Source organism: Amblyomma maculatum, chromosome 11, assembly GCF_055883805.1.
Source record: "Amblyomma maculatum isolate TAMU_Amacu chromosome 11, ASM5588380v1, whole genome shotgun sequence".
In the NCBI taxonomy this organism is placed as follows: Eukaryota; Metazoa; Arthropoda; class Arachnida; order Ixodida; family Ixodidae; genus Amblyomma; species Amblyomma maculatum.
This window is the reverse complement of record NC_139354.1, coordinates 17,924,999-18,069,177: the sequence shown is the minus strand read 5'-3', so window position 1 is coordinate 18,069,177 and position 144,179 is coordinate 17,924,999. Positions and strand designations below refer to the sequence as shown.

Below are 144,179 nucleotides of genomic sequence, written 5' to 3'. Positions count from 1 at the left end.
TTCTAAGCTACCATGCCTGGCCACTCGTCTGACTGTGAACCGCTCATTACAGCTATGATTTTATAAGTAAACCTGAGCAGTTGACGCATACACCAGTACTCAGCTACAAGCATTATTTATTTTAGGCTGTAAAATTCTGCAGTTAATTGCTCCATTCCTAGTTCGTCATAGTAGCCTTCTTTTACCACGTTCATACCGCCATCCGCAGCAACGATACTAGACGAGAGAGTCTGGTAACGATCGTCCACGCTCAACCCATGGCCATGATGTTTGAACTTTTTCTGATCGCGATGCTATTAGTTAAGTGACATGTTATGCGCTTGTTCTCGTTCAAGCGTATAACTCGACGACCCTCCCTATATTAGGGCGAAAGCCTTTAAGGCTCATGCTGTCATGAACAAAATGTGTTCCGCTTTTGCGGCGGCTCTGATTGGCCCAGGCGAAATGACGTCATAGAGGTATCGACCAATGAAAGAACACCACCACAGTATGCCCGAATGCGTGCCTTATATGGCCATATGCTAATCAATCACCAATTACAAATTATTGACTAAATAAGTAATTCGTTATTTGACTAATTAATGAGTAAATAACTACCTACCTAGTACTTATTAACTGAATAAATACTAAAATATTACTAATTAGTGTCGTTGCGTAGTAGAATGCGGCACTCATGCTTTCACCTTTCACTACTGTAGTCTCTTAAGTCCCTCGTAAATTTTTGCGGTGCTGTTAAGATACACGGAGGGGAGGCTGATCCTGGCCCTACGGGGCTGGGACTGCTAGGTCACCGCCGCTTAATTGCGGCGGGGGTTAGCCTGCCACCGAATTTGTATCTGTGTTACGCCGTTATAGCACTCGCCACCGCTTCGGTGGTGGACGACGGCTGTTGCGACGCGCGTCTTTCTTTCCCTCTTCTCATTCTTTCTTCTCTATTTTCCTTTCTGTCCACACGAGGCAGCGGAAGGTGGCTCAGCTACAGAGCCAGTAACATGCCCTAACATTTTCTTTTCCTTCTTGCTACAGTCACAACTATTTTTTGGGCTGTTGAGTAAGAAAAGGCTTCGAAAGGCAGAAAAGCTTGCCTCGCACTCTGTTCTCTCTGAATAATCAATTTGCATGTCCTTTGAGAGTTTCGTGAGCTCTGTAGGTCGTGTTGTCTGGGGCGCTATCATCCTCACTGCAGCGCGACCATTATGATGTCGTATTCTTTCATTTGTTAGTAATATCGGCGCAGTGGTCGCTACGGGAGTGTTTAGTAGCTTTCGATCGAAATGTAACAAAGTGCAGCAAGACACGAACAGGTATGCATGACGAGCACTTCCAGCTGCATTCTCTTTCTCGGGAGCCGGTTTATGCAACTGATTGCTAAATAAATTCTATTTAAAATATATTCTTTCAATTAACGTTTTCATTGAGTCCGCTTACTTCATGACAGTTTTTTTTTCCCTTGTTACTGTACGCTTGCTTCCCTTCAGAATGGGTAGTTATACGTGTGTCAGTCAGGCTATTTAGTGTCACCTTTCGTTGATCGTCACCTTTAAGCGAATTAATTTGGTGCCACGCTATAAAACATTCAGAGGGCACTTTGGCTAACTAAACTGCTCCAAAGTGGAATGGTGGTGAAAAACTTTGTTTGGTGGAGCCGCGAAACACTTGCTACAAGGGCTGGGCCGGCTCCTGATCACGGGTGGTGACAGGCAGGCCGTGCCTGAAGATGACCGCTTCAGCCCAGTCGACCAGCCTCTTTTGTGAAGCCGGTTCTGAGCTAGAGACCGTGATCTCCAAGCCTCGCTGTCCGTAAGGCCCCATTCTGCCGGTGGTTGAAACTCTGGGCATCTGAACGTATGTTCGAATGTAGCTCTCGGGGCCCCACAAAAGGAACATTCGGATTGATGAGCAGATGGAGAGAAGAGTGCCATAAGTGCTGGGGAGGAAAAGGTGCGGGCTTGAAGGTGTCTCCATGTTATTTGTTGTTGTTTAGTTAAGGAGGGGTAAGGGGAAGACTAGTGAAGTCTTTTAGAGCGGTAGTGTATAGTGTAATGTCGTTGTAGATGATCAGCCGATCTCTGGCGCTGCCTAGGTCCTCGGTATCTGTTACTCAGTCGACGCATGCTCGAGCAGTAGAATGGGCCGCTTCGTTATCGGGGTTGCCCGAATGGGCTGGTACCCAGACAAATTCTATGGGTAGGGTCGTTTGAACGTTGGTAGTGAAGCATTCCCCGCCACGCTGCTCAGCATTGCAACAGATACTGCGCCTTTTGTTTTCTGTCAACCAATTTTAAACACCGCTGATGCCTGCTGTAGTGCGTCTATTTCTGTATGCTCTGTGGTGCGGCGTTCGAGGAAGCGCCAAATACCAAGGAACGCGACGCGACAGGAGCGCTGGTGTACCTTCCAAACACACTTGCCGGAAAAAGTGTGATAGATACAGCGCCTTTCCTCTCCTGTAAACCAATTAAAATTATATTAAGCACTGTAACGAACTCTGATAAGAGGCAAACGATGAGCGGCAAATGATAGGAGAGGAGGGATAAGCTTTCACCATTCTCATCTTAAGAGACATCTAATAGACCCTCTAAATTTTATTTTTAAATTTTTAGGACTAAATAAATCGCTAATTATCCTATGAAACATTTCTGCAGCATCCTCACATCCTGTTCTATCGATCACAAGCATACGTTTTATTTTAACTCTTCTGGGAACGACACAACCGCTCCAGACATGTTCTGTACGCAGAACACTGCCCACCGCGAAAGAAACACAGACACCAAGCAGGTGCGACGTAAGCGCCTAGGTAGATTACGATAGTGCGCATGTGCGCTCACGGCGAACCTCGAGGGGAGACCGCGCTGCTTAAAGTCCTATAGGCTGCAAGAAACATTTTTCACGTAGGTCTCAAGTGCACGTATTCACTTGCGACTTAAGTGAAAAGTGGACGCGAGGTGTGGGCAGATCAATACAAAATTGTAAACTGAGTCTGTCGCAACATTTCTGAAGTTCCAGCCTCCATCGTTAGGCTTGAGCCTCAACTATTTAATTGTAAACTGCAACACTGCTTGAACAACCACATAGCCGTCAGTACATCTTTATTTACGAAATTGGACGCAGCTATTTGGTGTTTCTTGTAGAAAATGAAGCAATGCATATTTTCTTAGCTGTAAGCAATTGAGTGCTCCAAGAGTTTCTGTTAATTGGTTTAAACCGGCCTAATTAAGAATGTCAGGACCTGGTCCACTGCCGAGAATATTATTTTGTCATTTCACGGCGGCTTGAATAAAAACAAATCGCGAACTAGGTCTTGCCTCACAATACAAAGTCACTATAAATGCCTGCATTATTAGGCTACTGTTGTAGCGGTGGACTTCGGCAGCGTCGCCGTGGTTGAGTCTGGGTTTCCAGCGCCCGCTCCAACTGAAAAACAAACAATACAATATTCCGCTGCTGAGTGTCATGAGCAGAACCCAAGATTTATTTTCATCCGCCCGAAATTCAAATCATTCCCATTGTATGCATGATGTTAGAGTTGGCTAACACACACACACACATATTTCAACAAGCTTCATGTGAACATTTACCGAGATCACTACAGAATCTGCACTGGAGAAATGCGTAAGCCTCAGCGTTGCTGTATTGTCGGCGAGATGTGTCAACGGACTTTCGCGAGTGACATATACAGGGTCTCTCCTTTCCTGTAAATTACATAATCGGTTCTAATAAATTACCTCATTAACCCATATGAGCCATTTTGTCCATTGCACGCTTATCTTTGACGCTCTATCCAATGGTACCCTTCTTTTCCCGATATACCAATTAGTTCCTCTTCTGCAGCTTAGACGAGGTCATGTCAATGCGAAACTCGCATACATACCCATACCATGCCTACACAATAATTAGAAGCCTCTGCCACGGCTATTCTCATAGCATATATGGACGCTCGGTTCGTTAAATATCAAATGCAATAACAAATAAGCAATGATTCACCGTAGTGCAACATTGTGTGTGTGTGTGTGTGTGTGTGTGTGTGTGTGTGTGTGTGTGTGTGTGTGTGTGTGTGTGTGTGTGTGTGTGTGTGTGTGTGTGTGTGTGTGTGTGTGTGTGTGTGTGTGTGTGTGTGTGTGTGTGTGTGTGTGTGTGTGTGTGTGTGTGTGTGTGTGTGTGTGTGTGTGTGTGTGTGTGTGTGTGTGTGTGTGTGTGTGTTTGTGTGTGTGTGTGCGTGCGTGCGTGCGTGCGTGCGTGAGAGAGAGAGAGAGTTTCGGAACAGCCTTCTAAAACACACCTGTCATGAATGTATAGGGAAATGTCCTTGTTTAAATGTGATTAAGAATCGGCATTCCATGTAAACATTGGCTGGAAACACCCTAAATAAGCAAGTTCGCATATGAATCTCCTTATACCACATTGCATGTGTTTATTGTTTTGTGAGGGAAGTTAAGCAAAAAGAACTTCTTTCCATGAAAACTTCTTTTCTTTACCCGTCCGGTTAGTCACAAGTTAGTAAAACACCAGCTGGAAGCTGCCGTCCCCCACGCCACCTCCCCCATACCCCCCACCCTAGCGCGCAGATGTTGTGTAGTCACCGCGAGCCTACGCGAGAGCAGGGAGCGCGAGCGTACCTACAAGACACAAAATATACAGGCCCTCGTTGCATTCAAAAAGTTTTCAAAGCCACACCCTTTCTCATTATTGCCCGTAGCGAGTATTGTAGCTAACACAATGGGTTAGCTTGTGTGATTGCTAGCAAACATAAAGGAATCTATATTTAATTTTTCATTTTCGCTGTATGTTCTCTATACACTGTTAACAATCAGGGAGATTTAACAGACGGTGTACATTGACATATTTGCCCAAAACACAGCAGCGCCTGCGTAAACCTACCTGGAAGAGAGCGGTCTTGAATCGCTCGAGCTCGTGTGGCCGAACCTTCTGCTTGAAGTCGTTCCTGTTGTCTATTTCTCGCCTCACAGTGGCCAGCATATCATGGGCCTCCGAAAGGGCCTCCCTCGCCATGACCTGCTCTCGGCGACTTGGTCTAATTGCTGCCGACATGCCAGGGCCATGAGCAGAAACCACGCTACGCCGAGGGACAGGCGAGGGACTTCGCCCATCCACACGCGTCATACCACCATAGTCGGATACTGGCGATGGGCTTCGACCCGGAGGAGGTGAAGGGCTTCGACGAGTGATTGTAGCTTGCATTAGACGGTCAGTGCCATTAGGCACCATGATGCTGCGGCGGGATAAACCTCCCATGACGGGTCCTTGAGGCACGGGCGAAGGCACTCGGGAAATGCTGCGTCGAGACCTCGCGCCTCCTCTTGGCCACGGAACCACGCCGGCGTCAGGGGGGTAAGTGCGCCCACCGTACTGGCTATGGAAAGGTGCGTCTTTTCCGGTGATCCCAGCTGTCATGCCGGTACCGTAATTGGAGTACGTGCGGTAATCAGCCCGCCCAACTTCAGGAACACGCCCTGTCCCGGGGAAAGTGTAACGGCCGGCATTCGGCGGAACCGTGTCGTATGCTCCGCGAAAGGACATAGGAGACATTTCACGTCGGAGAGGGGCAGCTCCGCCCGAGTTGAAATAATTTGAATTGGCGTAATTGTTATTCATATTCGTTGCAAAGTTTTGATGTTGGGCCATGGCCCCTCCGTTCGCGAATTGTGTACCAGTCTGGACGCCAAATGGGGATGCGCCTCCACGTTCTTGGTGAGGCATCATTCCTCCCCCGTACAAACCGCTCATGTTCCCGTAACCGGTATTTGTGCCGTTGTTATAACGTGCAGGTATTGATGTCATACCAGGATTGACAGTCAGTGGAACAATGTTTTCACCGGGTGGCCGTGTCATGTCCAGCACCGTAACAGGGACTGGCTGGTTACTATTAGGTTTCACGAACCCACAGTCCCGAAGCAGTGTCTCGACGTCTATGCCATGCAGAGTCACCGGCTCTGTCCCGTTCAGGGAGGCTGGCGGGTTGTTGTAGCCACTTCCTGGCGTAGCGAGAGAGGCATTGGGCGCGTCCATAATTGTCGCGCCGATGACAGGTCCCGGTGAAGGGCCGTACGCGGGACCCATTCGGGGCCGCAGAGAAGCGTGCGCTACAATTTTTCCACTCCCCGATGCGTAAGGATCCATTGTTTGGCTCTGGTACATGCCGACCACCACGGCTAAGAGATACAGCCGACGGAGCTTCGGCGTGCAACGCAGAGTACAATTTGTGGCTGGTCACATTTTGCGAGACTAGATATTGGATTGGATTGGATAATGCAGATGGCTGTGATGCTGATGCTGATGTGGCCCTTCCCTTTTGTACCGAAGGATGACTGCGTACTGGATCAGGCCGTAAGAAATATGTAGAGAGAAAGGGAAATAAGGAAGCTAAAAAGGAAGAAAATATTTTCGGGGCATAGATCACGACTGCTGTCTTTTCAAGCCTGCAACCAGGCTTCCAGGCATCATTTTGTCGGTTCTACAACACTCGTGTTAACTGTATGCCTCAGTCCGTTTTTGGATTTGAATTCGGATATGTGGCTTCCCCTTCATGATGGGTGGCCATTACAGTAATCTTCCGCAGCTGTTCTAATTGAAATTCATAAGTGTCCTATCAGCCTATTAGTATTCACGAAGATGTCTCCTTAACGTAATCGTCGCTTTGTTGTTTTCACGTTTGCTTCCCATCTCTAAACACGCCAGCTGTCCTGTCGTAACCACGTTCCCGGCATCCAAATCGCCATCAAACAATCGTCTAGGCGGTAATCCAAAAGCTTGTTAGAAAGTCCTTCCTACCGGATGCTGTGGTTTTAGCACCGGACAGTGAAATATGGATTGCAATTTCGATATGTTTCTTCTCCCTTTTGGTCCTCACGAAAAAACTTCCGTGAATGGCGTAGCAAAATTACGCAGGTGTCCCTATAGTTTATTAGTCTCCCGTGATTGTGATAATGATGATTTAAGGCCCCCGTTGGTCGCCGTTTAGCCGATTAGGTAGGATTATTAGACAGAAATAACTAGAAGGGAAGACAAAGTTCGCAAAAGAAAACAAAATCATTGAACTTCTCTTGAATATTGGACACTCTCACCTTAGCTCATTGCTGGTATTGCACTGTACTTGGATTTGTCGCTGTCAATGCGTTTATTATTATTTTGCATCTACTTATGAGCTTATACCCTATTTATCAAGGTCAAGACAAAACCGAAACGAAAGAAAAAATTATTTGCAGTGTAAACAATACGTAATCATTATGGCAGCTGTATCTTTTATGTTAGTTCAGCGCCAGTGATGATAACGTCTGGGTAGTCTAACAGCTTACATCGGGTGAACACGAGCACCGACATTATCGCCATGGTAAAGAAATAAAAAAAAAAGTTAAGGAACACTACATTTTAGTAGCGGAAAGAAATTATTACCATCAGTAGATGCACAGCCACATTTTGACCACCAGACCTTTGTTCGCCTGCTGCTACGTGTGCGTTCTCCGTAGTACAGAGGTGCTTGGCATTAAATAACCACCTATTTCTGACATCTTACTACAGTTTTAAATTGTGGTTAAGCCAAAGAGAGCTTTGTAGTAATTCGAGCACAGGTAGCAAGCAAAATAAAGAATGAGATTCAAAGCCATATCGGCATATGTATTGTTTCACACAAAAAAGCAAAAGAACTTTTAAATTTGGCTGTTTGCTCATTATATGACTCTGACCTGTAAATGCGACTTCCACGCTCTTCGAGTTCTTCACCAGTGAGTGATGTAAAACAACTGACAAAACGTAGACAGTTCTACGATATTATTACTCTGGAAACTAGGTTTATAGATATCTCACATCGAGGGCACAAAAAAACGCCTTTGAACAAGCTCAGTGGTCTGGTGTGACGAAGACGGTATATGTAAATAAATGGAAATATTTATTTATAAATAAAAGCGACTTAATTACATGTATTAGTTACACTATGTAATTATGTAATTATGTACAAATAGTGCGACTTTTCATTACGCTACATCGAGAGACAACGAAGCCAGGGAAGAAAAGATTGCTCCAGAAATGAGTGAACGGAAAATTAACAACACAAATATAGTAGGACGCTTAAGCTACGCCGTAAACGTTGGCGCGATAGCGTCTTAAGCATCACCCTTTCATTTGGCGTGTACCTTTACGTTTTTATTAGATTAAATTAGTTTACGGACACAATTTACGGAGAACAAAAGGCGCAGTATTTACTAGTTATTGATTATTGATTTATAGGAAGGGAAAGGCACTGTCGCACTTGTTTTCTGTGGACACCTCAACCGCGCCGCAATGGAAGGGAGGAAGGTGGGAGTGAAAATGGAAAGAGAGAAAAAGGAGCCGTAGTGGAGGGCTACGGAGTAATTTCGACCACCTGGGGATCTTTAACGTGCGCTGACATCGCACAGCACACGGACGCCTCTTCGTTTCGCCTCCATCGAAACGCAGCCGCTGAGCAGTATTTAGTATTTACTAAACTTTCTGCTCACTGCTCACTAGATAGATATCAACTGTCTATTTTCCCGTGACCATATTCTCTAAGTTCCACTTTGCCGGATTCATCTGATCTAACGTTGGCTGGCAAACAAGCCGCGGTTTTCAGGTATTCGTTGAAACCGACCGCACTCTTGGCTCATTAGCCACCACACCCTAGCACTGGCTATATTACTCAGCCTGTGGTTAGCCCATGAGCGCGGAAAGTGGCGATGGCTGTTCTCTTAAACAACGTGCTTGTCGCTGCAGAATGCTGTTCTATATTTTAATCGCATGCGCGCCTAAATAGAATTGCTGATAATAAAAAAAAGACTTCCAGATGTTTTCCAGATAGCTGTGATACGTTAACAGGGCACGTTGTCGGCATTGAACCAGTATACACTTCAGATGATGCATCACCCAGTCCCCTAAAAATCTAAATTCAGTATGGCCAGCCAAGAGCTTCCATCAAGCCATGATATATTGGAAGAAAAACAAATTTATTTACTTGGGCACAAAAGCGTCACTGGTGTCTAATAAAAACACGGATCCGTGACTATCCATTCTATAAATTCAGTGAAGCATGTGGATTACGGATTAGTACCGGACACATGCATTGGTAGAGAGTGCGAAAAGTCTTATAAAAATTATAAGCATCGCCCATGCCGTCTCAAAACATTATCAATTTCCCTTACCTGCTGTCAACAAACGTTTTACTAATCCCAGTTTTTACGGCGATTTGTGCAACCAAAGAACAATGATCATACAGTGGCAGGAAATTACCAGGCTAAAACATTCTATTCAGCCCAGTCCTTCTTTAGGCCTCTTGCATCGCGAAGCATGTCCCAGTTACCGAAACTTTCTGTTCCCTTCCCAACTCGCCATGTTGCTCCAGAATTATATCCTCAGTGCATCCGAGCAGCGAAGAGGACCATCTTCAGTTGAGGTACGTGACAGAGTCGAAGATTGAGAACATCCTCTTGCCGGCCAACTTATTGTTTCTGTTGTTCAGCCTGTTATTCAGGTCGGTGATGTCATTCTGTCCGGTGGGAAAAGGCGGTTCCGGTGTAAGTGGAACCGGAGACGTTATGGATGTCCCTCCGAGCTGCAGGATTCCGGGAGATGTGGGTACGGGTGAGATGGAGCTGGCGATGCTGTCCGTGCCCGTGAGCGTCCGCAGAGAAGGTCTCGGTCTCGACCTCGTCGTCGAGCCACGGCCTCTCTTCGCATATGGAGGACGCTTAGTACCTGAGTCAACAAAAAGTGCGAGCGTCCAAGCTAAAGGCAAGGTAAGATAACAGAAATTATGAAGTGTTGATAGGCATGTCTCTTCTGGCTACCAAGAGAATATCCTCCCACATCGAACAAACGGCAAGGCCTCTCCTCGGCGAAATCGACCACTACTGTTTTGATGTGGTACACCTGAGAATATATGTACACAGTCGTGCCTTTTTACCACAACCCCCCCCCCCCCCCCCCCCGCCTTTAATATGGACAACTCGGAATGTGGACAGCTCTCTAGGGACCCAACTTTTCATGTAATTAAGACTCGTTACTATAGAAACTTGCTTTCTGGACAATAGGTCAGTAGAGAACGATTAAAGCCCATCAAGCCCATGCATTTTTGCCACATTAGTATGGAAAGGGATGAGCCCAAAATATCTACTGCCTGTACGGAATGCTTCATATTATGCGTTTTGAATACAGAACATCAACGGAATGCAGTGAAAATTTTCAAATGACTGAGCGGTGGACCATTTATTAGTGAGTTCATTCCTTACAGAGTAAAGTTATCCAGCCGGTGCACCATGCCATTTCTAGTATCATGAGCGATAAAGAAAATTCTTTCTGCAGACTGTACCACGTAGAAAGCCGTAGTCGGCACCTTTCAGCTGACTGAGAGCGAAGTTGTCCATAAAGCGAGTAGTCCGTACTAACGAATCATGAAGTTTGGTATTCGGGAGCAAAATACTATGATTAAAGTCTACTTTTCTGCATTGTAGTAACGAGTGAAGTCAATGTAAAACACTATTTCGGGAGCTACAAGCACGTTATTTGAGTTTCCAACATACTCAAAATAGAGTAGTGTAGCTGAAGCCCTTATAGAGATGATTTAGCCGCGACTTGATGGTTCCTGATGGCTAAATGGCATAACTGGTACTAGTACTTCACAGTTCATATTCCCATTTTCACACGTAGGCAGTCCTTATGTCTTATGTTTTCCTTGCCTGTGACTTGACTGGCACTGCGACCGGCTCGTGAAATTCCTCGACCTCTTCTCCCGCTTCCGGATGGCCCAGGATTGAAGCCAATACCAGAGGCGACTCTGGACGTGGAGGCACTGCCTCCCGTGCCTTCGAAAGTCAGGTCTATTAGAAAAGAATCGTTGTCTTCAAAAGGCCGGTACCTGCGACGAAAAGAAAAACGAGACCGAGGTGGGTATTATCGTAAAGTATGGAATTGTATGGCATATTACGGCATGATATGGTGGGGTATGGTATTATATGGGTGTATTTGATTTGGAATAGAGGTGTTAACGTCACAAAGCAACTAAGGCTATGAGGACGCTCTCGTGAGAGGCACCCGAAATTTCGACCCCCTCTAGTTTTGCAGCGAGAGCTCCATTCGGATACTAGTCGAGCATTTCGCTGCAGAACCACTCTAGAATGTGTGGAATGCGCCACGAAGAGGAGGAGCAGGTGCGAGGGGCATTAACGAGGAGAGAAGATAAGATAAATTAACGAGGAGAGAAGATATGATACATTAACGAGGAGAGAAGATAAGAAAAAAGGCGAGGTCCAAATTGCTTGCTGTTCAATAAAAAGACGAAGAATAGAGCCGCTATATAAAAGCATTTCGAGTCTATACGCAACCAAATAGGGTCCTAAAGTGCCGAGAATAGTCCCCATCGTGATATTAGCTGCAGTAAAAAAATAAATACGTGACGACCGATGCTCGCTGTTTTCAACAAAAATTCCAGTGCGGCGAAAATTTCTGGCTTTACTCGAATGCCACGATGTTCACTTGCCAACCATGCGACAAATGCCTTTCGCCCTCAAGGTAGTCATTGCGGCAGATACTTGCGTTCTCTCCCGGAAGTAGAAGAATAATACCCCTTGAAACGGTTGAGGAGACTCGACAATGTTCTTTATTCCAGACATTTGTTGTTGTTCTTTCTTCACTCAAACAAAGTTCCTTCACTTTAAAGCGCCATAGAGATGGAGCACTTTTTGTGTGCCAGTCAGTTGTAAACTTCTCCGGAAAGTTCGATTAGCGTTTTCTTTTTATTTTACACTCAAGACGAATAACTAACTGACGTGCTAATGAACGCAACTGAGAAGTATTCACCGCGTCACGGGTCTCTTGAGGCCAAACACTAGAATTATTTATTTTTTTTCACAGAACAAAAAAAACCACAAACCTCGTTCAAAGAGCCACTCAGCAAACCCTCTATATTTCATGCAGGTGCCCTACAGCACAAAGCCTTTGTGCTGGACGACATCTGCATTCTACAGCATCTTTTTATAAACGTTCGGGTGCCCTAATTCTATTCCTGCAGGAATGGGCTCAAGGAACTATTCGGCACTTGGCTGAAGAAACTAACGCAGGTAAATATGGCAAACATTCGTTGTTTGACCAATCTCCTGAAGTGCGTGTCACTGCAGAAACGTGCGTGAATTGGTAAAAATATTTACATATTTATGGACCCCTAGAGTGTAGAGTATGTAGTGTTGACAGTGACAGGGGCACGCCAGTTCTGAATGTGTTGAGGACTACTCCCTTACGACATGAAGACAGCTCGGAAGTGGGCGCAGGTGTCTTGAATCTGCGTTCAAATCACGTGACTTAAACGCAGTGAGTCACGTGGATTGAAGGTCCGTGTTACTGATTAACAAAATATCCTTCCATGTTATTTCATTTGGATAGCAATTTTGATGGGACATATTAATTTTGGCTGTGTTGTTTGTTCGGCTAATCATTAGCTTAACTGAACTGTTCTGGAAATATTGTTTTCATATCCAAACGACGCATACAAGCGTGGTCGGTGCTGCTGCATTCCTGTGAATTTGGCTGCAGGAAGCGCTTCGAGACTGCGACGGATTAGTGTAGGCCCGAAAGGTCTGGCGGTGACTTATTTTAATTCGACCGCATTTTTTCAAGCCCCTCTTACTCCTAAACAAAGAAAAATGTACCTCGTTAGGATTCGTTGAGAAAACTACCCATGGTAACGCGGAATTCTAAAATGTCCGTAAGCTCGAAAATATCAGTGCACGTTAAAGAACGTCAGGATGCCGGAGCTGAACCAGCTATCACGGCAATGCCTCTTTCTGCATTTTTTACCTGCTGAGAAATTCTAGAAAAGCACATTATTTTCAATGGTGAGTTCTTTACGTACAGATTTTTCCCGTACCTCAGCAATGTGTCACATCACTCAATATTAATTACTACAGGTCCTCCCAAGTGAAGCTTGCAGTCTCTGCTCTTTGTCTTCAGAAACGCGGCCTCTATTGGTTTGTATGACTGTCTTGACTACTCAACGGGAGTGCAGTAGAAACATCAAAAGCAATAATTTGCTACGCTTCGAAAAATTAGGCCATTATTATCGGTATGTTCCTATGTAAATGACTTGGAGTGCAATGCGTCCAAAAAAACTGGGAGCAACCGCTACCTTTCTTACGAGAAAAAGAAAAGGCGGAGGTAAGTGTCTCCCTTCTCGGTGCACACCTGAAACGCTCCATCAGGAAGTGACAAGTGCAGCTTTCACTGACATCACTTTGAACTTTAAGGCAAGTCTAGAGTGTTGTTAAACATTGGTATGAACGTATATCAATGAGATTCGACTGGTCTTTCAATTCGCGGCGAAATTTTGCTTTCGTTGTTTGACCTCTAATGTGTGATGTTGTGTTGGGTTGGGTTTTTTGGCACACAGGCAACTAAGGCCATCATGCGCCAAACACTAGGTTGCTGAGCTTCTTTATGAGTGAAAGTGAAAAGTGTTTAGAAAACTTACAGCTGATTTAGAATCCCTAACTCTTTAAGAAAACTAAAAACAGATGAAATTTCAACAAGTGGTTTGTCTCCTAATAGTAAACAGGGGTGGAATGGGATGCGTTCATTATAGAAGGGAGTAATATATTTTTTTCTTAACTGTTCAAGTTCTGTGCACGAGATCAAAATGTTGTTCACGGTGAGCTCACCTCCACATTTTTCGCTTAATGGTTTTTGCTTATTTCTCAGTAAGAAATTTTGTGTCAAGTGTGTATGTCCAATTTGAAGACGGCACAAAATCACATCACTGGAGCGTTCCTTCTTTGACCTCTAATGAAGTACGCTTTTTTTTTCTTTTTTAGAATAGCTTCCAGGCACCTGCGGAATACTCTAATATACTGTTGATAAGTCTGCTACCTCCAAGTCACTTACCTCGGAAGACTAGGAGGAAAGATGAATGGTCGCGAAGGGTTGTAGATGAGGCTGCTGTCGCGTCGTGGAAGAAGCGGCGGCAGCTTTCGGCCTCCACGTTGCGCGGTGGCCGAGCCCCTGCGATCCCGAGCCTGGAATTTGCGCCTCTCGCGGACCAACGCACCGTGCAAGTGAACGTTCTCGTCCTGAAGAGTCCTCAGCTCGTTCCTCAAGCTGAGCCGCTTGTCGCTGAGCGCATCGGCCACCGACTCCATCTGCGAGATCATCTTGCTCACCTGCGCCATGATCGCCAGGTTCGAAGTTTTCAGTGAAGTCGGTCCCTTAGCAATGCTTCTAAATGTCCTCCATACTCACGGGAATTTTGTTTACAAAGGAATGTTATTGTAGCTGCTAAGAAGCTATCTGTACGCCAAGCATCCTCTTCGAACATATTTCTGAAGCGAGATCATCTTGCTCACCTGCGCCACGATCGCCAGGTTTGAAGTTTTCAGTGAAGTCGGTCCCTTAGCAATGCTTCTAAATGTCCTCCATACTCACGGGAATTTTGTTAACAAAGGAATGTTATTGTAGCTGCTAAGAAGCTATCTGTACGCCAAGCATCCTCTTCGAACATATTTCTGAAGCGAGATCATCTTGCTCACCGGCGCCACGATCGCCAGGTTTGAAGTTTTCAGTGAAGTCGGTCCCTTAGCAATGCTTCTAAATGTCCTCCATACTCACGGGAATTTTGTTTACAAAGGAATGTTATTGTAGCTGCTAAGACGCTATCTATACGGCAAGCATCTTCTTCGAACATATTTCTGAAACTAATATAAATTGGAAGTGTTTGGTCGAACTTCTGAATTAATATATTATTTGGTACAGAAATGCTGCATTTGATATACGGGCTTAGCAAAACCATTCTGTTCTACAGTTTGAGCAAGACAACCAGACGAACTGTCAAAGATCAAGTAAACCCCGCTCATAGAGTAAGGTCAAGACTCAGAACAAGGCAGATAACTGCAGCGGTCGCCAATCGAAAGTACGTACGGTACTGGATTCCCCACCACTAGCGTTCCAAAGGGATTAAAAAAGAATACTGCACGGAATTTTTGTATCGTCTGCGCGTTTTCAGGTGAACGTAGGAAGTTGAGGGTGTGCGTGAGTGGGCTCAACGAATAAGTTCCCCTATATTACTCGCAAGGAAATCTGACAGCGCTGTGCTCAACCCACACTGCACCCAGGCGGCATACACCACCGGTCCAATATTGGTACTACGTTGGCAGTACCATTGTGAGACATTGTTCCAGCGCACGAAAAACACACTGACGAAGGCAGCAGAGACAATACGAACACCGATTCGTGTTGTCTTCTCTACCTTCGTCCGTGTGTATTTCGTGCGCTAGAACAATGTCTTACAATTGTATCTAAAAACCAACTAATACAGTTTTCTACGCTTTGTTGGCAATTCACTGGTTTTGTGATGGATCGCACATTACCTGCCCAGTACCAATATTGGAAGATAAAGTTTTGAACTTGGCTTGGCCATTGTTGGACATAAACGTGGATTTTACGGCAGCAATGCAGCTATAGTTGAGAGAAACCTGACAGAAATGCTGCGAAAGTTTTAACATCTACCTTTTCCTTGTGCAGGTTTACGGAAAGGAAATAGTCACTATTAAAAGAACCTTGTGGGTTAAGCGCACTGTTGGAAACCTAAATAAGTGGTCGCCCCCACTTATCCCTCTCTGTCAGAAACTCTGTGGTTCTAAGCACGGGTGTTGATTCTCTTGGACACTGAAGTGCGGCACGATTTTAGCTAAGGAAGGCATGATTGCTTTATGACAGAATACCGTGCTTCATTTATCTATATTTACAGATGTAGTGTAAACTTTAGCTCCTCTCGTGTGCAGCTATTTGAGCTGCCACCTTCAAGGTAGACCAAGCTTTTCTTAAGACATACTTATCCGGCAAAAGAAAGAAAAATACTAAATACGACATACAGTTGTCTACGACCGACGGCCTCGACACAGCGTCTGTTAAGACGTCCTGCAATAAATATCGCAAAAAATTTTGCAAACGCTTAAGGTGAACGACAAGAGTATAAATCCTCCACCAATGCAAAAGAGGACCATTAACCTCGGGAACACATCCATACCTGGAAATAATTTTAATTCATTGAACCCATTCGTGGGGCCGTAACTAGCAGCTGATAGCTTCGCACTGTTGAAAACTATTGCGACTCTCAGTGGGCCCAACTTCCGAGAGAAAGCATATTTGCTGCCTCAGCAGCTGCTCCCAGCCCGGGTGGGGTGAACTGCAAGTCCTGGCGACTGCTGTACCCCGAATGAGTTGGCTCATCTACCCTTAACAAAACGCTTGCACTTTACTGCGCGCCCTTGACTTTTGTTCTAAACCTCTACTTACCTGCAGGAGGGCTTTCTTGAGCTGGGGGTAATCTTCTGGCTGCACTGTGTCCAGCGTGTCCTCGACAGCCACAATGTGGTCCCTGAGGATGGACGCGTGCTCCTGGAAGGCTGCCAACGAACTGCTCGTCCCAGCCACCAATGGCGGCTGGCGGCTGGTGCTGGGACCGGCCTTCGCGGCATTCGCTATCGAGCTCAGTGCCGGAGCGCGAATAAGGACCGGCGTCTTAGGTGGCTGCGGGGATTTTACAAGCGCTGGCAGCTCAGTCGCACTTGGCGACAGCGCACAGGCGCTCATGGTCCTCGGAGTGGGCGTTCAAGTCATCGCAGGCAGAATTTTCCTTCAAGGCTGCGGCTTTACGGCCCTTCTTCTCCCTCTAATCTTTCTGCAACTGGACATAATGACGATGTTGCTGCTCTTACGGGCACAAGTTACTCGATTGTGCCCAGCACAGCGGGTATGGGTCAAGAACAGTGAGGTCAAAGCAAATATACTCATTAAATGCAGGTAATATAGCGGGACAAAATTCTGATGGCGGTTACGATCCTCCATAGGGCAAAATTTGAGCACGACTAAACAATGAGCGCAAGTGTTTTTGCGGTATAAAAAAAGAATTTGAGTGATATGCTTGTATGTATGTATCAGTTCAGTTCAGGCGTTCAGTCGTGTCTGACTCTTCGTGACCCTATGGACCATGTCACGCCACGCTTTCCGGTCTCTCACTATCTTCTTAACATCACATAGCTTCATCTGCAATGCCTCGAGAATGCCATCTAACCATCGCGTTCGCTGCCTACCCCTTCTCCGGCGACCCTCAACCTTTCCCAACATCAAATCTTTCTCCAGCGACTCCTCTCTTCTCATCAGATGACCAAAGTAGCTGAGCTTTAACTTTAGAATTTGACCCTCCAACGAGCAGTCAGGGTTTATGGTTGACAATATCGACTGATTTGATCTTCTGGCAGTCCAAGGAACTCTTAAGAGTCTTCGCCAGCACCACAATTCAAACGCGTCAATTCTTCGGCGGTCAGCCTTTTTCACAGTCCAACTCTCGCATCCATACATCACAACTGGAAAGACCATAGCACGGGTTATACGGATCTTGGTTGGCAGACTAATGTCTCTGCTCTTTACTAGGCGGTCAAGGCTAACCATTGCTCTCTTTCCCAGAAGCAGGCGTCTCCTAATTTCATGGCTGCAGTCTCCTTTCGAGGTAATCTTGGCGCCCAAGAACAGAAAATCTGTCACAGCTTCCACTTCTTGTCCATTGATGCTCCAGGACTTGATAGGGCAAGACGCCATGATCTTCGTCTTTTTAATGTTCAGTTTAAGCCCAAACTTCTCACTCTCTTCTTGTACGCGCATCAGAAGTCTCTTGAGTTCCACTTCACTTTCTGCCATTAAAGTGGTATCATCCGCATATCTAAGGTTGTTGATACGTTTTCCAGCAATCTTCACTCCAGCTGAAGACTCGTCCAGACCGGCCTTCCTCATGATGCACTCTGCATATAGGTTAAATAGGCTGGGCGACAGTATGCAGCCTTGCCTCACCCCTTTCTCAATCGGAAACCAATCAGTAAGACCATGCCCAGTTCTGACTGTGGCCTCTTGCCCTTCATAAAGGTTCCTGAGGAGACAGATGAGGTGAATTGGAACTCCCATCTCTTGGAGAGCTTGCCACAATCTGCTGTGATCTACGCAGTCAAACGCTTTCGCATAATCAATAAAGCAGAAGTAAATGGGTTTCTGGAACTCTCTTGCTTTTTCCATGATCCAGCGAAGGTTGGCAATTTGGTCTCTAGTTCCTCTGCCCTTGCGAAACCCAGCTTGCACGTCCGGAAGCTCCCGATCCACATACTGCTGCAGCCTACCTTGCAGGATTTTTAACATCACCTTGCTAGCATGCGAAATAAGCGCGATCGTGCGGTAGTTGGAACAATCTTTGGCACTGCCTTTCTTTGGAATGGGGATGTAAACTGACCTCCTCCAGTCCTGTGGCCACTGCAGGGTTGTCCAAATCTTTTGACATAATGTATACAGTGTGTTAACAGCGTCGTGGTTGAGGTTTTGAAGCAACTCAGCTGGAATACCATCAATTCCGCTAGCTTTGTTCTTAGCAAGGCTGGCTAAGGCCCATTCAACTTCACTCTTCAGGATGCCCGGCTCGGGATCAGCAATCACAACCGTCCTATGTTGGGTTTGCACATCCGGGTCCTTCTTGTACAGTTCTTCTGTGTATTCCTGCCACCTCTTCTTTATCTCTGAGGCTTCAGTGAGGTCCTTGCCTCGTTTGTCCTTAATGACGCCCAGCTTAGCACAGAAGCTTCCTTTGATATCTTTGATTGTCTTATACAGAGCTCTTGTGTTCCTTAATTGGCTGTTGTCCTCAACTGCTTGGCACTGTATGTTCAGGAAGGCATTCTTATCTCTCCTTGCTACTTTCTGAAAATCCGCATTGAGAACCTTGTATCTTTCTCTTTCCCCCATACCTTTTGCCATCCTCCTTTCCTCAGCTATTTGCAAAGCCTCTTCAGATAACCAGTTTGCTTTTTTGCATTTCTTTTGCTTTGGAACTACCTTAGTAGCAACTTCTTGTATTATATCACGAACATCAGTCCACATCTCTTCGGGCTCTTTGTCTTCTAGATCTAATTCTTGAAATCGATTCCTCACTTCCACAGCATATTCTAATGGAATCTGATCCAGATCATACCTGAAAGGCCTTCCAGTTTTCTGCGTTTTCCTCAATCGAAGCTTAATTTTGGCAACAAGAAGCTGATGATCGGTGCCACAATCGGCCCCAGGCCTTGTTTTTACTGCTTGTATAGCGCTTCTCCATCTCTGTCGGCAAATAATATAATCGATCTGATTCCTGTACAGACCGTCCGGTGAAATCCATGTGTACAGGCGCCTCTTGTGCTGTTGAAAATGAGTATTCGCTATGGTCAGGTTGTTTTCTTGACAGAACTCTACTAGCCTCTGCCCAGCTTCATTTGGCTCACCAAGACCGAACTTGCCTGTAATTCCGGATATTTCTTCACTCCCGACCTTAGCAGTATGTATGTATACGCAGTTACAAAACACTCTAGTTTTCTCACAAGCGAGAGAATTTCTCAAAAAAGATAAGAAAAGCCCCGAGAGCAGCGCATAGCTCGTGGTTCTTATCTTTTTTGAGAAATTATCTTTGGTTCGCGACTCTCCTATGGCTTATGACTGTCTTTCGATCGGTCACAACGCCAACGACGCCAATGGCGACGCTGGTCAACCACCACCAAAACAGAACATACGAGCTCAACTCTAATATATTAAATTTGTCAGGAAGTTAAGCGAGTGATTAATGTCAGATTGTATTGTTGTTGTGGCCTTTTATCTGATGTTCGATTCATCTTCATCCCCAATCGCCTATTCAGTACAATGTAAAATGGCAAACGCTTATCATTTCAAATGTGTAGAAAACTTTTATAGTGCTTTTTTGCGCATATGTAAATGAAATTCCGAACATATACATGTCGGTGATATTTATTATATGTGCTCACCATAGAGCTATATTTATTACGGGTACCAGTGTCAAGAGACTTCTAATGAAGTGCAACGAAGTCCAGGAAAAGATTTTCCCATGACACCAAATAAATGTCATCTGAATAAATCCTAATATAATAAAAGCCATCATCTCCCATAACCCAAAGTAAACAAATAGTAATAAAGCACCCTATTAGTTTTAAATTCCACTATGCAGATACTGTTAACTACCAAAAAAATGATTGGCATACATTTTTTTCGTATGTCAACTAAGATGAACACATTAGCAAACCTAGAAGTAAACGTTCCGTTGCACCAGACATTTTATCGAGTTCTCGTAAGCTGCTTCCAGTAAAAGCTCAACTTCATGTGTATCATCAGTGGGTGAAAACTACAAAACCGTCTTCAAAATAAGACAAATTGTTTTATGGTTCTGTCGTATGTCAGATTCTTCTGCACTTGTGCAGTACTTTCTCCTAGTTCTACAGTTTCTTTTGCAGTAATTTTCTGTAGTCTGTAATACTTTTCTCTTGTCACAACAGGTTCATGCTCATAAATCCTTGTTAGAAAATTTTTTCTACTTTCTTCCGACAAGATCACGCCATGTTAAATTCCTACTGAGACTATTGTTCATTAGTTTGGTGCACTAAAACAAAGACTAATCTGAGCAGACTCCTTGTTTTGCAAAACACAGAATCCACTAGTTAAAAATATCGATTTAATGCCCACTACAAAGTATGCGCTCCATTCCTATAATATCGGCGATTAAAATCGGCCTAGTTTTCTTCTAACGAGGTCAGGATTTTTTTTTTTTTTTTTGTCATCGCTAGCTTTCATAGTAGTACTGGAATGCGAACAAGATGTCTAGATATGTGGGTATAATGCCACATTAAAACACAAATGACTAACTCTGATTATTAGCACATAACTTGTCATAACAGTTTAACATGTACAAACATACAGTCTAAACCAAAAGCAATCGAATCAGTGATCTGCGAAATTGTGAACCTACTTTCCTTTCGAAAAGATAGCAGTTATGCTTTTATTTCTTGTAGAATTGCATACAACGATGTCATAAGAAACATCGATGTGGCTGTGTTTCCTGAAAATGTGCACCTTCACAAGATTCCTAGTTTTTCGAAACCACGTTTTGAGGGCTTCACTGCAAGGGACCACTTTGAGTCGCTTGGTAAATTGTGGAACAAGTGGCCTTAGTACAATTTTCTTTGGAGACATTAGTTTTAATGAGTGACGCCGCAAAATGGGGTAAACAACTGTTTTTATTCAGGTGGACGCTTCCAGGTGGATGCTTCCAGAAGCTACTTTGCACTCGTCCTATATATTACTTGGAGCAACACGCCTACCGAGACGGATTCGCGGTCTACGTCCAATATTCTTAAGTTTCATATGTAAACCACATGGCGCTAGGTGACGAGTTCGGTGTTACGAAAACTCGTCGACAGTTTCCTCTGCACCACTTGCTGCCTTCACTGTATAGAGAGCAACAGGTAGTGAGGAGGAAACTCCAAACCGATACTTTCCCAAACCCATACCTCATCTTCAGAGTCCTCAACTCAGAAATTAACCCGTCTTGTCGCTTCTCTAGCGAAACAGCAAAACTAGATCACATTATACGGGCTTTTCGACGCCGTTTACCTCCTGCATAGCGCATGCATGATCCCTCCCTTGATGAGTAGAATAAAGTAAAGGTCAGTGACAGCCTGGACCTCCGAACTCGAGCCGTCTCTCCAGTCCTTGCCCTTAAAGGTGCAGTTAAAATGTCCTCCAGATTTTTGTTCTTCCAATACCGGACGTCAGAAGTGCTGCTTTGAGCCCGGAGGTTAGGCTTAGTCAAGCTTGTGTAGATATTTTTCATGTAATCATTCCAAAACTGCACATGACGAAATAGGGTTTATCAGCACGAGATCAATCAATCAACTTTATTTTTGAAAAGTATGACATATCCTCGCAGGCAGCATTCCTATAATCTAATCACCCATAGATGGGTTTTAAATGTGTCACCTGAAAGAAATCTTCCCTTCCAACTGTGAACGATTGTTTCCGTAAGGTCCGATTCATACCAATCCGATTTTGGGAGATGAGATTTTACGCCAGCGCTGAACGCATGCTTCATATAGCCACACAGCCATGCGATGGCGTTGATTTTGATGCATTCGGTAGTATTATAGAGGCACATGTTCAACGAATAAGCATTATTTTAGGTACGCGTCATGTCCTCTGCGCAGCCAGTGCTGTTACGCTAGCCGCTTACATGAACCCGACGATGTCGACCGTATAGGCCTGTCGCGCTGAAATTCAGTCAAGCTTGATCAGCCAGCGACTGCAAGGGCCAGGTGGACTCAGCTCAGCCAGTTTTATAAGGTGCGGGTAAATGGTTGTGAGTCAGGAAGACTCACGCCAGTAGAATGGGCTGTAGAAATACAAAACTGCAGTGCGCTGCCGCCTTTCCTTGTCCGAGGTAACTACGTACCACGGTGATTGTTCATGTCACCTTTGAGCGCGCACTCCAGTGCTCGCTCTAGAACTTTGCTGCAGTTGCACCGGCCATAACTCACCGAAATCGAGTTGATTTAAATAGGCATTCATCTATGTCAGTAGACTTGCCCATTCGCCCCCCCCCCCCCTTCTCTTGAACCGCTTTTGTTGTGTTCATGTAAAGGAGCTCCAGTCCAGTCCCTGAAGTCCCTTTCGCTTTTATTTTACTTTCCCATTTTCACTCGTTAAGACGGAGCTTACTGATACCTGAAAAGTTAAAAAACACTTTATTCCGCTATTTCCTACCTGAGTTTATTGCCGAAGTTGCCCAACACTGTTACTTCTATTTCATCAAGTTACGTGGTGTATACTAGATTTCAAGTTTGCACAGCGTATATATCAAATCACGAGAATTATTCCTATAGTGTTATAACCATCGATCTAAAGAACTCAAACAGAAACCGAGCAAAGGGTTAACGAAAGCCAAGAGTGTTCAAAACACAGCACAGAAAATATTATCTATGCATTTCAAACCTGGTCCAAGCGATATCAAATTTAGACATTTCTCTAATTTTTTAGAGGTTTCACTCTGTGCAGGCTTACCACGCTCTTCTCGAAACAGAAAGCTCTCCGTCCATCCTGATGACGCAATTTTAGTGTCGTGCAATCTAACTGAAATTACACAAGCCTCCGGCGGGGGCCAATTAACGTCCAGAACTCCTGGCAATGCAAAGTTCGCAAACAGCAATTATTAAGGCACCGCACTCCCTCAGAATCATGTGACGGTCGCTAGGCCGGTTTACCGGCTGGCTCTTCATGCGTTTGACCATCTTGCGGCTGTGAAGAGCTCGGTTCAGACGGTGAGGATATCTCAGGAGGCGCTTTGACCTGTGGGACCGAGAGTGCGGAACCCGAAGATACGTCGACTGCGGACCTCGAGCTGGAGTTGTTGCCGGCTTGCATTCTCGCAGAAGGTCTTGGCCGACATCTTCCAGCAGAACCGCGGCCTCTTCTCGTTCCCCGGAGCCGCCTGAGTCCTGCGAAGAGCACAATACAAAGGAGCATTTCAGTAGTGTGCGACAGAGATATTCGATTTTCAAGACAGCTTATGACCGCAGCTCGAGAGACAAGAAGGCGCTGAAAGGTTTGAAAAATATTATAGGGCCTGAACAGCTGTGTGGAATTTTGCTGCGATGACTACAGCATCGCCTAGGTAGTGTGCGACCCTGTGTCCATCGTTTGCCCTTTGATGCCCTCAAACACAGCGTCCTTTACCCGCTGAAAAGTTACAAGCGCTTCCTAAGTGAGATGGTCTTGAACTCGGACAGGCAGTACGGCATGATGAAAGCTGTCCTGCCTCCGTTGCTTTCGTAAACTTCAGGCTTCGCCATGCAAAGGCGCTTGCCCGGCCGTTGCGTGGTATCTGATGAATCACGGCGGCGAAGTTGTATAGGCGCTGAGCAAGCAGCTAACGGATGCATTTTCTGCAAGAGCGTAGCCGCGACTCTTGACACGCTGAGCGGACACTGTTGTTGCGACGGCCCGTCGCAGCCCGTTTATCCTGCGTCTGCAGAGGAAGGGCACCGCGGTGGTAAGCTTCGATACGGAGCCTGTTGCGGTACCCGGCTTGAGTGGCTGCTCCCCCGTAGCTCGTGTTTGTGCCGTACTATGTATTGTTAACGTGAGGCTCCTTTTTCGGCAATCGAACCTGCCTTGTGACACAGCTAAGTGGACTTTTTTGCGAGCTATTTCGCTACAATACATGCGTAGAACCTCCGACTGGGTTTTGTTGTCCCGGGATAATCCGGTGTTTTATCCCTAATTCCTCCAGTGCTTTACTGGTCTAATCATACCAGGGCTCAATAACTCAATTCTAGAAGGTGTTGCCTTCAAGTTCTAGGACCCTCAGATGAACGTGATTCTTGACGCTGGTATTCTAAACAAACACCTTCGTCCGCAGCAAGAGTGACAAGCTTAGATCTCAGGTAGACGATCACTCGACGTTGACTCGTGAAGACCAAGTTATAAATGCTGTCAAGGGTGCTGTCAAGCTGGATGATCCTGCAGACAACTTAGTTTGCAGGTTTGGTCTGGTTTGGTTTGGTTTGTTTTGGTTTGCGGTGTTTAAAGTCCCAAACCGACTTAGGCTATGAGAGACGCTGTAGTTGAAGACTCCAAAAATTTCGACCCCCTAGGTCTTTTTACGTGCACTGATATCTCACAGCACACGGGCGCCATGCTTTTCGCTTCCATAGAAAAAAACCGGCCGCGGCCGGGATTCCATCCTGAATCCTTGGGCACAGTCAGTCGAGCGCCCTAGCCCCTGCACCACAACGGCAGGCCCGTATATATAACGTGCAAGATAAAGGCTTTCTTCTTATGTTACTTTCGAGTTTCATTCCAAGCAGTCGTAGCTTTCTTGAGCAGAGCGGCAACCCCTCCGTTCATGAGCAAGTAGTTGTGCTTGTGTCCACTATGTATAAGCAATGTGACCATCAGTACAACCTTGGAGGTTGGGGGTTCATGTACTCGAGTCGCATACGTTGGCTTAGAGGTAGGCGGTCGGTTGTGTCGGCTGTTAGAGCTGTGCACAGCGCGTGTCGTCTCGGTAATCGACTTTGTTGCAACACAGCTAGGTCATGTCACCGTAGGCTTCGTCTCAGTAAGCAGCGTTGAGTCCTCTTGAAGGCCATTCGTCATGTAGTCTCGAACCAAGCGCTTACCTTCACAGGTTGCTGCTTTTTTTCTCAAGCATACGCTTAGAGACCGTCAGAGTACGGCGGCTGCGTATTTCCAGTCTGGCAAAGCGAAACATCAGGATGATGGCAATAATAAAGGGGACAAGCAGTTCGTTAATGTTCCTCTCAACGCAGATATTTTTAGATTTCCTTGGGTGCTGGCCCAATCGTGGTCGTGATGCGTCGAGGGGCAACTACGGAGACCAATACATATGTAAGGATAGCGACAAAAATACATAGCCGCCCTCGAAATGTGACACCAAATTGAACGCTCGAAATGGGTTCTCCGGGTGTAGCAACTTCTAGGAGTGGAGCTTTGATCGTATGCTGAGGAAATGGGGGCAGGATGTCGGCGTTCTGCAGCAACAAATTGGAGTCGAAGATGGCTTGGACGTCACAACGGATCCAGGGACGCTTAGTTCAGCGGAGTATATATTCGCTGGCGCTGCTTACGTATTGTTCGTTGTTGACGGGGTTCCTGGTGCTTTGCGCGCTTCCTCACACATGTCATCCTCAAGGATCGCTACTTAAAGCTGAGGTGGCCAGTGACTTACAGACTCTTTAACAGATCTGACAAAAATATCTACCTTCTTTTTGACCGCACAACAATTGAGTTGACTTTAGAACCATTTTGTTTCTTGCATCTTTGCACGCGCTGTCTCATTCGTATGTTAGATGAGTGATTTAAAAAAAAAAAAACTGCGCTCTGTCCTACTGGAGGACGCTATAGGGAATGTTATCAGCAATTACCGCTTAAGCAGATCTCGAGTAGCCAGGCAAACATATTTAGTTTTGTAACATTTCCTTCAATCCGGTTATCAGGTTCTCTTTAGCCAAGTCGGTTGTCAAGGTTGAGCTATAGAAATAACTGAGTGGCAATGCGAGAATAGCAAGAATAAAGTCAAAAGAGTAAAAAATTACATAGTTCTAGCCTCAGGTCAACGAAGCTTAGAAGCATGCACTGCTTCATAAATACGTAAGCACGACTCATGTCCAACCAGCGAGCGCTGCCGAAATTTATCTCATTGACAAATGATGTGGCGGCGGGCAAGTGCTTTTGGGCATCTTATCTTGGGTCGACTGATAAGGGTAAACCATAGATAGGAGTTGATATTCCCCGCAAGTCACGCACCTCCACTCATGAAGCAATAGGTGAGAACACTGACGCCGCGGGCTTACCCCGTCATGCTACTTTAGTAAGCTCATGTTTCCAAGAATGGAAAGGCCATCTAACTCTCCTTCACGGGCGTTGCATATAAGCGCATGGTTTGATTTACCTCGCGTACGACCGTTGCACATTATACCGGCCAAAGTGCTAATGCCACTCAGAATAGTATTGCCGTTGATGAAAACAATTATTTAGTGTTCTCCTTTAATACTTGCAGATTAGTATAGCATTAAGTACATAAATTCGATATAACGCCGGCAGGAATACGCATTGCTAGAATTCTCACATCCGCATTGGGTTCCGCCGTCCGGAACCTTATGTTTTCAATTTCTATAAGCAACTCTTGCTGAGCGATCACAATACCTCGGGGCTGACATTTTCATATCTAATGTACAGGTATTGTTAAGCAAGAACTAAGATGAAAACGTGAGGTCTACCTGTCGTAGTGGTAACCATGTTACTACCACGTCGGCCTCGTGAAGCCCCGCGACCCCTCCTCAGGCCAGTGGAGATACCGGAGCCACTACCCGTGGTGGCAACTGCTCGGGACGTAGACGTGCCGGTGGTGACGGCATCCGAAGCCAAGTCTACCAAAGAGGAGTCGGCCTCATTCAGTGGCTGATACCTGCGCAGTGCGTAAAAATGTTTTCAAAGCACTTTGGACCACTAAAGTGTGATGTGGCGAAAGTAAACGCCACTGATTCCTGCTTTGCTGTGTCTGTATTATATCCTGTGTGGTTGCGTCGTTCAAGGAAGCTCCAAATAAAAAGCGCAGCACGGACGCCTGGATCGAACGTCCGGCGGGATCAGCTTGATATATGCGTGAACCACCTGGTAATGTCATCGATCATGACCAGACGTGTTGCCATGATGATGTCACTTCCGGTTATTATACGCGACTGGGTGTGACGTCATCTTGACGTCACATTCTGTCTTGCCGCTGACGTCACCAGGTGATTACGCCACAATCTCGCGGTATCTCTCGAAGAAGTGCGACACTTTTCGCGAATGGACACTTGAGCCTATTAAGGCTTTCGCCTTAAAAGATAGCAAATGGAGACTGTTTCTTCAAAATACCTTAATAGTGACACACAACTTATATGGCTTACAGGAATTGCACCTGTAACTATACTCCGTTTCTAAAGTTGTTTACGGCACTAATAAGCCTAAAAGCGATCTAAGACAGAGTGGCACTCACTACACGATTGCGCTCGGATTGTATTGGGCCACCATCGCCTATAGGAGCGCGCAGGAGAACAATCATGTTGCGCACGCTACCTTGAGTTGGTCAGAGCACCCTTACCTTTGTAGTGATACAAACAGCATCCAAAACAAAGTATAAGATTGTAGCACGTGGTACAAAGCGACCCAAGAGGACCTGTACAGCAGCTGCGCTGATACTCCTACCCTGGTAGGCCGTAGCCGTGTGGTACACGTGGGCTGTGGCCTGGGGAGTCTGTTGACCTGGCACTTCGTTTTAGTAGTACGCCTGCCATGGTAGTAGAGATCAACTCCGAATGTCTCCAATATTTCTTCTAACCGAGGGAAAAGTCCCCATCATATTCAGCTAGATATACTCACTGCAGGGCAAAGGGCTCTCCCATATTCTTCCAGTTAACCCGGTTCGTGCTAGCGGCAAACCACTTGTCCCCTGCCAACTTCTTAACCTCATCCGAACCTAACTTTAACCAAATAGTGCGCATGTTTCGAAATCGGCAGCTAAGACTACTAGCCTGCATCGGGAGGATTTGCGGAGATATTGATTCTTATGGTGCAATTTAGAATATTTTAAAACAAATTACGTTCAAAAGGTATTTCCCTGCATTCGGACGAAATTTCCTGTCAAGAAAAATTTTGTTGTGGTTTAGCTCTGGTTAACCCTTGTTTAATTATTCCCCTATCATTATTATTCCCCTATCAGATTATTCCTTTATCATGCCCTATCAGTGTAAGGTGATACATTATTGGGGACAAGCTCATTCTTTAAAGGTATAACGCGATAGCGTAAGCCACCAGCCCACATATAAAGTCACGCTTCACCCAAGCCGTATGGACGTGCCTGCGTGTCGTAGGGATAACAAGCAGGCAAATGGTTCTGGCAGGCTGATTCTGATATCACCCTCCCATATGAAAGCAGCAACCCGAGTTGGCAGCTTCTGCCCGTAACGTGAATTCAAATGCCATGGCAGGCTGATTTTTTTTAGACCGTAGCTACGCCTCTTCACAACGTAGTTCTGTGTGTGTGTGTGTGTGTGTGTGTGTGTGTGTGTGTGTGTGTGTGTGTGTGTGTGTGTGTGTGTGTGTGTGTGTGTGTGTGTGTGTGTGTGTGTGTGTGTGTGTGTGTGTGTGTGTGTGTGTGTGTGTGTGTGTGTGTGTGTGTGTGTGTGTGTGTGTGTGTGTGTGTGTGTGTGTGTGTGTGTGTGTGTGTGTGTGTGTGTGTGTGTGTGTGTGTGTGTGTGTGTGTGTGTGTGTGTGTGTGTGTGTGTGTGTGTGTGTGTGTGTGTGTGTGTGTGTGTGTGTGTGTGTGTGTGTGTGTGTGTGTGTGTGTGTGTGTGTGTGTGTGTGTGTGTGTGTGTGTGTGTGTGTGTGTGTGTGTGTGTGTGTGTGTGTGTGTGTGTGTGTGCGCGTGCGTGCGTGCGTGCGTGCGCGCGTGTGTGTGTGTGTGTGCGTGTGCGTGTGCGTGTGCGTGTGCGTGTGTGTGTGTGTGTGTGTGTGTGTGTGTGTGTGTGTGTGTGTGTGCGTGCGTGCGTGCGTGCGTGCGCGCGTGTGCGTGCGTGCGCGCGTGTGTGTGTGTGTGTGTGTGTGTGTGTGTGTGTGTGTGTGTGTGTGTGTGTGTGTGTGTGTGTGTGTGTGTGTGTGTGTGTGTGTGTGTGTGTGTGTGTGTGTGTGTGTGTGTGTGTGTGTGTGTGTGTGTGTGTGTGTGTGTGTGTGTGTGTGTGTGTGTGTGTGTGTGTGTGTGTGTGTGTGTGTGTGTGTGTGTGTGTGTGTGTGTGTGTGTGTGTGTGTGTGTGTGTGTGTGTGTGTGTGTGTGTGTGTGTGTGTGTGTGTGTGTGTGTGTGTGTGTGTGTGTGTGTGTGTGTGTGTGTGTGTGTGTGTGTGTGTGTGTGTGTGTGTGTGTGTGTGTGTGTGTGTGTGTGTGTGTGTGTGTGTGTGTGTGTGTGTGTGTGTGTGTGTGTGTGTGTGTGTGTGTGTGTGTGTGTGTGTGTGTGTGTGTGTGTGTGTGTGTGTGTGTGTGTGTGTGTGTGTGTGTGTGTGTGTGTGTGTGTGTGTGTGTGTGTGTGTGTGTGTGTGTGTGTGTGTGTGTGTGTGTGTGTGTGTGTGTGTGTGTGTGTGTGTGTGTGTGTGTGTGTGTGTGTGTGTGTGTGTGTGTGTGTGTGTGTGTGTGTGTGTGTGTGTGTGTGTGTGTGTGTGTGTGTGTGTGTGTGTGTGTGTGTGTGTGTGTGTGTGTGTGTGTGTGTGTGTGTGTGTGTGTGTGTGTGTGTGTGTGTGTGTGTGTGTGTGTGTGTGTGTGTGTGTGTGTGTGTGTGTGTGTGTGTGTGTGTGTGTGTGTGTGTGTGTGTGTGTGTGTGTGTGTGTGTGTGTGTGTGTGTGTGTGTGTGTGTGTGTGTGTGTGTGTGTGTGTGTGTGTGTGTGTGTGTGTGTGTGTGTGTGTGTGTGTGTGTGTGTGTGTGTGTGTGTGTGTGTGTGTGTGTGTGTGTGTGTGTGTGTGTGTGTGTGTGTGTGTGTGTGTGAACACTATCCTTTGTTTCTTTATATCTGTTGCCTGCAACAGAAGGCGAGGAACGTCACTCAGTTTTCATTCGTAACGGCACCTTAATCGGCCCACTCAGCGTTGCAGTGAAGTGAGACGTCAGATCACGCTGACACCTATTAACGCCAGGAAGCGGAATTTGTGTTCTTGATTGCTGTGGCTGTAAAAACCTGCGCATGGTCATTGCCTCCTACCTAGTTAGAACCGGTGTCGTTACGAACGCGTGTGCGGCACCAAAGATGGCGCTGCTGTCACGCCTGAGAGGAAGAGGAGGAGGTGGCGGAGGCAATGCCAGCGGCGATGCCTGCATTGCCTTGGCTTCGAACGAGACGGAGCCGCTTTGGTGCTTTGCCTGAGCTTTGCGACGCTCCAGAACCAGCGCTCCCTGGAGATGGACGTTCTCGTCTTGAAGCGTGCGCAGTTCATTCTTTAGGTTCAGTCGCCTTTCGGTGAGGACGTCGGCCACCGACTCGATCTGGGATATCATGCTGCTGACCTGCGCAGTCAGCACATATAACGGTTTATTTGAAGCCGTTACAGCGCACACCTTGTCATTTGCACAGGTTGGTGAGACAGACAGCTACTTTAGAACGCCTGTTCTGCAGCGGCTGACGCGGGAAGGAAAAGTGTATAAGCTTCACGTGTAAATGTGTGCGCGCTCTCAATTCATTTACCCTTCCAACACTAAATTATACTATTTCTTGATAAAAATGATTGCACCCATGCATATTCCGAATGAGTCCAAGTAATATTTAACGTATAAGCAGTGACTTAACCGTGGTCTGTTCCTTCTTTTTTCCTTCACGTGTGCTAGAAAGATAATGCGCTTCGAGGGTGGTAACTAACTGACCCAGTTGTATTCGTTGATGTGAAAACAAAGCAAGACAGCGTTATATAAAATGTCGATCAAACAAATATAGCAATCATTAAAAATACAAATAGTCAACATGCAAGATAAAATTAAAACCTGGATGCCGCTTTTCTAAAGCCGCCATCACATATTAAAAACAATTATTAGTCTAGTATGGAAAAGCGAAAATCGGCAGAGAAAGACGGGGAATAAACACAAAGGCAGACAGGGTTGGCGCTGAAGCTGCCAACAGGTTATTCAAACCGAGCAGTAACATTTATAGCCAGTAGTGACCAGCGTGACAACGAGTAACCGAATGCAAGAAGGAAAAATAAAGCGAAAATTCCCCACAATCAAAGCGCCACGCTTCGATAAAAACGTGCAGCAGGATCTGGTATTTCGGCTCAACTTGTGGCCCGCTTTCTCTGACATCAACAACTGGTGCTATACCTACTGACCGATAGCAGCGTGCACCGCGTACTTCAACGGAGACATTTTAAATCTTTAACTTTGAGAGTCCAGAGATCGTATGTAAGCATGACTGCCAAGACCAACTCTTATCCTCTGCGAAATCTGTCTTATCAGATGTTCTTTTAAAGCAAAACAGCGCACTTCAAAACACAGAGACAGAAAGGGAACAACATAGCGCTGTGTTGTCGTTCCCTTTCTGTGTCTGTGTTTTGATATGCGCTGTTTTGCTTTACAAGAGGATTTACCAACTAGCCCGTTCCTTTATCCTTGCAAGTTATCAAAGGTTGCCTGCGCTCGCAGGAGCTACAGCCTATCCCAGATATCTTTAATTAGAAGGCGAACGCGAAATAGCTTAATATATAAAACATGCAAAGACATGAGCTTCTTTCCTCTTTGTTGGCTGTACTGCACTTGTGTTAAGGCAGGCAATAAGGAATAAAAAAGATGCGCTCCTCTGTAACACAGAACTGTTAGTACGGTGTACCTAAGCTATGGCAGCGCGTGCACGGCTCGCCTCGGACTTAGCGCCCCCCGCGTGGCGAACGTACAGGCACCGGCGCTCAGAGCGTCACCTCGCGCCTGGCGCTATCCCCGCGTGCCGCCTGTGGGCGCGAGCACGCACTCTAAATATTTGGTAAGTCAGATCAAAGCGAAGAAGCTCAAGCTACTCGCACCTGTCGTCTAGATTTGCGTGGCACATGTGCTGCTGAGGTTGGGTTCATATCAAAGCTGCCGACGAGTGTGCTTTAGGAAACGTCACCGCTCACCGTGAGAGGTGTAATTCTTTTACTGGCTCACCATAAGTGCCGAATTATTTCGGTTAAAGTAGGGTGCAGACAATTTCTCTGTCACCTTCACCAACGAAACAGACCACGCGATAACCGCCGCGAGGCTTCGGTCAGCTAGGCTGGCTTGACCTCACGACACCACTGCATTGAAAGGAGCCCATGTACGTAAAGCGTGTGTACCTGAGTGAACGGCGCTGGGCGCGTTTTCTGTGTGAAACGCGGACGTTCATAAACATTACCAATGGACTGCTATGAAAGTCTTATATCGTGCCCTGCGTGGAGCAGCACGTAAGCCTTCTAACGCACCGCTCTCTGAAGTTGTTCTTACAGTTTGGCGTTACCATCGAAATCATCAATACGCAAAGTGCACTGGCCTGGAGCAGCGCAGTTTTAAGCTGCGGATATTCCTCAGGCAGCACGGTGTCCAAGGAATCCTCCGTAGCCACGAGACCGTCCCTCAGCAAAGACAAGTGTTCGTTGAATTCTGCCAGTGAACTGCTGGACTTTGCCGGTGACTGGGGCCTCTGGATAGAGAATGGCGCTGGCGCAGCCGTAGCACCTACCGCGATGCTTGTGGTCACAGTCTCTGTAGGCGCCGATGGTTGTGGTGCTTCCGTTGACAGATCCACCACAGTCACGGAGGGCGTGCCTGGAGCTTCTTCCGCGCTGCTCATGCTCGTCGGAAGTAAGGTCGCTGAGAAAAATTTTGATGCCCTTCTTGCAGACCGCAAGGTCTTCCCGATTTCGCCCCAACGGATAATCTTCTTCTTCTTCTTTGTCTTCTCGATCATCAATTGCGCAAGTTCTTTGTACTGGTAATGGTACTTATTAGTAATTCATATCATTATCATCATAAAGCAAAATTTTGTATGCCTTTTTGCAGAACACGAGGTCTTTCCGATTTCGCCCCAGTGGATAATCTTCTTTGTTTTCTCGATCATCAATTGCGCAAGTTCTTTGTACTGGTATTGATACTTATTAGTAGTTCATATCATTATCATCATAAAGCCATGATCTGTGGTGGGACAGACTCCACCATACTCACGACTTGTCTGGGACTTTTACTGTCCAAAGCCTCACAACTAATACAAACTTAGTTCACTGCAAGACAATTAACCCTTTCCAATGAACCCTACTCCAACACTCAAACTACCTCTGCAATCGAATCGGTCAGGTGCCCGCTGCGGCCACATCAACCCTGCAAATTGACACATACTGTCGATCCACCTAACTTTTTATCGACTCCTACTACGCTTACATCTTCTCTATTCAAGTTAGTTACGTTTGGCGACTGGCGGTTACCTTACCTTCACATTACATGCCCGAAGTATGCCCATTTCTTCAATATTTTATATGCTGTCATTTACTCGCGTTTGTTTTCTGTCCCAATCTACCCTCCTGCGGTCTCTTAAATCACCACGCATTGTTTTCATTTTAATATGTCTTTACGTTGTCCTAGGCTTAAGCTTAAACATTTTTAGGAAGGAACGTGAAGTTCCTTCCTCATAGGAGAGTGCCACTGAGGTAAACAGTTTAATGTTTCCCTCTTCAGGAATGCTGATGAGTTGTCATTTCTAACCTTGCCGTAGATGTTAAATTTGTTTCCCCCATCCTTCTCCTTGTTGTTATTTCACTCTCGTGTTTCGGATATGCGGCACACCTCTTTTCAACTTGCAGCCCCTCTACCTATCGTATGCTCATGTTCTTTTCCGAGATTGCTGAGCAACTTGCTTTTCTGGATATTAATTTTAGTACTCATCGCTCTGTTTTGATTGTGTAGATCATTGATTATTCAGTGCAATTCATCCTTTCAGTTACATGTCAAAACAATGTCATCGTCCAATCGCAGATTATAAGGTATTCTTTATTAGCTGTTATCTTTATATGTTTCTATCTATATCCCAATAGTTCTTATATAATTAAGCAGTGCATATTACTGGGGAGATCGCGGTTCCTTGCAAGACACGTTTTCCTTTTGCTGCATCGCGCAAGGATAACGGTGAGAACGAAATGATGCGTTTGCGCATGGAAAGAGAAGAGCACGAAGTGCGTGCTTGTTTTGTAGTGCCGGTTGCCACTCGCCTCTAGTTAGCTAAACGAATGAAAACAGGCTATGTGAAAACTGGTGCTTGGCTTCGCCACTGCTTTAATTAAAGACGTTAAGGCACACATTTAAAATAGCCCTTCCTGCACGAGAAAAAGAAGGAAGAGAATTGAAAAAGCGCCAAGTAAAAATGCAATGAATAGCAGACTATTCCTCCTCGTATATCCTGTTTACGCTGTGTAATCGTGGCGCGTTTTCCGAATCTTAATGGGGACCGCAATGTGTTCCTCAGTGCACTAATTCCACTGCGAAGGAAGCTTCAAATTACCCACACTCCCACTGCCATCGTCACCACGGCCAACGAGGATTCGAAAGTACAGAGGCGAGACGAAGAAGTAGAAGAGGCGCCATCCCTTCGCTCGCGGCCATGAGTGGCTTAACGCTGCCGCCGAGTGTACCATGCTTGGTAACAGTAGAAGCTTCGCCATTGCCGCTGCGGTCGCTGGCAGGTCTTCAGACCTTAGCAACGACCGCCACAGCGAAGTCTTCACCAGCAGCGGACAAGCCCATCACGACCAGTCATCCGGAGATGAAGCCTGCATCGAGAGGTCCTTTGGCTGCCTTCCAGGAGCATATATCTGTGCTGAGACAGAACCTTGTGGGTGCCGAGCACACCCTGGACACAGTGAAACCTGAGGACTTTGGCGAGCTTAGGAAGGCGCTGCTCCAGGTATGTCGGCTTCACTACAGCACAAACGCCACAGGGGGAGTCATTTCATGGTCTTATATCAATATATATCAGCTTCGCCTCTATATATTTAATGCCTATCACTCTGCGAACGTTCCCATAATACCGCTTTCGACACTTGGTGTTTACCTACTTAGTGAGGTATGCCGCCACATACGAAAGGACTTTCTTCGTAACTTTCCCGCTATTTTGTCGGCATATAGCTTCAAATAAAATGCTTACGGTTCAGCATTCATCTCAGACCACTACGAAATGTCTACCAGCAGCGCATCAGCACCAGTTTAGGTCGTAACTACACAGAAATATTCGCGTCAAGAGCAGCAAACTGAGAAGGCCTTTACTACTGCTGACATAAAAGTAGCGAAGGCATTGGTCATCTATAATATGTGTATAAGCAGCATTATCGTTTCACAGGGTGCCTCATTGGACCAGCGCCACTTTCAATGTCGAGACACTGCTCCCGCCAGCTACATGTGGAGTCCCTCTCTGCCGTTCGGCTGCTCTGAGTAGAATGCGGTGACTTACCGTCCGGAACAGAAATTTGCTGTCTGTACACAGAATTCTAGTGCTGTCTACTTTCAGTAGACATGTATTACCAGAGACTGTTGAAACAGTTAGCGGGAGTTCTGAAAGAGCACTGAACAAGGAGGGGAAGCCTCAATTCGCAGGTCGAGCCAACGTTCCGACAAGAGGACTTGTCTTCGTCTGGGCTTCGTCTGTTCAGAGCTCTTTCATACCATGTAACCATCTTCTTCCTCTAGTTCTAGCGGGAGTTACGAAAAAGGAAGAGTTAACTTAACCGGCTGCTAGGCACGGGGCCATTGGACACAGAACAATCTGAAGCCACTAGCTTGCTCCCCCTTGTTTCTGCACTCAGCTTTTTGCCAGTGCTATCAAATAGACGCCATCCTGGTGCATTTCGAATGAGTTTGTTTTAGAACAGTCAACAACAGAAACTGGTTCGAATACACACGGTCATGGACTACGGTAAAGTAGAAAGCTGGGCAAGTTGGTAATGATTCATGTTAAAACAGCGCACATCAAGCACGAAGACACAGTGAAGAACAACACTGACAGGAGCGCGTCCGTGTTGTTGTTCTCTGTGTCTTCGTGTTTTATGTGAGCCGGTTTAACCATGGACTACAACATGGCAGACTGCGAAAAGGCGAGACCTTTCAAGGTCACGTTCTTTCCGCAAAGCAAACCCAACGCCAGCACCCCACTGGTTTAGAGAATGGTCTCGAGTAACTTATTGCTTTCAAGGGCTCAATGACGCACCGCTTGGCAGAGGTCTGGTGTCCCAGAAACGAGCTTCGAAGGGTATACGAACCTGGAAAACCGGCTAAGCCAGTGAGCGCTGCTTTGCGGACTGCATGCTCGCTTTCTTTTTGTTTTAACCGACGCTTTTGTGGGCTTTTTCTGTATCTGTTGACTACAATTGACATTGCGTAACGACTTCGTATAACGCACACTATGCCCACCAGTAAACAATCTCGCGGGCACCAGACGTGTGACTGACGCCTTCAGGAGAAATAGTAGTACATTGCCAGTTAAGCGCTTCCGTGTTCTTAATCAATTATTAGCTAAATTGCAAACCATGTTGCATCAAAGCGAGTTATTGATTTTGGTGACACTGATTGTGGTGACTGTTGTATAGGCCGTTTACATCAGGTCATGGGATGATTACATCAAGATTTTAAATTCAGTCAATGTCATAACTTTCGCCTCTTTTCCTGCTTACTTGTCACTTGTAAACAAAAAAAATTTTGAAACTTGTTCTCTAATACAATTAGCTGTATCGCATCTTCTCATCAGCATACTTTTCAGATAGTCATCAATTATCAGGCGAACACATGATTATAGGAGTCGTTTTCTTGTTGGAAAGCCACTAATAGTGGAAATCGAGGTAGCTAAATGCAGGAGAAATAACGAATGCTAAATGTTATTTTTATCGGCTTATATTTTGTGCTGATGATATTCCCGCGTAACGATGTCATGTGAGCAACCTTTTCGCCGTACCAGCACAATGCCACATGCATAGCGTGTATTGCGCGAACCCAGCATGCCGTCGCGAGGAGAGGGGCTTTCGTGCACAAGGTGTTCCTATCCTGAAAGCGGAAGCGCGAACACTACGGCTCGTTATCGCTTCCCGATATGTACGGCCACCTTTTGTGAGTCAACCTGACCTACAGCCTCCTCAGCTCGCACCGCCTACGTTGTACAGCTTGGATATTAGAACCAAAACGGCATTTTTACTTGTCCATCGGCAGCGCCGTTTACTGGACCGAGCAAGAGCTGTTTCAGTTGAGTTATCGGACCGAACACCGGTTATAGGGTTCATATAAACCTTATCGGGTCGGGTCGGGTCGGGTCGAGAAGAAAGGGTCTAAGTCGAGTCAACTCTGGTGCAGAGGTTAGGTCGACTCGACTCGACTCAACCCCGCTGCAGGAGCATGCAAACGAATGCAGTCGAGTTGAGTCGGGGCACAATTGGCGAGGAGAAAATGTACGGAAAGTTCCAGAGATGAGCGGGGAAAAATTAAATTACCTGTGGTTTAGCTCTGGTCAAACCTAAATGGAAACGGAAGCTTCTTTTACCTCCTACATTGTTTTCCTATCTGCCCCATCAGTGTAGGGCGCTACATTACTCGAAACACATAAGCTCAGCCTTTAAGGGTATGACGCGAGAGCGTAAGCTACAAGCCGACATATAAAGACCTGCTTCAACCAAGCCGTATAGACGTGCCTGAGTGTCCTAGAAGTAACGTGAATGCAAAGGGTTCTGGCAGGGTGATTCTGAAGTCATCTTCCCATATGAAAGGAGCGACACGAGATGGCGCCCACCTACACTGACGCTGAAGGCTCGAGTTGGCTGCCGTAATGAAGATTTCACTACACAACCGGAATCGGGTGCCGTCTGCTGAAGTTCTTTGCTTCGACGCGAGCAGCCGCCGTAATCGCCGCTCGTCGGGTCGGATTCTTGTAAACTCGGTCGGGTCGAGTCCACTCAACTCGACCCCCTCAGTCGTGTCCATGTAAACAGGGCTCAGGTGTGTTAGTTCCTGCATGACGCTTCCAGGCAACGCAACGACACGATCCGTAACGCTCTCGTGATTGCCTTAGCCGCGGTATCGGTTGCCCTAAGGACATTTCACAACGCCTTTCGGGATTTAGCATTTAGCGTCAGCGTTACGGCTCACGCGTTATGGGTTGGGGTTTAGGTGCAATAGTTTATGACCATAGAGTTTTCCTATATCGCGTTATGCGGCATCCTCGCAGGTGAGCAAGATGATCTCACAAATGGAATCCGTGGCTGAGGCTCTCAAGGACAAAAGGCGAGACCTGAGAAACGATCTTCGCACCTTGGAAGAAGAGAATGCGCTGCTCCACGAGGCGCTCTTCCGCGAGCGCTGCAAAGCGCTGACCAAACCCCGCAGCAGCGCCACTTTGCGTTTTGACCGCAAAATAGTGCCACCCACAGCGTCACCAGCTGCTCCAGTGCCGCCGCCTCCCGGCGGGGTTGTGTACACTTCTATGCGTCAACTCTTGTTTGCACCGACGATAACAAGGTTAGTTGAAGTGCTTAGTAGTCGAATGCAGAAGAGTCCCTACCTCGTCATGTAGCAAACAAAGCCGCCCTTGTTTTGGACGGTGACTGTGGTACCCTTTTCGCGTTCATTCCAAGTTCTAGTCGGCTAAAAATTGTACAGTCTCAATGACACTTAGCGGGAACACGACTCCGCGTGACCACGCAACTGCGAGACGCCATTGCATCTAATCCCGTAAAGAATCAATCCACAGTGGCGGAATACAAGGCGCCCCTGGATGGCGCTTCATACCGTTGGCCACTTTGCAAGCCGTGTTCACGCTAAGTGTGACTGACCCTGTACGTTCGCACCCGCGTTTGTAACCATCATGTTCACAGGCACGCTACCGACGTCAACGTCTCGCATGGTAATAGCTGACGCCGTGGTGTAAATGGAGAGTACGAGAAGCAGAACCGGTCACTGAGAGGGACACTGAATCACCAAGCTCACTGCAACCACTGCAGTTAAAAGGCCTTCCCGCATTCTTGCACTTGACCGTTGTCTGTGCCAACCAGCTGCCATCACCTTATAGTTCCCTAACTTCCTCATTTCATCTGCTCGCCAGCATTAATGGTGCTTCTCTGGCGCTTGTTTTCTCTCGGCATTCACTATTTCGCTATTTATCCGCGATATTGTTCCTGGCCCCATTCTGACAAAAATCTGGCGTTGTCGGTGTTGTGAGGGAAACATCATGGGCATAGCTTCGCAGACGATAGTCGGCGGTTGACACTGCCCTACACTGTTTGCTTTGCGGGTTTCGAGACTTCATGCGACCATATAACATTTCAGGCGCTACCATCTCGTGCTTCTGTTTTGATGTTGGAGGCTAAGATGGGAATGAAACCTTCCAAGCCTTTTTACCGAGGAGTAAAGCATGCTACCGTACATAGGCGATGCATGTAGGCTCATCTCTACAGTTTGGCTAAAGCGGAGATTTGAAGGTATTTATGTCGGATGGTGTTTCACATAATTCCGTGGCTTACGGCAGCTTGTCAACGAGCATGCGCAATATAAAAGAGGCACAAATCATGGAGTTAGTGATTAAGCCAGTATCAAACTGGAGGTACACTAACGATGATCCTCTAGTGGTATCCACAGACCAGACCCTTAACATTATCGCGTCTTAGAACTAAAGGCAGAGATTAAGTGTCCCTCACACATTTCCTCTCTGACTCCGACTGGGTTATCCTTATTCATATTTATTCCCCGTCCCATTCTGATCTCGTCCCATCTACTAACGTTAGGCCAATCATTTATTATTTTTATGGTTCCCCGCAACGCATTTCCTCTCAGTAGCTCCAAAACACACTAGCGTTCATGTGATGTCTGTGGAACAGAAAAACGCAACGTTTCTCTGTGGCATGCATTATGGCGCACTTAGAGACCATGACCGTAAAGAGTACAGTCATTACATTAGCGGAACAATGAATCGCTGCTGTTCTTCTTTCCGCCCGTTGATGGCGCAACTATAATCAACGGAGCTTGTTATCAAACACGTTGCAGGTATTGGGCAGGAGATGACAACGATTCTCCGATGGATTTCATGTTCGACGATGTTGCAAGGAGTGCCTCCGCATCCAGGATTGCCTCCAACCTTGCCACTTTGCCTTCTCTAAGCGCCAGGAAAGGTCGTGGAATAATCGCTTCTCCCCTCAGTCCGTACAACACCGCGGGTAAGCTTATTTGTGATGCCGCATACCAACCTACACCGAAAAGCGGTATTCTTTGACCGTTTTGCGGACCAAGAATTTTAGTTTTAATCATACATTTATTATCACAGTATCAACGACCTATCTTTCGAAAATTCGACTTCGACATTAACAATGGCGTCAGTATTGTGACCGAAAAGAACAGGGCATGCTTCTGCATATGTAGTTGGCAGGCGGAATGGTAGGAAACTGATTGATTGCTTTTTGTGTGGTGTCACAAGGCTACATGAAATGACCAAGATGTCAGGTGCTGCCATCTCGGGCCATCCTTGGGATGAGACAAGCTACACCTAAGCCATGCAGGCGCTTTTGTACGGCTTTATTAAGCGGTGCTTTATGCGTGTGTCGAATGGTCTACTGCGTAATGTGCCATATTGCGAATGTATGGTAATGAGTACATGGAACATAATGGAGGCATAAATTAAGAGACTAGGAATTAGGCGAGTACCAATTCTGCATGCGCTCGAACGAGGATTCGCGAAGGGAACGCATCCTTACGAGAGCCATTAACTCGGTCTCATCGCGTAATACTCAAAATTAGAAGCCCTAAGTGTCCCCCAATAAGCGCGCCATATCAACCAATGTATCCACAAACCCTCACTCGACAGGCTTGCAGGTTTTTGCTACCTATTTTCAAAAATGCGCCCCATGGGTTTTCTATGGGAGTCCTTATTACGTGTTAATTGCGAAACGAACTTCAGAAGCAAAATTTGATACACATCGACATAGACCATTTTTATCAGTATGATCATAAAGGTACCTTACAACATCCCTCAACTGCCTCGCGTACACTCTCAAAAATACAGCCCTTTGGCTTTTTATGGCAGGCTCAAGTACATAATGAGAGCGCAGGAATAGCATTAGAGCGAATTTCTTCTGCGTATCGCACACCTATCAACATTCACAAACCAGTATTTTACAATATCCCGTAGTTGCCGCCTGCTAAAGAGGTCTCCAAGAAAGCTGGGCTTGAGTTCTACGAGTGACCTCTGCTCGGGTGAACGGCGTGTCGATGTCGTTCTTTAATACACCGTAGATTCTATAGCAGGCAAAAAAAAAAACATTTTCCCTTTAGTCGACCTTCAGAGCCATATCTTATAGACCGAGTAAGGTGCACGGGTGAGGATGTGCAGTATCGCTTGTGATCCTCTCTGTAGGACACAAGGAAAGGTCGGACTCTCAGAGACACCAACACAGAACGCATCCGTGAGGTCACAGTGTGCCCCCGCGACTACATGAGCACCCTGGTAGTATTCGAGGCACGGACGACTCCCACTTCCCAGACACCAAGGTTGTTCGTTAACGTCGCGAACGATATATATACAAACATTTCTATAAACTATGGGATTATGCGCGCTTAGTAGCGTTTGGAACTCTACAGTAAATTTGAGTAGTGGTGAGGATAGCACAGATGAACTAAAGCTGACTGAAAGCAACCCTCTATTACAAGAAAGTGCGAAGAGGCACAAAATGCACTAGCTTTTTCTTTTTTTCCTTTTTAGGTTAAAGCAATTACAACAACTGCTATTCTGGCACTTAGGCTGCTTTTTAGTTGACTATTAACTATCTCGCTGGTTGCCTTCTCGCCTGTTTGTTTCTTACTGGCTGTCAAAAGATAGCCTGCCAAAACCTTGTGTTAGGTACACTGCTGTATGCTAACTAGTAAGTTTGTTAATATTGCTGAAACTTGCAATTCAATTAATTTTGCTACTCTCACGCGTTTTATCACTTGGATCTGAGAACTAGCTGACAGACACGACTGGGTCTCGCGACCGCATGAGCCTCCAAACATCCAGGCCTACCAACAATAAACAACTTCAGAAACCATATATGGTGCCCGCATCAATGCCCGCTTAGCTTGCCCCTGCTATAGATGCGACACGTTCCCCGTTGAAATATTTCCTTGTAGGGATATATGTGTAGCTCGCTTCTTGGCAAATAGGGAGAAAAAGCCAATTGACGCAAGCAGCTACGATTCCTGGTGACAACAGCGCATTCTCTACCAAAAAAATATAAATATCCCAAACATATTTTCATACAAACCTAATGCGCCTTTTTACTGGCACAACATCCGCTCTTCTCGCATACAAGCCTAATTCTCGTTGAGAATAACTTCACAAAATGAGAACATTGCATAGCTATGTTCGTGTGATCAGTGCTTCGTGAATATCTTTAAGGGTTATCGCTCCTCTGTTTGTGCCATAAATATTTCAAGGTTGCCAGTTGTAGTAATGATGTCATGTTCCGCCTAATGTTACCCATCCCGCCTCGACGATCCGCAATCGAAAAACGTGCTTACAGACATTTATTCATTGCGAATTATCTGACTGAAACCACCTCCTCGGACGAATGTCGCTTTAAAAGACATCTGCAAAATAGCGTAACCAATTTTAGTAGCCATTCCGAAACGATCATGCCACTACATTGTTTTATTGTTGTTGTTCTTTTTTTTTTCATTTTCTGCATTTCGCACATCGCACACCAACAACTTGCTCCAGCAATGCTTTTAAAATAACAAATACAGTTTAAGCTTTCAAATAGACTCCCGCCACCCGAAAAAAAAAATAATTGACCGTTCATTAACGTTTTCTCGTTATTGGAACAAGGGGCTACCCACAGACAAAATTATAAGCGGTAGAATCCCGAATCTTATTGCTTGTTTTTAGAGTTAAAAAACTGAAATATTAATTTCATTGATTCATGTGACTATTAGCAGAGCAATATGCACCACCCTATTGACCATGCGCTGCTGCTTCCTATGGTTTTTCTTTTTAAATGCTTTATATTTTGTATATAAAATATCGTATTCTATCCAGGCAATGCCGGTGCAGCTGCGAATCAGCCGGCGACCGCCAGGCGAGGGCGCGGCCTCGCTGGAAGACCTCGACCACGACCCATCGTGCGTCCTCTCACGGCCAACGACAGCATAGCCAGTCTCACCTTCGGCCCTCCGCCGTCGTTGTCCGGATACCACCTGTTGCTTAGGGGCACTGCGCCCACTATCTCAGCGGCGCCGTTCACTCCTGACTCACTGACCGGTACCGGTCAGAACGAGATAGAAGATCTCGCCAACAAGCTCAGCAACCGTAACAACAGACTGGCCGGACTGAAGACATTTTCCGTTGTGGAGTGGTGTCCGGGACTGGACTAACGGAGGGAGAAAGCTAGTGCGGGAGATTTGTACGGTAGTTTAATCAGCGATAGGCCAGTCCAATACCGGTAGCCGAAGGTTATCGAAATGAGAGCAGAGCTCGAGCTCTCAGTGCCTAGCACACAAAGCAGGAAGGTAGAAGGTCAAGGTTCCTATCTGCAAGCTGCGCATCCACAGTTTAAAAAGAAATAGAGCATGAAGTCAAGATGATCAGTATACGTCAGCCGAGCAGACACTTGACTGATTCTCGTTCTGGTCGCACTTGAAGAGAATGAGGGTCGAACTTGAAGACAATGAAATGGTGTTTCGGGCAGGCATTTTCAACGTGGGACGTTAATGCCGAACGCCGAGTTGTATAAGACGCAACAGAGCGGACTAACCGGCGTCGAAAGTAAACAAAAAAAAATGCGCAACATAGAACATTATCCTTACACTGGACATTCTCGAACGAAGCGGACCCTAAACGGTATCGGCAATTCGTCGGAGGCATATGAACCTTTAGCTTTCCTTAACCTCATATTGCTATAAGAGCAGAGACGAACGGCTGGAAATCATGAATTGGCGTGGCACGAACGGAATAACGTAAAAATTGGCCGTACAAAAACGTCTCTGTTTTGTCAAGCAGTCCGAGAGAGTTATACGATTATTCCGCGTGTAGGCAATAAATTCTATTTCGAACGCATCTTAAGAAATGGCAAACCTACAGCATGCCATTTTCTCTTGTCTTTGCTCCGCTATGTGCAGCTTGGATCTCGCTGTTTCTGTACTTCTACATGCCTAAAATTTCAAAAGAAATGCTTCAGTTTCTCGAGTAACCATCCAATATTTCACCTTACTCTCTCCTCGACTAGTGTGATGCAAATATTTAATCATGCACATACCAGGTGTTTCGGGGAAGCTCGACGTTAACTATCAAAAATAAAATTTTTTGAGACATGAAGACCACTGGCGTAACAGTTTTGGCACTGTTGGCAAGCATCAGAAAACAGGGGAATAACGTTAACTATTAAGGTCGTTCACTGTTTTTCAAAATTAACTTTTAATTATTACAGTTAGACATCTAACTGCTATTAGAGATTTGTAGTCTATCACAGTACATAATAACCATATCAAATTTTACAGTTTCGAAACCTTGTTAAGCTCGGTACTCTGGCTCAAAAAAAAAAAAAAAAACTTCGGTTATTTCGCGCCATTAGAGATGCGCTTTCCGAACACCCGTGCTCTAAGCCCCGCCTTCAGCGCTGCCAATCAATGGCGTAAAGTAGCCTCGCCTCACCTGCCCCGCTTGAGCTGCAGAGCTCGCTGCTGCTTGCTTCTCTATTCCACGCTAGAGGTCAGCTGGCAGTTGCGCAATTGATTGACGGCGCTGGAGGCGTTGTTTAGTGCGTGGGTTTTTCAAGAGCGCATCTCTACTCGCGCAAGATAGCCGAAAATCGAGTACATTGCCGAGGGTAATTTAACTGCAAATAAGCGACCAGCTGTAATCGCTAAAAGTTAAATGTAAGAAATTTGTTAACTAGTTTCTCAGTTAAAAAAAAATCGCCCGATTTAAGATGTCAGCTAACACTGATTCATTTGTGCCACAGGAGCAGCCTTCATACGCGCAAAAGCATTCTTCTGTTATTATTTGAGGCGGATTTCCTTAAAACAGCCCCGCCGAGGTGGCGCAATGGTTACGGCGCTCGGCTACTGTTCCCTAGGATGCGGGATCGAAAATCGGCCTCCGCGGCAGCTTTTCGATGGAGGCGAAATGCAAGGCGCCCGTGTGCTGTGCGATGTCAGCGCACGTTAAAGAACCCCGTGTGTTTGAAATTTCCAGTCTACCATTAGGGAGTCTCTCATAGCCCGAGTCGATTTGGGACGTCAAACCCCCCAAACTAAACCAAACCGATTTCTTTAAAACACAATGTACAAATGTCTTAATCGCCGCAGGTTGCTAGTCCACAGCGTTTGCACCTACTTTGTTGTAAGGAAGACTACATCAATTTAAAATCAAATTTCACTGGCGGGGGAGATAACGTGATGAAACTGAAAAGAAATGATCATCTTGCTTCGACTTAACAGCTAAAGGTTGTCTGTGCAAAATGAAATCATATGCCTACATCCGTTTCTCAAGTCGTTCGCAGAAAACGCAAGACTAATCTGTGTCAATCTAGATGACGCGCACATCGTGCAGCTGCCCTGTACTGTGTCGCTGTTGACGACAGGAGGGTTGGAGTCCCGCCATGCATGGTCCATTCTCATTGACTTCGATTACCCTTACCTTTCATAGTGCTGCGAACAACTTGGGAAACAAAGTATAGGCTCAAAAGATTTATAAATTAGACGTATGTTTTGAATAGAAAAGCACAATATTTAATATGGCTAAAATTGCCGACTTTATGCGCATTCAAAAATCTATAATAGCAGGCTCTTCCGTTAACACCAGCTGTGACACCGTTTGCATATCAAACGATTTTGCACTAGGGACGGCACAACCAACGGGCTACAAACTCTGACCGTTCTTCCCTTCTGAGAACTCATTTACATGCGACTACAGCACGATAGAAGTGAGATGCAAAAGCTTGCAAATGCTGTACTATGTCAATGGACGTGAAACGGTCCTGTATAGGCCAGAGTGATCCGGAGCCCTCCACTCTGGCGTCTCTTAAACCCAATGTTCTGCTTTAATTTGTCAAACCCCACCACACCAAAGAAGCGTCAGAAAACCTTTCTGAATTTCGAATGAATATCCGTAGCGCGAAGCGTGACGTTTTAATTCTAAAATAACCTGCGGGTGCACCGCGCGTATTTTTTTTTTTCGCTTTTTTCTATATTCTATTTTTCGAATGCCATTTAGTCACGTCCGCCCACATTATAAGGGCCAAAGTAATAAAATTATAAAGACGCTCAAGTTTCGCCTTAACGGCAGGCGCGATACCGCCTTTAACATCGCCTTTTCATTTCGCGAAAACTTCTATATTTTCTTTTTCTTTGTGCTTAAGTTGGTTTTTGGGAACGAAGGTGCAGTATACCTCATTTCTCAGTGGACATCTACACTTGACAGAGGTTCATTTGTCCTCGGTTCGCATCCCTCCCAAAAACTATAACTTCCAACTTAATAACGGGATGCTAAAAGGGAAGCGAAATGGAATGACACCAGCATAAATGATGCGCAAAAAATGATTACGTCACAATTTTGATGCAAAGTCGAGTCCATATTTTCTTTGGCGCCGTTTTTCTTAAATTCTGAGTTACTACGGCGGCGATGAGGTTTCGACCGAACAACCTGTATAAGTTTCGCGACAATCCGCCTCTTAACAATTGAAAATTATGTGTGATGAAGTTTGATACGTCATTAATGGCTACTGCCACAGGATTGGGCGAGACAGTGTAGCAAGGAAAAAAAATTCATTACCTTCGGTGCAGAAGCCAGTTAGATCGTTTCACGAACTTGCGACAGAGTAGCGCTTTTAGACAGGGCAGTGTGTAAGCTAGGTTACCTTTCCCCTGTCAAAACTCCTTGTGAGAAAAATATGCACACAAAAAAAACAGTCTGCAAAATACTTGCACGCGATCAACAGCTGCCGCCTACTTTAAAACAAAAATGCAAAAATAAGTAACGTTAAGAGGTCACCGTAACCATCAAAAAGAGCAAAAAATGCACCCGTCACGCGAAGCTGTCAGGCTGGTTTCCCTCGCTTGACGTGCACCGGTAACCCATCGTAACCGCCGTCGTCAACTATTTATTCATGCGCTCTTCCTTTTCATAACCTCACCCCGTATTGCACTCGGCCTGCTGCCGTGGTTTTCCGCCATTGTAAGACAGGAGGCGACCGGAGGCGTTACGAAGGACTCGCATCAGCATATAAGTTTTAAGATTACTCCGTCTGCCCTATTTGCAGAGGCGTTTTACACGTAGTACGGAAGTCCTCTTCTAAAATACCCTATTGATGGTCGCGATTGCAACGACGGGAAAGGCTACCCGTCCAAATACTCGTATCACTGTTAAAGTAAGCAGGCTCCAAGAGTTTTTGGTGCTCTGCTCCGGCGATAACGCATCGCGTTTGTATATTCATTGCCAGACACCGGCTTCTTCGTGTCTCACCAGTACCCATGCGGTTGTGTATTGCATCTGTGATGGAAAGCCCGTTGATGTCAACTGCCCTACAAAGGATAACACCGACGGCGGAGCGCACAAATCTCGAAGGAAGCATTATTTTTGGCAGACGCGAACGCGGGGACTCCACCCCGTTTGTTGTTGCAGGGGTTGCTCGAGCGGCCAACGGCTCCCGGAACGCGCCTATCGAGAGCGGCGAGCGGGAAGTTCCTCCGAAGAAGAGCGGACGGACATTCTATTTCAAACTCGCGCCAACCATCGTCCTGGGACGGCGAGACCGGACAGTCGTAAGCCGCTAGCGGCAGTAACGGGATTCCGCCTGGCGTGCAGTCCACTTCCCCGGCGATTCTAGCTGCCCTTAGCCTTCGTCTATTTCCGCCCAGATTGTCTCGGGCCACTTAGTTCGGAGTGGGCGGCGTGAAAGAGCAACTTCCCGTGAGTTTTTCTCGAGCGCCGAAGTGACGAGGCAGGCGCAACTGGGCGCGAAAAGCCACTTTCCCCCGTCCCGTACCTTCAATTGTTCGGCCGTGCGAAACTGGCGGGGAAAGTCCGGCCGCGTTCTATTCGAGTCCCGCACGAAAAACCGCGCGTTCGCTTGACACTCAGGCATCTCCTTTTTCCTCCAGGCGCACGGACGGCCCGCAACTATGTTGAAAACAAAAAGAAAACCTCGCAAAACGGCAAAACGCGGCTCGACTAAAAAAGAATTTCTTCCAACTTAGACCACGCATGGATTTGCATACGCGGAAACCACAGCGCTTGAAGGAACCACCTGACCTTCCCCCCCAACCTTCCCCTTCTACCCCCCAGCACCACTTCATCCCAGCTGACTTTGCCCGGCCACCAAGTGGTCGTGGAAAACCACAGTGGTTTGGTGCCGTTCTCGTACGCACGCGCTCAAAACCCTCCAGGGGGGTTGACATCGACTCTTTTTTTTTTTTTCAGCCGAACAACCGCGGGCTCCAATGAGCGGGCCACCCTTCGTCGTCGCAGTCGTGTTTTTCCTTCATGACGAAATGTACTCGGCCCGGACTGTGCCGTCGTTTTCACCTTATCCTCCGCACCACATCCCCGTCTCAGACGATGCGGCAAGCGAGAGCGGGCCCGAGTAGTCTAGCGATTCTTTTTTGCCTTGCAGAAAGGGAGAGGACTGGTTCCTTGTCTGCGCAGCCCCAAATGGGTCATTGCCTCCTTCGACAATCGGCGCCTTCTCCGGCGACCGCCTAACCTTGGCTCCTTCTTGCCACAGCAAAACGTGCCCGTCGCCGTAGCAAAGAGGGCAAGCGCTGGCGGCGTTCCCTTTCACCGCTTTGAGCCTCTCTCATTTTCATTCTCTCTTTTGGTGCTTCCTTGTTCCGACGTTTATATAAAGAAATGGTCCAGCTCCTCCCTCCATAAACAACGGCGTCTTTCTTGAGTAGCGGTTCACCGTCGTCGACCACTCGTGAAAAGAGACAAGGAGCAGTGCAGAATAACTATGCGGACCTCTAGCCTGGCCTTCACCGCTACGGCGGCCCTCCTAATCCTCCTAGCTCTGACGCAACCGTCAACGGCGCAGAACGGCATAGGTACCGTGGCGATGGGACTGATTCAATCGCTGTTTTCGGGGCAGCTGGGCATAGCCGGGATGCTACTGCGGCTGCTGACATCGGGAGCGTCGACGGCTTTCGGATGGATCGGACGTCGAGAGGCCGTGAACCCGGCATCCCCGGAACAGCACCCCGAAGACGCCTACTTCAACGCCATTCGCGCCCTGGATGACAAGGACTGCATTTCGTCGCTCCTGTGTCACACGGCCAAGGCACCGACCAAGTTCAAGAACTTCGGCCGGGACGTTGCTGCCTACTTCAAGAGGCACGAGTTTGACGGCTCGCCAAACGTTGTCCACTACCGAAAGGCCTTCGAAAGGGGCCTCAACGGCGATGACTGTACAGTGCCAACCTGCAAGGCTGACGTCCTCCTTCTCGGAAGCCTTTTGGCTGGGATGGTGTCCAATCCGTAAGGCTGCTGGCGTTATCGAGTACGGTTGTTGACCATGTTTGTCCAGGGAGAACCGAAGTAACACCACCTCTGGGAAAAAAGACGCAAGCACTGAAGCAGCTAAGATCATGCTTGTGCTATATGCTGTCCTTGGAAGTCGGAGGAATGCTGAAGACTTGTGCTGGCCGTTAAGAAACACGAAACAAGTCACTGTTCAGCTGCGTTGAGCGGCTCACCTCGGTGCAATGAAGAAAGAGTTCATCATACCTGGGCCGAAGCTGTCCTAGCTTCATCAGCAAGGACTCTTAATGCTGTGCCAACGATGAAAGAAGGTGAAAAAACATCGACCAAAGAATGAGGACCTTTATTGTGCTAACATTCACTGCAAAAAGAACTGTCCCCCGTGATTGGGTCCAGCCATCGGTGACATTTGCCAGGGATTGTCATAGGAAAGCACCCAACTCCATCCCATCATTTTGCTGGCAGCAATGAAGTCACATTTTTGTGCGATTTCATATCGACTAAATTAATTTTCGATGCCTTGTGAACATAATTTGTTGGTGTACAACTGCATTTTCCGCGTTTTCTACTACAAGTTTGTCTGCAGAAGTTAACAGCAGCATATAGTCAATACCGTAGCTACATTCCAGATCACCTCAACGCGGTAAATGCCGGACGCCTGCTGTTTCTAGGATGAACCTTTGATGTTATGCCGGTTATAATAGTGGTAATGGAAGCGGAAAATCTTATACATTGTTCGTGCTGCTACACCGTACTTCGTAAACGTTGATTAGAAGCGATGATGTATCGGAATATTGTCCCTGGATAAGAGCCCACCAAAGATGTTGACTCAGGACATGTCACTTCAAACTGTGTAAAGCTAATGTCATTTTAAACATGTACCCAGTGCACTGATCGCCTTGCTATGCCGAAGCGCGCTTAGCGTCTCATCAGGGGTACAAGAGCTTTTCATACTGTATTGAATTTGTGCCTTAATGAAATTGTCAGCACTCAATGCGTGCAATCGACTGCTCGTCCCGTTCACCCACTTCAGGCTATGCATTCTGCCTTCACAGGGAAGTCAATATTGTTCACAACGACAGCTTGTATAAAATAGCGCCAAACTAGAAAGTGCAACTCGAGCTTTCACGGGGCATCATTCAGCTTTTCACTTTCTCGGCCAGTTTATTCATCTTCATACTTACGCAACGTCCTGTGGCTTTTATCAAAAAGCCCTTTTCTGAGCAAAGATGTCAAATGGCACATGGCTTGTAACTCCCCACCAAGCATTCCAAGAGCGATTAATTTTTACACACCGTATTTCGCAGTCGGGTTTTGCTTGCGAATAGGCCGCTGCTAAGGCAGCCGGCATGTTCGCGTGTGGTACAAGTAACCGCATATAGATTTCGTTTCAAGTTTCAATCGTATGAGTCATTGTCATTATGCTTAGCTGTATATTTAGCGTTTTGCTGATGCAAACACATATCTGTTGTGAAAAATGTATCTTCCTACCTCCGGTTATGTAAAATAGAATAAATAACCTTTTTCAAGCTTTTCATGTTCAACTCCATTTCTCTTTAGCGCCAAGAAGGGCACCTTAAGAATATTTTCGAGCAGAGTCTCATTTGCTTTGTTTTTTGTTCAGGTGTAGCTGCGAATAGTTCATTCATAAAATATACCTATGTAAGCAATGCTTCAAATCGTACTTTTGCTTTTTTTCTCAGAGTGTATATATGGCGTCTTGTCCCTTTATGACTTGTAGCGTTTATCATTCTTTCCCTGTAGTCTATGAGTGTCGTCACCTCAGAATTTCTCATTATTTCCGTGCGGATAAATGTGTCCTCTTTATTGATTCCGAGTTAATTCTGCTTATATAGTGAATGTATCGCGCCAAAAGTACGGAAAGATGAAGCGTGAACATTTACGCGCCTTATTGTTAGAGAGAAAACAGAGAGAAAAAGAGCATACTCGAAGTCAAATGAACGCCTTATAAATGAAATGCTCTTCCGCTCATTTGTACCGATAGTCTGTCAGTTCTTCGAATCACGTTATAAGTCGTTCCGTACCAGGTAGCATGATACATTCATTATGAAACACGAACTCCATAGGGCCCGCTTTTCCCTTCTTTGTGTTTATTCTGTTCTTTTACGGAGTTTAAATTAGCGAAACGGGTTAATGGTTACTGGGGTGGACAGAAACGTATTCTAAAAAAAAAAAAAAGATTATTGGTCATGTGTCAGCGCAGGCAGAGAAAAAAAAAGAGCATTTATTGATTGACGCCGGCTGGGGTCGTCGTCTCAAGCTGATGAGCCTATGGCCCGACAAGCTGTAGCCTGAGTAATCGACAGATTTCGGCAGGAGTAAAGGGAATCAATGCACGAAGCTGGGTTACTTGATGTGTCATCCTTAATTCAAAAGGCTAGCGCACGTAACTAGGACGCATACATAGAAGAAGACAGCAGGAGGAGCAGACCAGCTCACCCGAGAATATGGCTCCTGTGTTGGTAGGGACCAGCGTTGCAGCCAGCGCAGAAATGAGAACTTTAAATTATCAAAAAGGGCTTAAATTTCTGAATTATACTTAACAATAAAATTTTTTTACTGCGTATATTCATTCAAAAACACAGCATAAAAGCTCGTTTTAAATTGCATGCTTCAACCAAACACTCTCCCGATAACTTGCTTGGTTTTGCGGAAAGACACGGACCTCAAATGCCTCGCTTCATTCATAAAAGCACGTCTTGCCGTCTAGAAATTCACTCCCTACAAATTAATAAAAAGTACCTTGGAAAACTATGTATCGGTCTCCATATGTGCGTGGTTTTCTGTGTGCACCAAAGTTTCTGCTTTTCACCGATACATATCGGTGGCTTACCTCATCTAAGATTGATTGATTGATTGATTGATTGATTGATTGATTGATTGATTGATTGATTGATTGATTGATTGATTGATTGATTGATTGTGTTCGGTAATTGTGGGTAATCATCAGTTCAAATGCGAAGAAAATATTTCCGCTCTAGCAATGTCCAACATCCGTCAACAGCATTGTATTCGAGTATTGGTTTCCTACAAATAAACAGCTAGTACTAATCTCATTGAGTTGCTAAATAGACTGCACTTTGCGCCAGCTGTTTGTTACTCAGTGCTCGCAGCTGCCGAAATCAGGAGCATTCCTCGCAAAATGTTGTCTTTACAGAATTCAATACTTAATCCCATCTTGGTTGAAACAAGCCCTGTATTATTCTCTTTTATACTCCATAATAACCTATTGTATATTAGTCTGGGGCACAACTACTGATCACAATTACAAAACATTAATTACTTTACTGAAGCAAGTATTGAATATATGTGAAAATTATCATGATGAGAAACATAAACTAAGAACTCACCCACTCTTTCAGAAATACAGTATACTGAAGGCAGACAAGGTTTACTACTTTAAGCTGCTGCACTGGATACATAACAATGGTTGCACAACACTCCTACAGGCAGATTAAGCTTGTACGCAATCAGGGATCCTAAAATAAAGATGCCTATAACATGATCACATTATGGTCGCCAAACAATGTTCTTCCAGATTAAAAAGAATGCTCAATAAGAGAGATATCACCATAAATTACTGTCAACCCTTTTCTGTATTTAAGAAATATTGTAAGAGAGCTCTTTTATGTAGTGATATTGCATACCCTCAGAAATATTACTCCGCGTGCGCATGCTTTTGATAATTTGTTGGTGAGTGTTTGCTTACCAGTGCGTTATTGTAATTAAAACGTTTGTGCGGTGTAATCTGTAATTTATTGTGTATTTGTTTGAAAAACACCTATTGTTTAAAATGTAAAAAAAAAAACTAATCTCTCTGATATAGGTTTTTCTACTGTGTATATTGTGAGCGCAGTGCGCGAACTTTCCCCTCTTTCATCTGTATAGATCCATCATCATCATCATCATCACTCAACGCTGCTCGGAGCGTCGCGAGCTGTGTGCCAACTGGTTCGGAAAGAACAGACGTTCGTTCAAGTGCTACCTCACAATATTTCTTTTACTTTTATAATTTTTGCATGCCTATGATACTAATCGTAAATTGTATCTACTTAAGTGTCCTTATCCTATTCATACTGTAACTACATATATGTTTTGCACACACTGCGCACAAATGTCACTGTTGTTTTGTTTCCTCCCTTTTATGTCCTGATCAAGGCTACTGTTGTGTGCCAGCCTGCCGTAACATTCTATTTTCGACGCTTACTGATCATGTAGCTGGGGCTGAGGCCACGTCAGGCGACCGAGCCTTTAGCCTCAGCCTCATTTTAGGCATATGTGTAAGAAAGAAAGAAAGAAAGAAAGAAAGAAAGAAAGAAAGAAAGAAAGAAAGAAAGAAAGAAAGAAAGAAAGAAAGAAAGAAAGAAAGAAAGAAAGAAAGAAAGAAAGAAAGAAAGAAAGAAAGAAAGAAAGAAAGAAAGAAAGAAAGAAAGAAAGAAAATACACCAAAGCAATTAATTTATTCTAATTTGAAATCTGCGCATACTTCGTGCACTTATTTCATGCTTCGATATCAGAAATAAGGACTCTCGTAAAGGGGAGGAAATGATCAGTTTATCATCGCCTTATTGCTTAGGTCAAGCGTCATTTGAGAAAGACATTCAGAACACAGCATTCCCTGGTCTGATTTCATCGTTTCGTCCCTCTTCAGCCGCTCCCCTATAAAGAAAGAAGAAATGTTTTACAAATGTCCTCAATGTCGGCATATTTCCGGGCTTCAACCAGATCACACAATGAGACACACCCTGCCTGTACTGAGGCCAGGCTGACGATGAGAAGACACCGCGCGGCCGCGAGCCTTGACATTTTAAAGAGGCCAACCACACGCCCACATTGGGGCGTAGACGTCTTCCGGGCTTCCTGAAAGAGAAGTGAGAAAAATAAAAAAAAAGAAAGGTCAGCCTACTGTCACCTGCCGTCTTGATGTCATCAGAAATGCAAAGAGGCCTTCGTGCGCCTATTTCGAGGAACTCGGTTCAGTCATTACCCCGGCATGTGCAGCGTGGGACACTGTTTTATCTATTTAAGTCAACGTTGGACCCCCTTTCAGCCACGCGTTTCGCGGTGAAAGTTTAACCGCGGTCTTCCTCGCGAGCGCTGTCGGTAAAAATGACCCGGGATTTTAAGGTTATCTAGAAAGTAACATTCAAAGGACACCTGGTAGATGTCTGCACGTGCGAAAAGAAAAACTGCGGTCATTATAGCAGCTTAACTTTGCTAAACAGCGCAAAACGGCACATGGGATAATTATGCTGGGTGTCTTTGAATGTCACAGGAATATTTCTCTGATATCTGTAGTATTGTCGACGAAATATGTAAACTTGATACATTTTTTTATTCAGAAATTGCCGTTCTTTATCTTAAATCAATCGTACTGGCTGTTTAAGGAAACCTTGCAAATATTAGGCAATGCTTCATTCATATTTGGTTGCTGTATATTTGGGAATATCGAGATAAATTTGCCAAAAAGTGTTTTTGGCTATATAGGAAAGCGATCATTGATGTTTGTGTTGTGTAATTTAGCAATATCAAGAGAAAATATTGGATTAAAGCAGACCACTTGTGATACCGAATGGTTTCAACGTGCTTTGGTAAAAAGGTATACGGCTTACGGAATTGAAAAGCAAGCTAACCTCCAAATGTATAAACCTGTTTGTTTAAGTACCGGCATTACGAAGCGGCCATTTTGAATTATTCTCAGAGAAATTATTTAGTGGACATTAGTTGTCGTCTCGGCAGATAATTGTGTAGCAAGCAGTGAATGATATTGCTCGTCAAGGGAGTATCAGTGGTACGCAAATATACTGAGAAATTTATTTACTGTAAAATTTCTGTTTAAGTTAAGTTCAGGCAATCATTCTGTGACACTTTCAATGTCTGTGAGGCTCCCGTCACAATTCATGCAAAGCGCAGCCTCATTGTTGCCCAAACGGAGTGTACAAACGAGTGAAGCATCGCCCAGAGCTACTCAGAGTATCAGTTAATAAACGCTAAGAGTTAACAAACTTTTAGGCTCCCGAGGATGTCTACCAATAGCGTAAGCCTCATTGACTAGCGGCGAGAGATATCTGCTCATTGATACTATTAATCCCTGTACATACGTTCGACTGGGCGCTTCAGGTAATGGTACATTATATCTAGCTGAAACATTGCCCGAGAATAAAAAAAAAAAAAGAAAAACAGCCTTCTCGGTAAACTGTCAGTATTATCAGGGAATACAGCTTCAATGCAGAACTCAAAATCTGTGAAGATGAGTGGTGCCTAGTGACCTACTTCTTTTTTCTTACCTGTTTCGTATTTCCATCCCTATTTGCTGCTGTAATAGGTTCATTTTGTTTTATTTTATTTTTTTTGTTAACCTCATGCGAATATTTCAATATTTTTGCTCGCAGGCGGAAGCGGCCATTGCCCTTTTATACCCACTCCTGAAAGTAGCTAATAAAAACCTCATAGTCAGTCTTAATCCGCTCTTAAGGTGGATGAATTTTAATGCCAGATTAATTAGAGCAATAACGCAGGGATGGGCCCGCTCATTAAGGACAACTGGAATTCGCAGCTTTTCATGCAATATGCGGTTTCTTGTTCGCTTTTGCCACTCGTGGGCTCAGAGCCGCGCAATTAAAGGTAAATTAAGTGCTTCATTATTAATCAAAGGCACCTGCACTGCGCGTCAATCCTTCCATTTTCTTAAATTGCAAAGGAATGAGGTCAGGGAAGGAATGAGTAAACAGCTGTGGCTACACGACTTCTAGTCGAAGTCATGTTTTGAACTCTGTTCCTCAACACAGTATATAAAGGTTCTACGCCAATACTGGCATTGCTTACTCGAGCACTGGCATCCGTAGCGAATGACATTATGGGCGTCTGTGTTTTCTCAATAGTTATCGACATTATGCACCATGAACATTCTTTGAGGCACTTTTATGCAGTTATTTTACTCTGGGTAACGTTCACTGTATTTCATGGGTGCTTCGATGCATTTCATTGAAAAAAAAAGGCACCTTTTTCTTTAGCTCGGTTACGCTTTCTGGTGACATCATTGCTGATGTCAGCGTAAAAGCCACGAAAAGTTTTGGGCGGCTCTCTTCGCATCCCAAATGTTTTGCTTACGTTGACTCTAACCCTCTGCGTGTAACAATAGACTTGAACCGACGCTCAAAACAGACGGGCTGCTCTTAACATGAGAGCTTTTGTATTAATGTCAACAACATCAGGAGAACGGCGTACGTAGCGCACCCAAGCTTTTATCGATCATGCAGAGCCCTCCCTGAACTTAGTCTGACCTCTTCCCTCCACTATCTCGTTATGCTCGAATATAAATGGGGTTTTATATTTGCTATCGACATTACAGAAACACTTCGGAAAGATTTACCGAGTCTTATTCTCGATTGCAGTTTGGTTTATTACTTCTAAAGCAATTAGAGGCATTAGTTGCGAAAATCACATTCCATAACGACATGCCCCTCAGCTGCTTCAAGGTTCTCAGAAGGGGCATCTGAGGCATTCATAAATAGATAAATAATAAAGGAACCTGTTTCAGGGAAAATGAAGCTCTTATAGCATCCAAGCATGTCAAGTCATTTATTGTATCGCGCATAACTAAGGCTTATATAAGGCAACACTAGTGATCACGTTGTCCGTCGCTCTCTTCATATCGTCAAAGAGATGCTGAGGTTGAGTCGAGTGCCTGGGAAAGTACGCACCTTTCGACCCAATTAAAGCGTACATCAAGCTGCTATACAAAGGTAGACACAACTGTAAAAGGTTAAAAAACTGGATGTTTCAAAATATTTATTAGACGCAGGAGTCCTTTGCTGTTTTAAGCTTTGAAAAAAATCATTAAATCATTGCTACGACTGGGCAGCAGGGTTAAAACATCATTTATTACGAAGGAAATAGAAGGAGACACTTCAAAGCACTGGCAAACTTTTTGAAACGTTGTTTATTTGGCATTCAGATTGCACATGTTATGGAACATCAATGCTATAAATATATAGTGCTTTAAAAACAAGCTGCATTCACAATAAACACTTGGCGCTTTGCTTTCAAGCCATAATAGCAATCCGTAGCAGAGGGATATTTTCATAGGCTGCAATGATCTTGCAGTTAAAAGAAAACACCATTCTAGTTCATTATGAATTCAGTATATTCATAAGGAGAATATTTTTACAAATCATTTGCGAGGCATGTTGACGCGTGACTTAACATCAACTAAGGTTTTATTACAGACATCTTGTTCGGAAAGCGAGTTGGAAACATTTCGAATCCTATAGTAAAGGCTGCACATCCTCAAAACAGACTTGTTTTTGGCATTCTGTTTGCGTGCGCAAAAGCAGGCGCATCAAGGCAGCGTACAAAAAGTGTATAGGATGTACGCAGTGGTGCATATAGCTGCTCACAATAAGGCAAAGATGGCTGCATGCCTCAACGCGCTGAATGTGAATGCCTGCAACAGCGCAAAACAAACGGCCCAGCCACATCACAGCGTAGTCTCTCATTTTGACGGCGCGAAAAGCAACAACCAACGTAATTTTCAGATCACGCGTAAGTATACCGCATTTGTATCGATGCATTGATTGTATCTGGCGTTTGTGCACAAACGCAGTACAGATGGGACGCCACCGGCGATAGCCCGACAGTGATATTTTCGTTGGCGAACTTTAAACATTACTGCTCTGGTCAACTGTGACTTAATGTGGGCGACATTTCTTGTCGTAATCACAAGGAAATTTGAGTATATATCATGCCGAATTATTTGTTTTTTACCTCGTGTTTTCAACATTCCATTTGCACTTGATTTGTGCACAATTATATGCACTGTCAGCGTGCCAATTTATCGGACATAAGACACGCAAAAGCATTGAATGATGGTGCGCAGGGCAGTGTAAGGCAATTAAGTGCACCTTACAACATTTCAAGTCAGCAGGAATCAGATGTCCGATGACGATAAAGTAACTAATCAAGAAGGTGCGTTAGCTAGTATAACAATGATGACTGCTAGAAAGAAATGCATGTGGTGGAACGAAGTGTTCAAACTTCGCTTTGGAGCAAAATCTCACCGTAGCATAACATATAGTGAATCTTCTGAAATTCTGCCTACACCATATGCGCATCGGATCATAAACTAGTGCACTCGCACAAGATATACACTAAGGAATACATCCATAATGACAAATAATAATAATGCCCGTTAGAACGCTGTCGGTTGTGAGCGTTGTTTAAACTGTCATTGTGGTCATCACTGTTAAACAAATAAAATGTCAGCATTGGGCTACGCATAAATAAGTCGCATATGGCTAAGTATAAATGAAATTCTATGTAGATGCCTTCGAGGATGTTTCCTTTACACGAACTGTGCCTCAGAATACAACATCTTCTTGCAAATGTATAAAGGAACTTCCTAACATTACTATGCGACAAAAGTATTACTAAGGTGTGCACTCCATATTAGTGAGTGCACAATAATGCCCATATTGGAGGCGGTGCCTATATAAAAAGTAGAAGTGACGTCTGCGAGATTATCTGCACCCATTCATTCAACTATCACCTTAAATACATATAGCTATCATTTAGCGGTAACTAGCATTAAAACACGCAGAATTGGCCCTTCCTCGAATATAGGCTATACTCTATACGTATACTAATAATTTTTCATTTAAAGAACTAGAGAAATTTATGGCGATTCTATCTACTGCAATGGTGTCATTTTATACGCAGAAACAATTTACTGCTTTCATAACCTTGCTCATTTAAGTTAATCACAACATCGTCCACATGCGACGCAAGAGCACTTAAGCGAAAGTTATAGTATGACAAACTAGATTATCAGCACACGTTTGTGTGGATATAAAGCTAAAAATAAAATTACTGGTGTGAAAGAATATTGTTTCATTAAATAACAAGGGAGGTGTCACAAACACAGTGTGAAGCGCTTCGCTTAGCAAAAGCGCTGGAGAATGGTGCCATAACAATAAAATGTGATTTTATAGACTTGACACGTAACGAGTAACATGGATAAATGTCAGGCAACAAACATGAAGAATCTATTCCAGCAGATCAATATCTCTCATAAAACGATGAAAGGATGAAAACAATCCATGAAAATTTTTATCCAACGTTTCCTTCGTCTCTCTACCAGCCAACTATGGGACGGCTGCTGTGAACCTCCTTCACAATTAGTTATAGTTACCTCCGCAGTAGTTATATTTACTTAAGCCCGCAGACCATGTACCTCGACAAACGCGTGTTTAGTAACTGCACTTATCACCTCAATAACTGGACTGGTTTTCTTCAAGCTTCTGTCTCCACTACTTCCACAGGTATACCATATGGCATAGAAAAAAGGCGTCAACGGATATACTTTGTTTGCGTCACGTATTACGAAGTAGTAAATAAAACCACAGTGTGAATGAAAGGCCACGAATTTGAGGACACGTTTTTGCTGTTCGTGAATAAGATTAAGCAGTATGCTTATTAAAAAGAAAAAGCATTTCTTAGTTGAAAGAATATCTTTTTCCCCACTCTAATGTGTTTTTCTCCTATCGAGTGCTAGTTTTGCTTCTTGGTTTACAAATCTCTTGGAGGAGGCACATTTCAGAATACCCGAAAATGTAAATGACAACTGTTTTCTCTGTAAAGCATAAACCTTTTTTACTCTGGATATATCCAATAAATTTTAATCATACCGTGACGATGGAATAACAGTTGTATGTAGAAAGACCCTACTCTCGTTCATTTAGCATACAAACCGTACAGAAATTATTCTGTTTGCAAAGATTCCCATGTTTCTCATTTATATTACATCTTAAAGCCTTCTAAATTAATTTATTCTACCTAATTGCCTCTCTGCAACTTTTGATCATCTATTGAGTTTCTTCATCATATCATAATGAATCGTATGTGCTGCACTCTCCTTCACGACAATCTCTACAAGTTCCATTTTGAGAGTAAGGACGTTAGCCAAATATATAGCCAGCTTAGTTAATATAACATGACGACTATAAGAAAAAAATATGAATTCTTTAAAAAGCATGCTCCACGTAGGAAAGAGCCATTTGACGGATGCCAGATATTTCAAGCTCCTTACCAGCCGGTTACACTGAACTCCAATTTTTAGCGCTCGGCTTTTTTAGGCATCGACTCAAGTAGGTGCCTGTCCGATATGTGTAGATACAATCATGCTTTCATACAGAATACTCGCTGCTTTACAAGCATTTTTATATCTCAGATGACCAGCTATATTTGAAATCTCGAAATTTCATGCAAGGTAATTCTAGCCTTGTCGTCACCTTGCAAGTGCCTACAATCCCAACCCCGCTTTTCTTGGCCTTGTTCGAACACACAAACTTAATCCAGTAAGCTTTGGTTCGCGACCTCACAATGAACTAGCGCATCACATAAGTTAGGCGTACATTTCGCTTTGGCTGCTAACGTTCAGCTTAGGCAAAACTATGTACGAGAAGATACAGTCTTCGTCAAAAGTGTCCCACCCAAAGAACTCTCTACTGGGCCTGCTACTAGAACACAACACTTAGGGCACCAGAAGAGGTCCCCATCCCTCGACAGTGAAGACATATACCTGAAACGCAAGATATGAAAGCAAAGACTGTCATAAGAGGTCTGCTGTAAAACTCGAATGTAGACACTGCGGGCCGAACTCCTTACACGAGGTCTGTATTTTCTGACTGGCTGCCCTCAGGTATGCAACAATGTCAGTACATGATGTCATATGACCAGTTGACTACATTCACATAGCCGTTTTGGTCAAACCTTTTAAACGGGACCAAAGCTCTTTTATACCAACATGACGCATGAGATCCACCTCAAACACTGTTATGTTCTTTAGTGCTGGCTGGCGTCACAATCATGTCACATTACCGTGAATGCATCTGCAATCTTTTTCTTATTTTTGTTTCGCTTAATGACACTCCTTCAGCGTAAAATAGAGCTTGCGACCTTTCGACCTTGGTAGCGGTCGCGATCAGGCCTTATTGGCGCAGCTGATTAAAAAAAGGCAACGCGAAACCAGAACAAAGGTGAAACCCAGAAAAGCCATTTCTGTCCAATCCCCCGCCAAGCGCAGCCGTCATGGTGGGCTCCTCCATTCAAGAGGTCCAGTAGCTGTCTCCCTTTACTTGACCTTGCTGATAGCGCCCGTGCTGACGCTCGGTCCAACCCCGTTCTTCAAGAAAGATGACTTCGAGGACGTGGTGGTCACCGTATGCATGCTCGAAGACGTTCGACTCTCGGTACCTCCGCTTCCTGAGCTCAGGGTCGTGGTGGACGTGGTCACAGTCTTCTTGCCCGTGCTGCCCGGACCAGCACTAGTTTGGTGACTGGGACCAGCACCATCACCAAGGTTAGTGGTCGTGGTGGTGGAGTTCTCGACCACCGTGATGGGCACAACGCGTTCGTGGCCCTGCGGCTTGTCGCTACGTTTGGGCGCCTCGATGATGAGGAAGCCGTCAGATGTGATGGAGCATTTGACCGACTCTGGCTGCACGTCTTTGGGCAGCGTGCACTTGCGCGTGAACTCGCGCGAGATGACGCCCAACTCGTCGGTGCGATCGCCATGTTTGCCGTGAATGATGACCTGGTTGTCGACAGTCTTGACCTGCGAAAAAACAAGGACATATTTGGGACTCCAGGATAGCCTCTATCCAGCGTATCGTTAAGGTTAAAAAGTAGAGTTGTAAGCGAACCCTTTGGCCCAGGCTTAAAAACTTTCTCATTAACGTCAGTTTTTTTTTCTTTATTGCCTGACTTCGGCACAGTACACAAAACCACTTACAGGGCACAATGAGCATTCATTAATACAACAATCAGCCAGGTGGGTTGTGGCGTCGTCATGCTAAAATTCTCTTAGGGTCACTAATGGCTCCAATCTTCCGAGCCACTCGGGAGCTTCAGGAGCAAGTTTCTGAATTTCAATGTGTCATTTGCTTCTCTGCACCTGTTGACACTGACGTTAATGAGAAGGCATGAATTGATTCTCATTAACGTCAGTGTCAACAGGTGCAGAGAAGCAAATGACATTTTACAGACTTGTTTACGAGTCCCACAGAGAGGCCATTAGATGTTACTGTTAAGGGTGCGACGCGACAGCATTCTCCCGCCGCCGCTACCCTTTCGGTTCATCGTAAAAGTATACTTGCATTTTGCCCCTTGCTTATTGACTAACCTATCAATGCATGCCTCTATTATATCACATGTCCAAGACCACCCGCTATAGATATAAATACCCCTCTTAACAAAGCGGTACGAACATTGCAGCGTGGCCTAGGGGGTAACGTGTTTGGCTCCGAATGCAAGGGTCCTGGAGGGTTCAATGACCCTCACTCTCCCAGCTGAACCAAAAAAGCCTTGGCTGGCAGCTCCCGCCAAATCTGCCACCTTACGCGACAAATCAGGACAAAACCAATACCCGACCATGGAAGCTGCCAGCTACGAACCGCCGGAACTATGAGTGTGATTTTTTTCTCAAAACGCCGACGCCATATTTTCTGCAAAAAAAAATGGGGTCTCTAAATCTGTCGCGTTAATATACATATAAACCTTTCTGATGCTCATCCCGATTTCGTCCTTTTAAAAGAAAAGGTTTTCCTGTGAACCTGAAATATATTTATTTTTCGCTAAACGCACGCGCGCGAAAGTAATCCAAACCGACGTTGTAAAGAAGTTGCTTGTATTACTTTTGATGATTGCGCTAAACCTGCTCCCAACTTATCATTATCAACATCCTTTACAACATGTGCAGCGAAATAACGTTAATTCGACCCTCGCCAATAGGAAATTCGTATAATTCGCACTAGGCCTGCGGTTCCGGCTGATGCTTATGTTAGCCTACGGCGTAGGATGTTCGTTAGTCCGGACATTAGCAGGTTCACGCCGGATAGCAATAGGATGCGGAAAAGCCGATCATGTTGAGAAAGGTCCCGCAATCCAGCGATCGTCTATATAGACCTCCGTGAATCTGAATTTCATGGAATAGTGGTTCCCGCGCACCTCAGCGGTCTGCGCTACGGCAGGCACGACGGCGATCTAAGTCCCCCAATGCCTCAGGCTTAAATCCCAGCAGCATAGTTTCAGTGTATTGCGTCTAAATTCACGCCATCCCGCCTTTGCAATCGGGTGCGCGCATTGGCCAGTCGCGCAGCTTCGGACACTGTTCTGCGTTTCACTGGGTTTTTATTTTTTATTTATTTATTTTATTTTTTTATTTATTTTTTTTTTTGGGGGGGGGGGGGGGTGCGTCTCGCCGTTCTAACACCTACGCATGTTTCTTTTTCTAGCCTCCGCGTGCTTACTCCGCTCTTGAGACTAGGCTGAGCAGTCGTTTTGATGATGCTTCACCTCAAAGCGAAGTACGTAGGCGAAGCATCCTCAAAGCATGATGGGGCCGTTTATGAAGACTCACCACACCTACTACGTCACACTGCAGGGGCCGCGGAGGCATTTATGATTCTGGAGCAATTCTTCGACATTTCTCACAATATGCACAAACTAGACCACTTGACAAAACTCCGAAAAATTACCGTTGACGCTTAGTTTTCCTCTTACATGTACAGATTCCGGGTCGTGATTAGATTAAATTATAATGATGCAAACGGTTTCCGGCAGCATTTGGGGCCCCTAGTTATATGAAGTTATATGATTCAAACTTTCAAGTAATTCCAACATTTGTCCTCCTCCCCTGAAGAGCGAACTAGCGAAATTTTACTGCATTCCTTATCATATAACTTATTTACTTTACTACAGTTTTTCTGCAAGATAAGACTCTACTGCCCATAAAATGTACAGTGACATTTTTTTTTGTATTTCACCAAATACGTTTACACTTAATAGAGAAACAATTGTCTGCGAAGAAAAAGTATCTGAAGTACCGAGTGAGTTGGTTGAGTGCATACCTCGAGATCGTCGCTGTCAAAGTGACCGACGTCCAGGCGGAGACAGAAGCGCTCCGAGTCGTTGGTGAGCGATGTCCAGACGGACGGTTTCAGCGGGCTCCCGTCGAACAGCCTGCGCCGGATGTCGTGGTAGCGGTTCTCGTAGCACCGGTACTCGCGGTCCAGCCGCGAGTACTGGTCGTTCAGTCGACTACGGAGGTCGTCCAGTTCGTCCGACAGCCGGCTGCTCGTGAACAGCGACGACATGGCGTCCCTTATGGTCCTCTCAGCCCGCTTTAGTCCAAAATCTGGGCAAAAAAGACAGAGAGATAAGGAAAAACCATAAACAACGCGGTTCTACACATACCAACAGTTTGACCTCGAAGACTGTGGGAACCTCGCGAAAACAGCTCCAGGAGGCCTCTACTGTGTTTATGCTCTGATGTATACGCTTTCTCTGGCTGTCAGTGTGAACAGTGTCAAAATTCGAGATGTCACCGTAATGATGATGCGTGACTTTCAGCTGCCATTTTATGCCCCCAAAATTTTCCACATATTCTGGTAATAAGCTTGTCTTTTTTTCTTTTGGAGGTCATTTTTTACGTTTTGTTTACCGTCGCGATATCAATACCCGTAGGTATTCACTCGATAGGCTTCTAGTTTTTGCAATTAATGTTGGAATACACAGCGCCATACCGGTTTCTGTGACAGTCTGACTTAATTTCTGCAAGCGCAGGGCCAATTTTTAGAAGCAAGCTTTCGCTATGCATATCCGAAGCTTAAGCCATTTCTATCCCAATACGTTCATAAAAAAATATCTTACAATCCTCGATCCTTGTCACACAATTAAAACGTGTCCTATAATGCTGGATTTCTGTAAGCATAAGCTGCCTTGTGGACTGCGCGTGGTCATGCTGGGATTATTAACGTCATGGGTAACCAGCTAATGGCTAACCTTTAAGAAGAACAAGATTTGCATGACCACTGATTAGCAGCCACATCCGCAACATTAACCACGGGTCAATTTCTTGAACTCAAGAAAATGCGAATTAGCTTCCTACGTTAGGTCCTTAGTGAGGGGCAGACACGTGAGCTTAAACTGAGGACAACGCAGCGAGCTATAGAAATGGGAATTATGGGTACAACGTTAAAACACTGCAAGAGAGAAAACAAACGAGAGTTAATGATATGCTAGTCGAAATCAGTAATACATGGTCATGGACAGGAAATGTGCAGGGGTAGTCAAAAGTTCCCAGGCCGCAGGTTCTGCTTTTGGTCGGCATATTCTGGCACTTCAGATCATATTAAAACCATCCATTATCTCTTAGATTAAAATTATTTTAATCTAAGAGACTAATCGGATGGTTTTAACTATGACTCTCGAAGCTGCCAGAATATGCCGACCAAAAGCAGAACCTGCGGCCTGGGAAATTTTGACTACCCCTGTACATGCAAATGCAAGATAACCAATGAAGGTTACTGACTGGCAATGCTTAGTCTTGCACCATCGGAGGTGGGTCTTTACTGAGTCCAGGACAGGTGGAAAGGAAAATAATGAAGGAGAGAGAGAAAGCGGTTGAGTGGCCAGCTTCGCACATCGTTTTATAAAAATGGGAGAAATTATTTTTCACCGTTGCGGGTTATAGAATAAATGCTAATGGTTCTGATAAAACACTGCCAAATTGCCAAAACAACACAGAAATGTTCTAACAACCCCTGACAGGATTAAAAGACAACCGCCTGCTTTGTATTCGTGCAGTCCTTAAACCTTCGGGCGCGAGGGGTCTCAGACCCCTCCTAAATACTGGCGGCGGGTCTCAGACCCCCCGAGACCTTCCTGATTTTAAGCCCTGCTGACTGGACCCCAAGGGAAGGCAAGCGCCGCTAAGGGAGGCAAGGAGTTAGTTGGGCGGATGAGGTTAAGAACTTTGCAGGGATCGAGTGGAAGCAACTGGCACTGGACAGTGTTAGTTGGAAGGCTGCTGAAGAGGCATTTGCCCTGCAATCGGCATAACCAGGCTTACTACGGTGACTGTGACGACTTTCGAAAAAAGAGACAACCATCTGATTAGGCGACAAATTTAGCGTCCAGTTGTGTCTTCCTATGGTCAGCAGGCAAAAACGAAAAAGTCCATAAAAAGCAAACATTCTTTAATGAACATTTCGTGCAATAAAATTAATTCTGTTTCAACTGATGACAGAACGTCCTGAACTTGATTCGATGCGTATAGGTGAAGTTTCCTGTCTTACTAAAAGATGTCGCGAATAACTATCGACCGAATAACCACTGAAATCCACTGGCTTACTGCCAAAGAGTGGCGAAATCACAACAGCTTCCGTTTCCATGGTTAATTGGCACTCTTGACACCGAAACAAAAAGCGAAAGGGCATTTTAGTTATTTGGAGAAGTCCAGGATGGAAAGTGATCAGCCAGCTAACGAATTGCAAAGCCCTTTCACATTCGAAGCAGAGCACATCACCTAGCCTGTGGGCGCTTGATCTCTTCCTCCGCCGCCTCAGACGAAGCTATTGTAATGCTTTGGCTTCCAGCCTGTGATAGTGTGAAGGCGTAAGGCTGTATGAATGCCCAATAAAGAAAATGAGTATATTCCAGAAAGGGTTGTAAAGCTTTAGCTTCCAGCCTGTGATTGTGTGAAGGCGTAAGGCTGTATGAATGCCCAATAAAAAAAAAAAAACGAGTATATTCCAGAAAGGATGCTCCCAGCATCTCAGTGCCAGCCATCCCTAAGTTTAGGGCCAGTGGAACATATGCTTGAAGCACCAAAATTTTAACGGGGACCGCATATGCGCCACCCGGAATTCTCACGAGCTCCGCATAACTCCTTAGACATCGTAAGAAATCGCATGAGATTTAAACGGAAACCGCACGGTGAGCACATGAATTTCCGTATTTTTAAGCAATAGCTTGAAGATCCCATGTCGCAGAAAATTCGGCGTCGGCTTTGCCATTGTTGCAACAATAAAATTCTGATTGGTCCACAGGGTCGTGACATCACAGTCGCGCAGGAATTTCAAACACCCCACCCCGCTCACGTGAAACCCGACGTCACGCTAGACAGAAAGTGATTGAAACATGACACGTAATAAGGATTAAAAGTCTCCACGTGCCTCAGATTATTGAACTCTATAACAAAGGCGGGATTCGAACCCTCGAACATTGGATTGCTAGCGATACATGCTACCGACTGAGGCTCCGCGAGACACGATTGCACGGCTTGAGAATGAGCTGCGGGTTATATAAATTGAAAAGATGCGATAGGCGGAGAGGGATGTGTTAAAGAGACGTACAGATACATTACGCACAATCTACCAACTGTGGGTTTACTCCAGACGATGAATGAGCCATGTTTTAACTGAGGGTTATTTGTATGGTATGCTAATGTGTATATGTGCAATTAGAGAGGAGCACAAGCCGCTTTCGGGTCATACACCCTTCAGGCAGAGCCTAAATGTTCCTAGATTTTTGTCATATAAACTTCGCCTTCCCATAATTGAATTCTCGCTGCTCACTTGCACCATTTCTGTACGGAGGGACTAAAGCTGCTACCAACAATACACGCGGGGTACGCAGCAGTGTATACAGTACAAACACTTGTCACTAAAGCTGCTACCAACAATACACGCGGGGTACGCATCAGTGTATACAGTACAAACACTTGTCGTGTTAAAGAACAGTTCGAATCTGAACCGTACAATATCGTGAAATCACAATGCGATCCTTATCATTCCTAGTTTCATTCTGCCTTTGAGGAAAAGGGACTGCTCTTGGCAGTTCCGTAAGCTCCATTTACTCCCCCCCCCCCCCCCCCCCCTTCCCCAGAAGAAGAAAGGCAACTAAAGAATGCTTTTCCATTCACATTTAAGTCGAAGCCATTGGAGAGCAGTATAACAGCAAAACAACGTTTCTTTTGTTCAGGCCCTCAGCCTTGAACGAATGCATGTCATTCATGCTCGGCTTTTCGCTTCCAGCGCTTGAGCTGCCCTCTCTAAATTCCTCGAAAAAAGAGCGAGACGATCTTATGTTTTTTTCTCCGGCGGAGATGAAAACACAACCGAGCGCTCACAAGGATGTGTAGGCGCGCGTTGTTGCCCATCCAAACCAAGCAAGGAAGGAAGGATCACATAAGAACAAGAACTGAGCCTTGTTTGTACCATGTTGTACGTACGCAGACGAGTGGAGCCGGTGAAGCGGATAAGCAGCCACCGGGCATCGACGTAAACAGACGAGCCAAGCCATACTGCGCGCCAACAGAAGCCGAGATTTTGAAGCATGCACGCATTCTATCGTGTTTCTTTCTTTTTATTATTATTTTTTTGCGTCTGAACGAGAGGCCGCCGGGGCGAAAAAAAAGTACCAAGACAGAGTAAAACGAACGACTCGCAACGTGAAGGGTTCGCCTATGCAGAAAGAGGAATGAGGAAACGGCGGTGGCAGACGTTTTCGAAAAACGAGGAAGGCAAGCTTCTGCTGCAGCAGCAGCACGCGCAAACACGGAACAGAACCGAGACGGCGAGGGGAGCGGTAGACGACGCCCAGGGGGGCAGCGCGGCACGAGTAGGAATAGGAAAAATAAAAAAAAAGAGAGAAAAGGAATAAGGCATGGCGCGAGGCAATGTCGCGTCGTGCCCGATAGCACCTGGCGGTGTAGGCGGCGGTTGGAAGAAAGGTGGGGCACGCGAAGACGCAGCGATCTCCGTTCCAGAAACGAATAAGGGGGACGGACTGTCGGTCGAATCAAGCTGGTGTAGAAACGACGTGTATAGGCTTTACGCGCAACTTTGCTGTACTCTGGTGTTGTACGAGTCATCCGAGCTAAAGTAGGTTACTGAGCAGGGAATAATTTGTTATTCCACGGCGGACCGAAGAGAGAGAAAGAAAAGGGGGGGGGGGGGGGGGGGGGGGGGCTAATTAAGCGTCGTTTGGAGTGGCTCAGAGAGAGGTTGCTTTTGTGCAAGGCAAACTGTTGGGAAAGAAGGACGGAGAACATGTGCACACACTCTACCACCACTGCTGCAAGGTATGCACTGTGCACGACTGTCGCGACATTTATCGGATGAGTTTGGTCTCCCTCGTGCGCCTTATGTTTCACGGAGAAACGATCGATGGAAAAATATCGAGATCAGCTGGGAATTTTTGTCACCTGTTGACAGAAGAAAACAAAAAGGGTGGAGTTTCTTAGGGTTGGTAAATGGGTCATGAAAAGCAGACCGACGTAACGGGTTGGTACAAGAAACAAGTAAAAGCAACTCAACAGAAGTGAGCAAATCGCTTCAGTAAAAGCAATGGGTAAACAGAGCGTAACGAGGACCAATGACAGGTAACGGTAAAGGGCGGGAGGGCAGTAAATGTAGGTGCAACAGGCAGGAGTTCCGGTGAAATTAGACATAACACAGTCTTAGATTAAAAAAACTAAATAATCTAACTAAATAAGGAGACAGCACACGGACCAAATAGATAATACCTACAGAATGATGCAACACAAGGTAGGAGTGAGATGTCTAGTTATATCGCTTTAATGGCGTCACATCAACGCATGTTCTAGTGCCTGCATCAGTTTTCATAAAGCCAGATAATTTCCAAAAGAATAGCTAAGGCACGGAGCCAACAGTGCCACCGCTTACCACACAGTGCACTGAGGAATACGTCACCGTATAGCATGTTACGTCAGAATGACGCCATAAAAGGCTCAGGACGAGAATTGCCTTGGGCGTCACAAAGTGTTATCCTTCATTCCAGTTTCCACACAAGTAAGGAATCGTCTCGCTGGTGCGTCAGCTTTTCAACGTCGGTATTCTGGCAATCAGCGCACAGCTGGCAAATGCTTCGACGTTCTCTGAAATTATGCACTCGAAATGCAGAGAGAGCAATAACACCAAACCGCGTATGAGGGACCAGTCGTGAAGATAGGGAGGCTTTTCAAACACGTATAACAACGCGTGAGTAAGATAAAAACAGAAGCAACAAAACGCAGAAGCAGGAAGCAGTCGGCTACGGACCTTTAGAGAGCTCGAAAAAACAGGTAAGCATTGGGCGGAACTAAAATGCGTGCGCCACTTCGTCGTAACCGAATGCCAAATGGGAGGGCGCGGACGCGATCAGAGCCGAAGGATAAGCACGACCACGAAAAATTCCATCGGTCTGCTCATCTGCGGCTCGTTTTATTGTTCCTTGTGCAATTTATTTTCTTTTTTTGATGGATTTGTTCGTCCCAGACTCGATTCACGGTCAGGCGTGCAACTGGGGGGAGGCCGGCCGCTGCTGCTCTTTGCGTAAGACATCATTCACGATTTTCCGGGCCGCCGGCTACGCCCACGTACCCGCTGGACTCACGTTCATGAGACCAAAGCGCCCTTCCCGAAAGAGAAGGATGTGCGAGGAAGAGCTTAATCGAACTCACGAATTTCTGAGGCTGGTAAGTTATGGGATAGATGCGCAAAAGTATTTTGCTGGTACGCATAAGAAACGCTGGATGACACTGCCGCACTGCCGCCCTACAAGAGACCATAGTTTTGTTGTTGTTGTTGTTGTTGTTGTTGTTGTTGTTGTTATTGTTGTTGTTGTTGTTGTTGTTGTTGTTGTTGTTGTTGTTGTTGTTGTTGTTGTTGTTGTTGTTGCTGTTGTTTTCTTCGTTGTTGTAACTACTGTTGAACAGGCTTGTACCGGTTCGATCATCAGCATCATGTGCAATAACAAAAAGATGCGCTTGATTACTGCATTCCCCAAGCACTATATCCGAGATCTTTTCTCTCCAACTGTACGGTAATTGGTCAAGACGTTTCTTTCTTCATAATACTGTGTATCAAATTCAACCTTACTCATGATCAACGGCCAAAGATGCCTTAGCACCTTGCTCTTTAAGCTGCAATATTCAGAAATCGCAACGAATTGGTAATTAGACACAGAAAATGCGGTATATCTTTTCAAGTGTCTCTTTTAAATGCTCACAAAAGTTACCTGACGGCGTACTTCAGTCGGGACATTCCAAGACATCATACGCTTTACTCAGGTAATCCGGCTCATTGGAAAAAGCGCGAAAAGCACGAAGCATCACGTAGGGGCAGGCGCACTGCACTGCAGTGCGATGTAAGTGCTCTATGGGACCGCATTGCACTCAGAACTTTCAGCCATCACATCCAGACGAATGTCGATCCGCGTATCAAAATGTTTAAACCTACGGCTGCTATACTGAACCCAATATATATCTCTAGCATCCAGCGAAAGCATGGCTATTTAGAGTATTGTTTCTCCTATAGGTAAGGAGCCCAGCTGTGAATGCTTTAGCGGCGGCGGACGGAACGAGGAACTATACAAAAACAGCTGATCGTCAATAAATTTTCCGACATTCCGAACTCTCGGCATTATCGCCGCACAACGACATACTCGTGTCAGAGCGCTAGACAGGACGAAGGGGTCGCCAGAGCGCTATGCCACATTCCCTGTCCTACAACAGCCGCCCGGACGGAGAACAGGCTCCATAATTAACGTCGGAACTGGGCGACGAGCGTTGACCCTGGAAAGACAATACGCTCCTGTCTACCGATTCAGGTAGGAATGTGCGTCGCATACATTCCAGCCAGAGCCCCTGCTGCGATTTTTTGCGTAGGCCGTTCAAAGAACCAAACGCCGAATTCTTTTTCAGCGCGCGTACACGGTGCATTCTTATAGAGATGATCTTGATACCGGACACAAAATGCTTGGAAAGAAGGCGATTCTGTTTCTCTCAAAGGGACGCTGATGACTCACTGGCATTGGCCCTTACGATTTATTACTGCGTCCTGTCTAACTACAAACACAAGTCTTTCACTTAAAATGCCCCTTTTGCAGTCGCGAAGAGGGACAAAATCAATACACGCGCTACCACACCGCTGCACGCAGTTATCGCACGAAAGGTGCGATGACGTCAAGCGATGACGTATACCATGTTACACTGCACCACCATCTACTTCCGATCGGCGACTCATGTATAGTTATGGCATGCGGCGTCATCATCAATGTCGCAGATTCGAATGCTGTTGCAGGGGAAAAATGAATTCGGTTTTAGTCGAAAATTCCTGAGCTCCAAACATACCTTGCTGCGCAAATAAGCTCAACGGCCTCAGATAACTCCGAACGATTGAACTTAGTGTTTTCTCGAAGTGTTTTCACGAAGTGTTTTCTCGTGTCCATCCAGGCATGTCCTTCCTGGTCCAGCTCGTTTCGTCGGTACCTGAATAATGGCGCGCAATTTATACTAGCTATATCACTTTTCAGGCAATAAACACTTTGTGGTTGGTCACAGTTTGAGCAATCATTTTTCAAAGTGGGAAAGAAAAGTGCTCTGGAACGTTCCAAAACGTTTCCAATTTCTCTGACCCAAAGCCGTACCGATCGCAGTACCACAGTGGAGAGCGATAGGGACGGCGGTAGCAACCGCCACGGAGGCGCTGCAGAAAGACTGGAAGAAATAAATATATACGAGGTGATTCGCCAGGTAAAAAAAAATACAATAAATAAGAACACCTGAAGCTGTTCATGCCTCTGCACCAAGCTTTGTGCACCGTGGTTATTTTTGCGGACCGTACAAGTCTGCCTGGTCACAAGCTAACGACTCGTATGGAAAGCAACAACAGATTTACTGAGCTCGAGAGACCTAATCGCCTTTACAAGAACAACTTATAACGCTCCGCCGATTTACGGAGTCGAAGAAGCGGCAGAATTCCTTCCCACGTTCCTCTGTGTTACAACATGTCTCAAGTGGCGGCAGAGTCTGTTTGACTACCTTGAGCTATAGGCCTGCTTGACCCAGATACTTTAACCCAGACACCGCTGTAGGTGAAGAATCCTTATGTACAGCTGACGTTTCATTGATACAACCTCTCTATCACAGTCAGGGAAGGCACAGAGAAACGCTAAAAAACATAGTGCTTCGCTGACATGAATTCAACCAGGATGATTCAAGTCAAGAGGTTTTGCAAAGCAGAGTGAACATATCGCTGTCAACGTCAAGGAGCTACGATTTAGCGCTTAGATATATCTGCGAACGCAGAATATGCGAGCGCGTTGCTCGCTTCGCTGGCAATTCCCTTCCAGAGCTGCCTTACAGTTCAAAGACTCCAAGTCTAAGCTGGGAACAGCACATTAAAAACATCTGTCGTAAGGCCAAAGGAAAGCTGTATTTCCTCAGAAGAAGATTACGCAACGCTCCTCCTAATGTAAAACTTAATGCATATAAAACGCTCGTCAGACCAACCTTAGAATATGCTGACATTTTTTGGAGTCCACACCAGCTATATTTGATAGGCAGACTAGAACGCATTCAAAACATAGCAGTACGCTTTGTACACTCAAACTTTTCCAGACATTCCAGCGTATCTAACCTACTTCACAAAGCAGATCTTCACAGCTTGGCACAACGTAGAACAACATCAAGACAAAACTTTCTGTACTTACTTTATCACGGTAACTGGAATATATCAAGAGAAACATATCTCCAGAAAACATTTCGTCACTTTTCCAGAACTAACCATGCGAAATCCCTTCATCAACCCATAAGCCCCCCATATTAATGCTCATAAATATTCTTTGTTTCCATCGGCTATATCTAACTGGAACAAACTGCCCTCGGCTGCTGTAAACTGCAACTCAGTTGAGTAATTCATAGATCATGTCAATAGCAATGGTTCATCAGTAATGCCACCGCGATAAAACTATGATGCTGACTTTCATTTTGTATTTTTTTTTTTTGTAACTATACTTGTTTCCGTGCTGAACCCTCTATTTTCTTTTCCCTGAATTGGCATCATTACCACCACGATGTCACTATGATGATGAATTCTTATTTTGTAATGTATATGTACCCAACTAGTTCCCCTGTAGTGTCTCCTTTGTATCCACTCCTGCATGGGCCCGAGAAGGGCCTGCAGTATTTGTAAATAAAACATAAATAAAAAAAGAACCTACTCACTTCGAAAATAAGATAGAGAAAAAACTAGTGGCACATACCTCGCAAAGATTCCTCAACATACTGTCTTTTTCTTTTTTCTTTTTTTCTTTTTTCATGTTGCCACCGGCGAGCTCCGTATTCGATGTCAAGGAAGGATACTGAAACCCCTTGGTGATACGTGCACCTCCATTGTCAAAGTAACCCAGCAATGGGCTTTATAATTCCCAGTCATATAGTAAAACCCTTACCGTCCTCTTAGAGAATAAAAAAAAATTAAATTTGAGCACAACGTATCTGCTTACGGAGACCGTGGCTATCTATAGGTACTTTTTTCTAATCGTGAAAGAACCACTTTCATTAGGAACGGAAACTCTGCAACCAAAACAAGGCCAAAGAGGGACATAGGGGATATACAGGGTGATTTCGCTAGTAAAATGCGTATATCGAGACCAATCTCTCTTTTTTTTTTTCGTCTTTTTTTTTTTTTGCGGTTCCTAAGGTTATGAGAGCGCTAACAGCCAAACAAACACGCGGGGACGTAAGAGAAGAAACCACAGTACGCGAGTCTACGGGATCAAAGAGAAAAGAAAATCGATGTCAACGCAAGCTTCTGATTTGCGAGACACCTCTAGTTCGTTTCTTGGTCCTGTTTTCCAACTTATCTCCTACTTCTCGCTGTAAATTTGCTGCTCTATTCATATAAACTGCTATACAGTCTTCTGCAACTTTATCGGGACCGTCTTCGAAAGGTTTCCCGCCTCGACCCTGATGTGGACAGAAACCAACAATTTATCATAATACATGGACCTGCCAGAAAATAGATGCAGTGCCGATAATTGACAACGCCACGCCGAAGCAGTGGGAAGCTGCGCTGTCCAGTTCGGAGTCGAAAGACCAGCTTTGGCTGATTGAACGGGCCAGCAGGGCAGCAAAGGCCGCGAACGTCCTGGACTGAGGACCCAACCATGGGGGCTCTAGATTATTTTTCTTTTTTGCATTATATAAAGTTCTCTCTCTCTCTCTCTGTCGCTGTCTCTCTCTATCTCTGTCTCTCTCTCTCTCTCCAAGACTGTTCCAATAAAGCTGCCGAACACTGTATACTCTCTAGCAATAGCTCTCGCACTGCGCAAAGGCCACGTTATCCCGCCCTTCCGTTCATAACAGTGGCAACAAGTCCTTTGCGATAACTACTGAGCGCATTTAGATTGACTGTGAGGTTATTAATTAAGTACGATCTCTTCGTCAATAGATGCGCCTGTTGCCGCTGGGCAAAAGTCACCGCAGCCAGTAAGTACCAGCATATCAATTTTTGTTCGGAACAATAACCAGCTCAGGTTGCTTCTGGATAAAAAGCGGTACGTATAGTCTGAAGTAAAATACGACAGCTTGGGCGGGGCGGTTGGACAGATCAATGATATAAATGGAGAGCGACCCAGGACAAGCGCGACACAAGAAAAGAGACACACAAGCGCTATAGTATACCTCACATTCAAGGCTACATTCCAACCACATTGGGTTGGAATGGTCTTCCAGAACGCATCGCTAACATATTTGACCAACTAAGATTCAAAAACGAATTGAGTACCTTTTTTTGCAGTCAGAATAACTCTTTTATATTGCGTTCACTGTGGGCAAGTTGATTTCGCCTAATGCCGCTGAGTATTGTATAATGATATAATCCTCGGTTTATTACTTCCCGTGCATGATCTAATATTTATTTGCAGCTCCAATTCTGTATTACTGTTCACTTCTTTTATTATAAACTATGTACCATTGTTTCTTTCGACATACTGTAACCCCTCCTTAGCATGTTCCATGTTTGTAACCTGTGAGGTATTTGTATAAATATATAGTCTGAATGCATAGACGGTAACTGGCGGAGATAGCTACAAATAAATGGCAGATGGGTGACTTGGATAAGGTATCGAAAAAGGCTCCTCCCAAAAAAAGCATCCTAGTAGGTACTAGGATGTCAGGAAGATGAAGCTTACCGTACGTTATATGCAAGACGCTGGACTCGTCGTGTTCCTGCGGCCTGTTTAAGTGAACCGTGATATCGCACTCACGGTCTTCGTTTACCGTCAGTTAACGTTTTGAGCACTGGCACAGAAGAACACTAGCAGGGGAATGTCTGGACGAAGCACACAGTGGGAAAAGGCCACAGATGAAGAGGGTATGCGGATTTGTGCATACGGAGTACTGCTGTAGATAGGGACGCACACGACACTTGACGTGTTACTGATCTGCGTATAGGCGAAGTGTCAAGCACCAGCAGCATCCGTATCGCTCTCCTCTCTCTCGACGTTATCAACCGGCCCGCAAGCACGTTGCGTAGGCGTTGCGCTCACTTACTGTACATGGAATGTGAAACATCCGATAGTGTGACGCGTTTCCACAGGCCCATTGTTGCGATGAAGAGGAAATATGCACTAGCCGACAATACTATCGCTCCCGTTCGCAAGGCTTAGCTAAATAAGCTGTTTGGAAAAGAAAAATACGCGACATATAGCTGTTTCGGTCTTGAATGGAAAGGCAAGCCACGCAGGAAACCGACAAAGCTCAAAGTTTGAGAAATAAAGTAAGCAAGGTAGAGATATCCAGATTCAATTTCGTCCACTCCACGAATATTTGAAACACACGTGACTTTATAGGGGACAACATTATGTTAGGCATTCTCATGTCATAGAAGGATAGACTGCACAAAAACGACAGTATTAAGAAAGAACCGGAGGGTAAGAGCAAAATTCCGTCCTATCCTCTCTTGTCACTGCCTCGTTTCTACCCCGCCGGGGTGGCGCAGTGGTTACGGCGCTCGACTACTGTGCCCAAGGATGCGGGATCGCATCCCGGCCTCGGCGGCCGCTTTTCGATTGAGACGAAAAGCAAGGTGCCCGTGTGCAGTGCAATGTCAGTGGACGTTAAAGAACCCCAGGTGGACAAAATTTCCAAAGTCCTGCACTACGGCGTCTCTCATAGCCTAAGTCGGTTTGAGACGTTAAACCCCACAAACCAAACCAAACCATTGTCTCTCTCTTTTTTTTGTGCGTGAAATCAACCTTTTATTGTCATGAACCAATTTGCCCTACGACACATCTTCTTGAATTTCATGTGGGATAAGTTTCACTTTGCGGCCAATAAGAGTATTATATTCATGCAGTTCTTCCAGACCACAAGCACCATGTAAATTTAGGAAACAGCACATTCGAAAATGTAGAATCAGCTATTATGAAGGGCATATATAGGTGTTCTGAGCAAGGACTGGCATCTTCAAAACCCATCCAAACCCATTTACAAACAAATGAAGGAGGTCAAAGTAAAAGCTGCTTGCTCGCATCTTGATTGGTACCTGGTCTCTCTTATACATATCGACAGACAAGTGGCGAAAATCACTCTAGAAAAGAACAGCAACATGTATACACCGCAAAATAGGGGTTTAAATAATAGGCTTCACGATTCGGCGGTGATCTGGTGCACGGAAAGTGTCGGAGAAACGAAACGAATCACTTAATCTTGGAGTGACGTTCTACAATACCACAGGCTGTCAGAAATAAATATCCACTGCCATGGAAACAAGCACGTCACAAGAGATCAAGGTGTGGAGACAATTGTCGACTAGCGCTTACCCAAGCCTTATAATCACCTACATTTAATACACTCAGCCATGTTTCAAGAGACTCGATCACTGCGTGGAAGCCCGCCTCACAGTATGCCACAGTTCCTTGTATTGCCAATAATTAGTGCAGTGCTCGAAAATCTAGAGTCAGCACCTAAGCAGTGGGAGAAAACCCTAACCAGATCGATCGTGGAGGTCCAGCTACAGCTGATGGAGCGGGCAAACTAGTTTTTCGTGCCACAGGGAAATGAACCAATAAACTCTTTTCCCTGTCATCGCCTAGAAGAGATGCTCGCAGCGTGCGCAAAAGAAGCGAAAAACATAAAGCACGTGCTAGCTCATATCATCCATGTAACAACCTCCGGTCGAATGTATCTAAAGTGACGATATCTACATCATTCCCCTCGTGAATAAGCCAAGCTGTCTACAGACGAGCATCATTCTTGGCTACTTCTCAACAGCCCCAACAGTCGTAGTTACCCAGTTCCGACACCACCACAGTGAGCTGCCGAAGCAACAAGGTTGGCCGGTTGCGCGGGCGTCGAGTGTTACGGAAACCTCGTTATTATGCAGCGGTTGCTCTCGTGGCAGCGAGCGCGCTTGAGTGTCGCAATTTCCTTGTTGACTGAAACAGCCAGACCGTATACATATATGTACCACGCTCTCACACGGACACGGCGTAATGGAAGCCACCGTGAATCACCACGTAGCGACCACGCGTAAGAGTCATCCGCAATTGACCGCCTCCACCACTGACCTAAGCACTAAACTTGGAAGACCGCCCACATCTGGATTTTTTTTTTCTTTGCACACTATGGAAGACGCCAGTTTTGCCTCCGGCTGCTGAGGTGGGAAAAAAAGTCGCGAGGTTATATTTGTTCTAAAATTCGTGTAGCCGAAGAATTGCGATATGCGACTAACCCAACATCGCATAGTTAGCACTGCCAACTATTAGTCCATTGTAATTCAATTGGCTAGTTAAGCGGGCGAGTTGGCGATGCATTTTTTCAAAAAAACAGCGCGAACAAACGGGAACGAAAGAAAGAAACCACAGGAGCAGCGCTTGTTCCATTGTGAGTTAGCTGCGGTCGATTATCTCGCAGTAATTCTTTAACAACGTAATGATTGCTATTTTAATGGCAAGGTTCGTGGTAGTGCAATTCATCTCCAAAACACGAGCTATCTGTAGCACTTTCAGACATTTTTGTCTTCGAGTGGTTTCAGTCGGTCTCAGCCATGCGAGAATCGGTGAGACTGAGAGAAGAAAATGGAGAATAACGACAATTAAGTAGAACCTTGACCTACTAAGTATGCGGCAATTACTAAAATGGAAGGCTGTCTAAATCGGGATACTTACTGTCGTTCATCCACATGTGCAACGTCGATAACAGTTCATCAATTGAAACGCAAATATATACTTCATTGGAGCCAACTGCTGCGTGACCACGGGAAGATAGAAACGACCCTTAACGCACTGGGAGTAGCTGAAGGAGAGAAAGTGAAAGAGATCGAACACACACTTGTGCACTGCGCCCAATGTCTGTTTTCTTTTTTTTTTTTTTTCATTTAAGCTGTACTACACACAGAAATAAACACTCCGCGCAATTGGCATGCGTTATGTGGCCAATGAGCACGTGGGCCGCGAGAGCAACAACCGGCATTCGCCAACTACTACAAATGTTCTAACTACTCAAGAAAACTTCAGGAGCATACAAGTCCTTATTGTACACATGCAAGGGCAAAACGCAGTTGTAACTTCAAAATCTTAAACTCTCAACTCACCACAACTGACTGTTCGCAAAAAATAATCATCAAATGTCGACGTTATATGATCATGCTCCGGATGTACTCTCATGTGGATTTGAACCCGTATGTTTTTGTTCTGCGACTTTTTTGTAATTCTTTATAGAAGAACTGTACTACGGAAAGAAAGCTTCCGCACTACATTGATTTTCCGACCATGATTGTCTCATGACATAAGACGCATTAAGCGCCAACCCATAGCTGCGCGCGCGCGAATTCGGAGGACATTCATTACAAATAGAAATATAGGGCAACAAATATTTTAGCAATAGGGGCCACGTGGCATCGATCATTAACGTACGGGACCCAGGCTCTCGCAATAGCGTTCTACTGATACATTATCACTGTTAACTCAGCTATGGCTCCTATTATGCAAGGTGAGGGACAACTATACATGCTTACTAGTCCTTCTCTTCCGAAAGGGGGGATACTCGGTTGTCTTTTGGTTGTTGTTTTTTTTTTTTCGTCTAGAAAGACTAGATTGGATAAGCAGCTGCGGTTCGACTGGGCGTCCGTTCCCAACAATAAGACGTGCTGCAAACAACACCTGAAAAACTGCTGCAACACCGAAGCAGCCTTATCCATATATAGCATTCAGCGTACAACTGAGATGAATGCGCATTCTGGCATATAAAACAAGAGCAGGGGTCGGGCCAAATGAGGGAACTGTATTTGGGGGTAGTTAGTGAGCTTTAATGAGTGGCCTCTCGTCCCCTTTCGCCTCGTCCAGCTGCACAAACGCAGCCATAGTGAGCCCCGATCGTTCTCGGTCAACAATGGCACCCTCGTTATCCCAGATGCAACGGCCCCTCCATTGTCCGTTGGTGCCCGCCCGGCTTCCGCTGTTCCTTTGTCTCAGGGCGTTTTCTTAAGACTTCCTGAGTGACGTGCGGGGAACGAATTGTAAACGCGCCGAAACAAACAGCCGCCGCGAATCACGCGACCTCCACAGAAGACCGCCTGAGGCTTGCCTTCTTCAGACAGCATCGCTGTAGACGACTATACACTAAATGTTTTGCGATGCCAAAACTCGAGGGCACCCCAGAAAAGCTTGCCAGGTTAAGTGCTGGCGAAATGCGGATTTGGAGACGAATATGGCGCCATCTATTAAAAGAAGCGCGGCCTGTATTAGTCGCTGTTTTATGACCGATAGACATCGTAGCCGGTTACTTATGCAGCCTATTAAGACCGGTTTTAAAGCTCCAGCTTTCCTATAGCTCATGGAACGCGATAAGCTATACGACCAGTGCTAGTTGTTGACAGTAAAAATGTTTTTGACGACAGTCTAACTTGCGAAAGTGCACTTAGTTGCGAAACTGCAGCATAGCTGAGAGGAAAGCACGTGTCGGATATAAGCCAAGAAGGTAACAGCAAATACCACTCAAAGGAGACCCTCCAACCAAAAACGTTGCCTTGACGTCAAGGCCAACAGCTTTACTCATTTAACGGTTACAACTAGCTAGTTACTTGCAAGAAGGCGAAAAAACGGTTGAGCGCAATGCCATGAGTGACGTCACCACAGCGGTCGTCATTAGCCTCTTCGTGTTCAACTACAGCTTGTAGCAGTCGCAGTGGCCGAAGCATAATCTGCAGCTTACAGCCTTTTGTCCCGAATAAAATTTTAAACATAGAAATACGTCGATTGGAGCGAAACTAACGATCACTAGGGAGAAGCTGTGAGCGTTATTTCAAACGTCCTACCTGGTCTGTAATCAGTGGCGGAACAAGGGCTCCTGGACATCTCTCACAATTGTACAGCAGCGTCGACAAATTCCCGCACTCCTCGCCACACCTTGCATGCTCGCAACACACATGCCTGCAGCTAGCAGTGGCTATCCATCCGGTCACGTTGTTTCTCGTGCATATCTCACCCTCTCTCTCCCTCGTCTCGTCGGGCGGAAATCAAGAAACGTCGGCTCAGCACTCGCTATCTCGCCTTAACGAATAGCGACGGACAGAAAGATACATACAGAAGTCTTCTGTACAGTATCGCCTCTAGCAGTTGCTACGGGGCGGGAAAAACGTACAGCAGCCTTCGAGTGTACAGTGCACGGAACTAAGATCGTCGCAAACTCTCTCTACAGTGACGTCAGGTTTACGTTCCGGCTCCTATATTTTAACGTAGCGCTAGCGGAACCTGTCGGGAACGCTGGCAAGCGATCAATCAATGGAGAGAGGAAGAGACCACTTTTAAACGCGTCGTCGCAGTGCGCGCGAAAAGTAGACAGGCTGTTTTTTTTTTCTTTCTTTCTTTTTTGCCGTGGTTACTATACTTCGCTACTGAGAGAATCCAGGCTAAAAGCGAAAGGTCGAAAAGACCTACACATATTGCTTTTTAGAGAGTAGTCGCGTTGCTACACCTGTTCGTCTTTCAGTGCAAACCAGTTACTTCCTTGGAGACACACTACAGTTGTCAAAGGTAAACAAAGTCAGTGTTTCGGAAATTAAATGTACGTAGAACGCGCACTGAACCCAATGCGCGATATCTGCACTAGCGTAGAGTAACTGAGACTATTTTTATTTTCCCCTTGGTTAATTCATTAAGCTGAATTACTCAACTTATTTTAATACTGGCAGCAGACCATAGGCGTAGTACGCAGTCTCATGGAGGACTTTCAGAAACAATAAATTGTGTCCAGCACGGTATGTCCGATGTAGTTCTATTTTCCATGTTGCAGAAAAAGCGCGCGACATAAGGAGTAGAAAAAGCCACGCGGAGGACGCAGTTGAGCACTATTATTGTGCCGCTCTCAAGCGTGTGATAGCCGAACAAGGTCGGCTGCAGCTTGACTGTAGTCATAGTGATGCGACCGGGCATTATGCCGGTTGTAGGTGTCCTGTTTCCGTCACATGGCGGCGGAAATGAAAGCTCCAAGCAGAGCGTTGCAACTTGACTGAGGCCATGGGAATACAACCAATGAATGCTCCTAGCAAAGCGTCAATTCATTCTTTGAAGCAGAAGGAACAAGCTGGTTTCATCTTTTCTCTAGCAGACTTGATTGCTTTATGGCTTCCGGAACACTTGGCCAGTAGCATGAATTAGCACCGTTGTACAATTGTGGTGCTGGCGAAGACTCTTGAGAGTTCCTTGGACTGCCAGAAGGTCAAATCAGTCGATATTGTCGACCATAAACCCTGACTGCTCATTGGAGGGTAAAATTATAAATTAAAGCTCAGCTACTTTGGTCATCTGATGAGAAGAGAGGAGTCGCTGGAGAAAGATTTGATGTTGAGAAAGGTTGAGGGTCGCCGGAGAAGGGGTAGGCAGCGAACGCGATGGTTAGATGGCATCCTCGAGGCACTGCAGATGAAGTTATGTGATGTTAGGAAGATAGTGAGAGACCGGAAAGCGTGGCGTGACATGGTCCATAGGGTCACGAAGAGTCGGACACGACTGAACGACTGAACTAACTAACAATATGAGCCGGAGGGCCAAATTATACCTGCAACCGGCATAATGCTCTCTCATTTCGCCGTGCCTATAGATATACTGCCACCAACCTTATCAATGCGAAAGCACTCAGACAGACGCCAAAGAGCGACGACCTTGGTTATGCATGAATCCTGAATGCCCTGCTATAATGTGGCGTCATAAGCCATGTGTCCTAGCGCGGGTAATTCAAACACTCTGTTCGTATGGTATCTTAAGCCTAACCGGCTTGAACTTCGAACAAATTCCATCCACCGCGCGCTTTAGAGCAGCATTGGTGTCATTCGAGTCGGTTTCGTTGTTTTTTTTTTTTGTTTTTTTTTTTGGGGGGGGGGGGATTTGAATAGCAGAAACCGCGATTGTCGACAGGTTTTAGTTGGAACGCGGAAGAAAAGACTGCGTGACGCACATTGCGTAAGAAAGAAGTTATTAAGTGGTCTCTTGAGGTGCTCTACAACTCTGCAGCCAATATATCTTAAAGGTTGAGCGACTTCAGCAATAATTTAGTTATATGGAAAATAAAAATAGCTTGAGTTACTATATTTTCGCTTGTGCCAACATCATGCATCCGGTTCATTCGCATACGGAAAGCCTTTCTTTTTTTTTTTTTTTTAATCTTGGCTCAAATTACGTAGAACAACCTACACGGGAACCGGAAGCCACACTTACTCCACCCGAGTACAAACAGTTTCCGCTGGAAGTCAATAGATGGTACACCTACTGCCGGCTTTAGCGTTGCGTGAATGTAAGTGATGTTAATTACATTGCATAATAACACTAAGATTGACGATATCTCAGCAGATATTCAGTTAATGGGACTTATTAGGCACCAAAATTTATATACGCACGACATGATCATAATTCTAAAGCAAACAAATCGACCCAACGAAGGGCATATGATTTCTATGTCGAGGCTACCAAAATTTATATACGCACGACATGATCATAATTCTAAAGCTAAGAAATCGACCCAACGAAGGGCATATGATTTCTATGTCGAGGCTAGCCCTTTCTGTCCGCGTTTTATTTTTTCTAGAGACGCATTTGTCTACTCGTACAATAGAAATCAGCTACTACAGGTTACATCCCTTTAATATGCAGACAGCGGTAGCTGAAACACAAGAACATGCATCTTGCGAATCAGAAGCACTTTTAAAGGCGATGGAGGCTCACATGAGTTAACGTGGCCAAGAATTTATCCGGGATATGTGGCTAGCCGTAGCTTGCGTATACAGTTTCTCTAACATACTCGGCCTGATGATGGGGAGATGAAAGTTGGAAGCCTGAAGAGATATCAGAACTTAATTTCACATGAGAAACAAATTAATATATGTTTATTTGGACAGAAAGATATACACAAGGTAGCGATTAATTGCTTCAACCAGCGTCATAATCTGTTTTAACACTATTTCTTTGTATTTCAAAACAACCTCACCTCAATAAAACTCCAAAACGCTGTTTATAAGCTTCACGTATAGCGGGGAAAAAGTTCATTGTCGCCGAATCAGTATGCCCTGTATGAGATGCGAGAATAACTATTAGGAGACGTTGCTACATTGGCTGCTTTCATGATTAACAAAAATTTTTAACAGGGTGTGCATGCGAGCGCATAAGACCGTTTTCATTCGTTGGAAAATGCGTGCGTTGACTTTAGACAATGTCGCTTGTTTCGAAACTTCCGATACCCTAATAGCTATTTATGTGGTGAAAAAGCGCTCGTGCTATGCCCTTCTACTCTTGGTTTCCGTTTTTCGCGCTACCTTCAAATTGAACCAGATTCAACTCGCCCAACTTTCAACCTTACTATTATACGTTTCTTCTACAACGGGCTCTGTTTCGAGTTTTAAATCCCAACTCTCCAGTCCAGCCTCGCTGGCCACCCTAATAGCTATTTATGCGGTGAAAAATCTCTCGTGTTGTGTCCTTCTACTCTTGGTCCTCGTCTTTCGCGCTACCTTCAAAATGAACCAGATTCAACTCGCCCAACTTTCAACCTTACTCAATAGAGCGTTAGGAGGGGAAGTGCTTGCCACCGGTACCCGTGCTCGTAACTCTATCACAACAAAGACGAGCGCTCGGCTGCACGCAACTAACGAAAAGGAAAGGATATCCATGCATTCCATAGCTGCGCTCGTCTCCGCCGCATCTGCTGCAACACACACGAGTGCGGAGCTCAGCCACCCCCGCACGCGCCAAGAGCAAATTCCACAGGCGGCGGCAGCAGCCTCTAGCAACGGCACGGCAGCCATAGCAACCAACGAGGCAGATGAGCTCGCTAGCAGAAGGCGAACGCAATGAGTGACGTGGATATAAGCGTGTGTGCGTGTACGAACAAAATGTCGGACGCCTGCGCACAGCTACACTGCACGCGACATGATACGTTTTCCTGCCCGCCACCATCGCACTCTTTCTTCCTCTTGTGTGCGAGCGTTTGTGACGTTCAGTGATGGGATCCTCGTTCTAGCATCCTGTTTTCTTTTGGTATTGTTGTCGCTGCTGGTGGGCCGCCATACGGTAATGACGCAGTATCGAAAACCTGTTTGCGGGGACAACAACGATATTTCTGCGAAACGCCAGCTATGATGGATAGATACGTTGAGATTCCGTACCGATAACAATGGCCTTGTTTTGAACATAATGTTCGGTGCAATATGCGACAGCATGCTTCAGGGCTGACACTACCATGGCGGCGGAACTTAATTATAAATGTAGCAGTTTAGGTAGCACTGAAACGTTGAAGCAGTATTGCTGTATTGCTTTTGGTGAAATGTCTTTAAATAGTATTCTACGTTATTTTTTGCTATCCGTTGCGAAACGTTACAGCGATGGAAGAACACTGTCCAAGCCTATATAAGCATTTAAACAACGTATACACAACTTTCGCTAAGATGATAGAATGACCCTCCAAAGCCAGGCCAGTCAATCGTGAGGGTACAGAACTTCAATCGACACTATGCGGAAAAGCACGGGTCAACGAGGCTGACATTCCTTAGAGGATGCTGCAGCTAATGTGGACAAGCATGTTCGTCTTCTAACCGGATTTATTGGTCAGCTGTAAAGGAATTTCTAAGTGATGGGTGACATGTTAAGTTCTCAAGTGAAATTTTTGGGGCTGTGATTGCAATCAGTGGCAGGCATCATCTCAAATATTTCATTGCATTGTACTGCTATTTGAAAAAGCCTCATTACTGCACGGACAGTGGGAATTGGGTCTGAGTAATTTGTTTCAAAATATTGCAACTTTGTCTTATCGCTACTATTTGAACACTGCAAAAGAATTACAAATCCCACCGTTCTTCTGTACTCATTGTTTGAACCAAACAATAATATTTCAGTCACATCATTCGCATGATGTTATGTTTGAAAGTTAAGGCGGTATTTATCACAACATATACTTTTTGTTGAACTACAACAATGACTACTGTAAGCTGCAGCGTTACTGTGAATTATGTCACTATTTCATAACAATATTCTAGTGCTCATTGCTAGCCGAGGCTATATTTAACAAGCGGGTTCAAAATGTGATTATAGCAGCGTGATTAGAGAGGATGTATTTACTGCGATCTAAGTCACGTGTACGGTGGTCACGTGTGCGTTAAGCAAAATCGGACTATTCGCACATAGCAAATGCTGTCCTCCTTAAAATGCCTCCAAACTTGACATTAATGAGGCGAAATAGAAATGTGAGTGACAAACGGGAGAGACGAACGCACAAAAAAGACAGCTGTTATAGAAACTCCTTGTGTTTACTGCTACATGTTCCTATATAGCAGAGTATCTGCACTGCTGTTATTGAGCGACGCAAGTATCGCGACCTCCGTAGAACAAAGAAAAAAAGGAAATTTTTAATAAAATATTAATTGCCTCGGGGTATTAGATGGATATCTGATGAAGGATGAAAAAATAATTAAATTCATGGAAAGAAGTTTACCGATTTCGGCTCTATTCATTCATCAACTAGCTCATTCCAGAGTGGACGGTCGTCGCCACCGCAAGAGTAGGGGCTGACATACCTTATCCTCCTATATCCCAAAGCTCCAGATATTACATACCCTAGTGAAATACTTCCGATACGATAACAAAAACAATGATAGCAATGCAGCGATGGCGCCTGTAATCTCGATGCTGGTTGCCCAGTCAAAATGTTTCCCAGCTAACTTTATTGCGTTTGCTGTAGTCGATAACATAAATTTTTCTTGTGTTGTCGCAACCGAGATAAGGGTTCCTACAGTCCTAACCACTCTATATATATATATATATATATATATATATATATATATATATATATATATATATATATATATATATATATATATATATATATATATCAAATTCTTATAACATAGCACCACCAACACCTCGCTTAAGGTAAAAACAATGATTTAGCCAAAGCTCCAAGCACGTTTTAAATGCGAGAGCTACAAGTGCTTTCGCACATATAGTTTTCGTTAAGTGTAATATACCAAGCTAAGAGTAATCAAGCCTAATTAGTCTTATGAAGGTCTAATTACGGACAGTGTGTATGCAGGTAAGCAACGAACTCCTGTAATGTGACTTTAAAGAACTATAGACCATTTTACGACCCTCGGAAAACCCGATTTGACTGGGCTGTTAAGGGTGGGGGGGGGGGGGGGGATGTCCTCAACTGTTTCCTGTGCCACGGGAGCAGCCCAGTGCCCCAACATGGCAGCGTCCATCACCTTTCTGTAAACTCGTCTATAGACCTTTTACAGAGAGTAGTTCCACTCTCCTTAATAGGTGGCGCCACTGGGACAGCCGTCATTGCTGGTCTTCGGAACGCATCGGCGCGCAGTGCGGACTGCTGCTGCGCATCTTGTGTGAGAATTCAGGCTGACTTTTAAACACCGCTGCTTTGATGCAGGTGTCATCTGTATTGTAGAAACATTCTGCGAGGAAGTAGAGCTAATGACAATGTTGTGTATTGGCGGAAGAACAGACGATATTTTCTGCATAAGGTGCCCATCATGGTCAAGGCCACTGTCTTTCTCGGAGGTGTATCACGAGTTCATGTTCCTTTCTGGGACACGAAAGCACGTGTGAATTGTAGAGAAAGCTATACCTCCCGCACCAGCACATTTTAGCACCGGCAGCAGCCATGGGAATGCGAGAACGACCCTGACGTTTTCTGAGGAGTTGTATATTGCGCCTTTGCACTGCTACCGCGATATTTTCGCAGGGCGTTAAGAAGTACCTGGACGTGGCTATTAATGTATATGCATTTATAAGAATTGATTGTGCAGAGAAGGAAAGTCAATGTGGGCATGTCAGTGAGCCTTCTTACTTTAATTAGGTACTGTTCCCAAAGATATGCGGTATTGAATTCCGGCCTCAGCGGCTGCTTTTCGATGGAGCCGAATACCCAGGCGCCCGTGTGCTGTGCAATATCAGCGCACGTTAAAGAACCCTGGGGGGTGGGAATTTCCGCACCCTCCACTCATAGCCTGAGTCGCCTTGAGACGTTAAACCCCACAAACCAAACGAAACTTTAATTAGACAAGCAGTGCTTCAATACATGTTATAACTGCTGCTTTTATAAAACTAATGCACGGGAGAATGATGAAATTTGCCAAAGATTTTTTATATCCCCGCTTGCTTGGGCTGCCTAGTGTGAGTTCTGAATTCCGGTGCAGTTTCCAGTCACTTTCGCCCGAACGCAGGTGAACGCCGCTGAGCGCCTGATGCGGCCTTCAAGCAGCGTAATAGCCTTGAAGCCAGGACGTTTACAGGAAGTAAAATTATACCTTATCAATTGTCGGGGATTACACGCGCGTCCATATTGAGCAGTAAACATTGTGAACAATGTTAAATGGTGAACATTCATAATGCGTCTAAGCCAGCCCGGTCTGAACATGCATTCGCCCCTTGCTGAAGAAAATTAAAAAAAAAAAAAGATAAGTTTGAGGGGATAATCAGTTTGTAATCTATTCAGTTTTACAGAAAATCGTGTTTTAAAAAAACTTCATGTGAATGTCCATAGTATGTGTAGGTGCTAAAAAATGTTTAGTTTAACCGCGCAGTTTATTTACTATTTATTGCGTCCTCCTAACTGTCTGCATTAGCTACAACGTTTCGATAAACCCGTCAGCCGTCAACTCGTTTTTTTAATCAATTTCCCGTTTAGCGCTCTTTTTGGGTTGGGTTGGTTGGTTCATAGGAAGGGAAAGGCGCAGTATTTGTCCACAGAGCAAGTGTGACAGATACTGCGCCTTTCCCTTCCTATGAACCAACCAACCCAACCCAAAAAGAGCGCTAAACGGGAAATTGATTAAAAAAACGAGTTGACGGCTGACGGGTTTATCGAAACGTTGTAGCTAATGCAGACAGTTAGGAGGACGCAATAAATAGTAAATAAACTGCGCGGTTAAACTAAACATTTTTTAGCACCTACACATACTATGGACATTCACATGAAGTTTTTTTGGCTGTCTACAAGCTCGTTGCCCCCAGCGACAGCGGGTACGCCGCACCGTGGAGCCGAAGCCATCAAACCAGATGGTCTGAAGGCCGGCGATGGCTGAAGGGTCACATGATCAAATATGGCAGCGCCCATTCTCTCGCGCTGTAAAGGGTCTATAGGTTTAGCTAGTCCTACTAGGCTTACCTAAGCCTAACAGGGTCAGTTAGGAAGCGTAATTACGCCAGTGTGTCTTCAGACACCTTTCACTTCCTACTTGTACTTCAGGTTTAATTAGTGTTAATTGAACCTAGATAACATTTAACATTTGGCTTGATCTTATGCCATAGCCATGGCCATGGTGCACATGGTAAGGGCTACCCATACAAAAAGTATAGTATAAACATGCTTGCTTGCTGCCATAATACTTTGTTAGGCGGACGGGATCCGGAAATCGTCGAAATGCATCCCGCTAGGCTAGAGGTGCTTTCGTGCTAAAGTTCGATCGAGTTCAATGAGGATCGAAAGTGTTCGTGTGACAGGGGTATAAGACAAGGATGGCTCAATAGAGGTATTATATATATATATATAATATAATATATATATATATATATATATATATATATATATATATAGTATATATAATATATAAAATATAATATAAATATAAATATAAATATAATATAATATATATAGTATATATATATATAATATATATATATTATATAATATAATATATATATATATATATATATATATATATATATATATATATATATATATATATATATATATATAAGCACACTCGAAAGCAGTCATCGACACCCTCGTCATCAGCTAGCTCCGAAATTTGAAAACAAATAAATTCGATAGAAACGCAAATAATAACATATAAATGTATTAAAAGGCATGATAGAACATTTTTAAAACATTGTTAGAACATTCGTAGAGCATTAGGCTTGTTTATCTTCGGCTAATTTTATAATCTCGACACCACGGTCCACCGCTTGCAAAGATGGCGTCGCGTCGGTGCGGAAACTGTGGAGCGAAAGAGAAACTGCAACACTCATCGACTACTGGGAAGATAGATTAGGTGACCTGAAGCGCCAAAAGTGAAATGCTGCTATGTACGCTGAAATCGCGCAATCATTACCCCAATCTCGCATTCTTTTCTGAGACTCATTGCGACTGACGGCAGACGACAAACCACCGTGGTTTAGCTGTCGGCAAAACATTTGGCGTAACCTAGTACACACGAAGGAAATTTCTCAATACTCATTGAAAACTCCCGTGTAGCACCGGATGCTTCAATCCTTCTTGAAAGCCTCAATGCTGATCGAGTTCAATGAGGATCAAAAGTGTTCGTGTGACAGAGTGGAGTGATAAGATTAAGGAACCAGCGGAGCGGAGGCCATCCGCTGTAATGCAAGCCTGCTTAAATATCCGGATCTCAGAGGACGATGGATTCCCGAAGAGAGACGTTAACCTTTAGGTATTAGATCTATCATCTATCATCATTACCAGATACATTACTCGACGCAAAATTCATGTCCACTGTGATGCGTCCGCGCTTTCCGTATGTAACACCGGCGAAAATGGTCGCATATTTTCATATTCACAAAGATACAGAACATTCAGATGTTTATTTCAAACACCGCTGAGATCAAGTCTTCCATACACTGAATGACCGGTTCAGGATACTTCACTGAGATTTTGTGCACCTGACAGTTTGATAAAAATAAATAAATTCAGCCCAAGCACGAATTTTATACGTACCTAATTCTGACAAGTCATGGAACCGAACTACTCCATATTGAACACAAACCAGTTAATAAAAAGCATTCATTTTTAGATTGTCACGGAACGATAGAGTAATTGTGAAAGCTTTGCGCAAGCACTGCTCTGTTGAACTTTTCTCTTTTAAAACTTGATACCTTGCTAGCGACTATCCGGAAATAGAACGCCACGCGCTCTTCACGCAGTGCTCAGAAAAGGGCAGAACGATACGAACAAAAACTTGTGCTCAAAAACTTCGAACGGCGTTTGTTTTACCCACAGATGGCTTCTCATAGCGCTAGCGAAAGATTAATAGATTTCACTCGGATGTTTTTCAAGGCCTCACTCTTCACCGTGAACCCTAGCAGCCCATTTGTACAGGTGTTGCTAGAACAACGTCACGCGACGGGATCAGCTTTCCCGGTTCACCATACTCTATAAAGAAGGCAACATATGAATGGCTTAGTGGACGTCTTTAGGCCTGCGGAATCTCTCCCTTTGCCCGCACTTCATTTACCGTCTCTTGTGAAAACGCAGGCGTGGCAGAACGCAAGCACAACTACATAAAGGCGAAAAACAACTGTACACACAGGTTCCCTTACACAGCTTTACCTATTAAAGTGTCCTTCGTTGAGAAGCGCGGCGCAGATTAATGCAAGGGGCGCCGGGACAGGATATGGTCATCACAAGAGTCTGGACAAGCATTTCAAGTTTGAGACTGGATCCTTCGTTCTGCTTTACTCATATGCTGTGAAGCAAAGCAGACTGTGGTACCGCACACATATCATTGTACTGTACTCAGGATAATTAAGCCGAACGTTATGCGTTACATGTGATTTACGCTAGCAGAGCTTCTGCTTTTGTCAACATCAGCGGGTAACAAGCAGACTCCTCAACTTGGGACTACATGTTCGAATTTGTCAACATCAGCGGGTAACAAGCAGACTCCTCAACTTGGGACTATATGTTCGAATTCACGGTCCAACGATTGTGCTATGTTTATGTTTTCTGATGTGGTGTTTGTTCACCAGCTCGATAAATATTCACTACAGCCGTTCTCACGGGTAACTATGAACAGAGCATTGGCGAGGATGGAGGACATATTAGCTGAGAGCAGGGGACAATGCCTCTGGTCCACTCCGCTGTTTTGGTTTCCTCGAATTCATAAATTGAGGCTTTCTGACGGTGCAGAGCCGTCACAAGCGTGCAGCTAATATGTTTTTATCCGTACTTCCGGCCGACCTCTCTGCTCTCCTATTTGGTAAACTAATCTCTCTATTCTTTTCGGGTTTGTACAACTGTTTCGAGGTTATTGATAATTCGTGCTTGGGAAGGTCAAGCTACTGCGCTACGGTATACTTAAGTTAACCCAGCGAGGATATCGAGCTCCAATGGCATTGAACCTCTCACTGCTAAACACTGACCTCTTCTAACTCTCCATAGACAACGATGCTGAGCTAAAAAAAAAAAGAAAAAAAAAGATTACTATTGATTAAAAATCGTGCGCGTGCTGCATGACTAGCAATACCATAATCACACCTCAATCAGGTTTCACATTTATCACGATTAATTATTGCTTCGGACGAAGAAAGTCTGTAGAGAGCCTAACAAGCCAATGTTTGAGTACTTCATCTCGTCCCAGGTCCGTAGGAAAATACAACCACGTATCAAGGAGAATTATGTCCAGCACAAGTACCAGAGCTAATTCCCCCTTTATCCTTATCGACTTTTTTTTTTTTTTTTGTATGCAAATAGGATAAATCATTCCGGATTCATCGCATGATAGCTGAGTCAATGAGTACAGCTGCATTGAGACGAAGAAACGACCATCACCTAAACTACTTCGCTCAATACGGCCACATACAAACTTTGACTACCTAAATGGTCGGTGTCAGTGAAGGAATGGAAACGTCCATTAGCGTGCTTTCAAAACTATTGTTGTTAGGACAAACGTAATCACTGATTATAAATGACGTCAGATTAAGCCAGTGGAAAAAATAACAGCTTGTTAGCCATGTGCAAACGCTTAGAAATTGACATTCCGTTCCAAGGCAGCCTCCCGCCAAAGTTTTCCGCCATTGACCCTACTTCATGTTCGACAAGCGACCTCGTGATTCTCGTCTTTCGCTTCTAATCGTACCAATGATAAAAGGGCGCCCGCTATACACCGGAAAAGACGGCCTCGCATTAACGCGCGTCGCGCATTCCTCGCGCCGTGATAGACGCACGCGGCGACGAGCGCAGGTAGGGGGGAGGCAGCTGTCCTCTATGTTTCCGGACGCACACAGCGCTTCTGCTATTGTTGGGCCACGCTAGCTGCGCACATGCCGCCTAACTTCCACACAAACGAATCAACAGCAAAAGACGGGTATCGCGCAGCAAACCCCGGCGCCATGGTTGCCGGCACCCAAAAAGTACCGATATAAACAAAACTCTTATGTGAATGCTCAAATAGAAGCCTGGGGGAAAAAGGGCAAGTAAAGCGGAGGAGGAGGGACATTTTTGATCGATGGAGAAATGACTCACCGTGAAATGCGTGAAGCCCAAAAGAATCCTGGGCGTGCAGACGAAAGTCCTGAAGACCGAGACAGACGAAGCAGACGACGACACGAGGACGTTCTTCCCCTCGAAGCCGTCAAGCAAGCTGGCAGCCGTCAGTTCCAATTCAAATACTTCCAACTGCGCGAGCAACGCGCTTTGCGTGACGCCGACGAAGAGAGGCAGCGAACTCTCTCTCCTAGGCGACGTTGCTCGTCAAAATAAGCGTGTCCTGGTTGAAGAAAAGGGGTGTGGGGGCGCCAGCTACCGTTCGAGCGGCGACACCGGCAATGGTTGCGATGAGAATGACATCAGCCGTCGCAACGGGAACCTAAACTGCGCAGTGGTCGCGAGATCAGATGAGGGTGCTTCTTTGAAACCTGCGCAAGCCCGTCCAAAGTCTGGGGGTGTCCTTAGAACTTTACCACAAAAGGAGAGCGATCCATGAAAGAAGATCAAGTAAAAACTACGCAACAAAAAATGTGCCTCGATTTTCGCCCACGGGCAGAACTGCAAGCGTGTACAGCTACTACGCTACTACGCCGCGCGGCACGAGCGTCGTCTGCGTTCATACACCGTTGTGTCGTCTGCTAGCACCGCAGGCGTGCCGAACAGCGTTGGCGAGCTCTACCACTACACCGTAACGTTGGCCCACGCGCAGTTGCCTAATAGACTTCCTATTACGACTCTTCCTTCCACTAGCCCCAAAAATCACGCAAACACTATCTGCAAAATATGACACAATGTTTGTTTTACTGTCACCTAGTGACAGAAAATAAAGTGGTTTTGCAAGACCTTTAGTAAACATAGTATGTTTAGTAGTCTAGTATTAAAAGCCTAGATGGCGCCAGCATCGGCAAATGCCAAAATTTTTTGACGTAGAAGTGGTTTGGCTTTGGAGGGAAGTGGCGTCACTGTTCGCAGCTACTCAAATCCATGCTCACGTGAGTGTGACGTCTCCGTGACGTTTCGATACACGTGAGCATGATGTCACGACCTCATCAACTCTCCTCCCGCGTCGCCCTCCAGCGCTGCTAGCGGCCTTGCACTCGCTTTCGCGACGCTTCGACGTGCCCCAAGCGACCCCCATGAACGGCGCGCGCTGCCGAGAGGCTGCCGGTGTTTTTTCTTTCCAGGGATTTGCTTTTTGGGCGGAAAGATGCCTATTTTCTTTCTTTTTCTCATCAACCATGTCTGGTCGGGTCAAGGTCTCGGGGCGCTGGGATTTCTTTCGCAAGAGAGAAAACATGGTCCCGAGGCGATAAAATAAACATAGTACCTCTGGAGCAATCGATGAATACTTTTTCTTTGCCTGTCTCTGTCGTGTCCAATGGAGAACGTGTGCAACACATGTTCGCTATAGTCCCAATCCATGAAAACTTCCCTGTATTACGTAATTCCTGCAATGTTGGTAACCTAAAGAGATATATTTTTTGGCTTCTTGCTGGTTATCGCAACGTGCTAACAGGGGAAGGTGGGGGGGGGGGGGGGGGGGGGCGAAATCTTAATTCAGTCTCTAGGAACATGTGATAAAGTCATCCTTTATTTCTGTTGACATTTCTAATTCTTTTATTCATTCTCCTTCTATAGATGGAATACATTGTGATGTGCACAGATTCTGTTTTCTGTACTGACTCCTTTTCGCTTGAACGGGCTTTATTTGGTTTATAGATGTGGTGTTTAACATTTGTTCTGCTTTTAAAGATATAAAATCTTCTCATGTACATTACAACTTTTCATTTCTGTAGTGACTAGTTTGCGGTTGAACGGATTTAAATTGGTTTTAAATATTTGCTACAAGTTTCGAGAAACATTTTGAATGTCTTCAAGTACTTTCGTTTGCTTTTCTGACATTACTGCTTTCAAACTTTTAACTTCCAAATGCACCGCTGTCAGCAGTGCTAGGAGCTCAGGGCATGGTTTCATCCCTTTGTCCACGGCCCCATTTTTTGTATCCGTTGAGGAACTGAATTGTTTCAACAATCTAAGCTCAATTCTCTTACATTTGATGCCAATTTATACTTATTGCGTTGCAAGTTATTCTGAATAAGTCAATAAAACGAGAAAACGAAACCACATGTTGTGGGTGTCCGCATGCTGAGTACCCACAACTACATGATTCTAGAAAACCTGCTCACGACTCCTGGAGCTGAACTTCCCAGCTTTGATTATAATTACTATGAGAGTAATCACTAAGGTGATCGACCTGACGTCGAACAGCAGATGTAATAACGGCGACGACCGCAGGGCCGACCGACCAATTAATTTCAGTTATGAGTTTACTTTGTTGCTAGCTACACGTGATGTTAGCCTTGCTGATTCTGGCAGCAATTGCTTTACCGTAGGAACACTTATATTTTAAATAAGGTCCCTTAGTCGTGAACGCAATAGTTATTGCCTAAAATACCGAATATCCATATTTACAATACTTGTCCTAATGTAATGCCAACTGAATTGATATAGTTGAGAAACGAACGTAGGAGGATTATTAGAGGATTAGAGTGAATTCGAAAGTCAAAATGCTATACTTACTGCAACTCAAGCTACAATTTGCAAAGCTTAGTGCTTAACTGATTTCATAAGTGAAAATCGCAGCCAGTCCAACTCGCAGAGCAGGTGAAATCGTTCAGCTTTACAGGCGCGCACGATATGCCATAATGGTCTTCTTTTCATTAAATTTGCTTTTGCGCAAAAATAATAAACTCTTAAACAGTATTCGAGTACTCTGCGTACCGAACTAACACTGAATCATAATTTTCATCAAGTAAATGAGCTTGATACATCTAGTTATCTCTGCCTTTCCTTTTGCTCTCTTGCTAGCTATCTATTTTTGCTTGCACGCCTTATGCAACAGCCTATTGGCGGTTATTTTTCCCGCTTCCAGCCCAGTCCTTTTATTATTCTAGAGTGAGGAGAAAAAGGTTTATTTGGAAAAAAAAAAAGAAAGAAGGGTAGTTTGTCAGGGAATAAAGACGAGGAAGTCCTAAATTAAAAAGGCTTTATTACAACTTGCAATCAATGAGTGTGAGCATTCCATGCATCACAGAAAGTCAATGTTCACTTTTCGCTTCGGTGTTCTTTCATAATTGTTTTTCTTTTTATTTCGAGCGACGTCAGCGATTTTTTCTAGTTTCTCATCGTGTGCATCTAACATCAAAACACGACGTAACATTCGATTCGCTGAATAAGGCTTCTCCACGAAAGGCTCAACACGAAAATGTCAGAAGTGATCTGCACTCCGGCACTGAAACTGATCTTTATAATTTCCGGCAGCGTGCAATGGCCACTCACAGCCTCCATGGGCCTTTGACTCCAGATGTACACGGGACGTGAAAACATACACTTAAAGAATGCGGCCTCACGGGAATAACCCTGTCACAGAACTCTATAGGGTCCATGAGAACACGTGCAAAGACACGTGACAATGACGCCGGGCATACTGCAACGTTGCTTTATCGCAGAGCTCGGTTAACAACCATCTTCCTGGTGTCACAAACCACTCTTGCGGACGCATCGATTCACGAAGAACAAAGCGATTATGCAAGGCCCAACAAGCCGTTAAAAGCATCTCCACTTATCCCAGACGGGAGGGACGCGTCCATAAGGAGACTGCTCTTCGTCCGACCGGCGCCAAGCAGCTGCAATGCAGGCTCTGGCGCAAGTTCAACGAACCGCATAGTCGTCGGCCGCACAGAACGCCGGCCAGTGACAGACCTTCCGGACGCTCTCTGTGGGACGACGACGCCAGGGCAGCCGCTTACAACACAATGCGGCTCCATACAAGGCGCGAAGCGACGTTCGCTCCGAGCCGCCGCTTTCTGGGGGCGAGGGTAACCGCGTACCCTTCCTTCCTCACCTTGAACTAATCTCTCCAGCAGTGTTCAGTCGTCACGAGTCGCCTGCGTCCTTGTCGTCCTGCTGTGAACTTGCCGACGTACCGAAGTAGTTGACTATATGAACTATGAGGCTTGCCAGTACCGGAACAACGTTCCTGCTGGAAGTGTCGAGGCAGTGCACAATGTTCGAGGAGCCGGAGGAAGGAGACAAAACCATGTTGTTACCAAGACGGTTTTGTTTATACCACGGGACAGCACGACGCATCAGAATGGAGTGCGTCTGAAAGTGCACCATATTATAAACAAGCCAGTATTCAGATACCAGTGCGAACTTGGTATACTTGGGAATTGATTGACTAACAGCATAGACAGTGCTAGATAAGGTACAAGAAAATGTAGCGCTTGATGTCTGCGTTCCATTTTTCGTTCCGCGTCTTGTTTGCGCAATAGCTGTTATAATTTCAAGTAATGTCAATAACGCAAACAACACGGGGCCTTAAATCTAGCGCCAGTGGTCCGCGTTTCCTTATTTGTGCCTCGTCTAGCGTGTGTTGCCCCGGATAACTAGCAAACTATATCAAGTTTCTCATAAAAGCTGACCGCGAATTTTTAAACATAGGCTTTATGAGATATGAAGACTGCATTTGCAGCATGCAGGGTCGCCAATGAATTTTGAGTCAATGTCGCCAGATGGCGGGCAAAATGTCGCCAAAAATAGTCATTTTGTTTGAAATTTCGCCTAAAACGTCGCCACATTAGAAGTGTAGTAAACGAAATACTTTTTTTATATTTTAGTACACCAAATATGCTAGACGCATCGAAAATCTTGAGTTTATCGTTTGGTCTTATGATTAGCTTTTTATTTAGGTAATCAGGAAAGCTTTAGCATATTCTAGAGCACTGCACTTTAGCTTTAACAACAGACTTGGGGACTCGCTGGTTTGCCCACGAGGGTGTGTGTGAGGAATGGCAGACAGATATTTGTGGATATGAGGGAGCACCACACTTGCACGATCGAGTGCATAATGTGGCCGCTTCTGGCACAGGTGAGCGTGATTGAGTGGATAAGTGTTAGATGCCCTATATGCTCGCAACTGACCTGTCTCGCCTCATATCCAGGTCAGCATGAGCGAAGGGCAAGATGGAAAGACTTTACAAAAGGACCACCCACTACGGACCACCTTTAATGTATGCCACGTGGTGACGGCCAGGTCATAGACCCAGTTTGGAACGCATGCTCGTTACCAATTAATGGCTTACACTTGGCTGTGGTCAGAGTCACAGATTTTGGCACTTAAGTATGAAAGAGGGAGAATCGAGTTTGGCCGGATTTCAACGGCAGTGAAATGCGGAAACGCTCCTGTGTTCTTCATTATCAAAGCCCTGTAAATAACCCGGCGCGGTCAAAATTAAGCCAGAGACGTCCACTACACTGCGCCTCTTATCCACCTGATATCGCTACCTCCTTCATTCCTTCATTTACGGGACATACGGGACATTTACGGGACATTACGGGACATTCCATTTACGGGTGATTTGAAGTGCCCACATAGATTTCAATATTCTTTCCTTATAATTGTCTTACCAATTTCCCACCAATCCGCCATTAATTTTCTTTCTTCGGACTGCATATTGCTACGAAGACAACGGAGTGGGCAGCGGCGCGCGCGCTCAGACCCGCTGGCCAATAAAGCATAGCTCATCGTTGTGTCATCACGTCGTCTTATTACTGTTGTTTCGCCGTGTTTCATCGCTTGCCACGAAGTAACAATATGCTTGTAGAAGTCAAAACCCCTGTATATCGATGGTCTCAGCCATATGACAGAATGCAAGTATAGGGCTCCGTATAGTTTTTTAAACAATTGGCTGAATTTTTCCCTGTTTATTTCCGAGTGTTATTTTGTGGCGTTTCTTTTTTTTTTTGTATTACGGACATTTTAGACTATAGAACATGGAATTCCTGGGTGGTGAAAAGTTAGTTCTGGCTATTTTCATCCTAACCGTTTTATTTGCCGGTATGCAACGTACTAACTGCCGTCAACGTTTTATAAAGCACTTATCACAGTGCTGATCACTATAAGGAATGCCAAAGGGAATGGTCAAATGAATTTAAATTCTATAGATGTACCCGAAAAAAAAAACGTATGAAGTTGATTTCCTAATTACGGAGATGGGACATGTGTTCAAACTTCAGAATGGTCTCAGAAGGCTGCAGATTGCTCAGTCGCAGGGCCTAATAGAGGAGCAGCCAGTTGTAGTGAGACGAGATAAATGATTTATTTCATATTACGTGTTAGTACATGTAAACCGAAATGAGACTAAGTCTCAAATCGAGTCTCACAGTCTACTTTGAAGTTCCTAATTACTCAGGCACCCATGTGGGGCACCTTGATTCTTAGATGATAGTAAATCAAGTTGCTCCTCTCTTTCGTGGCCAAAACCAACCCACAAAAAAGGCGGCGCCTTCACAACCATACTGATCTTCTGACATCGATGCCGATATGATGTTGTTGTTGTGGCTGTAGGAAGAAGGAAAAAAAATGCACGGGCCTGCTACTGGCTCTGTAGCTGAGCCACCTCCGCTGCCTCGTGCAGGCAGAAGAAAGTAGAGAAAAAAGAAAAAGAAGAGGGAGAGAAATGCGCGCGCCGCAACAGCCGTCGTCCACCACCTAAGCGGTGGCAGGTGCAATGACGGCTTACAAAAGATAAAAATTTGGTGGTTGGCTAGCCCCCACCGCAAGCGGCGTCGACCTACCTTTCCCTGCCCCGTAGGGTCAGGAACAGCCACCCTTCCATCCCCGATATGATGACGTCTTGTCCTTGCATCACCCCGTGGGAATGGTATATGTTCTACGCCACCTAGTACGATTGTCTATATCCTCGTCGTCACGGTGACGTCTCTGCTCGGTGTGGTGGATTTCCGTCCGTTGTCGGTCTTCAGCGAACTTGAGAAGCCGAACAGCAGCTTCCACCGTTTTCTACACCTGGCGGTAGAACCAAGAACTATGCGCCTTCAATTTTCGCTTGAACCGCCGCGTCTCAGTTGCCTCAGTCGCCGTGCGTGGGGTCTGCAGGCGAGCACACGTGCGCACGAATTTACGCACACCACTGAGACCTACAAGCGCCAAATGCTTGCGTCACCGCGGGAACATTGAGCTCGACAGGAGGCTGTCATGATATCGTTGGTTTGTTGTAGAAAAGCGTGGAAGCATGGGTCTACGTTTGCAAAGAGCGATAGAGGTGCCCTTAGATTGTCGTGGTAGCCAGAATATGACACCCTCTTGGAACACGTACGCATGGTACCAAGACACCATGAATGGAGACACTTTATTGACCAAGTAACTGCTCCGAGGGATAACAGTGATTTGGCGCCGATATGGAGTCTTCGTCTCTAGAGGCGTCTGAAAAGCCAAGTGAAACTCTAAACACGCAAATGCGATGCATATTAAAACGGTACACCGTACCATGCTGCTGGCTCCCGTACTTGTTTCTCTCCTTTGACTCAGTGTGCCACACATCCGATACGCGAATAGATGCGGCACGCCTGTGAAGCATATTGAAATGTTCGGCTCAAATGAAATACAGAAAATTGAATCAAACGATTGTTGTTGTTTTTTTTTACTTTTGCAACAGAAAAGTCGCACCACTATATAGGTTAACACAAGAAGATAACATTGAGCAGGCTGGGGTAAGATAATGAGGTTCTCGTTATGACAAGTAATCCAACCGTCACCGAAAGCTTACACTAACTAAAGTCAGCGGTCACGGTTTCATTGGTGAAAGCCAGAAATTAAGATTAAAAAATGACTCCCTTCTTGTACCCTCTCCTTTGGTTTCGGCGACTGTCGGTTGCCTTAAAATTTGTTATACGCTTCAAGTAACCCCCTTGTCTTCTCAATAGTTGAACAAAGGCCTCGGTCCTGGCAGCTTTGATGCCATTGGAGTTGCATAAGATGTTTCTTGCAGACGTCACACTCATCGTTCTGTCACGTGGCACTCGTGGTATTATAAGACGTTCGACGTCCACGGCGAGGGTGACGATATATTGAACACTATCGAGGTTGAGTTAGATACTTTAAAAGGCACATTAAAAAAGGAGGAATGTTCCGCAACTACCGCCGTAGCTCAGTTGGTAGAGCCACATACACGTGACAAATGTCGTGTGCTCAGATTTCACTGGTGCCGTGTATGTCACTGATTTTCTTCTTCTTTCTGGTAAGTTATCTTTCAGGTAAGAAGTTATACACTTTTCATTTCTTGTTTATAAACACTTAAAATATATTTATACCCAGAATCTTCTATGCTTTCTTTGCCTTCCATTTTCGTGACAGCCACTGGCTTCCTTTAAAAGAACGAAATCTAAATATAGTGCCTAGAATAGCATATCCTAAGCCCTATAACTTAACTATGACGTCTTCACAGAATGGATGAAGTAATCGCCATGTATGCTAGCCAGCATGTGAAGAAGCAATCTCGTGCAATTGTCATACGTTGCGAAGTTAGGAATAACTAATGAAAAAAAAGAAAAAGAGGACGCAACAGCAGAAATGCACCAGTGGCCGTCCGTCAGCTGCGGTAGCTTGTTTCATGCACGAAAGGCGAGTAGCTCGTGCATGCCGTCATCAGAAAACTGCAATTCGGTCACAGAACTCCAGAAAAACTTATGACAATCATAAATGCGGGCCCAACAACAGATCGGACCATTGTCAGCTTACGCTTTTTCAACAACAGCTCTGTTCCTATATTGCCTCCGGACATCGTCCTAGCAAAAGTATCCACAACCAACACGCAGAGAACTAGATCAATGTTTGAGTAAATGGGATGTTCTTTGAAGAGAATACAATAACTTACATCATCGCGGTTTTCTCACACTCGGCGTAGGAATGCAAACAAGTCACTGCGCGCGGTCAATATTGTCCCCTGAGCCGAGAATGTCGCGAAGAGCCCATTAAGCGACGTGCCCAGACCATGTATTTTTGGTCTCAGCAAATGGGCGCGTGTCCAAAAATGCAAACGCCGCGGCGTAGGTGTTTGTCGCTCGCCTGATCGCGCCGAGGGGGGCATTCGATGAAAACGTGAGCGGGTATTACGTGTACAGTTCTAAGATGTTATTTCCGCAGAGGCGTAAGAAACGGGGGTTGGCGTAATAAGTGGCCCAGCACACAGCACGGGAAACGCGTATGCGAGACAGGTGCGATTCTCTTGTCTCGGGTTTCCACTGAGGCCAGGGTTTAGCACGCTATGCAATTCCAATAGGAGACATGTTTGTCAGTAATTATGTCAATGTCAGAGAAAGAACGCTGTAGCAGACGACGGACCAGGAAGAGGAGGGCACACCTCTTCCTGGTCCGTCGTCTGCTATAGCATTCTTTCTCTGACAATGAATAACCAACTCGCCCAGCAACATACCCTGTTCAAATTATGTCAAATGGTTTTCGTAGCGAAGTTTGATATATGAATACCTCGGCAGTAAACGTACGACAAATATATATGTCATCAGAGGCGAATTTATGGGCATACCTTTGGGTGGGGCGGCGGGGGTCTTATTTGAAATTTGCAATGATACGAGTTCCTTTCGCCAAAAAAGAAAAATAAAGTCCAGCGTAATTTTCTTGTGAAAAAAAACTGTCTATATACAATACAATCTGTGTTTACGTTATTTTTTCGGTGATTACGTCACCATGGAATCCAGAGTTTAAATCAGAGCAGAGAGATAAACTTTTTCAACTTCGATTACAGTCTTCAGCATAGGTGTGCATTTTGAAGCCAGAGGAGCGACAATAAAAAGACGAAATGCTGGGCTACTAGATTTTGCTATAAAAATTCTGCTTCCGTCGTCCTCGATCAGAGTCCTTTTAAGACTCAGCTATGTTTTGCTGCCCTGTTAAACGCTACAAGACGAGGACAGCAAAGAAAGGATGGAGAGCTTCACCACATAAAAACATAGTGCCTTGACATCCCAACAGTGCATGTCGATACGCAGTACAGATGTGGAATTGATAACACACTATCTCAGGACTTTATTCCCTGCTGCAATTATACAGTTTACAGGTTATTAGCAATGGCATGCCACTGTAATATGATGCAATATTCAATTGTTTCTACAAAGGCCACAAATTTTTGGCAAAGTATTTGTCAAAGTTTGATATCAGCCAATGCGCACTGATGGGCCTTAATCAAACGCAAACATCAGATATGAAAGCAACCCAATACTTTGCCTTATTATAATCAGCTATGGATCAAAAAAAAAGGTGGCTCTTGTTTTTAATTAAATGGTATTCCGCAGCGCACATTAGTCAACAGGTTGCACTGATAACAAGCTACAAAATATAATGCATTGGAGTGTCCACATCCACTGCGCGCCGCTCTTTCCTGTTCATCGAGAAACTTTAGAAGGAAATGGCAGAATAAAATGCTGAGATTATGACGGATTACACCATATGCCTACATGCACAGGCTACACTTTTGAAATTTTAGGAAAGAATATTTGTTAAACTTGTCTTCCTAATGCTGACTGAAGAATAAATAGTCTGCACTAATTTGCCACAAGACCATACAATACAGAATAAAGGACACCAACATTCCGGTTATTATATGCAAACCCCTTACGGATGTTACTTTAGGTATTTCTGTGGGATAGCTTTTCTTTTTTTTTTTTTTAAACAGTATTCTCTATTTGCAATAACTCTTTTTTTAACAATGCTTGAAAGGTCATAAAAAATCACGCTGTAATACCAGAGCCAAACTAGATGCAACATCAGAATAAAAAAAGTTGTTTGGTCTGTGCTTTTTATAGATCAAAAAGTTTTCGTGTCTTCCAGTGTATGCTTTTCTTCTCGTTGCCACCTCATCATATTTAACACTGAGAAGAATTGTGTTCATACAATTTACCATTTAAGCAATTGGACATTAAGAGCACAAATATAATGGTGACATAATGCACATCATTTTTATTTCCCACAAAAGTCAACAGTACAGCAACAATATTGGTGCATACCATAGAAAAAAAATTTACTAGTCTGAAGCCCAAATTCCAATGTAAAAAATAGCTGCAAGCCCAAATTGCAATGTCGAACAAACAACAAGGAATGATATACTCTCTTGAACAACAAATATGATTTACCACTGACAGGATGCATAGATATGTTGCAACCAACTCATGCATACCAGAAGCTCAACATGAACTACACTTGTACAGTGGAATATCACAAGATTACAAATGTTCTTAACTACATGCTAACTACAGACTACAATTATCCACACTGCTCAAGTCAAAAATGCTACAAATGCAACACTAACATTTATCACAGGATGGTTGTTCCACCAGCCATTATTCTAAAATACTTTATATGAGAAGAGACCGAGGAGCGATTATAAACTGGAAGAAGATTGTTTAACTACTCATTCATGTAATTTCTAGAAGGCTGAACAGCCAAAAGTGGAAATAGTAAACATAAGCAATCTTGGCCTTGCAAATAAGAAATCAAGAACATCGCCAGAAACAAGCACATATATTATGTTGAGGCATGAAAAGGAAAGAAAAATAAAGAGCCTCTGCCCATGCCACTTAGTATAACGGGCTTAAAGAAACAAGCACAGTACAAATACATGTAAATATAAAACAACTTACGAGTAAAACACAGTATACTTAGCTCAGAACAAATGAGCATATACCCTAGCCCCGCCATAGTTGCTCAGTTGTTTGGGTGCTCAACCACTGATCCCAAAAATACGGCTTTTGTCCACAGATATTGCATTGCGGACAGAGACAAAAATCCTGCAAGGTGTTTGTGTGTAGTGTGATATCAGTGCACATTAAACAACCCTAGGTGGTCGAACTTCCTGGAGCTCTCCACTATGGTCCCCCTCATAGCCTGAGTTGCTCTAGAGAAACCTTATAAAAAATCAAATTAGATAATAGTTTAACTGGAGCAACAGAGAGAGGCACGAGAGTAATTTTCGAGCAGTAAATGATGCCTAAGATAGTATACATCATAAATAGAGCGAAACATTTGCACACTTCATGCCCTAACCTACAGGATGATGTCTTTAATTGGTTACAAACCTGTATTTTAAAAACTATGAGAGGTACATCTGTGTGGTCTGTTCAGGTTGGTTTTACAGGAACGCAGACATTACACATATGACAAAGCTTAATGATTAGAAGGTTACTAGAATTCATTGAACAATTTTTTTTGCTTGTCTTATGGCACATCAGCAACTGAGGCTATCATGCGCCGAAAGTGAGGTATTCCGTTTATAGTATCAATACAAACTACAAAAATTTGAAACATTATAGCTTTTTCAGGAGCGTAATGTACCTAGGAAGTTAAAAACACAGGAGATATCGACAAGTGTACCCTCTCTGAGGAACGAGGTCGTTCAGAATAGGATTTGCTTGATAAACTAAGTTTTTATTTATTTTTTTAGGGGCCAACATTGAGAAAGTGAAGGCTGTCAACAGCGAAGGTGAGCCCTGCTTATTATTTTCTTAATTGCTACTGTTTTTAACTTATCAAAGGTCAAAAGTATGCATTAAAAAACTCGTTCAGTGGGCTTTCCAGCAATGCACTTTTATAAAACGGCATCTATTGCAACTCTTAAACCTAAAATACCGAATGTTTAGTGTATTCGATAATGTTAGGAATGTTGACATTGTCTTAGTGAAGTTACCACACCTAGCATCATTACATAATTATGCAATGTTGGAAAGCCAGCTCAAGATCAAATCACATTTTTTATGTTTTGAAACACTCCCCCTATTAAGAAAGTTTAAAAACAGTGCTCACCTTTAACGTTGACATACTGTGGTTTCGGAATATACTTTCCTTTAAAATCGAAAATAAAAGTTGAAAAACCACCTATACTTAAACATCAAATCATTACGCTCTATTATGTACATGATGTTTGCCTTCCTGTAACACCTGCTTGCACAGACTATGCAGACTATCTGTTGTAGTTATTAAAGAAAAGTTTGTAGAGTTAAAAACAGCCTGTACTTAAACTTGGAGATGTTTATTATGCAAAACCAGACATTAAGCTACAGGTTATACAGAGCAACAGCAACTATAGCAATGCTAGCTCATGTAGCTTGATCATTTCTGAGATGTTCTTTTCATAGACAATTCACCACTGTCACTCTATTCGATGCAGTATTATTAAATCAAATCAAGTCTTTATTTTTCATGTATATTATGTAGACTATTGCAGAGCTACAAGGTAACTGCCATGCCTAACAGATAAGAAACTTACATACCACATTTCTTTCACAAGCCACTTATATGGCATCAAGTGCATGGTTGGCATCAGTTATAACACTACTTTGGCTTAACCCAAATACCAATTTTCTAAAGTACAAGGTATGGATTGCACAAATAGATACTGCCTCCAGGCTTTGCAAACTTTTAACTGGCCTAGTTTATCTAATAGAGCAACTGCTTCATGTATCGGAATCTATGGATTCAATTCCCAGTCCTCCTAGGTACCAACAGTTTTCCAATGGGTACAAGACTTCCCCAAGCCTTGTACTAGGCTATTTTGATATGAAATGCTTGGGAAAAAGACTTCTGGACCAAACCAAACTATCAGTCTTCCCATCAATTTCAAAACATAAATTTCTGTAACCACAGAAGCTAATGCATGGTAACTTCTCAATATGCAATCTCTTCCAGCAAAGTGCAGGGATAAAGCATTCACAGTGCGACATAAAACCACAGCAAGTTGGCAAAGATTACTGCTCCAAGAAAACACATGAAAAATATATGGAAAGGGAGAACAGCATTGCCTAATGGGCAAAACAAAAGGATTTCCTTCACCTCTACAAGATAATACTGGAGCGGAAAAATAAAAAGTCCCGGAAAAATGAACCTGTGCCCACGCAATATGCAGTCATAGAATAAAATTCTGAAACAAGAAAATCAACCGGTGAGACACACCCCACATGGTGGAAGAAATGACGAAATTTTCCTAATGCATTCTTGTACACATACTGTAGCATAAGGTGCGTGAGGAAAACGTGACTTGCTGCTGAAGATACAACCATCAACAGCTAGTGCAAGCTAAAATAGAGAGCATATTTTCCGGAGCACATGCTTAAATGCTTACCAAATGGGATCATATAGTCACAGATACAGCGTAAAGGTATGAAGTAAGCGACATTGCGAATGCACAAAACATACTGCACGCAGTGCTTCGAACTGTAACTAAAGGTGTCACAGCATTGTCCACTTTCAAAAGGCCAGGTGCAATCATTCTATCAAAATCACTGTACTATTTCATATTTATTATTGTGATAGTATTAAAGGCCCATTTTTCAGGAAATCTGGAACCTGCATTCTACACGAAAAACCATGAGCATGACTCTAGATGCTGGTAGGTTATGTGGCAAGAGACAATTGTTTGGCAGGTTGTATGACCTCCCAAAATCACATGACATGGCCAAGTTGCCAAGACTTGCCAACTCAGGTTGCTCTTTTGAGACGAGAATCAAGACCACTGGGACATTTAGATCCCGAGTCAGAAACATTACTTCTAGACCATACAGGCATGTTATTACAGCTTGGCTAAAGGAGTTTATATCTATACTTGTGTGGTCTTTAGCACAATGTAACGTTTACAACTGTACCATGTTGATAATAAGTATGTGTGAAATTACAGAGGCAGAAATTAAGGGAATAGTAATTATGTGAGCAGGAAAGTGAACGTAGGGTAACGAGGGACTCCACAAGGAGCTGCAGATGGGAAGCCATTAATACTATGGTATCACCCCTTTAAAGACGGGGTTTAAGTGGGCCACAATTTTTCTTATGTACAAAATTTTCAAAATTGTTCTCTCAAAGCAACACGTTCTGTGCAATGTGCAATTTCACTATATTCTCCTCATCATGAGTTCCAAGCGACTGCAACAGTACATATTTACTCGACTAGGCCACATAGGCTTAGCCAGCCATAAATTAAAACTAATGTACCACACCTCAGTTTGGACATGTTCTGTTCTCATAAGAACAGTTCTTGTCATGGGGTCATGCTCTCTTTGACACCTGACGTTATTATGAAACCATGATTACATAGTGACTTCCGATTATTTATATGAGAAAATCTATTACTTGCTTGAGTCGGTAATGCTAAATAAGCTTTTCTTAAGCTGTCACACGCTGTTGAGCCAACATAATCAGGCAGCATTACAGAAGCAATATACCACCATTATGCAATGTAAAAGGCTCGGATGCAAACACTGATGGCTTCCCCATGGATTTTTTTTTTTCACATCTGTGTCATAAAAGCCTGTCAAATAAAACATGGCCACACAACCTAATATTCTTGCACAAATTATTACAGTAAAACCCTTTTGTTAGTAAAGCCACTACCGAAAAAAATCGTGAGGGTCCCTACTTATCAGTTGTTGGTGACAATATATCCCTGAAGCTGACGTCTGGCAAATAAATGACTACTTACTAAACACGTCTTGCTACTTAATGAAAAAAATAAAAACACTTGGAAACATTTAGTCCTCTCATTCTCTTTACCAATTTTTTCAGTTATAAGGTATTTTACGAATTTTTCTTTAACTACAAAGTTTCTGACAAAGCTGTATAGCTTTACTTTGTAGCCGTATGGCTGCGCTTGGGTGGGTGACAATGAGGAATTACTCCCTTATTAAAACATTGCTGACTGTATCGAAACTAAAGGTAGAAGAGAAAGACACAGAACTGGCCACAATAACCAACATAAAACTAGTGCAATGTTGTACATCATGTACCTATGCACTGGTTCCAAAACCTTGCAGTACTCATGAAGGTAGAAACTCATAAAGGTAAATTGATTGTTTGTATACATGTTCAGGAATGTTACCTCAGGTGCACCCTGAATTGGAAAAAATAGTATTGCATACAATTTTTTCCGCAAAAATATTATACAGCAAAATTTACTGCTAAGTTTTACAAGTCATGAATTAGTAATAGATTCCACAAGAAGTCCAATGAAGCAAGGGGAAACAGAAAGCAATGTGGGCAGATAAAATTAAGAAGTTTGGACATTTAGGTAGGTAGGTCTAACTGTAATGAAATGCCGGCAAATGACGGTTTAATGTGTCGTGACGCTGGCCAAGCGTCGACCCAGGTCTATGCCCTACTCTGCATTATCCCATTTTAGGAGGCCTCGGTTAGAACCGGGTGAAATTAATTGGAGAAATAAGAGAGACCCTTCACAATGATGACAAACAGCGACAAAAATAGAAGATTGCCTGAATTTATGGGTTCCCACACTATAATAACAAACATCACTGTCATCAAAAACAGAACTTTCAGACACAGCAAAGGGCGAACAAGCAAAATACAGTGTTGCCACCATGAGCTGATTTCGCAGGTAAACTGCAATACCTTATATCGTTTTTTAGTGTGGATCATTGGGACTTCACTATACTGCCATTCCATTGATAGCGGTGATCACAGTCCTTTTTGGTGCATATGTCATGCTTTTCAACCAAGCGGTGAGACAACCTCTATAGGCTACACAAGAATGCTAAATTGGGCGAGTTGGTGCATTCGCATTTTAGGAAAACGTAGCGCAAAGAAGGACAAAAAAAAAAAAAAGCTTGCGTTTCCTTCTTTTTTGTCCTTGTCTTCTTTGCGCTACGTTTTCCTAAAATGCTCTATAGGCTATTTTTCTACTAATAAATGTCTTTAGTTGGGCAATTCATAAATATAGTGAGAAAGAGCCGTACAAGAGCTAATTTCAGAAAAAAAAAAAATAGCGGGATTTATGCATGGTTATGCAAAGCTCTGTTACGATGGCTTTGCATGGTTTAGGAGGGTTGTACACAGCTTTACGATTTGAATTGGGGGCATTCAAAGCTTCACCTTAACAGTAGACTTAATGGTGCCCTTAGCACCACCTTTTCATTGCCCAACTGTAGAAGTTTTTTGCTCAAGTTCCTCTTTTGTAGAGTACTTGCAGCACTTTTCAGTGGACAACTACATTTATTATGTAAATTGGTTTAAGGAAAAGCACAGTATCTGTCATAGTTCTCAGCAAACACCTGAACCATGCTAAAGGTCAAGACCATTGCAAAAAACCAAGGCAAAATCCAAAGTTGCGCCCCGAGTTCTAGAGCTCACATTCTGAATGAGTATGAAGTAGTCCTCGTCGTACCTTAAAGACTGGTGATTGGTTATGTATGGCACAACCCATTCAGGATCAGAACTGAGAAATGTCATCATGCATACTATAAAAAAAAAAGGAAATGTCTCCTTCATGCAGGCCAGCTTTCTGCACGTGCTTCAACCAGACTGCTAAAACGCAAGCTTAGAGTGAAAATGAAAGATTATTAAACAATGTCAAGTATTCAGGCGTATCAAAAAAAGTCTGCCCCAATGAGCTAACATGAGGCAACAGCACTGAATACCATTAGCACTTGTAAAAAAGAAAAACTTATCAGTAAAGCAAGTGAGAAAAATTAATGGGAGAGAAACCTAGTGCTGCACGACAAAAATTAATAATGGAAAAAAGATTTAACCAGGTGACATAAGATAAAAACCACCTGTTTCTGTTATTTGTCTTTTTTTCGTCTTTCTCAGTACCACGAATATGATTTTGTAAATGAGTAGATGAAAAAGTCTGGTAAAACAAAAAAACATATGACAATCAGCCTCTCACATGTATTTGGCCAAATTCATAGAGGGCGGACAAAATTTAGCCTGGATGAATTAGTTTCCTTCATCTCGTTCACCAGAAGAGAGCGTCATGCTTAGCCTGAGCTGCAGGGTACCATAGCTCCAGAACTGGCACCCAGCAAGGGCCGCAACATGAAGTGGACCGCCGATGTTGAAAGGAGGGTTGTCTTCAGAGCCAGGAATTTGGAAAGACGGCTGGGCTGCCATCATCGAAGTGTTGAGAAAGAAGCGAACCTCCTTGGTAGAGTCTTGTGGATGAACCACTGACAGCGTCAAAGACTTGCGGAAGGGCCACTGTAGAGACGGGTTCTTGGCGCCGGTACAGAGCTGGATCATAAACTTGAGCACCAGGTCGTCACTGTCTGTACAGTCGCAGGACTTTGACGGGGATGCCAACTTGCGCTCGCAGCGAACACCCAGTCTCATGGAATAACCGCAAACGTTGAAAGGAGCACTGTATACTTCCTCAGCGTACTGCGGCGCTTGTCGTATGAAGTAGCGAACTCTGCTGACAACCACGGCCAGACCCTGCGGGCGCCAGGTCGCCGAGAGAGACAAGAGACCTATCGAGCGTAGGAGACCAACCGTAGCGGTAAGCAACTCAGACTTCGAGACGCCCGTCACGTCCCTCTGATGCACGTGTTCGACGAGAGAGTTGATTTTGGTCTCAAGGCTGTACTGAAAGTCGACTACTTCCGCAAGAGAAAGCCCCGGCGACTTCTCCGAGTCGCCGGCGAGTTTAGAGGAACCCGACGCTTCGGAGAGCGCGGCGGCTCCATTGTACTCTCGAGTGACGTCGCGCTGACCACACACTTTAAGGTGATCCAACATGTTCGATCTAAGCACATCGGTGTTGCAGCGGTCGCATGTCACGGTCTGGAACCGACACTTTTGGTAGAAGTGTGCCGGCAACTCGTTCAGTGCCGTCACGAATGGGCAGCCGCGTCTGGCATTCCAACACTTCACTTGCAAGCCTTCGATCTCCTCCACGGAGGTAGACAGCCACTTCACCTCACCTTCGGTGTACGCTGCGTCGTCTATGGGACAACGTTGGCCCCTCTTGAGCGTCGTCGTGTAGCATGGTTCGCATAGAGCGTGCGAACATGCCAGAAGCGCAGTTCCCCTCGTCAGCACACGGCAGGACGCGCAGATCCGGCTGGCATCGACGGGGTCTTCGAACTCAGTGGGCTTCCAATCGTACTCCGGCGAAAAGCCACTCAGTGTGCAGCGAGCGCCTGACATTACTGTGACGACTGACAAAGGCCAGCAGTGGTTATCACTGCGATCACGGAGAACAGCTGAGTCGACGCATACAATTAACTTAGATGTACCCAAAGTAAAACGGATGGCTCAGTGATGTGGAAATGACAGCTGATAAGCACCGACAGCGGCGGCAATACGTGATAAACACGCAGATGCTGTCAACACAGACCGACCTAGATCGCTGGCTGCCGGCTCCCGATGACGTCGTCCTCCGACGCTGTGGATTCGGCCGGCTTGTTCGCAAGTTGGCAAGTTGTTGAGCGGCTTCTTGATGTCCATGCCAAGATCAATATATCCATGTTTCTGTCAATTTTTTATGTTCTTTAATTAGTGCTGTAAAGTAGATATGCTAGTTATTGAACATTATTACTTGATTTTTTTTTTTTACATTGTAGCTCCCAAAAAGCCGTCCACTCGAAATATGTTAGGAAACTGGGATCGCATATTCATACAGTTCATAAAAAATATTCAATTCCACATTCCTTATTTTGTTTTTCAACTCTCTAACACTTCCGACGTAATGCTCAGTATTGAGCAGCCGTGGTATTCTAGAGCACTATTCTAGAGTGGTACGGTGCTCTAGAAGCACCGTAGCCATGGTATTATAGTGCGGCATAGTGGGACGAACCAAAAAAAAAAAAAAAAAAAAAAAAGAAAATGGCAGGGGCGTGAGATACTATAGCCGTAGTAGTGTATTCTAGGCACTACAGCCGAAGAAAATTCCTGTCTTTTTTGCGCTTCAGGCTTCGCTAAAGTGAGCAAACTCCGTCAACTAGCTTCATTATCTGTTGTCGCCCCATCTGGCACCCTACTTACGAACCCTGCAAGGCAGCTTTCATTACTTCCACGAGATGTCACTACTCTCTCACACACGAAGCTTTTACCGCGCTTTACAATTGCAGTGTCAATCTCCCGTGAGTGTTATCACTTTTCATTTTATATTTCACTTCTTTCCCGTTTTGTTTCCTTTCCTCTACCCCTCAAATCATTTTTTTTTTTTTTTTTTATGGGAGTATACTTCAAAAATTTTCTTTGCTACCCAATTCTAGGCCGATCCCCCTCTGTGGGTATGCGCCATTAGTTATTTGGGCAACAACAACTACTACCTCCGCTTTCAAGCTGAACACGGGTGGGGACTACGGTGGGGACACCCTTAGTAACTGGCCGAACATGCCGCCCGGATTCAAGGACACCGTATCTGTTGGAGATTTTAGGTTTTGCCACGACCACCAACCCGCTGTACCAACTATTTAAACCAACGTTCTAAGAACGTTGGCTATAACCCCGTTCAGCTATAACCACGGTGGTTATAATCCCTCACGGAGGCATGCTGGGCCCCACTCGGTAGTTGCTTGCAGCAAGCAATCTTGCGGTGTATGCTCTCTACGCTGGTCTTGCAACTGCAAAAACGCAACCTGAACATGAAAACGACTGCATTAATTTTGTTTTACTCGTGGCAGTAATTTTCTTGGCGCGGTTTGAGCTCCGTTTTCTTCCTAATGAAATCGATGCGAAGTGAATGAAATCGAGAGGCTATTATATATATATATATATATATACATATATATATATATATATATATATATATATATATATATATATATATATATATATATATATATATATATATACGTGCTTCATAGTTTGTCGTTAATGATTCCATGTGCCTGAAAAAAATGTTTGTCTCCCAAATCCAGTTGCAGATCCCTTCTTTTTTCCAGTCATCAGGCAACAATATATAAAATTTTGAAATAAATAAAAAAGGTCGACCGATCATGCTTTGAAATACATGAAACCAGCAATACATGGAACATAACGCTTTATGGCAAGTTTTCTGATTTCACAGCGTGCCTATGATGTATTCCTTCATATGCACAGCTAAGAGAGATTGCATAAGTATGAAGACTCAGTAGAAAGACGAAGTATTTAAAAAAAAAAATCAGGGAAATATATGAAGGTGTGAGTCGTCGCGACCCATGTAAGCAAAACGTGTAAGCAAAACTTGCCGAAATATTTTTTCTGGTCTCAGCACTTGATATGCGGTATCGTCGAATGTTATTCTTGTGCGATTTTCTCGTCAGGAGCTAAGGGACAAATGGTTCGCCAAAAGGAGCGCCTTCCGTGATGTAGACAGCTCTGTCTTTGTCAAAGAGAACATGACCAAGTATTCGCGAGACCTCCTTGCAATCGTGAAAGAGCAGGCGAAACGATTTGGCTTCAAATTTGCTTGGCATGTCAACGGCAAAATATTGGTCAGGAGGAAGGAAGGGGACTCCGCCTTTGCCATTCGGTCAGAGAGTGACCTTGCTCTGCTAGCCCAATAACTCACCGTAAACTGAAAACTAAATATGGAGTATCACGAATTACTACTTCCCCATAAAGTAAACGGTTGTCTCGACCTAAATAATTTCTCTGCCTTACATATTAATGTCCGGTCTCTGCGTAACAAGTTTGATGACTTTTCATATTTTGTTGACAGTCTGCAGCACAATTTTGATGCAATTCTGCTAACTGAAACATGGGCCGTATGCGATGCTGACTTGGTGAAACTGCCCGGCTATGATCCTTGTTTCCTGAATCGCCCTTCTCGTGGAGGGGGTGTTGCCATTTACGTAAAGAACAGTGGCCTTCATAGCGAAGTTTTACCCGAGTTCTCTATAATGACTCCTGACTGTGAAATGCTCGTGCTGAAGACTGCGGACAAAATGGTTTCTGTCGTTTACAGGCCGCCGTCAGGTGACCCAGATAAGTTCTTAACACATCTCGACAAATTTCTCGATTTTGCCGCTGAAGTCCAATACTCTACTATTATTGGTGGTGACCTCAACATTAATACACTTGCACCTTCTACTATAAATCGCCAATTGAATCACACAATTGCTTCCAATGGTTTTAGAAATCTTATCACTACACCCACAAGGATAACAACGACGTCAATCAGTACAATTGACCTTTTTGTAGTAGACATTGTCTCCCCCGTCATTTCTGCCGGTACTATTGCTTGTGACCTTAGTGACCACTGTGCCATTTTCGTATCCATGCCTCATGGCTGCTTACCAAGTTACGCACAACCAAATAGTTTTGCTTATCAATGTATAACTGATGTGACACTTGCCCGATTTCGCGAATCTGTACGCGTTGCAGATTGGAACTGTGTTTTTGCCTGTTCTTCCGTTGATGAATCTTATGAGCTCTTTTTAAGTACTTTGAAAGACATTTACAATAAGTGTTTTCCCTGGAAAACAAAGAAATCAAACACAAAACTCCGTAAACCTTGGGTGACTCCAACACACGTCAAAATGATGAATCATAAGTCTAGGCTCTTCAAACGCTTTATGTCCACTCGGAACCCTGATCACCTTACAGCTTTCAAAAAACACCGCAACAAGTTAACCAACGAACTGCGAAGATCTAAATATGCCTATCAATCGCGTATCCTCACTAGCAGGGAGGGTCCGAAAGCATTTTGGAAACTTTTAAATGAATCGTTTCTTAACAAGAATAAAAATACGCACTTAGGTCAGCTTGTGATCGATGGCTTGCCCTATTCCCGCTCTTTGCTGGCAGAAAAATTCAATGACTTTTTCACAAGCTTTAGACCGAGTGGTTCCGCGGTCGAAGCACTTCGGTATCTCCAAAATACAGGTTTACAGACATTTGCTTTTCATTTAACGACCAGCGAGGAAGTTTTTAGCGTTATAATGAACCTAAAACCTACAAGTTGCACCGATTTCGATGGCTTCCAAATTAAACCAGTTAAATTTGTTTCGGATCTCTTAGCACCATGCTTAAGCTACATCTTTAACTTGTCGCTCACATCAGGAATTTTTCCTGCACGAATGAAATATGCAAACGTAACTGTTATTTTCAAAGGAGGCGATAGAAACAAGATGACAAACTATAGGCCAATTTCTATTCTCCCTGTTTTTTCAAAGGCTCTTGAAAAAGTAATGCTCAAGAGAATCGATGGGTTCTTTTCTAAACATGCCTTAATAAATGCCAGTCAGTTTGGATTTCGAAAGGGCAAGTCCACGGAATCTGCTTTACTCTTACAAAAGGAAATTATTTTAAATAATATCGAAGCTAAAAATTTGACCCTTGGTATTTTCATCGACTTTACCAAAGCTTTCGACCTTCTTAATCATGAAATACTACTCTCTAAACTTGAAAGCTATGGTGTCCGTGGTCTTTCCCTCCAACTCTTTCGTTCTTATTTAAACATGCGCCAGCAGGTCGTTTCGGTCGATAATCATAAGTCTAGCTCCCTTCTCATTGAATGTGGTGTCCCGCAAGGTAGCCTCCTTGGACCTTTCCTCTTTAATGTATATGCTAACGACCTTCCGAGCATAGCTTATCATACAAGTTGTATTCAGTACGCTGACGACACAAGTTTTTTTCTTAGAGGATCTTCTGCCGATGAACTAATCAATAGTGCAAATCTGGTTCTTTGTGCTCTCCACAAATGGTCCACAGCTAATGGTTTGGTAGTTAACTCTAACAAGACCAAAGCAGTCTTTTTTCGTCCCCTTAGCCAGGATATTACAGTAAACAGTACTCTGCATCTAGAAAATAACATTATTGAAATTGTAGACAAGTTCAAATCACTCGGTATTGTATTCGACTCTCGCATGAGGTGGTCTGACCATATAATGTATATTGAAAGCAAGCTCACTAGATCTGTTGGTTTTCTCTCGAGACTGCGCAACGAATTTTCCTCAAAGCATAAGCTCCTTATTTATCACGCTTTAATTCAATCTCACATAAATTACTGTCACCTCGTTTGGGGTACAACATCTAAAACAAATCTAAACATCATGCTCGGTCTCCAAAAGAAGGCAATTAGACTGATCGCTGGTGCATGCTACACTGCCCATACAGAAACATTATTTCCGAAATATAGGATTCATCGTGTGCATGCCATGTTTGAGTATCGTCTACTTCACTGCCTTAAATTGTCACCTCAATGCTTAACTGACTTCTTGAAGAATATATCTGGACTTAAGCCTTACGAGAAACCCTTTCACACCAGAAGTAAACAAATATGGGACGTTCCTCGAACGAGGACGTTATACGGTAACCAGAGCCTTCGTTTTACTTTACCATGCATATTAAATCATTATAGCATACACAACCCAAAAATATTTACCGCGTCAATTAAGGACTTTAAGCTATATTTTATCAATTCCGCACTGTCTCTCTGTACTTTCCGTTCCTTGCCTTAAACATTATTACAAGAATAGTCACTTCATTTTCATTACGTTCTGCCATATTTCGTGCATGCTGTTACACTATTGAGGGTCGTTAATTTACTGTGCTGTTTTTTAACTTGCTGTTTCATTTGTATATATGTGCTCTTTCTGTGCTTCAAAATTTTCATGTTATTATGTATATCTTCGCCTTAACGTCACACGTCCTGTTGCTCTGCCATTACTGGGCCTCGGGCATCTCTCAAGCTATCGCTGTAGCTTTTCGCCCGAGGCCCATTTCCTGTATATTACTGGAAATAAAATTTTTTTCAATTTTTCAATTAAGCCTAACTTACCTGCACTAAAAGCAAATCACACAGCGCATCTATATCGTCGCCCAGGTATTAACTTTACAGAGTCTTGAAATTTCTCTGGCTATCATGCAAAGTGCAACATCGTGAGCATGTATTAACCCGTAGTTTTAAAAGCTTAAACAGCGGCAGTGATAAAGGCAGGCTATATAATTTTTCTTCACCTTGGCAAATTTCTCTCTCTCTCTCTCTCTCTCTCTCTCTCTCTATATATATATATATATATATATATATATATATATATATATAGAAGACACGTCTTAGAGACACATTTCCTAAATAAATGTGTCTCTAAGAAGTGTCTACTCTCTTCAACTTTTAATTACGGAAGCCAACGAAAACTACTTCGTGAAATATATATATACACATATATACACGTTGTGTAAGAATAGCCTATCATCTGACCATCTAGCGCTTCTCAAGCCACTCTGCAGCTCTGTTTTCCACCTGAGCCTGCGTTTTCAGTTTGACTGCTTGTAGTGCTGCAGCCTAAGAAACAGAGTGTGTGCCGACTACGTCTGGGGTATTTTATGTTGGCCTTATCTCCTTTTTAGACGGAGATCAAAAACATTTTACTCTATGCCGCAGGTGGTCCCCAATATATTTGTATGTCAACTGACTGCCTGTACTGCTTGTATAACAACGTTGCTTTATAATGTTTGGACCAAGTTCAATTGATTCGATTCTTTACATTTTGCTCTTAGCTCTGCTGTTGCACATCTCAGAATATTTGCCTCCTACTTTTTCCAGTTAAGACTGCTGAAAATAAAATCCTTTGCATTCTGCTGTCAGGTGCTGCATGAACCCTTTGGGCACCATATGATTGTCGCTATACTGAACGACTCAACTACAGTTGATGTGCCACATTTCAAAGTGCTCTTCTCCTGTAAAAAGCTTCAGTCATCATATTGAATCTGGTTCTTGTTACACGAAAGCTTATGCTCTTCTAGAATTTTCTTGGTCATGCATTCTTATGTATTTGGACACCTTATCCGCTTCTGTGCTCTTGTTTGACAGCCTGCATATTTTCTTATTCCACCAGCTTCAGTTTCTCCTCGGCTCCGCAGCGGTTTGGCACATTTTTACTTCTTAATATCTCTGTTCGTATCACCTCTTCCAATCGATCAAGACCCCGCTTTTTCAGAAGGCGCATCTATATTCCCCCTTCAGCACACGCTGCGACACTGTTGATCGCGTAACCCTGGTGCAAGCAATCGCCGCCACGGCAGCGTCCCCGTTGTAACCACTGAGGCATAGCATACTCAGCCGCATTCTAGTTTTCCTCAATTACCAGTCTCTCTGGACGACCGGTTGTCGAAGGAGTCCCAGTCGATAAAAACGCTCGCCACCACTCTCTCTCTCTCTCTCTCTCTCTCTCTCTCTCTCTCTCTCTCTCTCTCTCTCTCTCTCTCTCTCTCTCTCTCTCTCTCTCTCTCTCATCTTCAATTTTATTATGCACGCCGGTTGGTTACTCAACGCAAGCTCGTCCAGCTGCGATTAGCGACCAAATGCTCTCGCCAGAAAGCCTCCCCCGAGGCCTGGCACTGTACGCTGTACTCTCCAGTCTGTTTGCGCGGGAACTGGAAGGTCTCCATGAGCTGTGTCCGGCGTAGCGTGAATATATAACGCAATTTTACCTGCTTCATCAGGCATAAAAATTCTGCCGAAGACGATGAGAACATCGTGGGTGCTCTTTTTCACTTTCCTGCTAATATTTTGGCAACTTTGGTCCTACTTGATGCCGTTACGTGGGCTTTCGCTCATCGTTGGTTCAGTGTGGGTCACTCTGTGGCTTTCGTATTTACTCTCTCGACTCGTCTGGAAGTGGGTCTTTGCGAGCATGGTGTCCGCAGATGGCAAGGCTGTGCTCATCACTGGTGAGTTGTTTTGTTTGCTTTACGCCGCTTGTTCAATATTGTGAGGAAGAAGTTGAAAACAAGTGGGATAATGGTTACATGTGTATCGTTTGTTACATTGATTACTTTCCATGAGAACACTTCCAGAGTCGGGCTATTCGCATGCTTTTCAGGGGAGGTTAATTAAGAGACGGGGAGTTTTAGGGCGGAAAAGGGAGTTCATGAATTTAAGGCGCATTGGATTCCTTGCAAATCCTCCAAGCGAGATGATATTCTTTGATTTAGTCTTGATCGCTGCATTGTTTGTTTAGAGGCAACACAGAACAGGTCCCTGCCGAAATTTGGGTCGCGTTTTCGTCATTAACAATGATTGCAACTACCGCTTGTGTCGTAGTGCTTTTTTCAACGCGTTTGCCGAAATTGGCTGCAAACAGGTCGGGCATGGTAGAGAACGTGCTCGCACACTTAACAGGAAACGGTAAAGTAGTTACATTACTTGCTTCAGCGCACGGCCATCATTTGAATGCCTAAAGTAAACAAGAAAACGTGTGGGTGAATACGTCCGACCGAATTGCTCGCGATTATTAGAAGCATGATGGCATGATTATCGCCCCCTTAGGAATTAATGGCGGCAGAACTAGTGGGACAATACGCGAAAGCAATGACGTCAAATTTATTTCCGTATATATCGGATATGAGCATCCTACGGGGCAAGATGGTGGCTTGAATAAATGACATTTAGATCAGCCTTAAAATGTCAGGAGAATTTGTGTTCTCTAAGGCAGCTTAACGGCAGTCTTGGGAAATAATGTAATGCAATTATTTCTGCTATATAGAGAAAACGAGGGCATCTTTACAAAAAATTCATTATAAATATATAGTTTGGAAAAACCCGCGCTCATGAGCCGTTAAAATGACGGAAGGAAATCTACTGAGAGTGTTGTTGAGACGAGATTTTGGTGATGACGGTCGAAGGAAATGTTTTCGGTAATGTTTCGAGTGGCGCGGTGTGCGAAACAGAGCAAGTCAGAACTTCGCGAATAGGACGACTACTAAGTGAGGATCAGTAGTAAGGCTTTAAAGAGCACGGAAAAAGCTTCTGTTTGTGCCACTTTCGTATATAGCTGGCCAACAGCACGAGAAGAAAGAAAAAAAGTGACGACACCAAGGGTGCCGTCACGTCCACGGCCTGTTCGTGCTGCTTTAACTCATCTGGATGCATGCCAGCTATACATAGCCCTTGAGAATGTTTTCAACGAGATAAAACCACTCGACGGCATCGCCTGGCTTTGTTTTCACGTCTCGTTATATGTTTAACCCTTAAAAGACGACCTTCTGTAGAATGTTGCTGAGGGTCAAGGGTGACCGTTTAGTGGTTGGAATTATTCTTACGCAGGTTGCGGCAAGGGCTTCGGTTACAGGTTGGCTAAGCGACTTTCGCGCGACGGCTTCTTGGTCTTCGCCGGTTGTAGGAATGCTCAGTGCGAGGGGGCTGAACAGCTCAAGCGCCTAGCTAACGTTAAAGTCTTGCAGCTGGATGTCACCAAGCAAGAGGAGGTCGACAACGCATTGGAAGCCGTCAAAGAGCACTTGGGAAAAAGAGGCGAGTCCGTGAATCGTGGACACGTATACTTAGGACGGACACACACACAGACACGCATACACACGCACACACACACACACACACACACACACACACACACACACACACACACACACACACACACACACACACACACACACACACACACACACACACACACACACACACACACACACACACACACACACACACACACACACACACACACACACACACACACACACACACACACACACACACACACACACACACACACACACACACACACACACACACACACACACACAACACACACACACACACACACCACACACACACACACACACACACACACACACACACACACACACACACACACACACACACACACACACACACACACACACACACACGCGTTAAAGAACCTCAGGTGGCCGAATTTCCGGAGTCCTCCACTGCGGCGTCTCTCATAGCCTGAGTCGCTTTGGGACGTTAAACCCCAAAACCATACATACATACATACATACATACATACATACATACATACATACATACATACATACATACATACATACATACATACATACATACATACATACATACATACATACATACATACATACATACATACATACATACATACATACATACGTACGTACATACATACATACATACATACATACATACATACATACATACATACATACATACATACATACATACATACATACATACATACATACATACATACATACATCCTTACATACATACATACATACATTTCGCAAATTAATTGCCACACTATATCGCAACACTCAAATAGCAGCGCTCAAATTTAACGTTAAGGAGTATCGTAATCGACATCAGAATTTTTTTATGGCTTGATCCAGAACTTTTTGATCCCCTGATACAAAGGGGAATGGCCGCATCATCATCATCATCATCATCATCATCATTGGCGTTTGTCTTAAGTGATGCGCAATATGTTCTCGTTATGGATTTCTGTATTTAAGCAGCACAAAGGTCTGGCGATTTTGTTTACCTTGCATTCCTTTCCACAATGCAGTGCTTTGGTCAGTGGTACCGAACGCTGGAATCGCCAGCGGCGGTCTCCTGGAGTGGACCACAGTGAACACCGTAGCCAAGATCATTGACGTCAACGTATACGGGGTCATGCGGGTTATCAAGAAGTTCCTGCCCCTTCTCAAAAAGAGCCAAGGCAGGGTGGTGACAGTGGCAAGCCCCTTAGGTAAATTTTTCTCTCCAAATCATCATCGTCATCTTCGCTAGCGAGAAAAGACTTCGCCCGTTGTTGCTTCCTCTTCCTTCCCAAATCGGCTTGCCATAACAACACATTAGTAGGTAATTTGGGGAAAACAAAGGCAAAGTTCAATCTTCTTTTCTTTCCCCAGTAATTCAATGGCCTTAAATGGGGTATGACTTAGAACGGTGGATAGGACAGTTGAATAAGGAATGATCTTGATTGCATTCTTGAGATAGAGCAGGTTGATGTAATGCACGAAATCCAGGGGCAGGTCTCTCCAGTCTCGAGGTAACATGACGAAAAGTGACTGTAAATGCTCAGTATAGTTCTAGGAGCCATGGTTTTGACGGCATTGTGATACCTAATTTGGCTGTAAAATAGACGAACTCGTGGTATATGGCTGACGCTAATAAATTTGACCGATAAAACTTGTGAGAATGGCACAACCGAGAAGTGTTCTGTCGAGTTTAGCGGTTAAATTACTTGGTTGTGCATTTTAAAGCAGGTACAGTCGTGTAATATAATGATGAAAATAAGTAAGCGGATAGGCACGGTTTCGTATTCTTCCTAAGGTTAAAGAAATTTTAGACAAGAGAATATAGCATATTGTCAATGCGTGTTTTAGTTTAGGATAGGCTAAGATGTGGCAATAATTTGATGGATGAAACAGCAAATCGCTGATTGGGGCGTATAAAACCAAGGGTGCAGGAATCAGTGATGCTTATGACGTGAGATGACCATGTTACATTGTGCGTTAGCCTAATGCCCTTGTGCTTGTTGGAAGAAACGAACGAACACTTGGGAACCAAGAACACATTTAAAAGGACTGCGCCATTACTTGAGATAAGAAGAGACCAGAAGTGTTTTAGTTGCATTAAGAGACATATTGAAGCACACGAAGTGAACACATTAGGGGGGGGACAGATCACGTGGCGTATCGGAAACGAAAAACTTGCCGGGCAGGCCTCAAACGCCACTGAGAGCTTCGGTCGGCGAAGAGTTTGTTTTAAGCTAACGACCCCTGACAGCTTAGCTTTGTGACCTCCTTCTGTACCAATTCAACCACCACTAAGCTGCTCTTCCGCGCCAGACGTAAAAAAAAAGAAAAAAAAAAGGAAAGACGCACCTGCTTGTGCGCTGGCGCGCTCCTAATCTCGCTCTAAGTGGCTTCAGGACATAATGGGCTGTGGTCACCATCATTTCCTCTTGCCTCACTGGTTAGCCCAAGAGACCATTTTAAGCATTAAAAGATGGAGATCACATTGCAAAAGCAAGGGCCCAAGCCTAGTGCGTTGGGGAGCACCTTAATTATGAAAACTTGTCTGCGTGGCCTATTTCTCTCTGTGAGTCAGAAAGTTGAATAGCCATTCCATCAGTGAAGACTTAAGGAATTGTATACGAAACCTTTGGTACTATTTTACGCGATCCGTTGTTAAAAGGCTGCTCAGATTGGATAAAAAGAGCCTAAAAAAATTCTCAGGCCTTTTAAGCTTATGTTTTAATAAAGATAACCAATTGGGATACACAGGAACGTCCTTTCAAGAATATATGTTGGCGGGGACAAAATGATTTAACCGATGCAGTGAATTTGGTGATGTGAGATTAGACTACACGCTGAATCAGTTTCGAGCTCACGTGGTAAAGAAATGGAGAGAGTGGGAGAGGGGTGGCAACTTTGCGTAAGCGATGTGTATCTTTCGTGAGGACTGGACTGATTTCAGCAACTTTGTGCCCTTGCGGAAGCATGCATAATGATTGATAGGGACTGCCATAAGATGCGGCACACGATTACAGAACGTTCTTAAGATTACCATATAGAGTTAAAAAGCATAATCTACGGAAAACAATTACATAGAAAGCTCTGCAATCAATGGAAGCTTAAAAATGCCACGTCTTCGCAAATTGCACAGGCAGAGTCGGCGTCTATTTGAAAGTTTTCACTTTTCGGGCGTACCTACTTTGGTCAAATTGCTCTGACGTAGTCGGCATGCGAGAAAATAAAATAAAATGTGCGAGATAAATTGGCTCCTTCGTCATTGCAACTATCACATGCCACCATTTATACGAAAATTAAAGACGTTTTCACCGCTCGGCAAGAATGTGCTCCCCTTCAAGGTGGCGCCGCGTGTACCATATTGGCCAAAACTAATCATGAACGGGATTTGCTTCTCAGTCGTATACAGTGTAGCCGTGCATGCGGCGCCCCTAAAACATCGAAAGTTCTCCAAAAGGAATTCCTTTAACTTACAAAGACAGCAGAGGTCCTCGCCTAGAAGGCTAAGAAAGAAAAACTGTTGATCGTGTTACTTTTGATTGATGGCGCAGTATAATGCGGAACGAAGCGCTCGTGACCTGGAGTTTAATCCAGTTCTAAACTTTGTAGCCACATCACGCATAATTTATTCCACAGTTCATAGTGAAGGCAGCAACGAAGGGGTAAATGAGTGCAAGTTCGTTTGCAAAGAAAGCTCGAAACATTGACAACACAGACTTTTAACGCGAATGCATTTAATAGCTCACCAGTGGCATCTGCAGAAAGTGTGCGCAGAGACGGTGCACAGAAAGTGTCCACCTCCTCTGAAAATGAATTAAAAAAATTTGGGTCTAGTTTGGGAATCGAGTACTCGCCCCCCCCCCCCCCCCCCCCTTTCCTCCCCCGTTAGCCTTCTCGACATACATGGCGGCGAAGGTACGTAGGTTTATGACGGAACTGACGACACCAGGTCAGGCAAGTCATCCCCAGTACCGATCGGTCCGACGGAGCCGGTTTTCGCGGGATGGTAGAAACCGTGGTGTCGTATTCTCCACGGCAGTCGTGTAGGTGACATTTTCTCCGACAGACTGCCCAACGTTGGTAGAAATAGGTCGGAAGCTATCAAGGTCTGTCGGAGGATTCCCGGTGTTTCGATTGGAGATCAGAGAGCTAGGAAGCAAATACTTTCCGTTTTCCTTTTTTATGGCAGCGGGTTCGCCGTGCTGTGTTATATTCAACCGTAAATAGAGCACGCAAATCTGTGAGTTAGAGAGCTCCGGAACTGTTTTTTTTTTTTCTACAAGTGGCGAGGTGAGTTCTGCGAGGTAACCATTTAAATAGCTCTGTTGCAGTCTTAATTGTAGCCTTTATACCGACCAAGAATAATAAAAACGCGATGACTGATGACTTTCACTGAAATGTTCGCTTGTGACAGCTTACAACTTTTACAGAGGTACTGAAGGTTTTACACCACCCGTAAACGGGCTTGATGGCTCGTAGCTCTAGGAAGCAGTGCTTCGCATTCGAAAGATACACATGACAACCACTAATCACAGGAGGCGTAGATAACGGCTGTCCCATGCCTATCTTTTTTGTGTGTGTTTGTTCTTCAAATCCGCTACTCTGCTCCCTGAGGGCGTTATAGCTTACCTGCAGGTAAGCTATAACGCCTTCAGGGAGCAGAGTGTGCTTTTTAACCCTAAGGTTAAAAAGCACACAGCACTCCGGCTGACTAGTCTCGGTTCAGCGGCTGCATGTGAACGACAATACGGTCCCTCAAGCTATGCTCATTAAAATTTATTGTACTACATTACCCTCTGAAATGAGCTGCAACTCCTGTCGCAGGTCGTTTCACATTCCCCATGCTGGCACCATATTGCATGTCCAAGCATGCCGTGATCTCTATGATGGATGCCTTCCGCAGAGAATGTCACGACAAGGGAGTCGACTTCATCATTGTAGAACCATGGGCCTACAGGTACGTACTAAAGCCATTCTGTGGTGCCTATATAGTGGATTTTCAGCCGCTTTCAAGTATCCTTCATTGAATGAACACAGAGGCAACGAGCGACAAACGCTCACATACTTGTGCGGAAAATGTAGAAGGCAGTGACATCAATTTTAGAGACTGGCAGCTTTTTTATTTTGCTCCCGGACATCTTCTTCTGGCCATGCAGCCAAAGCTGCAGAGACGAAACGTATCAGTTCATTGAGCAGGCGAATATAATCACTTCATAAATTTCGCTGATCGTGCTCTAGATTATGCGTCGGGCGCCGCGATGCAACATGTAGACTCCCTAGACCAAATTAGAGTTACTATATAGGTTTTGCCAGTATAGTAACCTAAATGCGTAGTAACCTATATAGTAACCTTTGCCTATATAGTAACTCTAGACGACTGTGATGATGATGAGTTGTGGCTGCACCCTTTGCATCGGGTGGGCTCAGTCACATACCCTAGCCGGATGAGAGTAGAGAGACTAAAAAGGAAAGAGAAATGAAAATGAAAAGGGATAGGGTAGAGCTGCTATGAGCACTATCAGTGACTAACTAGTGTCCACCACATACGAAGCCACCAAACGGGATGGCTGCGCCATATGTCAGAAACCTCCCGAAGAGTACGACAGCAGCTTCTGCTGCGTCTACCCGCCAGTTTGCGTACGCATTCGCATTTGTTTAGGGAATGTATGCAGCGCTTGATATTAACTTACCGCGAATTTAAGTTTACTTGTGCCTTAAACCGTCTAAAGCAGGACATTTCGGCATCATTGGCGGCTTGGCATGAAATAGTAAACGTTGAACTGAAGTCGAAACCGCACCTGAGTCCAGATATTGTGGAAAACCAGTTTCCTCCCCCTTCGCCGCGACCGGTCACCACCACGCCGGCGAGCATCGTGGCAGCGCCAGCTGGGAGAGGAGGTAAATACCTCCCCTTGGGGGAAGGAGACCAGCGATGGGTGCGCCACCAAGAAGTCTACGCGGGTTCCCGGGAGAAGACGAGAGGAAGCTTCTGGATCCAGCCGGCAAAGAGAGCGGTCGGCTCCCGCCGCCTCTCCCGGCAAATGCCGGGACGCTGCGCACACGGGAGGACCCGTCGTGCACGACCGCCCATCTTCTGGTTCCCAACGGCGAAGCGACCGGTAAATACCGCACGCTCTCGCCGCGCCTCCCGCGGCAAACGCTGTGGTATGGCTTCGTCCGAAGAATGCGGCGCGCGGGAGATCCCGGCCGCCATATTCACGGCGCGTTCAAATGTCCGCCGCCGAAATCGCACCCCCAACCCCCAGCCGGTGAGTCAAAAGTCCTTCTTATGTAGCCTTCCCCCTTCCAAGGAAAACCTTGTTGATGTATAGCTAGCCGGCATGCTCTGTATTATTTGCAAGTGCAATAAATAGCATTGGAGTATTAACTATGTGCCGTCCCCGTCCTTTGTCCCCTTTGTTCCCCTCCGCGAGTCGCTAGCGAGGACGTTGCACCTGCGGAGTAGGAGCGGGGTGGAACACCGTCCCCCATTAAACCCCCACAATGGCGCCTCAACGTGGTTCTCTCGTGCAGAAGCACTTGAGCTACTTACCCCTCCCTAGGGACAAAGGACGATAGTCAGTTCGCGGCGTGGAGTGCCTGCCCGGACATTTAACATTAGGCCTGACCCTACATCGCTATGCTAGCAAGGCTACTATGCTTTCTTGACGGCGAGGTGAGAGGAGTCGCAGCGAGAGCAAATGGTTGTGCATGTATTTGGGTGTGTGTGGAACATTTTTATTTGTGTGTGTGTGTGTGTGTGTGTGTGTGTGTGTGTGTGTGTGTGTGTGTGTGTGTGTGTGTGTGTGTGTGTGTGTGTGTGTGTGTGTGTGTGTGTGTGTGTGTGTGTGTGTGTGTGTGTGTGTGTGTGTGTGTGTGTGTGTGTGTGTGTGCGCGCGCGTGTGTGCCGAGGCTTTTGAGAGGTGCAGCCACGAGGTCCGTACATGGAGCGCGAGACCGAGCCGTCCACGGAGAACGGCACGCCGGAAGCGAGTGAGTGCCTCAGCCGGGGCGGTGGCCCTACTTTTCTTGTATATAGTTGTAATTGTAAATATTTCCCCTTCTGTCTCTGGCTCTGGGAGCCAGGTGCCGCAATCGGCTGACTGGTTTTGCAGCCGTGATCACCGGAAAGCACCGGGGCGCTCCGACACCGCTGGACGCGGTGGGCGCCGTTCGCTCAGACGTTGCCTTTGAATGGCAGCGAGCGAGTAGGGTCCTACCCTGGGTTCCTTGGCGGAGATGCACATCCTCGCGGCGCTGCGTTCTAGCTATTGTCCTTAGCGCTAGAGCGAATAGGCTCAAGGCTCTTTTTGGGAGCTGCCTGTCGCACGTCGGAGGACAGTCTAACCGTGGCATACAGCATGAGCAAATGCGTTTTGCTTGTTTTATATTGACCTCGCTGTAGCCGAACATCTCGCTGAATTAGAGAAAGCTAACTTCGTTCAAATGAACTTTGTATTTTTGGGCTGAGAAGGTGAATCGCAAATTTCGTGGAACCAGATTATTATGCCGGCAAACGAACCGCGGATGCCCGTGCTTCGTTCGGATTAACGGAACGCAGTGCGGTGCCGGATAAAATTGTTTGGCACTCGCATTGGCCCGCATTTTACCAAATGGTCATTTTGCTCAATTTAGTCAACCTTTTTCGAGATCCGGAGGGTTGTGCAGATATCAAGTGAAGCCGCCTGGACCTGCCGCCATTGTTTACGTTCCTGCCTGCTGCCCTGCGGCCGTGAATCACCGAAGCTCGGAGTCTCACCGAACCAGTACGGCTTAACGGGAGGGGAGGCCAACCCCCTGCCTGCCAACAAAGGTGCGTAAGTGGGAACAACACCCTCCCGTCACGCTGGCTTCTGGGACCTGCGGATGGACAGCGGGGGCCCCTTCACCTTGCTGCTCGTCGGATGACACCAACGTTTGGATCGCCCTGCTAAGCCTGGTGTTTACCTCGCGGATGGTGTCCAAGGAGCAGCTCTCGACAACCATAGGTGAACATTTAAGGAGGGAGGGATGTGGAAAACCAGTTTCCTCCCCCTTCGCCGCGACCGGTCACCACCACGCCGGCGAGCATCGTGGCAGCTCCGGCTGGGAGAGGAGGTAAATACCTCCCCTTGGGGGAAGGAGACCAGCGATGGGTGCACCACCAAGACGTCTACGCGGGTTCCCGGGGAAGACGAGATGGAGAGCTTCTAGATCCAGCCGGCAACGAGAGCGGTCGTCTCCCGCCGCCTCTCCCGGCAAATGCCGGGGGATAGCGGGCACGGAGTACGCTGCGCTCACGGGAGGACCCGTTGTGCACGACCGCCCATCTTCTGGTTCCCAACGGCGAAGCGACCGGTAAATACCGCACGCTCTCGCCGCCTCCCGCGGCAAACGCCGTGGTATAGCTTCGTCCGAAGAATGCGGCGCGCACGGGAGATCCCGGCCGCCATATTCACGGCGCGTTCAAATGTCCGCCGCCGAAATCACGCTCCCATTCCTCAGCCGGTGAGTCAAAAGTCCTTATATAGCCTTGCCCCTTCCAAGGATAACCTTGTTGATGTATAGCTAGCCGGAATGCTCTGTATTATTTGCAAGTGCAATAAATAGCATTAGAGTATTAACTATGTGCCGTCCCCGTCCTTTGTCTCCTTTGTTCCCTTCCGCGGGTCGCTAGCGAGGACGTTGCACCTGCGGAGTAGGAGCGGGGCGGAAGACCGGTCCCCCATTAAACCCCCACAATATATCAAAACTTGCCGTCGGGAAAAACTACAGAACCTTCTCTGTTGTTACGACAGAATTTCTGTGCGGTTTTTGACAGAAAACCTGTTGTGACAGCAAAACGCTCTGTAGTAACATCAGCAATTCCTTTAGTTACAACAGAAAAGTGCTACAGAACTACAGACAATAGAAATATACTACAGAAAAACTACACAAAACTACTACAGAACTATAGAAAAATCTGACGTTTACGACGGAACTACACAATATTTTGTCGTACTTTTGACATGGTTTTGTAGTTTATTTTCGACTGGGTGATTCTGTAATAACACCGTGACGAAAACTCCGTCCCCGTAGCCTTGGCTGCACAGACATAAAACGTTGTCCGGGAGTATTCTTCTAAGCTACATAAAGCCTTACTAAAACTTCAACAGGAAGGCTGCTCTGCAGAACAAGTGGGTGACACTTCCAAGCGTTTTTGTTTATATTCTACGAGAAGACAATATAGTAGATAGAGCTCTGCATTGCCGCCTTGATTGTTTTTTCATCACGCTGTTCTGAATGGTATTTGCTGTGACCGTGTACAATTCTGTCGACATCAGTCATCAGCCAGTTAGTGTCCAAGTTCTGAATGCTGTGGGGGTGCTTAATGAAAAGAATTAAGTTCTGCATTGAATGTTTGTATTACATGCGTGCCATTTGTTTTTGTTACAGGACGCCTCTCATGTCAATGTTTATGCCTTCCAAAGATGTCGTGATGCAGGAAATCAACAAGCAGGACGCGGATGTTATCGCAGACTTCAGTGATAGAGAAATTAACGAGTGGTTGCAAACAGCGCGCAATGTATCAAAAGCAATCATCAGGGAGGACCCCGAAGAAGCTGTGGACGTGATTGAAAATGCTGTCAGAGAAACCCACCCGAAGACCCGCTACCAGTCACCTTGGGTAATCCACTTGCTTTCTATATATCTGCTGAAGGAAATCCCTGACGAAGTCGCCGACATTATTTCAAATCTGTTACGTAAGATACAGCTAAAGATGTTTGCATAGTCAATGCAGTTTTTTTTTTGGCAACAAGGTAACGTATATTTTGTGAATTACGACAATTTGTGAATGTTTATGCGGGCTAAAACAGGGCAAATATATGAGTTGAGATCAATAATTGAATATCAAAATCGAAAACAGTTGCGTCATCTTCAACTGTATTAATCTGACTCAAGAAATTTGGGATTTGCAGTCGTTGGGCGAAGGATTCAGTGAGTTTGCCACCTAAATTTCTAAATGTCAGGCGGCTGGCATAGTGACGTCGCTCTGATACGTTAAAGAGAAAGCCTTATTTGGCTAATGCTTGGTACGAGCAGGAAGCATCCGCAGCAAGCGGCATAATATCCCGTCATGCCTCGCTAGTTGCCATAGCAACGAGCCACGGAAGCTGCGAGTGGAACGACGGCATGCACGACAGATAGCCATGTTGTAAGGCGTTGTCAGAGGAGAAGTGGAGAGGGTGCGCTCACAGAAGCAGAAGGAACAGAGAGGGCATCGCGTTACGGGTCGCGTAGGGGCGCACAGGAGAAATCAGAGAATAAGGCATCGCGCAAAGTAAAGTGCGATCGAAATTTCGCCTTCATACACGTAGGCACTCCTAAGTGTGTGTACTAAATAGTTTATCAAAAGTCCGCTTTTGCGGAATAATGTGAAAAAGTCAATGCACTTCACACACCGTGAAAGAAAACTATGCACATATTTAAGTCTGTGTCACAATATACAGATGGGCTTTTGCCATCATTAGCCGACGTTTAATTTTTAATCAGAGAAAAAACACGGCGCTTAATGATATTATGGCGGAGAATGTAACGTCGTGTAAAATAAATTTGCGGCATTCTGTTTTCTTACCCTGTAAAACAGTAAGTTGCAGTACTTATACTAGTCGGCATACAAAAAAGAAAGAACGTTGGAGAACGTGTCGCCGTCCCTAGAGCTATGTAACAATGATGATTTGTGAATATGAATAATGCGGCGGATCAAGATACAGTGAAGATAAAACTGATCCGAAATTTCAATTAATCGAGTAAAACATTCCAACAAAGCTCGACACGGCGTGGACTCAGTGAAACCCGCATTCCCGTTCATCTCCGTGTTGCTTGCGCTAAGTAAACGGTCGTTTCATGCAGGCCAGGAACTAATCGGCCAGCGTGAAGTGGAACACGTTCAAGCATATGTTAATCAACATAATATGGCGTATACAACGCATACTCTGAAATGGGCCCGACTTGCTTGATGCCATATCCCTCTGGGACTTCTTTCCCAACGTGCCTTATGTTACGCTGAAGAAAACTATGGGCTCCACGCATCTCACAAGCTGCCCAAATATGCACTGCCCATGTCCCGTCTATGTCAAAAATAGTCATACAAGATGTGCTTCTCACTATTTTATCATTAGAAATGTCCGTCCTCTCAATTTATATTTGCCTGTTTTGCCAGGCGGTAAGATGTTTTTCCGCGGTGCCACAGTCGCGAGCAGTCCCTTCCATCACATTTGATTACCATCGGTTATCTTGCCTTGGCGATTCATGCCCTGCCGGTGCCTTTTTTTTCTTCTTGATTTCGACTAGAATGTTATTGACTTGCATTTGTTCCCTGGCCCACTGGGCTTTTTACCTGTCTCTTAATGTTGCCAAAATCATTTTTCTTTCCTACTGCGCTTCGTAATTCTTAATTTTAGATCTATCCGTTTCGTCAAACTAAGTTTCGGCCCCATACGGTTTACATACAATCACGGAATAGTATATCGTTCATTAGCGCTTATCCTCAAACTGTTCTTAATCTATATATCCGCATACCTTGTGAAAGAACACGCTATGAACAGCAATTGAGAGATCGTATCTCACTGCCTTACACTTTTCAGCATTGGAATTTTGGTTGCTGTATTGATTGGAAACTAGAGTGACCGTGCGGCCTGTGTAAATATCTTCGATCAGTTTTATGTGGCCTTTCTACAATCTGATTTCGCAATGCCTTTATGACTGCTGAGTCATACTAAAGAAAATCCTTCCTCGTAATTAAGGAGCCGGAGGCAAAGTGCTGTACCAGGGCGACCAAGTCCAGTTGTTATGAGAGCATGCGTTGTCGCCTGTGGTTGCCGAGATCAGGCCGCACCCCAAGTCAGTCTTGAGAAGATCGAAGGCATACAGCACGCCATGTACGCTGACGACTTCACGGTTTGGGTTACCTCCGGATCGCTCGGCCAGAAAGAAGAACGGCTGCAAGCAGCGGCTACCTGCGTAGAAGAATATGTCCATGCACGAGGTCTCGCCTGCTCCACAGAAAAATCCGAACTCTTGCGAGTTCACAAAGGGAAACACAAAGAAGGGACCCTCAATGTCTCCCTCGAAGGAAAGCTACTTCCCGAACGAGACAAGATACGAGTCTTAGGAATGTGGCTTCAGAACAATCAGCGATGCAGCCATACGCTCGGCCTTCTCAAGCAATCGACCACTCAGGTCGCCAGGATGATCACGCGTGTGTCGCAGAAGCGGAGCGGTATGCGAGAGGGGGATACCCTGCGCCTGGTTCAGAGCCTGGTACTCAGTCGCGTAGGCTACGCCCTCCCGTATTTCAACCTCAACAAAGGAGAAGTGGAAAGTGCAGATGTCATCATCCGCAAAGCTTACAAGACAGCCCTGCACCTACCAATGAACACCTCTAACGCAAAACTGCTAGCTCTTGGCGTTCACAACACCTTCGAAGAGATCAAAGAAGCCCAACTGGTCACGCAGATAGCCAGGCTCCAGCAGACTCCTACGGGGCGCTCGCTTCTTAGGCGACTGGGGCTAGGTGCAACTGCGGAAATCGAGAACCGTACTGCGAGCATACCGGACGCAATTCGCCAGACGCTAAAGGTTAGCTCCCTTCCCCGGAACATGGACCCCAACTTGCATGTGGCCCGTAGAGCAGCCCGGGCGAAGTATGTACAACTAAATTTAGCTACAAGATCCACCACGGTATACACGGACGCGGCTTCGTATACAGGAAGCTCACATAATAGCGCCGTGGCGGTAGCTATTGATTCCAACCTAAAGGAACTAGCTAGCGCCTCAGTCAGGGAATGCACGGTAACCGAAGGGGAGGAGCTGGCCGTTGCTCTTGCGGTGGTAGCCGGGTATCGATGCAACACGTCCCTTACCATTCTTACAGATTCTAGAGAAGCGTGCCGTAACTACATGAACGGCCGCATAGGTCGCGCCGCCCTCAGGCTCCTCCATAGCACGACCCCATCAAAAGTCAAACACAACATCTACTGGGTGCCAGGACACACCGGCATAGCGGGGAACGAACGCGCCGATCAGGTAGCTCGAGGGTACACGAGCCGAGCTTCCTCCCAATCGGACGATCTACCCGAGCGAGTCGGCCCTACGTACTCCGACATTCTTAACTACTATAAGGGGGTACGGATCCGCTATCCGCCGCCTCATCGGGATCTAAAACAACAAGAGGCCGTGTACTGGCGAAGACTGCAGACAGGAACATTCCCTAACCTGCATACCCTGAGCAAAATTTACCCGTCACAATATCGAGACACCTGCCCATGGTGTGGTAGCAAACCTTCGCTATACCACATCACGTGGCAATGTAAAAATAACGACAGCTTTCGTAAAGACCCGAGTGCGGAACAGTGGGAGAGCCGGCTCTCCAGCGGCGATTTGGATTGCCAATTAGGTTTAATTCAGCACGCCCAGCGAGCAGCGAAGCTCAGCGGAGCCCTGGAATAGGGGCACCGACCCTGTGAGAAGACGGAAGATGGAACTCTTCCGCTACTAGCACAAGACCCTCGTAGAGAAACTAACGTATTTCCTATCCTATCCAAGTCAGTCTGTGCAATATCATCGACACGCTGAATTTTTAACACGATAGCAATAAAGTGCTCGTTCTCCAGAAAATGCGGCGTCGGCAGGTGGTAGTTGATGACATGGTGGGGAAATTACGTCGCGAGATCATGTGAGATGGCAGGGTTGGCAGGCGCTGCCCTCTATGGGTTCTTTGATGTGTGGATGTAAAAACGTGGGGATTAAATTTTCCGAGGCCGTTGGATCCTGAGACAAACACTCGCTGCCCTTAAAGTATAAACACAAAGAAGCCTGAAGTAAAAAGGAAGTGAAAAGGGACTAAAAAGGGAGTATGATATCCTCCAACGAACTCCCTATCAGAAGCGAGGCATGCTGCCAAATGCTGAAGTACAGTCGTGAGCGAAAGGGGTATACATCACGCGCTTTGAGAAAACTGCCCGTCAGCATTTTCTGACAGCGAAGCGGTTATTTTTGAGATATGCATAAGGTACCTTCCTGAATTTATTCGTCATCTTATCGAAAAAATTTTGTGTGGCGCTTCTTTTTATAAAAAAAAAAGCAATCGCAGCGGTTCCCGTGGTCTCTACAAATTTGCTCACGGATGTACATTTGGATCAGCAAAAATGCGAAATAGCTAGAGTTAGGAAAAGAAGCAGAAGCTCTCGCTGTTACAGATGTCTTATACCAGATTTCACCCGAAATGCTGACCTCAGGAATTCTAGTGCCGAGTTGAAATGGATTATGCGATTACTAATTGCATAAAATGAATTCTATGTGGTGAAATTGTGCATCTATTGCGAACAGTATGGAATTCTGCAGATTTAGTGTGCGAAAACATACCACGAGGTTTGAAAAGAATATCCTGCTTCAAGGAAGTGCGCTAGCGGACACGTTACTCTATTTTTACTCCCTTATAGGGGTATTCGCGCTTAGAGTGTAGATCATGCAGGATCGTTTGTACGGCTTGCTTAGAGCGGGACATTATACCATATGTATGATGAAAGCTCTTTCAGAAAAAGAAAAGGTGGTCGCTTAAGACTGCTAGCTAATGAACAGTCAGCTTAAAACGAGTTGTAGAAGATGGGCACAAAAAGCCCAATGAAACCGAATAAGGGTCGAGGGAAGACAGACCGCCAGACAATGTTTCGATAAGTAGACCTGTCTTTTTCTGAACAGCGCGGTCATCAATGGCAAAGTTTGCATACCCTCTTACTTCCGATGAAGGAAAGCAGGGTAGGTTAGAGGATGCAAGTAGGGAGAGGAAACGTTTGGTTTGGTTTGTCAGGCTATGAGAGACGGCGTAGTGGAGGACTCCAGAAATTTCGACCACCTGGGGTTCTTTAACGTGTACTGACATCGCACAACACACTGGCGACTTGCTTTTCGCCTCTATCGAAAAGCAGCTGCCAGGCCGGGATTCGATCCCGCATTCCTTGGGGACAGAGACGAGCGCCGTAACTACTGCGCCACCCCGGTGGGGTGCGGTGAGAAAAAGTGAATGGAAGAATGTGGCCTTGAAATAGGTTTTGTCTGAACTAATAATATATGAGAAATAGCTCGAGTTACCGACAATCCAGTGGATATCAAGGAGCCAGAAAGTTAGGTGGGTGGATGAGGTAACGAAGTTCAGAGGGGTCAAGTAGATGCAGCAAGCAAAGGACCAGGTCATTTGGAGTGATATGGCAGAGGTCTGTCTGAACTAATAATATATGAGAAATAGCTCGAGTTACTGACAATCCAGTGGATATCAAGGAGCCAGAAAGTTAGGTGGGTGGATGAGGTAACGAAGTTCAGAGGGGTCAAGTAGATGCAGCAAGCAAAGGACCAGGTCATTTGGAGTGATATGGCAGAGGTCTTCGCCTTGCAGTGGATATAATCTGGTTGATGATGATGATTAACCTCTGATGATCCTTGATCTAAAAAAGAACTGTCCGATATGCACGATGAACCACCAAAAGAAGCATGCTCAGTGTTAGCACGTGCTTGTATCGGATGATTATAGCGATATTCTGCTGAAGCTGCAATTCTTGTCAGGCTTGTTTGAATCGGCCGGGGCCGTGCTGTGATTGGATAGCATGAGGCCAGGTGGCATGGTCGAATTGGAAGGAGTTACCAGCTCCTTTCGTATGGAAGGGTCAGAAATAAATCGACCAGACCGGACCTTCTGGCACCTTTCTTCTGATGTCTCGTTGCCTCGAAAAATTACGAACACACTTCTGTAGGTGACATGTGAGTGTCGAGTTCTGTGTCTACAAGGCCAAGACGATTCCATTCAGCTCAAAACCATCAACGAGAACGAAATGTTGACGGCTACAGGACATTGCAGGTGGTCTAGGTCATATTAAAGGAAATTGCCACCGCCCAATAAATGATTCAGAAACGAGAATTGATGTATTTGTCATCTTTTTACTTAAATGATAATAACATAATAATGCTGCGTGCTTTAGAAAAGTAACTCTCTCGCGTATCCCGAATGAACCTAATTAACCTAATTGACCATCTGGGATTTTTTTTTGCAACTCCCATCTAACTTGCTGCCCTGTGTACACGGGTGAACAATAATGAGACTAAATGGACATAATGCGAGAAAAAAAAAAAAAAAAACGCCAGCATCAACTTATACAATGCAAAAAAACTGCTGTGCATGAGCTTCTTTTCCCTGACAAGCTATGTGGGGGGCAGACCGGAAGATGTACTACTTGATAGTTGCGCGAGCACACAGATTTTCTGAATTCAACAAGCCAAACTCATACTAAAAAGGGATAATGCAGCCAGCATGCTTGGTAAATTTTTTTACCCGTTCATCGCAGTTGTAAGTGCGCCGTTCATCCCTTTGCTTCCGAACGAAATTGCATTTCTTGAGGATCACAGTTATAACACGCGCTAAGGCATTTGTTGTTTATGCTCTTTGTTTGTATCACCTGTTCTCCATGTTTTGTTGTTTTGTCGGTTTGCCGTTTGCCAACTTATATTTCTTACAAGTAGAACATGCACGTGCTCTTCACTTCGGTGTTATCAGTTGTGCAGCAGCTTGAGTCTTTGTTTTTTTTTTCTTTTTTTTTTCGCGGGAATGCAGTCTTCTTGAAATAAAGATGTAAGTTTATAGTCAGCGCATTTGTTCATGTTCTTTATTTTTCTCCTTTCTCAGCGCTATTTTAAACATGATCGTGAACCAACCAGCTCGACTCACCATACTTTCGAGATAAAAGGAGCGTATACTGTACTTGTCCGTTCTTCGTAGGAGGGAAGTCCGTGCACTATGTGCCCAATATTAAAGAATATTTGTTCTCAGCTGAAAATATAGGCCAGATGCAGCTTGCCTTGCAGCTGACGTATATTCGCTTCTATTTATTGCATGTCACCCTGTTCCTTACTCCGTGCCCTCTTCTGTTCGTCGTGAGCTTATCGTTGGTTTTTCTTTAATCGTGGTCGCACTGGCCTCGTTCTTTGCGCAGTGCATATCAGTGAATAGGCTGTGACAAAGACAATTTTTCCTCGATATCGATGGGTGCTGCCATTGAAGACGAACTGGTGGTGTCACGTGAAACAGGCTTGGTATTCTCGCTGCGATGGTCGGAAAGGCATGACGTCGTTATGAGCACACTTCGCGAGCCATTTGAATTCGTAAAGGTTTAGGGAATTCCATTTGTGATTTTTTTTTTCAGGTTTTCTGCCAACAAAAATCGTTGCCAGTGCTTCCAAGGAATGCACTATTCATATTAAATATCTGCGTTCTGCAGAAAACCAGGCATTGAATGCGTCGACCTTATCGATATTGCGAGGGGAAAATCATGGGCATGAGTCTCGCAGGTGGCACTTGGCAGGCGGCATGACCGAGCAGTGATTATTACATGGGCTGTGGGACGTAACGAGACCACATGCTATCACAAAGTTAAGAGTTGTTAACTCGGATTACTAATTTGAGGTGAGTGGGTTCGTTAGGAATCAATCTTCCAGAGCTCTTGGATGCTGAACTTCTGACACCATGTTGAGCTGCCAACTGCACCATTGACGTAGCCGAAGAAGCCCAAGAGCTGCTAACAAACACACTCTTTATCCGGGCCCGGCATAAGCCTAACTGCGCACCACGAGCCGCGTCCAAGCAGCCGATAGCTTCCTCGAGCGCACAGCAGCGCCCCCCAGGCTATCCGAGACTGTAGCCACTGCAAGTGGCTACTGCATACTACCACAGATCAGCGCAATCTGCTGCTGGTGCCGTACGCTTTCATTTCTCCAGTTCTATCGTTGTGCGCTGAAGGTTCCGTGTGTTCAAAAATCCCATGAGGTCAACCAGCAGATCCGCAGCTGTTGCGGAGTGGCGCGCCGCGCGCTTCGACGCCCTCCGTCAAGTGATCCTCTTTACATCATCATCATCAGCTTGATTATACCCACTGCAGGGTGAAGGCCTCTCCCATATTTCTCCACTTAACCCGGTTCTGTGCTAGCTGCATCCACTTGACCCCTGCGAACTTCTTAATCTCATCCTCCCATCTAACTTTCTGCTGCCCCCTGCTACGCTTTCCTTCCCTTGGAATCCAGTTTGTTACCCTCAGCGACCATCGGTTATCCTCTCTTCGCACTACATGTCCTGCCCATGTCCATTTCTTCTTCTTAATTTCTACTAGAATGTCGGTAACTTGAGTTATTTCTCTGACCCACTCTGCACGCTTTCTATCTCTTAATGTTACCCCTACCATTTTTCGTTCCATAGACCTCTGGGTTGTCCTCAACTTAAGTAGAACTCTCTTGGTTAGCCTCCACGTTTCAGCCCCATAGGTGCGTACAGGCAAGATGCAACTGTTCTATACTTTCCTCTTGAGCGATACCGGTAAGCTGCTAGTCATAATCTGCGAGTGCTTGCCAAATGCGCTCCATCCCAATCTTATTCTTCTTGTTATTTCCTTTTCATGGTCCGGATCTGCGGTTACTACCTGTCCTAAGTAGACATATTCGCCTACTACTTCCAGTATTTCGCTACCTAATGTAAACTGCTGCTCCTTCCCGAGGCTGTGGAACATTACCTTAGTCTTCTGCATATTGATTTTCAAGCAGCTCGATCCTCTTTTGCTCAGTTGTAAAATAAACGTCGTTCGATGTTAGAAAATTGTCTTCCTCGTGTCATTAGAAAACAAACATTCTTGTGAGTGCGTGAAGCAACTAGTGGCTATCAGCACGGCTTTCCGTCGTGCCAACATCGATGGTCCATGCGACATGCTGCTTTATAGTCCCCCAGAGGATAACATACTTTCGGCGCTTTGAACCTCTGTGATGAAAACGAAAAAAAAAAAAAAAAAAACGAGCTGTGTTTAGCGCTGATGATTTTTGCGCCGATGCAGATAATCGAATCTTGGCAGCGATTGTGGCCCTTTGGGATTCTAATTAAATCAGCGCAACTGAAGTTCGGTGCCGTTCTGTCATTGTTCTCGAACCTAGCTAATTAGATTAATACCGTTGTCGCACGGCTGGCTTCACCATCGTTACACTTAACCGAGGATACCGAACTTAAAACGCGATTCGCGGCTCACTGTGGTTACACAGCTCGCCGCCGTTGCCGGCTACTTCAACGATTACCAATTAGTTACATCAAACGAAATGCATGACCAGTAGAAAGAAGCTGCGTTTGCAATAGTCATTTACAACGCACTGTCTGGAGTGTCATGTTGCTCGCGCGGCAACAGCGCGCTCAAGCATCATCCGAACGCAGCACTGCCTCCACATGCCACGCCGGCCGCACCTTCGGCAGGCTGTCCATGGATTCCTTGCACTAGCGTCAAGAAAGCGTGCTGAAATTTATTGCTGTCTTAAATAATAAGCCCAGGGATAACGGAATGTCAAAAATTAAACCTTACTGAGGCTCGCTGACTCGTACCGAGATGCTGGTAGGATAGCTGCGGTACAAAGCAAGTTTAACTTCACAGCTGCATGTGTAGCGGCAGTCGCCGGTGCACCATCACGGCTCATCCGATCTTCTTGTACATATTAGCTCGTCTTATAAGGCGGCGCCATGATTAATGGCATCTTCATTTCAGTGTGAGACAAAGTGATTTACAGTAGGCAGTTGTACGAGTAGCCCATTTACTACAGCGCTGCTCAATTTCGAAGCGTCGTCGTCAGCTGTGGCGTCGATGCGAAACAATACAGGCATAGTGACGACCGGGGAGCGCTCTCGGCCAGAGCGACCGTCCGCCGCTCTCGCTGCCTGCACCTTTCCGGCAAACCCGCTTCATCCGGCGCTGCAGGTGCTGAGAACATGTCTGATGTTATGATTTGGCTGAAGTCTGACTATTTTTGGCGTTTATTTGAACAGCGCACCGCGCAAACTAGCTGCAAAGAAAGGACGAGCAGCAGCTGCTGTAAGTGTGCGTTTGTCGTTGCGCCGTTGGGCGATACTCGAATGCTGTACAAACGCGCTGTGGACTCGGATTGAATCGTATACACTGCCTATGTCTTTTGTTGCTACTGAAACGAGTTTTAGTGCAAAAAGGGCAGTTGTTAAAGCGGGCCAGCTCTTGCGCTTTTCGACTCACGCAAATGGGCTGACTTTGCGTCGACAGCGTCTTTCGTAGCGCTGTTTCTTTTCTTGTTTCTTGGAACTGCTGGTTGCTCGAACACGTACGGTAAGTCTTCAAGGTGTCTTAAATTGTTCGAACTGATCGACTCGCACCTCCCACCGCCTGAATAATAATATAAGTTTTCAACGTCTATTCGGCCGAACACATGCATTTAACTTCTCTGCCTTGCCGTGGGCTATAAAGGGTTGGAATGGTCTTCCCGAACGCATCGCTAACATATCTGACCCACTAAAATTCAAAAACGAATTGAGTACCTTTTTGCAGTCAGAATAACTTTTTTATATTGCGTTCACTGTGTGCAGGTTGATTTCGTCCAATGCCGCTAACTATTGTATAATCCTCGGTTTATTACTTCCCATGTCCCCGCCGGGGTGGCGCAGTGGTTACGACGCTCGACTACTGTTCCCAAGGACGCGGGATCGAATCCCGGCCTCGGCGGCAGCTTTTCGATGGAGGCGAAAAGCAAGGCGTCCGTGTGCTGTGCGATGTCAGCGCACGTTAAAGAACCCCAGGTGGTCGAAATTTCCGGAGTCCTCCACTACGGCGTCTCTCATAGCCTGAGTTGCTTTGGGACGTTAAACCCCACAAACCAACCAAACCAACCATTACTTCCCATGTATGCTCTAATACTTATTTGCAGTTCTAGTTCTGTATTACTGTTAACTTTTGTATTTTAAACTATGTACCATTGCTTATTGTGATACACTGTAACCCCTCCCCCTCACACAATGTTCCATGTTTGGAACCTGTGAGGTATTTGTATAAATAAATAAATAAATAAATAAATAAATAAATAAATAAATAAATAAATAAATAAATAAATAAATAAATAAATAAATAAATAAATAAATAACATTTTGAATCCAGCTCTCAAGACCACTGAAGCAACGTGCACGCAGCAATATACCACCGGCGCCGGCCTGGCATACTGAGCTTGACGTTATGATGGACAATGATGGGCCCGGTCAGTTACGGACAATAGCGGCGTTTGCTGGGGTGATCCCGTAGTGGAAGCGAACCAGCCAGGTAGAGCAAAAAAGGAGCCTTTGCTTGGCAATCACAAACGATTGCTACCTTCAGGGCTTCACGGAGAATCAGCCTGGTGTCGCCACCGGTGAGGGCGAACAAAGTGAGGGCCGATATGCTAATTGAACACAGCTGCGGCAGCAAGGGACACGTACTGACTGGCGTACCCTGGCATCTGTGGCATAACATAAGGCAGGGTCATCAATTGTAGCTCACTTCCCTGCCCTCGGGGGGATAACGAAGCCGTCTGATTGGAGTATTTTGCTTATCAATTCCCATCTTTCCCTCCTACACGAAAGAAGGCAGTTCCACATTTCCTCTTTGAATCTTCTTTCGGCTGCATCCTGGAAGCAGAAGAAGAAAAAGGATTACGCGCTCTAAAAAGCAGGTGGGGTTGGGGCCGGTTTCCGAACAGCTTAATCCAGGAAAGCTACACCAGATGCGCGTATTTTCACTGTTTTCACCGCTGTGGTCCATTGTGAGGCGCTTATCGACTCGGCTGCTGCCGCGCTAATGCGTTCAGGTAAGAAAATTGGGAAGATGCACACCCGGAAAGCAAAACATATGTAAAGCTAGCATTGCGCAGATTCACCTGTTTACAGCAGCCAGGTGTGAAACACCCCCGGAAAATTTGAAAGAGATTACTTATCTTTGAACAAATGTGGCGCTGTCATTTGATAGCCGATGCAAGTGGCTCAGTATCTTATTTTCGCTGCTTTAAACAAAGGAAAGTTTTGAAGGCTAGGTTTCTTTTCTTGTAACATTGATAGCAGCAGCTAGTTTTCTGCGTGATAATAGCGTTAATACACTGGGGCCGTTTTTTAACCTACACCAGCTACACTAGTGTAGCAAAAAAGCCATTGGAGATATAGGAGATTTTCTACACTGGTGCTGGTGTAGTTGAAAAAAAAAATGGCCCTATTATAAGTACGGTTCTGAAGTGTTCCTATAAGGTAACACTTAGTGACGTCACTATTGCTTTCTTCTATTAGTCGTTTGGTTTGTGGGGTTTAACATCCCAAAGCGACTCAGTCTATGAGAGACGCCGTAGTGGAGGGCCCCGGAAGTTTCGACCACCTGGGGTTGCTTAGCGTGCACTGACATCGCACAGCACATGGACGCCTTTGCTTTTCGCCTCCATTTTATTAGTTGTATAATAATGCGAAATCATTATATGTCCCATTAGGATAAAAGCCGGCGGCCACGCGTCCACGAGTTTTGGCGGCGTCCATGCGTGGTAAGAAGTTTTGATGACGTCATCACACCAGTGTACGATGCCATAACGTATGTAAGAGGATATGTATAGTGAAGCATGGTGAAACTTAATGCACTACGACATTTGATATCATTTGCTCAAAATCATAGTCGTTACTGACAATCATTATGC

The 144,179-nt window shown here is 45.0% G+C and overlaps 5 protein-coding genes across 7 annotated transcripts; 2 read left to right on the top strand and 3 right to left on the bottom strand.

The window, feature by feature from the left end:
- Positions 1-9,412: 9,412 nt before the first annotated feature.
- LOC146172958 (uncharacterized) lies at positions 9,413-14,162 on the bottom strand. The gene is made up of 3 exons (XM_084584482.1): positions 13,897-14,162; positions 10,704-10,882; positions 9,413-9,723 (listed from the first exon to the last, which is right to left on the bottom strand). The coding sequence occupies exons 1-3, from the start codon at positions 14,160-14,162 to the stop codon at positions 9,413-9,415; spliced, it is 756 nt and encodes a 251-aa protein (XP_084440608.1).
- A 20,372-nt stretch (positions 14,163-34,534) lies between these two features.
- Positions 34,535-44,010, top strand: LOC146172957 (uncharacterized). The gene is made up of 4 exons (XM_084585090.1): positions 34,535-34,857; positions 38,155-38,444; positions 39,966-40,135; positions 42,988-44,010. Exons 1-4 carry the CDS (start codon positions 34,555-34,557, stop codon positions 43,320-43,322), a joined length of 1,098 nt encoding a protein of 365 aa, XP_084441216.1. The 5' UTR covers positions 34,535-34,554; the 3' UTR covers positions 43,323-44,010.
- A 15,903-nt stretch (positions 44,011-59,913) lies between these two features.
- Positions 59,914-94,457, bottom strand: LOC146172956 (uncharacterized). 3 transcript variants are annotated; one of them, XM_084584268.1, is made up of 3 exons: positions 93,836-94,457; positions 64,350-64,636; positions 59,914-62,056 (listed from the first exon to the last, which is right to left on the bottom strand). In XM_084584268.1, exons 2-3 carry the CDS (start codon positions 64,593-64,595, stop codon positions 61,574-61,576), a joined length of 729 nt encoding a protein of 242 aa, XP_084440394.1. In that variant the 5' UTR covers positions 64,596-64,636; positions 93,836-94,457; the 3' UTR covers positions 59,914-61,573. The 3 variants fall into 3 exon arrangements, with proteins under 3 accessions (XP_084440394.1, XP_084440393.1, XP_084440395.1); XM_084584267.1 differs by lacking the exon at positions 93,836-94,457 and adding an exon at positions 81,390-81,520; XM_084584269.1 differs by lacking the exon at positions 93,836-94,457 and adding an exon at positions 76,264-76,511.
- A 10,152-nt stretch (positions 94,458-104,609) lies between these two features.
- Positions 104,610-112,833, bottom strand: LOC146172955 (uncharacterized). The gene has a single exon (XM_084584035.1). The coding sequence runs from the start codon at positions 112,593-112,595 to the stop codon at positions 111,387-111,389; it is 1,209 nt and encodes a 402-aa protein (XP_084440161.1). The 5' UTR covers positions 112,596-112,833; the 3' UTR covers positions 104,610-111,386.
- A 6,919-nt stretch (positions 112,834-119,752) lies between these two features.
- LOC146172954 (retinol dehydrogenase 7-like) lies at positions 119,753-131,400 on the top strand. Its single transcript, XM_084585089.1, has 5 exons — positions 119,753-120,050; positions 121,426-121,632; positions 122,678-122,860; positions 126,474-126,606; positions 131,064-131,400. Exons 1-5 carry the CDS (start codon positions 119,846-119,848, stop codon positions 131,398-131,400), a joined length of 1,065 nt encoding a protein of 354 aa, XP_084441215.1. The 5' UTR covers positions 119,753-119,845.
- The last annotated feature ends 12,779 nt before the right edge of the window (positions 131,401-144,179 follow it).

Coding starts and splice junctions, on each gene's coding strand:
- LOC146172954 (XM_084585089.1), top strand. CDS start 119,846: ATGAGAACATCGTGGGTGCTCTTTTTCACTTTCCTGCTAATATTTTGG. Junction 120,051..121,425: donor CAAGGCTGTGCTCATCACTG/GTGAGTTGTTTT, acceptor ATTCTTACGCAG/GTTGCGGCAAGGGCTTCGGT. Junction 126,607..131,063: donor GTAGAACCATGGGCCTACAG/GTACGTACTAAA, acceptor TTTTTGTTACAG/GACGCCTCTCATGTCAATGT.
- LOC146172955 (XM_084584035.1), bottom strand. CDS start 112,595: ATGTCAGGCGCTCGCTGCACACTGAGTGGCTTTTCGCCGGAGTACGAT.
- LOC146172957 (XM_084585090.1), top strand. CDS start 34,555: ATGAGTGGCTTAACGCTGCCGCCGAGTGTACCATGCTTGGTAACAGTA. Junction 34,858..38,154: donor TTAGGAAGGCGCTGCTCCAG/GTATGTCGGCTT, acceptor GCATCCTCGCAG/GTGAGCAAGATGATCTCACA. Junction 40,136..42,987: donor CAGTCCGTACAACACCGCGG/GTAAGCTTATTT, acceptor TATTCTATCCAG/GCAATGCCGGTGCAGCTGCG.
- LOC146172958 (XM_084584482.1), bottom strand. CDS start 14,162: ATGATCTCGCAGATGGAGTCGGTGGCCGATGCGCTCAGCGACAAGCGG. Junction 10,883..13,896: donor TTTCCTCCTAGTCTTCCGAG/GTAAGTGACTTG, acceptor TTTTCGTCGCAG/GTACCGGCCTTTTGAAGACA. Junction 9,724..10,703: donor CAGTGCCAGTCAAGTCACAG/GCAAGGAAAACA, acceptor TTGTTGACTCAG/GTACTAAGCGTCCTCCATAT.
- LOC146172956 (XM_084584267.1), bottom strand. CDS start 81,429: ATGTCCAGGAGCCCTTGTTCCGCCACTGATTACAGACCAG. Junction 64,637..81,389: donor CGCCACTGATTACAGACCAG/GTAGGACGTTTG, acceptor TTTTTTGCCCAG/ATTTTGGACTAAAGCGGGCT. Junction 62,057..64,349: donor TTGACAGCGACGATCTCGAG/GTATGCACTCAA, acceptor GTTTTTTCGCAG/GTCAAGACTGTCGACAACCA.